Raw genomic sequence first — 144,179 nt, forward strand, 5'->3', positions numbered from 1 at the left:
GATCGTATCTCCCGGCCTGACGCCTTTTTTTATTGGGATTTTGTTGCTTTCTTTATGGAGGACTACGGTGGCTGTGGAGCCGCTATAGATATCTTTCAGTATTTTTACATATGGCTCGTCTACACCCTGATTCCGTAGTGCCTCCATGACTGCTGAGGTTTCCACAGAATCAAACGCTTTCTCGTAATCAATGAAAGCTATGTATAAGGGTTGGTTATACTCCGCTAGAGATGCTACAACTGTGTGAATTTTTATATATGCATCTCTTCTTTATACCATCATCATTCATCAGCTCTTTCCCTCCCCGTTCCTTTTCCCCAGTGTAGAGTAGCAGGCCAGAGCAGGTTATAGCTCAGGCCGACCTCTCTGCCTTTCTGTAAATAAATTTCTCTCTCTCTCTCTCTCTCACGTGACGTCAAGAAAACCACGATAGCTGATTATGCATGATTGGACCGAACTATATACATATAGTTATTTCGGATTCGACGCTTTTCGCTATTGGACCGCGGCTATTGGTGAAAAAGGTTATGCTTCACCCACTTCACCTGCCCGTCATGTGACATCACAAAACCGCAAAAACTCACCGCGTGAAAGTGACTGTAAGCGATAAAGATGCATTAACTTGCCGAACCAAAACTTAGTAGGGTAGTTTGCTGGGCCAGTTGGTGCATGGTGAACGTATAATGGTTTCCAGCAAGCACGGACGCGAGCACAAGAAGTATTAACAGACAGGACAAAGCTGGACAGACAGCGTCGTCCTGTCTGTTTCTACTTCTTGTGCTCGCGCCCGTACTCACTGGAAACCATTATACGTTAACGAAAGCTTAATTTTTTCTTCTGAATAGTCCAAGGCTGCCCCGTTCCGAAAAGAATAAGAGATGGCTGCCGGCGATCGCTCAAGCACTGGCTATTCGCACGTGCCGGAGAGCATGGCTTGATTTGCGTACGATAAACTTTTTGCATGGCCCTTTTGAAGGTTTCTTGCAATTTTCTCTTCTTTGCTGAGGATCTGTTTTAGCAGCATTCTTAAACTTCCATTGCAGGTCGCTGCGATTTTCGACCAGCCACCGCAATCCAAATAAGGGAAAGCGGACCAATCACAGACGCCGGCACCACCATCTTCATCCGGTTATCAATTTTCAGTGCAGTGGCTCGGCCCCATCGAATCCCTCTCCACTTGAGCGTGCTCCTCGCCTCTTGTCAGCCAATTAGATAAGACAAGCCGCTCAGTGCAGGCAATGTTATTCGTTTTTCAAGCAAACGCAAGTGACCTCCAATGAACGAGGAGAGCGTTTGATTGGCCTGTTTAGACAACCCGTTTGGTGACCGCCCGATACTTGCGTTGGCGGTTACACAAACTTTACATCACGAGATTGGACTATAAAGAAATTGTAATTGTTGTAAGTTATAGGTCCCTCGCTCTGCATGACATTATTGTGTGCAAAGGCATTTGGCATTAAAGCATCACTTTGGTTTGAGTTACACGGTCAAACATTTATTTTCGGTACCTTGCTCCAAGTAAGCTGCACTGGTTGCAAATGTAAACATGATGTGGTTTGTGGAGGCGACTTCATTTATTCTCAGGATTTTTATTCCTTGAGAGTCTGTAACACTTCGCTGTTGGAACTCTTCTTTTAGTTGTTTTTTGCCCATGTGTAGGAAATTGTTCTTGTTTCTAATATTACGCGCATGTTACACGTAGCATAGTGCAGTCGAGGGCGACAGAAGACTAGGTGGATTGATGAAATGAGGAAATTCGCCGGCGCAAGTTGCAATTGGTTGGCCCAGGACAGTGGTAATTGGAGATCGTAGGAAGAGGCTTTCGAATTGACATAAAATAGTGTTATGATGATGATGATGATGACCGGTGCACTCAAATTCTCACTGTGACATACATACGATACTGTTAACGTAAGAGAGCTAGTTCGTTAAATTTGGTGTATCGCAAAGGAGACTTTGGCTTTGCCCTCTTGGACTTTCAAAAGAAGGATTTCAAAAGAAGGAGTAGGGTCTCCCCAAGACACATGTCAGCTTTCCTGTACATTTACAATTTTTTTTCGGCGAGGCGGTTCAATGCAAAAGTGCGAAAAGCTTTCTCATCGGTGTATTCGTGTCACTCTGCACGCAGTGGTATTCATGGCATGAACCACAGTCCTAAAATATCGCAGCAGGCAGGGCTTGAAGCCAGTGTTTTTGAAACTGCGGAATGCGGAAGGTACGTGGTTCATTCCATAACACCGGAGACCCGCCACTTTATGTGAGAGGTACAAGGTGTACTCTCCCGCCAAGGCATCCGATTTTCCATGGGTGCGTTGCATGAGGCAAGTTCGCAGAGATAACTATGACTCCTGTCCCAAAAACAAGACGAGCGAAACAGCCGACAACTCAAAGGAAGGTTCATGACGGTGCTATGACAGCTATTTCTCACAAAGCGCGTTCTGGTTTTCGACAACACTCCGTGGTAAACGTTGAGGTCCCATAGTGGCCGACTACTCGTCTGTGGCCACACTTCTACTTATTTTTGTGGTAGGTATTCTTTGGCATTTCCAAAATGCCTGCCACAGATACGGCGGATGTTCTTCCACAAGGCTGTGTATGGTTAACAAGGGGCACAAACAGAACACACATCTCACGAGGCCAGCTTTGAAGACGTAAACCTATACAAGCAGCCCACTAAAAGACTGTGGGCAATCTCTACCCATCATAAAAATTACGGAGGAACTCGTTTTATCATAACTGTATAATGAATGAACTTTATGATGGAACGACCACGACGGCATCACGACCACGAGCCCATACCTAGTGGTACAAGCGTTAGACAATTTGGGCCACTGGTACATGGTTATGGTGTGACGACTACGACGGCATGTTGACAGTAATATCACAAAGCTAGGATTACGACAATGGAAAGACCACACTGCATCCCAACCAGAAGCCCATACCTAATGGCCCAAACAGGCAGGCAGCCTGAACCACTATGTCGGCGTAAAATGATAGATAGATAGATAGATAGATAGATAGATAGATAGATAGATAGATAGATAGATAGATAGATAGATAGATAGATAGATAGATAGATAGATAGATAGATAGATAGATAGATAGATAGATAGATAGATAGATAGATAGATAGATAGATAGATAGATAGATAGATAGATAGATAGATAGATAGATAGATAGATAGATAGATAAGCTCAAGATGACTTATGGAGACAAAGAATGCTATTCGCATCAAAAACTCCGACGGCACCCAGTACGTTCCCCGTACAAGTTGTATGCTCTACAACTAAAGTATTGCTGTGGTTTTAAAACTAGTCTCGCGATCCCATGCCCCCATCTTCCCTATAGGTCGGCGTCCTTTCAAGTGTCTGGACCTCCATTAGTTGTCAATCACCGGAACGGGACTGCACTCGATGGCCCGCGGCGGTAGCGGGCCGTTGTGTCAGGCGTGTGCCTGACATAACGGACGATCCACGAATATTTCACCAAAGCTGTGGCAGTAAAAGCAGCGCCAGGAGGCCTTCGCAAATATTTATAGGGACCCGCTCCCTTTCGACAATCGAGCGCTTGGGCATGGTAGATCTCTACCCATCAGAAAAACGAGTGGGTCTCGTGCGGCACAAGGATTCAATCCGAGTTCCTCCCACACATCTCTGTACATCTCGATTTGTTCGCCTCCGATGCGGTTACGTCGTTCAGTGTACGAACCAGAGTATGCAGTTCCAGGTTGCAAGAAGAATTTCGAATGTTGTCCTGAGTTCACGGCCAGCCATGTAGTACACAGTGAGGGCCACAGCAGAACAGCGGTGCGGCATTCCAATCAGCGGTAGTTGTACATAGCCATTCACTCATCCAAAGGCACGCCGTCTCGGCTACTTATGCGGTACGCAGTTGGGTGAAGGTACGTAGGAATAGGACATGGAAGAAACGTTAACGGTAAGCGGGACATACTGGCACCGGCAAGGTCATTCGCCAGCGAAATAATTTAACATAATTTCAATTATTGTGGTCTGCTAAATATGGCGTGAATATTTTTTCAACTTTCAAAATAAAACCCGCGAATTATTAAAAAAACGCCTCGCATTTGCGTGCCGCACCAGTGGTGGTCTAAAACACGCTGCAAAGAAGCTTCACAGCTCAATCGCCTGAAAGGCATCCATCTTCTGTGTATGAGGAAATGTAGGTCTGTCCACCTGTCTTTATGTTGCTGTTGCGTATAGCTAAGCCATGCCGACTAGGTTTAGTCTTTGCCGTCTTCTTGGTTGACGCTCCTAAATCATTGGGTATGGCTTAGCAGGCTTTCCTCCCGTACGCTCCACTGTTTATGATTAAGGACACCTCCTGTTTGACTGACACGCGAAGTTCCAGAATTTCTATTTTCAGTTTCGAGCGCCGTGCTACTAAACCCAATGTTGCGTTGACCTGACGGTTTCTCACGTGAGAGGGCGTCTACTTCTCTTTTAATTATCCTCAAAACCTGCTCTTCATTTGATGCATTGGATCTTTGGATGCAACTTGTCTTCCCAACGCAATTTCGGTTCGTTCGGCAGTGCCTGTGTTGGTCTTGCCAACAAATCAGCGTCGGCGATAGTGTGTATAGTGGCCCCCCTCTGCGTTTCACCCTTTGTCTTTCTTGAACACGTTGCCCAAAGACAGGGAAGTGCTAGCTGTTGCCCAAGAAATCGGTTGAGTAATCGGTGGATGCCACGTGCCTGGAGAGATTATCTTTCCCAGTAAATTTCGCAGAACTTGTTTACAATTTCGCATTCAGATAAGACAAGAGCTGTAGCAAGGCTTTTTAAGGGACTACATTGTGATACCGGATGGTCAAGGGCGTTTATTAATCTCCAGATTTTCGGCAAGCGGGTGAAGGGGGTAATTGACGTACAGAACTCACGCTACCGTTGCTGTCCCAGTTTTTGCATGTCCTGGTTAGATTACCTTAATTCTACACAAGAAAAGCAGGAAAATACCTATAAAGAAAGGGGTCCGACAGGGAGACACAATCTCTCCAAACCTATTCACTGCGTCCTCGGAAGAACTATTCGAGCTATTAATCTGGCAACGCTTAGGAGTATGGATCGACGGCAAATATCTCAGCAACCATCGGATTGCGGATGACATTGTTCTATTCAGGAACAATGCAGTCGAGTTACAACAAATGATTGAGGACCTTAACAGAGAGAGCGCAAGAGTGGGGTTGAAGATTCATACGCAGAAGACAAAGATAATGGTGAATATCTGGGCAAGGGAACAAGAGTTTAAGCTCGCCACTCAGCCTCTAGATTCAGTGAAGGAGTACGGTTACCTGGGTCAATTATACACAATGAACCCTGATCATGAGAACAAAACTCACCGAAGAAGAAAAATAGCTTGTATCACATACGGCAGATATTACCAGCTCGTGACTGGAAGCTTACTTTATCAATAAAAATGTAGGTGTACACCCAGTGCCTTTTACCAGTGCTGCCACATGGGGCAGAGACTTGGAGACTGACAAAGAAGTTTGAGAACTAGTAAAGGACGGCGTAAAGAGCGATGGAATGAAGATTGCTAGGCATGACGTTAAGATACAGAAAGAGAGCGGTTTGGATCAGAAAGCAGACTGGTTTGACGATATTCTATTGACATCAAGAGAAAAAAAAATGGAGCTGGTCAGGTCATGTAATGCGCCGGTTAGATAACCGTTGGACCATTGGGGTTATAGAATGGATACTAAGAGAAGGGAAACGTAGTTTAGCACGGAGGATGACTATGTGGAATGATTAAATTGGGAATGTCGCGGACGCTAGTTGGAAACGGTTGGCGCAGGACAGGGCTAATTAGAGACCGCAGGGGAGGCCATCGTCCTGCAGTGCACATAAAACGGGCTCATGATTATATATATATATATATACACATATGTCCAAGCGGCCATCAGAGTTGATACTAAAAGCCATAATCTTGAATCCGACGCGACCGGTTGTTCTGAAGTAATCGGTGAAAAAAAGCACGAGACGGTGGGCCATGCGTCGAATGTCCTCAACTTGTCGAGTGACCCATTGTCCAGTGCACAACTAACTCTCCTTTCGAAAGGTCTAACTTTTTGTCCGGCGTCCCGAAGGATGAACGAGTTTCAATTGTTTCAAGATTTGGATGATTTCGCGAGAAATTTGCGACTAAGGGAGTACTTTAATGATCGAAAACTACAGAGGGGTGTCGTGATCAGCTACCTGAACTTTCCGAAAAATCATGGACACCTGGCGAGGCACGCGATAAATACTTGGACATGTATATTTGTGCGGTTCAAAAGGACATTATAAGAGAGTACGAGAGGCATCGTCCCGTCCGCAGTAACCTCTCAAATGAGGAAGAGGGGGCGCTGCGAACCCTACGTGATGACCAAACAACTGTTGTTACGCCAGCGGACAAGGGTGGTGCAGTGGTGGTATACTTGACCGGAGTGTTTACATAGCCGAAGGTTTCTGTCAAGTGGGCAACTCTAATTTTATACAGAACTCCCAAGCAATCCAACCGAGAAATTTGAAAGAAAAATAAAGGACGCCCTAACCACTCTGCGCAAGGCAGGGCAGATAACCGATTAGACGTTCAAAGCATTGACAGCAAGAAACTCTGGCCCCGGCCGTTTCTACCTACTACCCAAAATTCAGTATATAAACAATCCCGGTCGGCCTATCGCTTCCAGCAATGGAACAGTTACTGAGAAAATATCCAGCTTTATTCATAGTCTCATTAAAGGGGTTGAGACACCAAATTTCGAGGCTCTAAAAAGCCTGTTGTAGGCTGCTTCTGTATGCGAGGACACCAAACAACGAGGTATTGGACGCTGCAAACATTTCAAAATAATTTTAATTCAGCTCCAAAAAGTCTATAAAAGCTCCTTCTCGTGATCGAGACCCATCGCTAGCGCGGCTGCTATGACGTCACAGTGGAGGAACGAAAATATTGACGTCATAGCATACCAGCACAAAACCGTGACGTATGACGAGTAGCGATGAAATGCCGCTAGCCCTGGTCCCTGGCTAACCGAGACACAGCGCTGCATGTGCGAGTCGCATACTTCGGCAGCTCGGCGTGGTCTTTTGTTCCACTTGGCGTTTCCCAACGTGTAATCGTAGCTTCACATCGTCACGCAAACCGGCGACGTTCATCGTGCGAGCGCTTTCTGTTGGAGCCGTTCGAGGCATCCGGACGGTAGCTGTGGAGCACAACTACCGCCATGCCTTTGAAGTACTGCGTTGTTGATTTCTGCCCTAGCAGAGTCGGAGACGGCGCGACCTTTCACAAGTTCCCTCGGGACGGTGCGCAAAGGGACGCGTGGACAGACTTTGTTCGTGCTACAGGGCGACACTATTGGACGCCGAGAAAGACTAGTGTGGTTTGCTCACTGCACTTTTCGGCGGACTCGTACCGCAGTCAGTATGCAGCCAACTTCGGGATCCCGGCGAAGCGCTGCCTGAAACCCGATGCCGTGCCGACGGTGTATCCCGCTTCCGCTTGCAGTCTCCTTCAACATGGGACTGCAGCAACTGCACCGAAGCGTCAGGTGTGTATTACATCCGATTGTGATGGATATGGCGCGTTTGTTGTCGGTGGCTGTGACGCTGGCGTATGTGATATTTTGTGCAGTGCATCGCTGGAGTTGGCAGTGACCATGATAATTCATGGGACATGACGGCCATGGACGAAGTATCTGCGAGTAAGTTTTGATCGCACCCTTATTTGCAAAGTGCCGAGAATACGAAATTTCAACTAGTATAGGCAATTTTTGACATAGATGTGCCGGGTCTCAAATCTTTGTTTCAAATTCTTGATCTAAGGCGTCGCTACGGTGGAGCAATTACCGGCAGAATAATCGCGAGGCTAGTCTTACCAGTAGCTTCTTACATAAACCTCAACTCAGCTCAACTTGGCGCATAAGGTTACTGATAAACCCACACTAAAGGAAGCACTTGCAAAAGATCTTGCATTGCCGTGTCATTACATAGGCTAGAAATTTCAAAGCATGATCTATCTCGTGGTAGTGGTATTTGAGGGGAGAATATGCCTACAAACGTATGTTTGTACTCGTAAAACTGGGTGACAAGTCTAGATTGTAATGGAATAATGGAACCACTGGCATGATTGTGGCAAGCATATTGCTTATGATCTGTGCTCCGTGTGCACAAATGATCCATTAACCATGCCTCCAAGACTCCTGTGATTGTTTTCTTTTGATCCAGCACTTGGGCAGCGCTACACCACGCCATCACCCCCATGCGCAGCCACAGAAGGAATCTCGTGCAGTACACGTGACTCCCAAACGCAGTGCACTGTACAAGTGTCAGTAAAAGCAACGCAGGCCACTTTGCGTCCCGAAAATGAGGAGCATCGGCTCACAAACAGATGGTGCAAACCGAACTGCGGGTGCGTATGGAGAGAGCTAGCATGACTGATCTTTGTTCAGTTATGTGAGAGACTTGTCACATGTGCCACTAGTGACGAGTTTGAATATGAAAAACAGGTGTTTTCTAATGAAGTTTTGCATTATAGAGTGTAATCTTGCATGAGTGACAGCCCATGATTATCTGCCAGCATAGGGTATTTTTAAATTTGCATGTCCCCTGATGGCCCGCCTCATTGCTCAAGATGTCAGTGTAACCGAAGACCCAAGCAACAATGACTTATGTCAGTGAATTAGGGCAGTGGGGAGGTATGCTCTGAGGAATTTTAGTGGGTACGATAAGTGCCTTATTCCAGCTGGCCATCAGGCACAGGGTCTAGCATCTGTGAATGAGCACATAATCCATCTTGGCTGATAAGAACTGAAGATTTGAATCCAAATCTCCTATTGAAGCATGCTTTTAGTTCACAAAGCAAGAAAACATGCTCTAGATCGCTGATTCGAGTATGACATATGATATTAATAGCTTGTTTCCCAAGGACCTGAAATCGGTCTTTAGATAGGGGTCATTTTATAGTGCAGATAAGTGTACATGGCATAGAAGGTGGAAATAGCATATGCACGTTCTCCTGTCTCCATTGTGCATCGCATGTGCACTTTGCATTATGTATTCAAGTGAAGTATATGTAATATGGACAGTTTCTTTTGGTCTTGAAACATGATAGAGCTGATTGTTCGGCCTCCCACGTTAGGTTTTTGTGTTGGAATCTCGCCTCTGAGAGTAATGTTTGTAGTGCAATGCTTTCAAGCAACGCACTGAGTGCAGGTGGGTTTTTCTATTGTGGACCCTGAAACAAAAAATTAATGCTTCTCTTCTAGGCAAGTGTTTAAGGCGCAGCGCCACAGCACACTTGTTGCGTTACGTATACTTATAACACAATCGCATTAGAGAGAACATTTTGAGCAAACCCCAGTATCCAATAACGCTCTCTGATTGATCCAGTTAGTGACGACATTGTAGCAGCATTGCTTTAAAAAAATGGGTCGTCATGCAGCACCAAACCACGACCCTTGGGGTCATGAGGAGGAGCTTGGGTTAAATGCAACATAAAGGAGGCCTTGTGTATGTGCCTCGCACCACATAGTAGGCTACAGAGCGGGCAATAACATGTAGTTAAAGTGGCTAATTAACCTTAATAGTTAATGTTGCCAATTAACAAGGAACATAATAGCAAATGACAGCTGCCTAACGTGTTGTAGCAGTGCCAGCACGCGGCAGTTGCTGGAAATACGAGTGAGGTACAGAACTGGTGTGCTCTGCCCTGCATGATTGGTCATGGCAGCCGAAGGCATTTATAGTGTACCAGCTGCGTGAGGTGGAGGTAAGAGTGCGTGGCATTGTTCCGCAGCTAGAAAAAGAGGTTTCAATACGTATAGCTGTGAGTAGCATAATGGTGCATGGCGAGTTGCATGTAAGGGGCCTCTTGTGGCTACTTGGTGAGGGTTTACTTAGGGGCACGCAAAGTTCTTGCTGAGCTGCTACGTTTTTCACTCTTTACAATGTAGCCTCAACATGTGCACATTTACAATAGCTTTTCATCTTTCTTTGCAGAATGTCAGACTGAGTGTGATTTTGCAGACATTGTGCTGCCAGAGGTCCCAAGGTGCTCTACGCCACAGTCGCAAGCATTTTCACTCAGTTTTCAGGACGATCGAAATGATTACACATATGAGCCATCTTTGGAGGATGTGGACGTGTAAGTTTGTCTGATCGATTGATTAAACTTTTATTGTCAAGGATGGTAATTGGCACATTTGTGGAAGAGCCCTCAGTCCAGGGCTGTGGAGGCCTCTATCGACCTGCTGGCAATTGCTCATACACACTCATACAGCACTCCTTGCCTGGACGACCAGGCAAGGAGTGCTGCCTGGTCGTTCAGGCATGCACTGGTCAGCTTCACCTCCCACAGCTCCAGGGCCACATTACACTGCTTTATCTGCTGGGGATTTTGGCAACATGTTCATGTGATACGTGTTAGTGTTCGGTGTAAGCGATGTGGGTAGTGTAGGTTGGGGTAGTGTGTCTGATGGCTCAAATCTTTGCTTACAGATATGTTGGTCAATGCAGGTACTTTAACCATACAAGTTTTGTCAAGATATTCATGCTAAATAGTTGCTTTTGTCAGTAATACTCAGAAAAGCCCTGCCTTCTGCAGGAAAAATGTGAAGGATGCAGCTCAGAATCAGAGCAGTTGTGCTAAAGGGAATATAAATTTGTTTTACAGTTCTGCCATTCAACCAGGATTTCCTCGCAAATTCATTGTGTATGAGCAAAACCTCCTGGCGCTTACGAAGTTTTGCAGGATATGCCACCTTCCTGCAAAGTCATCAGTACAGGTATGGGAATCATTGCTTTTATGCAAAGCTGTTGCAACACACTTAAATTTCGTGCTCTCATTTTGCCAGCCCCATTCTTCTTTTCTTGCATTCCCAATATGCATGTATCAAAAGACAATGCAAAGATATTTCTTGCATGTTGTAAGTTCCAGTAGGAAAGAAACGTTTTTACTCTCGTGTTCAAGCACCTATGAAAACAGCAGGCTATACTTAAGCCACACGGATAATTCACTGATCATTGAAGGCAGTGTTTGCTGGAATACCCGAGCTTAAGTGATCACTAATCATTCTGTTCTAGCTTTATTATAAAACAAGTGTTCTGTCCTAATTTTCTTCATTCAATTCTATGTAGTAATCGCATAATAGGAGCTTTAATCTTGCATTCTGGTATGTATAGAGGACTATGTGGGTGTTCTTGTGTGCGCAGGTTTCTGGCTCTCTTGCCGTTGTCACATCAACCTGCCAGGATGGCCACACTTTGTATTGGCACAGTCAGCCAAAGAAGAAGCGGTTTGCCATGGGCAATGTCATTCTTGCTGCCTCTATCTTGTTTACTGGGTCAAGTCCCACACAAGTGCTGCGGGTGCTCCAGAGTGCCGGTATTGCGTGCTTCACCAAGCGAACGTATGATCGCCTACAGAGGGATCTGTTGATCCTAGCTGTGCACAAGGTGAGCATGATTAGCAGTGTGCTTGTGCCCACTAGAAAAAAAGCTTTAGTATCAACAAGGCCATGAAGTTAATCCGGAAAAAAAAATTTTTGTTTGAAGCCTGTTTTATATGCAAAAGCATTGCTAGCCCCATTGATCGAAAAAGCCATTGTTGTCGGCATTGAGGCTGGGTTCAAAATCAACAACCTGAACAACCTGGGTCACATAAGACCCACGGGTGGCTGTTTTGGAACAGCCACCTGCCAGAACAGTGGTGCATCATTTAACCGCCGCACTGCTTTGCCAGAAATGGTATGATGACTTCTGGTGCCCTATAAAACCTGCCCAGCACATTGTGAGGGAACTGCCCAACATGGGGGGGTGCCAGTGGAAAGGCTGTGTTCTTGAGGCTGGATTCAAAATAGACAATGTGGCAACTGCGTTGCACAAGACCCATGGGTGGCTGTGTTACAAACAGCCACCCATAGGTCCACTTGCCAGGACAGTCGCACGACTTGTGTAAATGAATCACTGACAAGAAAGATGATCTTCTGAGGCGACACCACGAGAGAAAACGGCAAACATTGCTGGAGAACGTTGTTCATCATTGTGCCGCTTTATGTCTTGATTACTGCCGGCTCAAAAGCGGACACATTCGAAAACAAAACTTCGCTGTGGTGGAGTAATGCTTTCGCATACTGTATGACATGCATTTTTTATGTGATACTACTTTGCCCATTAATAAAGCTGTGTTGTTGCATTGTCTCATTGCATTACACTTCTTGCTTTCTCTCTTCTTTTTTTCCTTACTTATGACCCTATAACACTGTTTATATATGTGTTTACTTTTCATCCTAGCTTTGGGAACGCGAAAAACGGTCTCTTTTGAGCTGCTTAAGCAGTACTGGTGCCCAGCTGGCAGGTGACAGCCGTGCCGATTCTCCAGGCTACTGTGCGAAGTATGGGACATACTCGCTGCTGGACACCTCTCTCAACCGTGTAATAGATGTGCAGCTTGTGCAGGTAAGAGACCGTTCTGGTTTTGGTATGTGCAGCATACTTGCTTTTGTCAGCTTTAACTTTTCTTTCACTTCCCATTGCAGTCAAATGAAGTCACCAACAGTGGTGCCATGGAACTGGAAGGGTTGAAGAGGGCGCTGAAGGCCCTTGATGATGGAAAAATCCATGTGAATGAATTGGTCTCAGACAGGCACACCCAGGTGCGCAGCCATATGCAAAGAGAGCGGCCTGATGTCACCCACCTCATCGATGCTTGGCATGTTGCAAAAGGTGAGCGCTTCACCGCTTTCAGTGTATCATTGGTCTGCTGTCTGCCGGGAAACTTCGCATCTTGAATGACCACTAGCACTGCTGTCGTGAAACACGGAAGGCCAAGCAGGAGATTAGAGGTTGTCACATTAGCAGAAGGAAGCTTTTGCTGGCATAAGTGCTGTCATCATTGTGTTCCATCCAAAAGAATAACCTTTCTTGTAAGCTGCTAATGTAGCAGCCATATTGTGACAAAGCAGTATTTCGACCATTTCTGACCATTGCAAACATAGTTGTGCTGTTCACCATGCACAGTGGTCTTGTCGTATATAACTGTTGTGTGTTCACATTAGTGTTCTTTCGTGCGGACTGCTATTTACTCATGAACACTGCCCAATTTTTTTAGAAAATTAGGCACAAGAGTGTCCTCATCATCATGGAAGACTAACTGCAGTTCATAGCTCTTGGTGATGCAGATGTGGTAATTACTTTTTAAGCAAGGCAGCTAACAGTACTTGCCTGGTCTGCCTTCTTTTTTTGTGTGTGTGCAGGGCTAAAAAAGAAGCTGCAGGCTGTGTCACGTTCACGAGGCTGCGGTCTCATTGAAGAGTGGATCACGTCCATCATCAACCACTTCTACTATTCGGTGAAGATTGGTGCGGGCAGAGGCGAGCTGGCAGTGGCTGTTTGGAAATCTTTCCTAAACCACGTGCAAAATAAGCACTGCAACCACAGTGACGACTATCCGCATTGTGAACATGGGGACCTGTTGCCCAGAAAGTGGATTTTTGCAGGTATTTACGTCATACGAGGTGACTTTTCCATTCATACTGCAGGGATAACCTTTGCTTTTCGTAGGCTGCAGATCTAAACAATGGCCCTTGGTGGTCACCAATGACACTTTTGACGTTATGAGATTATGATAAAGTGTTTGGCTGATGCATTTCAAATTAGGATTGTATACCTGCTCATCGATGCACTCATGATTTATTCTGATAGCCTTTTGAAATGTTTCTGCCTGTATGTAACGCTGTATCCTTTTGATTTGTGTGATCAGGCACTGACAGCTTTGTAAAGCTGCAGAAGATTGTCGAAAACCGTCGCCTGATCATCGACATCAAGCAAGTGTCACCATCATGCCAGACATCGAATGTGGAGTCATTCCATTCACTAATTAACAGGTTCGCGCCAAAAAGCTTCACGTTTTCCTTCTATGGAATGCTGGCAAGGTAAGAAAGCACCAATTCTTTACATACACTGATGTAGCTGTGTGCTAGTTTTTGTAAAAGATGAGAGTAATGTGCTCAAAATACACATGTTGCAGTGTTAGAAAACTATTTATTGTTCCTGCATGAAAATATTAGTATGTGATTGTTTTCTAAAATGGGAGCCGAACATGTACATGACATGTCTCACTGCAAAACTGTAGGCAGGCTGGCTCGTTGAGTTTTGTGCAAAGTTATGGCTACACCACATGACCGCAGTCTGACCACTTTTGACATTCTGCATATCCCTGCACAGGTCACAACTGGCTGCACTTCATTATAATGAGAATGCAGACAGGTCGCAAGGCAGAACCTCCGTGGGCGAGCGTCAGTGGACGGTAAAACATCCCAATGCAAGGAAAGGCAAGGCAGTAGCATGCCCAGTCAAAGAGCCTCCAACTTACGGTGCGTACACAACTGCAGAGGGAAGGCAACACTTGAATGCCTATAATTCAGGCACTATGCTTTTCCCATTGCTGGTTTCAGATACACGATCCAAAATACTGGGCTACAAGAACGATATTGCATGTAAAAACAGCAAAGAAGTGGTTGTGGCACTCTTTCGCCATACCTGGCCCTTGCGCCACTAAGCAACACACATTCATTCTGCTTCCAGTTAACAGCACTGTGGTGCAAAAGGAGGATCTAAATGATTGCACCATTCGACATTAGCAGTGGAAGCTTTATTTTAAATCGTGCCTCTGATATATGCAATGAAATTTTATTTCAGTATGAACAGTATCCCGTTAAGACGAACTTGAAGGGACCAGAAAATTTGTTCATCCTATCAGAAGTTCAAGTACCCCTAAAAATATTTGAGCATGCTAGGTCTATTCGTACCATATTTACTCTCATAATGATCATACTTTTTTGTCACAGCAGCATGCTTATCGCAAAAATTATTCTTGTGAGATTCAATTATTAATCTTTACTAATGATTTGTCTTCCGCTTTAGATCGAGCTTCAGTTATTGACTGCGTCTTCCTTGACTTCGCGAGAGCTTTCAATAGCGTCTCACATCAACTACTATTACTGAAACTTAGCACACTCCATTTTGATTGTAACTTGCTTAAGTGGATTGAATGTTTCTTGCAGAATAGAACACGGTATGTTTCTGTTAATGATCATGACTCTAAATCATGCAATGTAACATCCAGTGTTCCTCAGGGGTCAGTCCTAGGGCCTCTTCTTTTTTAAATTTATATTAATGACCTGCCTGATTCTGTTCTAACATAAGGCTCTTCGCAGACGACTGCGTTCTGTACCGCATAATTTCTAATGAGTCGGACTTCTCCGTTCTTCGATCTGACCTAAATAAAATTTCTTCTTGGTGTGATGCATGGCTTATGAAAGTAAACATTAACAAATGTAAAGCAATGAGGGTGTCTCGAAAGATTAACCAGTCCATTTCTCAGGGCTATAATCTTAACGGTTGCCCTCTTCAGTTCGTCGACAGCTACAAGTATCTAGGCGTCCATATCACTAATAATCTGTCATGGCAGAAGCATATCCACCATGTTATTAACAAAGCTAACAGTTCCCTTGGTTTTCTTCGGCAGAATTTTCGCCTCACTCCTGTTCCGTTGAAACTACTACATAAAACACTTGTGCGTTCTAAACTCGAGTACGCTTCATTGATATGGGACCCGTACCCTAGCTCGTTAACACAGTCCATAGAATCGGTTCAGAACCGCTCAGTTAGGTTTATCCTCTCTAACTACTATCGCTTAGCCAGCGTTTCTCGCATGAAGCAAAAGCTTGAACTACCTCTCCTTTCTACTAGACATCGAATTTCCCGCTTATGCCTGTTTCATAAAATATACTACACTAATAATGAGCTAAAAATGACACTTTTCTCGCCACCGAGCCAGTTGTCATTCCGTATTGATCATCGAATGAAGGTTGGGGTGCCGCAGTGTAAAAGCAATGTATACCTCGAAGCCTTCATCCCGATAACACGTCAAGACTGGAATCGCCTTCCAGCATCCATCGTCACTATCACAGACCATGACGTGTTCAAGTCGGCTATTTGTGACCATGTGCTGCCTCATTAGCTTTTTTTTTCTTTTGCCACTCCTCCCTGTAATGCCTGTATGGCCTTGAGAGTAAATAAATGAAATTAAATGACAGGCTGCGGAGGGAGGGCAAAGCACATCTGTGAACATGGCGGAAGGGATGTTCGCCAAGTACTGCGCAATCGGGTTCTCCACGGAAGTTCTCCGGGTAGTAAAATGCAAGAAAAATATACTCTTGAAAGTGGGGCCATAACCTGAGGATCCGACTTCACAAGAGCTCACACCTCTCACAAACACTGGTGGAGGATGGCAAAAGTTTGCTTGGTGATCCTAGTCCACGTGGCAGGAGAGAGGAAAAAAACTTGGAGAGGGAATGGCAGGAAATGGGCATGACGGTGTTGCTTGATTTGGATAGCTGTAGCTCCGCTATTAATTGTTTTTCTTTTTTAAACATTAGTGGCCACGCTTTCCGGAGACAACCATCTAGTTAGAAAATATTTTAGGCTGGAGGCTGGTCAGTGGCCCTTTAAGCAGGTTTCTTTTACATTGAGTACTATGGGAAACCAACCAAATGTCTCGCATTGTTTGTCTTATAAAGAATTTATCTTAACGAAGTTCATCTTAATGACAGTCTACTCTATTTGCAATTATCCTCTCTCTGAAAGGCTGTTTTATGCAGTGTCAACATGTAACATATGGATGCACCTGGTGGGCTCAAATAATTTTTAGGGGTACTTCTGCTAAAAGAAACAAATGTTCCACTCCCTTGAGGTTTGTCTTGAAGAGGTGTACTCTATATACAAAATCAATGACAAGCCTACAGTCAAACGGTAGATTGCAAAAGATAGTGATAGCACAGAGGTGCTTCACTCTGTTGTAGAGCAACCCACAGTTCACTGCAATTAATGTCACCCCTTTTGAAAAGTTCAGGTTGTAAATATTTTTGCCTAAGGTGGATATGGGGTATGCAGCACCATATCAGTTCTCCAGCTTGCCTAAGGAGAGCAGGAATCCTCAAGGCTGTGTTTGTTTTCAACTAGTAGCAGTGATTCTTTTTAGATTTCAAACTGATTACCTGCACTCCCGCTTTGTGTACATTAATAAAGTAGGGAGACGGCAGGTACCCCACTTGTGGATCAGTTCAAAATAATCTGATGTGCTTTTGTTTGTTTGCATGTATCTTCTGCAGAGTACGTTGGCCAATTGCTTGAAATTGTTGAAGACCTTGTGGAAAGCAACAGATTTGGCGCTGCGCACCTGACTGCCCTACCCCCTGTGCCACCACCTCTTACAAGCCGTTTTGAAGCTGTGGATAAGGTAGATCTAGTGCAGGACCACCTTTCACGGTTTGCACCAAGAGAACACCACCCCAGTGGTTTGGAAGACACAGATGATGAGAGTCTGTGATGTGGTTACATGTGGACGAGACAATCAATGTCATATATTTCTAACAAGTATGTAGGAGTTAATGACCTAGAGTGACACGTGCTGTGGGCATGCCATGGTGAAGGGCTCTGAATTAATTCCATGCAGAGTGTAGAGGTGTTGCAAAACGTGAGATGTGTCGACCACTGTATTGCCCCGAACGTTTTTAATGTTTGTTCTTGTTCAAAGCCAAGGGCACGTTGCTTTATCATTTTTTTTGACGAAACAAGCGGCTAGGTTTACGTCAAGTGATTGCAGTCATGCACAAGCGCTTCTGTATTGTTTGAAGTTGTTGTAGTTACTTTTTCGCCTTATCTTGAATACCCTTTGCCAGCTTTAAATTGAGTGCAGCAGAAATTCTGTTCTTAAACAACCGGCAAGCATGTTTGTTGCTATCATGTACGACTGCCGATTCCTTCAGTTCTTCATAGGTGCAATTCAAGCCAATGGAGTTTCTTAAGGAAACCTGTCATGCCTGCTGTACTATTAATTGTCGCCACTGCGTGACACCTGCTGGAGTTGTGGTGTACCCGTTCATGTTCCAGATGCCCCCTACAAGTTGTTGTACAAGCCCTCTTTGTGCAGCGCCAGAGGAGCTGACAACATTGCAAAAACCTAGCCATCGACTACTAAGTGTTGAGCCTGAGTTCGGGCCCTGCCAGATGAAACCCAGCAATTTGAGCGTGTTGCCATATTCAACAACTGAGAACACTCCAAAAAAAGTGGGCCACATTTTTTTTGTCACCCTGGAAAGCCCTGCAAGGATGTGGTTTGGATACGTGGTTTCCAGTCACATAACCAGCACCCAAGCGAGATGATACTTGCATTCATTGAAGAAATTCATTGAAGAACCCTGGCAACAACAACCACAGGGCGAGCAGCATCGGTCATTACATACGCTGCTGCACCACGCAGTCCTGAGCCATGCCTGAGCCTAAACAAGATAACGAGGAAAGATGTGTATCCATTGCCTCGTATCGATGACACTCTTGACTGTTTACAAGGTGCAGAACATTTCAGTTCCTTGGATCTGCGCTCCGGGTGCTGGCAAGTTCCAATGGCCGAACCTGATCATCCGAAAACCGCATTCGTTACACATGTAGCGGCAGCAGCACCGGTGTCGCACGAGAGATGATGTAGACGCTCACGTCTACACAAGACACGAGCGGCTGGCACGCTCCGGACGGGCTAGCGTTCCGAATTGAAAAAAAAGAATGCTACTGTAGGAGATCGAGTGTTGGTTCTCCCTTTTCTGCGATAGCCCGACACTTTACCAGTCTACGTGGTCGCTCGTCACCACACACCCGATTGCCTCTACGAGTTTACCGTCATGCCCTTTGGGCTGTGCAACGAGGCTGCTACTTTTGAGCATATGATCGACACCATCCTTTGCGGCCACAAATGGAAGACCTGTTTATGTTAACTCTATGACATCGTCATCTTCTCATCCGATTTTATGACACCTCGCTCACCTGCATGAGATTCTGACCTGTCTCACATCTGCCTGCCTCACAGCTTAACCTCAAAAAGTGCTGTTTTGCTGCGAGCAAGCTAACCATCTTGGGTCACAATATCTTAAAAGACGGCATCCTCCCGGACCCAGACAAGCACCGCGCTGTGACAGACTTCCCAAAGCCCACGTCTATCAAAACCCTGAGAAGTTTTCTTGACTTATGTTCCTATTTTCGTCGCTTCGTATGCAATTTCGCATTCATCATGGCACCCTTGACAAGTTTACTTTCCGCCAGTAATGGCATAGCAGCGTGGTCGCCTGAATGTGATGCAGCATTTCAGCAGTTGTGCCACTTGTTGACCTAACCGCCGATTCTTCGCCACTACGACCCTGATGCTCCCACGGAAGTTCATACTGACGCCAGCAGAGTCGGCCTTGGCGTGGTCTTAGCGCAACAGAAAGCTGGCTATGCTGAATATGTCGTCGCTTATGTGAGCCGTACTCTAAAGAAAGCAGAATGAAATTACTCCGTCACAGAAAAGGAGTGTAACGATCATCTGGGCACTAAGCAAGTTTCGCCCATACCTTTATGGCCATTCTTTCGCCGTAGTTACTGACCACCGTGTCCTTTGTTGGCTTTCTTCGTTGAAAGACCCGTTGGGACGCTTGGGATGTTGTGCGCTTCACTTGCAAGAGTATGACATCCGCGTCACGTTACCGCTTAGGTCGCAAGCACTCCGATGCTGATGCGCTCTCTCGCTCCCCACTGACGCCTAATTTGGCATCTTTATCACCTTCCTCGTCCACACTGTCACCGTTGGCCATCATTGACATGCTCACAGAGCAGCGCAAGGACCCAACACTTGTAATGTTACTTGACTACCTTGCCGCTCCGTCTGATGTTCCTTCGACACGAGCACTGCGTCGCCAAGCAACCCACTTTTCTGTGCAGGACAACATTCTATATCGCCGCAACTACATGCCCGACGGTTGGAAGTGGCTCCTTGCTATACCTCGTCTTATGTGCTCTGACATCTGTGCATCTTTTCACGCTGATCCCCTAAGTGCTCATGCTGGCGTCCTCAAAACTTACACAAGGTTGCGTCAGCGCTATTATTGGCGAGGCATGTACAACTTTGTGCAAAAGTACATTCCGTCTTGTACTACATGCCAACAAGGCAAGACACCTACCCAGTGTTTAACAGGACCGTTGCAGCCGCTACCGTGCCCGTCTCATCCGTTCGACCTCGTCGGCATCAACCTGTACGGCTTAGTTCCATGTAGCGGGTGTGGAAATCGATGGATTATTGTCAGCCTAGACCACCTCACTCGCTACGCTGAGACTGCAGCTCTGCCAGCAGCGACCACCCATGACGTTGTTTTTTTCATCCTTTGCAATTTTGTTCTTCGCCACGGTGCTCTCCGAGAACTACTTAGTGATAGAGGCCGTGACTTCCTGTCAGAAGACGTCCAAGCCCTCCTCACTGAGTGCAGGATAATTCACCGCAAATCAACCGCGTACCGTCCCCAAACCAACTGTCTGACCAAGCGGTTCAATCGCACACTTGGCGACATGTTGCGGATGTACATTTCATTCGATCGCTCCAACTGGGACACCGTACTCCCTTTTGTTACGTTCGCCTACAACACCGCGACGCAAGCGAATACCGGCTTTTCCCCCTTTTTCCTTGCGTATGGCCGTGAGCCTTCATGCCCTTTGGACACGATACTGCCATACCAACCTAATGCTACAGGGTATACTCCGCTTTCAGAAGTCGCCAAATATGCTGAAGATTGCCGTCAGCTGGCACGTGCCCTGTCTAGTGAGACTCAAGAACGTCAAAAGACAAGACATGACCGTACTCATCAACCACCGCACAACTTTGTTCCTGGTTCGCTTGTGTGGCTTTGGATACCAGCCCACATTCCTGGCCTTTCTTCTAAACTCCTGGCATGTTATCACGGTCCATACCGTATCGAGGCTACTTCACCGGTCAACTACATTGTCGAGCCGCTCACAGTGCCACCAGACCTGCGTCATCGTGGACGAGATACAGTACATGTCAACTGCCTGGAACCGTATTACGACCCGCTCATCTTGTCCGCGCCCTGAGTCGCCAGGATGGCTATGCTTCGATCCAGGGGAATTGTAATGAAGCAGACGCGCCCCTGTGTATGTGCAGACTGAAGAGGAAGACTAAAGACCGTGCTGTGATCGCCAGCGAGCCCCGTATTATGGACAGCCCTTGCAGTGCCTTTACCTAGCGTTCCACAACGTTGTGAACGACAATACACCTCGTCGCAATACATGCAGTGCCCCGGAAAGGCGGTGGTCCCGGGTTCGAGTCCCGAACCAGGACGAATATTTCTTAAACTGCGAGACTTTTCTTTCGAGGAACCAGTATGGGTTTTCTTTGTAGCAATTGCTACGAACGGGTGGATGTCTGATTTTCCCTTTATTAATTACTTCTCTCCACCTTGCGGGTTTCCACAGAACTATTACATCAAACCCAATGTAATCTCAAGAAGCTGTGTAAAATTGTGGCTGCTCACTACAGAGGTTTTGCTGTTAAGCACAAGCTGGCAGTAGCACCGCTCGCAAAGCACTTAATTGAATTGAGATACTCCCTTCCAATGACCAAACGGCCATATTCATCATCATATGCGAACTGGCGTTAATGTGGAGAATGGCTGAAGAATACATCACACAAGGAATTGCCAGACCAACTATGCCGTTACACTGGGTTATCACGTGGATGTTTGTCATTTACTGGAAAGGAAAACCACAGATTTTGGCTTGTATCACAGCACAACCTGTTACTGTGTGTGTTGTTTACATGTGACATCAGCTCATGGTGAAATCTCTCATGTGAAATGTGCTCACTGCTTTTTCGTCTATGTGTCACTATTTCCTCTGTCATTTTCTGTTCTGTGCATTGCCACAATGATGTATTGCACTCCCAATATGTAATTATTGTTACATATTTTGGCTTGTATCAGAGCCACGGAGCATGAAACATTTAGGAGTGGAAACTCCGCTGTGTGCGGCGACCAGAAAAGGTCACAAGCCGTTATCGTGCTGGCGGCCTGGAAAGAAATTACCGCTGTTGAGAGCACGCCGGAGCCGCATGCCCGGGCGCTGCATTCTTTCTTTTCGCTGCGGCTTCTACGATGCGCCGCATAGCGCCGCCACTGTATACGGCCCCGTCGGCACATACAATTGTGACCTTATCTGGTCGCCCGCGCTCGCTCGCGCTGACAGGAGTTTCACCTCCTACATGTCTTACTCCGTGATCAGAGCACAACCTGTTACTGTGCATGTTGTTTACATGTGAAATCAGCTCATAGTGAAATCTGCTCTGTTGCAGAAGCCAGAAGCAGTTTTGTAGTTTTGTTTTGGTAGCATGGAAAGGAACTAACTTTTAGTAAATTACTGTAGCTACATATGAAGGACTTGCGCATACCAACACAAGTTTTTACATGTTCTTTCCGACACCTGTGAAATCACTGGCCTAGGCTATTGTTAAATGCATGTGGCCACGACAAGATTGTGATCCAAAAAACTGCTCATTCAATTCATGTAAGAAAAAAGAAGCAGAGAAGTACCACTTCACAGCAATTTAATAAATTGCAGAAATCAGCCACTATATTAAGTCCAGCTGTTTACCAGTGTATTATTTGACATGCCCATTACTCTTAACTTACATAAGAAAAGACTGGTTATAGTTCCTGTGACACATTAAGTTTCAAGCAACTGCCAAGTCACAGAGCTCTCCCTTGTTCTATAAGGAAACCAAAATTCATAGTCTTGTAGCAAGGCGATTACAAGTGTGGGATAAGTGCTTGACATGCCGGAAAAGCAGTTTGGGTGTGTGTCAGAACATTGATTATAACTAATACATGTGCACTGCACCCTCACAGCAGTCATAACTAGAACAGTGGTGAAGAGAAATGGAGGTCTTGGATGGGTGGAGATGTGATTTACTGGTATGAGGCACAGGGTCCTGTGGGGACAAATGTTGGGTACACTTGGGAATGTTGTGCAGGACCTACTTTTTGTGACTGGTGAATACTCCTCAAATGTGGGTGCGTTGCAGTGCTGCAAGAGCAGTGACAAACAGGCAGTCAGCATCATCATTGCTAGTTTGCTTTCAAAAGCGTGTGGTGCCTTCTGTCTCAGTGCCTGAACAATGTGGTTCTGATACAGTAATTGTTTCATCAGAAACCTGGAACTGTGCAGAAAGTGGACCATCTGTTTGGCTGCTGTCCTCTTCTGTGGTCACTTTCACAACCTCATCATCCAACCCACATGCCTAACCAGAGTGGGTTGTGCAAGAAAGGGACAGATTTCTCAAACTGGGCTTCTGGAGCCAACGCTTGGTGCCGTGTTCACTAACAGCAATATTCACAGTTCAATATTCGATATTCACACACAGTTCGGAATATTTGCGATTTGTTTCGGCTGCTGACAATTACACATTGAAGTCAAGTGGCAAACCACAAAAGAGCCACTTCCACATCTCCATTTTTTCTCGTCATCACTGCTCGAGCTAAGACTGCTGTGAGGATACAGCTTGCATGTAATTAGCCATGGTATATTTCGCCACTATACAAACACTTTCTTTTTTAGATTTCTGTTCCCTTTTTGTTCATGTTGGAATGGAGTTGTGACCATCACGAATACAAACATCAAATAAAGTACGATTGAAGTGTTGGCATTTATTTGTGGCAAAACGGACAACTTTACTATTATTCGGGGTATCTGAATCCTGCATAGCGTGCTGATGGAAAAGCATTTCTTATTTCACTGACGACGCAGCTGGGCAATACTCTGCGATTACGACGGCCCAGCCAAATCCATATCCAGCGGACGAACTGCCTGTAGGCAGTGTACCTGTATCTCCTATAACGAGAGACAAAAAAAACAAAACATTAGCAAGCATCTGGGACTGAGCTAGCAAGGTGTCACCACAAGCAAACAAGTGTCCTCATCGCACAGTCCTTATTAAGCGCACCCTTTTGAAAATGCTGACAGCTGGCGCTGCTGGGCATGGTAGACCTTGTATAATGGCAGGATTTGTTGTGAACGATAGTCAGCAGAAAATAAAGAATGTAGGGCACCTCTAATGCCCATTCCCAATGTGTACATATAAATTCCCGGATTTGCGAATAAAAATTGGGAAGTAGATGGAAAGTAGGCTTGGAATGTGTGCATACTGACAAGTAAAATTAACATGGCTGCTAAGCGACAAACCATGCATCATTTTTACTGCTCATGACAACTGCAGTGGCAAACTATACGACTATGGGTGATCAGTCTGCTCTCAAATTCGCCTCCCAACCAGGCTGATCTCTGCCGAAATGTTCGCGTTCCAATATATGTATCGGGTTTGTAACATGAAGCTATACTGCTGTAGTGTGCACAGATATAAAATTTAGCGCCATCTGTGGTGTTCTGCACTGCGTAAAACAAAAGGAAATCTGTTATTAACCTACAAAGCCAAGCTGCTGCATCGTTACAGCACGCGCAAGACTCGCCATGCGCCCGTGATAGCTTCTGCTGCACGTCAACTCGACACGCGCTCACAATCGTTAAAAAAAAAGCATGCACTCGTACGTACGTGTGGATATCAGGTGCGTTGACCAGCGAAGGTCGGTCCTCTCTCAAGGTGTAGTATGCGACCTCTAAAGCATGCACGTTGAGGCACGCGTGCACAAAAGTGGGGTGGTCAGTTATACACTTGGCCCCTTCCGGCACACGAGCTGCCACCTCCGAAATTTCGCGGCAGCACACCGATTCACGGTTTGTTTCCATCGGACGACAACGACCACAGGTGCACCTGCAATGAACATACATTTGATCGTTTCTCGTACTCTAACATACACCATGCGTACTTAGCTTCAGAGTCAGGACGGCATATGTATACAGATTCGCAAGTAAATATGACCGCAAAGTTGAGAACATATTACATCGCTATTTTCGATATAAGCTGTAGCACCCAATCAGCTGTGTCGCAGTGCTCGGAAGAAATATTCAGGAGAACAATTGCCGACCACCAGCTGTCTTGAGCACAATGGAGTTCAGAGCGCGACAAGACAAAGGGCAGAAAACCTAGCTTACGTGATACGGGATACGCCATCTACGTTCAGAAATATAGCAAAGCCTATAAAAACATAACGAGCGTATCTTACCAGTCAACGTTGCCGCTCCGCAAAACTTGCTGCTCGTGAATGGCAGGCATGACATTCTCCTCTTCTTCATCGCTGGCAAGCGGATCGAATCTAAAATGGTTTTCTGGATTTTGGACCGCGCTGTTTTCGTCGCATTCACTGTCGCCATAACAAGACAAGTCTGTGTCCTCGTACGACTCCGACTCGGAGGAGGACGTGCTTTCGATGAAGTATGATTCGTCGGACATCGCGACATGCGCTTCGAATCGCCAGTTGTTTACCTCTGCTGGGAGAGCACGCGTACGCGCGAGCAGACGACGCAGCATCGTTTTACGTCACTATATTTTGTGGCCCACGTGACCAAGCCATGTTGAGTTTCCTCCTCTGTGACGTCATAGCATCCCCCGGAGCCCCGAAATCGAAACCGAAATCGCTCGGTATAATAATGCTATTATTAAATTATTTATCGCATATATATGAATCCCACTGTGTGTATCGTGCTCCCTGAAGCATGACGCAACGTTTGAATCAACAAACGCATGAACGAAAATTTTGACGTCTCCACCCCTTTAAGGACATTTCTTCTTCCTTAGTCTCTTACATTAAAGTCACAAATCACTTCCTTCGGGAGGTATCAAACCTGAGAGTACCGGCGGGGGGTTACTTCGTCACTATGTATGTCGCATCTTTGTACACCAACATACCTCACGCCGAGGGCATAGCTTCCGCAGTTTCAGCTTACGCTGGCTCCAGCCAACCTAGGCAATTAGAGAAAGATAAAGTTGCGACTCTTCTAAATTTAGTACTTAAATATAATCACTTTGAGTTCGAGGACAAGCATTATCTGCAAATCAGTGCAACCTCCATGGGAACGAAGATGGGACCAAATTACGCAAATATCTTTATGGCATCGTTAAAAATGCCCTTCCTCTCAAACTCGGCCATAAAGACATTTGATAAGCGATTCCTGGATGACATTTTCTTTGTATGAGCCGACAGTGAACAAAGTCTCTTGGACTTTATTTCCAATTTCAATTCTCTGCACCCGTCAATCTGCTTTACGCACAACTTCTCCCAAGATATTATTCACTTCCTCGACGTCACTCTGTCACTGAGTGGCGGTCGCATTTCCACGTCCCAATACAAAAAGCCGACAGATCGTCAGCAATATCTGCATATTTATAGTAGCCACCCCCATCACTGCAAAACAGGCATTCCCTACTCCCAGGCCCACAGATACAGAAGAGTCTGTTCCGAATCTGCGCAATTTGAGCGACACGCGGAGGAATTGAAATCTGCTCTTATACGCCAAAAATATCGTCCAAAAATTGTAAACGATGCCATTGAACGCGCCAGCAGCTTATTTCGAGCACATATAATGGGAGAAAGGATAAGCAATAGATCCGAACTTGGTCCTCACATACACTGCCGGTGCTCCGCGGGTCAATGCCATTCTCAACCGCCATTTCAACATCATGAAAAAGAGCATCCGACTCCCTACTATATTCAAGCGGCCGCCTCAGGTTATGTATAGAGGAAACAAAAATTTAAGGGATTTGTTAGTGAGGGCGAGGACACAGAAGTCAAACACGCCCAACGGCTGTCAACCATGTGGGAAACCTCGATGCAAGGTATGCCGTCACATGACAACAGACATGGCTGAAGCATCGAACTCGTGCTTCGTATATAAAACTAACGAAAATCTTGACTGTGATTCCAGTAACGTCGTCTACGAAATTCGGTGCGAGCTGTGTAAGCAGGCATATATCGGACAAAGAGAGACCCCTTTCCGCCTGCGGTTCAACAATCACCGCGCGCATGTCAAGTCTCCCGAATTTACACTTCTCCAGGCACGATTGACTGCCAGATCACTCCCCTTCGAACACGCCAGCGTTGTGCTCTTGCAGTCAGGTTTCCAACACACCCGTTTACGCGAGCAGAGAAAATCTTTTTTCATCCATAAATTTGGAACGTACGCTAAAGGAATTAATGAGAGTCCGGGGCGGCTGACGTGCCTCCGGGAAATGACGTGAGAGTGCATGGGAAGCGCGAATACATGTTCTGTACTCTAAAATTGAAACACTGGCCACTGCTTGCTCCTCCCTCCGCGTGCGCCTCAAGGGGGCGAGCGGAAAACGAATAAATCCGGTTTCCTCCACCCTGCCGCTCAAGTGGCCATTCGGAGTGCATATTGCCCCTTCTGTGAATCCAAACGCACTGACGTGATGTCAGCTGTCGGTTAAACGTTCAAAAACTGAACCACGAGGAGGCTCTTAAACTCGGCTCCCTAAACCTAAGCCCAGGAACGCGCTTGCGTTGTGAATCCCGCGCATACAATCTTTTTAGAACTACATATTTTTGTTCGAACCGTAGCTGGACCACAGAATTGCAGGAACCGGCCATGCCTTGTATATGTGTACCGTGACACTGTGTTACTTTCCACAAGTTGCCGCTCTTCTGTCTTCCTTCTCTGCCCCTTCTCTATTTTGTCCCCCGCCGCCCGATTCAACTTGCCCTCTCTCCCGCTACAACGGGAGCACGCGCACTGGTGCTGCGCAGCGACCGTTTTTTCCCTCCTTGCCTCGTGTCAAGGGGAACCTAGCTGCCGCTAGTCCCCGTCCCCTTCCGCTCTCCGACTGATGTCTCCCTCCTCCTGTATGCTTTTTTTTCTTTTCTTCTTTCTTCCCCTGACCTCCTCGCACTACATACATGGGACTCCGCCTTCCTCTTGCTCAGCATAGTTGCCAATAAGGCAGCTGTAAATCTGCCAAAGCGCCGAGAGAAACTCAATCACTGTCACAACTGTCCCTCTCGGTTGGATGTATCTGAGAACGACCGGGCACCCGGTCTGATGTCTTCACTCTCAGCGCCGAACTGCCATTTTTTTGTAAACCCTGATGAAGATCGTTCCACTGGTTGAAACTGTTGAAATCAAATTCTTGTGCTGTTTACCTTGTAGCACCGCTCAAGTTATTTACGTTTGAAAAGTAGCGTGAAGAATTACTCTTTACCTCCTATATATATATATATATATATATATATATATATATATATATATATATATATATATATATATATATATATATATATATATATACACTTAACCTCCCGGCAACAACAGCGAAAGAAGTTTGCTTGTAATGTCCATAACATTAAAATAATGTTACGCACGTTCGTGCTGCGTCATCTCCACAACTGAATATTTGGCAGCACTTGTTTTTCCTTTCCTTTCGCCTCTCACCAAATATAAAATGTTAAGCAAACACCACCTCATTCAAGAAGTTATCCTCATGAATATATACAAGCAGTGGTGAGCCTCCCCAACCATAACACTGTCACCAGAAAAAGGTTTTGCATCCATGGATTTAGGTCAGAGCCTTTACTTCACCCCGTCAGAGTATGCTTTCCATAACTCCTGTGCGCCTTCAGAAGAGTTTTTAGGTTACTGTAGAGGTAAAAGTTATTTTGTCCTTCCAGCTGCATTCTCACGCCATGTTTCTGTGCGAGAGAACGAACGAGTTTTTGTACAGTAAGTCCTATCGAAGTGTTATGTAATGCAGTAGGCCGCATTTTTTTCCTTAACAGAAGTAATTAAACGAGCAAATTTTTATTCTTTTTTTTACCAGGCGCATCCTCCGAAGCTCGTCCTCGCTGATCCTTATCGAGACCTCTTTAAAATTACCTGCCCACTACAACCTCAGAGGTATTTGTGAGGAAGAACCGAAAGTAATAGCCGTTAAAATACAACAAATGACGGCCAGGTTCTGAAAGCTTGTTCCGCACGCTTGCTAAGAACTTGAGCGTTCAGTGTGTGGACAAGTCAACGAAACGTGACATTGGAGACATCAAAACGCCTAATCCTAATTTGGCATTTGCTGATCTGCGAACTGTGTGGTTCACAGTTTGTTTAAGGCTAGGTTTTGTTATTTAGGAATGCACATAAATGATGGCAAGCACCGATCGCAATTATTTAGCAGATTTTTTTTTTTCATTTTGACATGCGGTTCCACCATCTTTCTTCTTTCTTAGACCTGTGAACCATCGATGAATCTCTGCCACCTCTACCTAATGACCAAAGCAAAGCCAATACTTTTGTGTTTTCTTTGCTTGACTCTCTCCTGGCAAACGGGTAAGTTCCTATAATACAACAGGTATGTGAAGGAAGCTCGCCATACTTACGGAAACCCGATTTCGTAGAAGCACCTGGCGATCTTCACTATGTAAACAGCTATGTGTGAGCCCGTGACCCCTGTCTTGCCATCCAATGGAATTTCAGAGATAATGATACATATCGCACACGGTGTCTTTACATTAGGCTTATTAAATATTCACACGCTTAAAATGTGCAGTAGTCTAAGATAAGTGAAACCTATAACAGATAGCTACATAACGTAACAGTTACATTGGAGTTCTTTTTTCTGCTTTGACAGTTTCCAAAAGGCACACCTAGTTTACCATTAAGACCTGCTGATCGGGATCGGCAGATGATGTGGAATGAAACTGAGGCGAGCAATGCTTGAATTGGGGCAGTGAGCGTTACAGTTTCGTCAAATTGAAAACTCACATTCTGGCACCACACTGACCACATCTTTCCAGCGTGTGCCCACAGGCCGCGAGTGTGTGTCGTGCTGTTCTTTTAATACCCTGTTTTGCCCTTTGCTAATTTCAAGATTATTACCAACTGCTGCAACCTATAATCATTGTGCATTACTGCTACCCTACTGCCGCCGCTTCTGTAATTATCAGAGGTAGTGTGTGTTCATTGTCAATAGGAAGCGATTTTAAGCATGCGTATGCAAAAGAAAAAAAAATTTCTCGTCAAACGTGCCAAATGAAAACGCAATGTCTACACTCGAGTACATGCCATTCAAGTAACTCTAATATTGGCAGCATCAGCTATGTCTTTCGACTACATACATATAGAGAATCCTACCTGGAGATAAAGCCACCCATTAATAATCCAATATGCTGCAAGATAAATATTGCCGCGAGAGGAACGCAGCAAGCACCCGGATTTTGCTAAGAGCCCCTCAGTCTAATTGGCCATGTAGCTTACACGGAGAAATAGAAGTATGACGTGCATTTTGATACCTTTTCGAAAGCAGTACATGAGAGGAATGCTTTGCTAGCGTGCCCTCTGGCACTTAGGGATTCCTTACCCGCCGTGGTTGCTCAGTGGCTATGGTGTTGGGCTGCTGAGCACGAGGTCGCGGGATCAAATCCCGGCCACGGCGGCCGCATTTCGATGGGGGCGAAATGCGAAAACACCTGTGTGCTTAGATTTAGGTGCACGTTAAAGAACCCCAGGTGGTCAAAATTTCCGGAGTCCTCCACTACGGCGTGCCTCATAATCAGAAAGTGGTTTTGGCACGTAGAACCCCAAATATTATTATTACTTAGGGATTCCTTGGCGCCATCTGATTTTTGACCAATCCTCCATTTTCCTAAAACATTCATGGCGATGGCAGTTAAAAGCAGAAAAGCCCGACTGCTGCGTCTATCATTTCGTCCTTTCTCTTACGCCACTCTCGTTATCGCCGAGCCGTCATCGTTAACGAGTCACGGTCACAGGGCCGAGTTATTATCTTGCGATTTATCATGATTATACGGAAAATAAAAAATAACACTCGTCCCGTGCTCGGTACAAACGATACATGCGCTGAGATAATGTAATCATAGTAGCCATATAGGTCAACCAAGTGACGTTTTCATATGTAGAGTGAAGGCTACAGCAAATGGCGTTGTAATGGACGAAGACGTGCTCACCAGGAAGACATTTTCAGCCGAAAATTCCCCGAGTTTGTACTGTTTCGCGGCATTCGAACTTTTTTCGTGCCTTGTTATTAGTTTATTTGTTTGCCATGCCAGAAGGCCGCCATCACGTCTGCGCACTTATCGACTGATGAAAAAGTGAAACGGCAGTTCCCGGCGAATTTGTTCATTTTATGCCGGAGTCAAATGATTTGAGTTGTTTACGCTGCTATATTTGAATATTTATTGTTTTATGCGTCACTATTTTTAGGCTCCGTGACTGCAAGCCCACCTAGCCCAGATCAAGTCGGAAGATGGGAAACTAACGCCAGGTGTTCTCCGCCTGAAGGTGGATGTGCAAGTGCGACTGAAACAAAACACTTTCTTATGTGGTTTGCGGGAACGAATGGTACCCGCTGCTACGCTGTTGACACCAGTAATTGCTATGGAAAAGGCTACCCAACGGATGGCATTTGCAAACAAAGGTGTGGGATACGAAATTGATGTAAATGCAGCCACCCGCCTGCAGAAACGACATTACATGAAAAGTAATTTATGAATCCTATTTTATCGCCTGTTGTATTCTTCTGTACCTACCACATATCGTTTTATTTTTCCTTAAGCTTCACTAGACAAAGAAAATTGACACGCTAACCTTGTTTTCCATTCGCGTCTGATTACTCCACTCAAGATGAGCACACGTTCGCGCAGTTATCGACACAAATGTAAGCGTTCCTTTCTTTCTTGAAAAATGTTTATCCTAAATCTTTCATCCAAGGCCGTTGTCATTATCAACTACCCGAGAGACACATATTTTAAATATATAATGTATTGTGGACCTTCAAGAACAATAATTTAGCCTGCGTGGCCTTGCTCTAATCGAAACAAGCTGCGAGAAAACAGACCGGAATAACGACAACGTCGCCATGCAACACCTTTAGCCGATCGTGACCACATAATCGGTATAGCGATCTGCTTGGCTCGTGCAGGAACACTTCCTTTTTATTTTATTTTATTGTTGCTGTTACAAAAATAATGTGTGTTTGCGATGGATACCCAATCATAAGCGCTGGCGACCGATTGAAAATCGAAGCTTGCCGGCGGCTCAGAAACACCTTTCGATGCTATGGATTTTGAAGATTTAGTTTGGTGTCCCTACTATGCGCGCAATGTGTCCTCAAACCAACTTTCACATTTTCCCACAGATTTTAAAGAACCATGCATATCACGTAGAATATATTGTGACGACAATCTCATACATACAGTTCTACGCGCTACAGTAATGGGCGCCCCTCCGGAACTTACCGGTCCCTTCGTGCGTCGTGACGTCAACATGATGCTGCTCCTGCTGTCACGGCATTAAAAGCTGAAGATATGTTGGTAGTCGAGGAAGCGCAGCTCAAGTGTGATAAAACCAGGATAAGTCAATAATCGGTAGAGCTCCTGTGCTCTACACAAGACATCAGGGAAACCTACTCTGTACTTCCTATAATGCCTTAAAATAGGGAAACAATCAGAATTCCATAATCATATCACCTCAACTAATAAGGCCGAAAGAGTAAAAATTAGATATATTTCACGTAATATTCACCCGATTTCCATGAAAACTAAGTTCGGTGTAAAGAAAGTTCTTTTTTCCGGAAAAGCAACAAATGCAGCATAATATGTCGTATAATGCTTTCGTCCACACATGGCAGAAGCATTTATTTCGACTAAAGCTCTAGCTCGTGCACAAATGTTTAATGTCATATGCGCATTGTCTATAGTGCGCTCCCTGTTTTCAGCAAAGTTGATCTCGTGGCCATTTATAATCCGCCGGCCTCAACTCTGGACTACGTGAAATACATGGTTTTGAGGCTTCCGAGTGCATGCAATTCTATTTCATTGCGAAGACTGCAATTGTTCTTTCCACTTTGAACTTTACCTGCACGTCGTCAATAAAATTACCGTCAGTTTTCACCAAGTATGGGAAATGTGTCTGGCAAAGTTCACGAAGCCTGCCGGGCCAAAGCACTGCGAAGATCGTTTAGCGCATGACGATAACGAGAAAACAAGGGTCCGGTGATTATTTGGAAAGGTCCCACGTAAGGTAGCAGCGTTAATCTTGTGGAGGCGCCTGCCGCGTCCCTGCGCCGCTGTGCCACCGTCATCAGCATCTGGGCCTGGCCCGTGCCATGCACAGCCAGCCTGGGGCCGCAGCCCGAGGAACGGCGACCAGGAAGAAGTTCCAGTTGGTCTGGGGCTTCGGCCAGTAAGGCTTCGTTCGCACTTGGTCTCGAAGCAGGCGGAAGCGGAAACACTTGACGAAATCCGCCCATCTAAGAGGTGAAACGGGTGGAAAACGAGGCGGTGAACCCAATCGGTCTCGGACCGACTTTTTCGCCACGGTGAAGCGGAAAGCGGCTTCGCTTCATCGGAAGCTGCACTACCATATAAACATCCGGCCGTAACATTTACCGTTTTGACTTGTTTATTGGCCATTCTTAGGAAGAAATCGCTAAAAGTGTCAAAACTATGTCTTCCTCATCCATGGCCGACGAAAGTTAAAGACGACACACGCACTTGCGCGAAATGATAGCTTCTGATAACTAATGGGTAAATTATTAAACGTACAACTTGAAATGGTTGGATCCACAACGCCACCACGTGGACAAACCAACACAGACCTGATGGATGTGGGCGAAAATGGCAGTGATTTCTGCTGCAGTGGCGAAACAAATGTGAGTATCTTGGACCTGTGCAGAAAAGATTTTCCGCCTGCTTTGGCATTTCCGCCCGTTTCCCGTTTTCCAAATGTGAACGTAGTCTAAAAACTACCATTTGGATGGTTCTTGCACCCTGTGTCCTCTCTGAGAGCCTCAGATCGCCACTGCCACTGAAGCCACAGCACTGTGCCTACACTTGACGCCCGTGACATGATGCCAGCTCGTGGTTCTCAGAAGATAGGCACCAGGGCCGATCTGTTATTTGTTATGTGTTTGGCCTATTTGTTATCTGGGGCTTTTGGCACTTTGGAGTTAGCGGTTGTAGGGTCTTTCGCGCTTTGGTTTCCGATCGTTCTGCGGTGTTATTTGTGTGTCCATATCTCTAGCGTCTTGCTTGTTCGGTATCCTCTCTGTTTTGCCAAGAAGATGCGCTCTTCGGCACGCAAGGTTTTCTCGGAAGCCGATGAACATCAACCCACAATTGCAATTCCACAACCACAGTTGCAACTCTCGCCTGTGGCGGGAGCTGTAGCCGGTGAGCGACAACACGCGATGGCCTCGTCGGATTCGGGCCACATCGCCAAGTTGTGCCCCACTTTAACCGTTCGGCTCGCGGACATCGCCGCCGCCACGCGCGCGGGCAACGAACAGCGTAGCACTGAAGCAGCTGATCTTGGACGTTCCAACGTTTAGCGACCAAGACGCCGGCGAGCTGGTGACTAATTTTCCGGATGATTTGGCCCTTTAGAGGATGGTTTCAGCTGTCTAGTAGCTTGACTTGCTCGAACCAGTCCTGCCGGTAGCGTTTCGGGGTACCGCGTCTCAGTGGCTGCATGCGCAGCCACTGAGTCGGTAATGGACCGGTCCGAAGGTCATGGGACCAAGTCCCAAGTGTCACGGATTGGTGGACCAAGTGTCACGAATTTCAGCGCTCCAGAAATGGACAGAGCCACAATTCAAATATGTTAAAGAACATTTATCGTGAAAAAAATACCGAAAAAAAACAGCAATCGACCGTGACACACTATCGACACTAAACACACCAGCCACTGTCCAAAAACTAGCTGTACATATAAAAGCAAACAAGCCCTCAACTACACAGTGTTCCTCCGCTCGACTAACCAACGCGACGTCACGAGCAAACGAACGTTCTGACCGTCAACAGTCGTGTCGGACTCCAGCCCAGCGTGGCAAAGGACGTTGGCCTGTGTGGTTCGGATGCAGTGTGGGCGTCGACTTCCGTCGAGAGCGATGAGGTTGTAGTCGGCGTGAGTGTATGTCACCCTTGAATTACAGTGTTTCCACCAAGAGAAATGGCTATTGCCCGCGGTTGTAACAAGCTCCCCCCCACCGCCCAACGCCGAACTTGAGTGTGAGCAAAGAGACCTTTTTTCTGTTTGCCGCATAGAGCGCACTAGCTCTGCTAGCTTTTGTCATGTACCAAACATCAAGGCTCACCATTTAGCCACGGTGATATCGAGGCTTTCATCGAGGCTGACATCGAGATACTGATTGAAGCGTCTCCCTCATTGGATATGACATTTTTCGTTTGTGCCAGACGTGTAAAGTGCAACTCGCACAGTCGAATACGCAGTTGAGATCTGCTAACGGAGCGTTAAAGGCCAACTGTAACGAAATTTTCAACCACGTAAAAAGCCAAGTTTCATATAGTTTAGACATGCAGTAGCCATTGTGCAAAGTCTTACGCATGAAATGCAGCTCAATCCGTCACAAAACGCTTGCGAAAATTGATGTTTTTCACACCGAAAGGGAAAAAACGACACCGTTATCGCGTGGCGGAAGGGACGTACAGTGAAAAATGTAGAGAACCAGCGCCCGTGCTGTCTGCTTTCCTTCCTTGTATTCAGTTCTGGCGCATCAGTGAACAGACCCTGCACGTCTGTTAGTCACAGAGTTAGTATAATATCTTAGCTGCTTCGTGCCCTGTGACAAGGCCGTTGCGCGCCCGTGATGTTCTTTTAACGCGAAGTATTTTCCGAGTCCAGCCGGTTTTCCCTATCTGGCTGTCTGCGTTCAACAGCAGTGCTTCGATCTGTTCTGTCTCAACTCGAAGAAGAGCGTACTGGGGTTCCCAAGCTATGGGTGCGGTATAGTGCAGCTTAGCGCGAACACAATTAACGCGTGGCGCAGTTACGCTAAATCGGCTGAAATTGGGCGCTCTACAGTCTTGTGTGGCTGGCGCAGGAATAGAACATGTCCTAACGCATGCCGCAGTACTTGGAACAGGGCGATCGTGCGCTAGCTTGGCTGACCAGCAGCATGCAGTTCGGTTTTACTGAAGCGATCGTGTTGCGTTTGCGTCTTCGACAACAAAGAAGCGCTCGGAGGGAATAGTCTAGAGGAATTTGACATCCCAGAAGTAACTCCGGAAGAAGTAAAGAAAGCCTTGGGAGCTATGGAACGGGGGAAGGCAGCTGGGGAGGATAAGGTTGCAGCAGATTGGTTTATGGATGGCGGGTAGATTGTTCTAGAAAAACTGCCCATTCTGTATACAGGGTAACCAACCGGAGGTAATCTCTGGTTAATCTCCCTGTCTTTCCTTTGCCTTTCTCTCCCTCTCTCTCTCTGCGCGGCAAAAATGTGGCAGCGACTGACTGACGCTGCAAGCGAGCCAACTGAAGGTGGCTCTGCGCTTCGGCTTGGCAAGCGCGCACCGTGATCCGCTGACACCGAGCCGGCGCTTTGGCAACCGAGAACACCACGCGCTCTCGAGCGGTCGCCGCCACGGAGGAGTGGAGGAAGGGGTACACGCATTGGCGAAGGGCGGCGGTTCTGCGTTTCGGCTTGGGCAGCAGCACATCATCGAGATCGGCGGCCACCGAGCCGGCGCTTAGATTGCCGCCGCACAGGAGTGGCATTGGATGAGGAGCTAAGAGGGCAAGGCTCGCGCCGTATGCGAGAAATGGTGCCAGGAGCAGGCGCAGCTGGAGCATCGTGCTGGCCCCCGCTACGGAGCTGGTTACGGCAAGGGACAACGACGAGGCACAACGGCGACGGCGACGCGAAACGCAGGAACGAGCGCCAAAAAACTGCGCTCTGAAAAAAATTCTGCCGTTAAGCTCGACGTTATTTATTGACGAATACTGTTCGAGCTTTCCCAGTAACATTATCGGCTATATGTTTTGAACCACATGCTGTGGCAATTTTCTGCGTTGCACCGCTCGCCTTTGAAAAGGCAAGAAGACTGGGAAGAAGCCATCAAGAGCGATGTCCTTCAAGTCCAGCTTCGGGCTGTCCAAAGCGCTTGCGACAGGGCTGAAGATCACGGTCTTCTACGGGCGCGGGTGCCACCCACGACTGCGACAACGTCGTCCTTTAGGACCAAATAAAGTTTCTTCTCTGTCTGTCTGTCTGTCTGTCTGTCTGTCTGTCTGTCTGTCTGTCTGTCTGTCTGTCTGTCTGTCTGTCTGTCTGTCTGTCTGTCTGTCTGTCTGTCTGTCTCTGCCTGTCTGTCTGTCTGACTGTCTGACTGTCTGTCTGTCTGTCTGTTTGTCTGCATTGTTCTTGAGAATCTTCAACCCAACTTGTAGGCTTTTTCGGTTAAGGTATTCTATCTTTTCTTACAGTTCATCCCCAGTGCTGCTGAACATGACAATTTCAGCTGCAGACCACAGGTTCCAAAGATAATTGCCCTTTACCCTCAGTCATAAGGTTATAGCCCGACTTTTTATCTGCGAATAATGGACATCATGCTCGGAGATGCAAAGTTTCTATGCGCACGGGAATATCCAGGTTACGCACATTTGCAGATCATTGTGATCATTTGAACACCGTATTGCGACACATGCGTTGTGCGGGCCTAAAGATACACCGTTGAGAAATTCAACTTCCCATTAACAAAGCCATCGTACGAATTTTTTGTGGATAACGACACGCTGAAGCCGAACCCAGATAAGCTGAGTGGTATCGCCAAGTCATTAGCGCCATCTCTGTAGTGAACTCGTCGGTGCACTTCTGTCATTAATGTTCAGTGACCAGCTCTGTTAACAGGCGGCGGTACCATCCACTTTCTTGAGCCGAAGTGCAGTGTTGACGGGAGGAACGTTCTAGACCATAGAGGTTGTGATATTGAAAGCTCACTTGAAAACTACTTAATATTTGAAGGAAAGCGTTACGATTGGTATTTCTCGGTTTGCGCAGACTGCTTGGGTTTCACATCTACCGTCTCAGTTGGCCTGTTAACGAGACTCAGTTCAAGTGTATCGTCATCATTAATACTCGTAAATTGAGATGTTCAGACTGAATTAAGGGTTCTCTCTCTTTTCGTGAATGTCTGACCAAACGTGAATTGAATCTTGATGACACAACCTGAGTTTGGCCCCCTAATAATTCTAACTGAAAGTGCTACATATTTCCGAGCCCTATTACATCTCCCAACCACTAATACTTTGTAAGAAGTTATTTGTAAGAAATTTATCAATTTCTTACTGTATGACGCCACCTCCCGATATACGGTCACAACTAAAGTACGAGCTCACTTCCTTAGCGATAAGAAAATGCGTTTGAATTCTGCCACATCGAAAGAGCTAACAGAAGCTTCGACGGCAGCGCTTTTGCTACGGTTCTTCATTGTTGGCGCTTACGAAAGCATGCAGCAGGGCATGCGATTGTCTAGTACATTATATTGGGCGCAAGCGCACCTCTGAGCCGTTTGTTAAAACTCGAAGGGTATAAATTTGGGCATCCCCGCAATTCATTTGGATTCATACATGCATGCGATATCGCTTCGCCGGATGTACGACCACCATTGAGGTTTCTGTAATTAGTGTCCAGCAACCTGTCAGATTTCAGAATAACGAGAATATTGAACGAGAACTTCTGCTTCGACGGAGCAGACTGGGAAAAACAAATGACGCTGTGACAGTGGCAGCATGCCGGCAAGGTAGAAGCTGAGTATGCTACAGAGAGATTGCGCAAGAAGCTCCCGCCGGTGATACTGAAACTAATCTCCTAAGAATGCGCTTTGCCAAACCCTGGCACATTTCAACGGCGCCAAGGAATGTAAAACGTAAACAAGCCTCTCGATATATCCTTGCGCAAAAGGACGAATGCCTCCTCAACCGTGCTCTGCGGCACCGCACGTTCGAAGATAGCAAGCCTTGTGTAGGATAATGTAGGATAATGTAGGATGTAGGACGTCAGGGCAGAATTTACCACATTAAATCATCATGCTATTGCACTACTTCTCCGACTGTTGGCTCAAACTACCTGATGAAAATCTTTTTCACTGGCCTCTTTGTCAAAGAAAGAAGAATATTCTAGGCAGCGAAAACAATATGACACACATATTTCTTCCTGGCGTAAATCTTTTATTCATAATATTCATTGCCAGAAATTATGATTCAATGAAACGTTGATGCTTAAAAACAAAACTTACAGAGGCAAAGCGTTTTAGGATCGCTGGGGAAGCGTAAGTCTTTATATGAGTTTGATTTAAATGCACAAGGCAAAGATAAAATGGTGTAATCTTCGTTGCGCCCATGATATTTGTTACTAATTTTTGGCTTCAAGTTGGTTGCACAAGAATTGTCCATATGCCGCCGGATAAGTCGCATATTACATACATTAAAGGCATAGGCACACAGCTAGTGCCTTTTTTAGGGATGTGTCATTTCTGATTTCCGTGTTTCTCTGCTTACAGTCGCAGATAAGGAGCCTTGATTCCACCCAGACTATGCATAGTCTCACAAGGCCACTTAGCGCGATCTGGAAAAAGAAGAAAGGAAAACGTCTTAATACCCAGAGTATAATACTTTAGAGGAGAAAGCACGTTTTTTTAGAATAAACGTGGTATCGAATACCGCTTGTTTTTCACTGCTTTAACACTCGTTGCACTTCTGACATTTATCCTACTAACTGCTCTTAAAATGTTGCGGTTAGGATGTTTTTCAGAAGTAGGCGACATGAGAAAGATGGTCAAATTACCGCAGTAATGAGAGCATGCATTAAAAGCCTGGGTCACGAGCACGTTTCTAAAGCGGTGTATGAAGGCTCACAAAATTTCAGTATTTTTGATAAGATCAGAAGTCTTTTCAAATATTTTTTTTTTCATTTTCATCAATCCAACTTCCAAACTTCGAAACTTTTATTCGTTTTTACGTGACCTGAAAAACAAAAGAACAATGTGCAAAGCACATTCAGGCGACGTATATAGCTGTAACTGATTTTATTCCATGATGCTCTTTGTAAAAATAAAATTTAAAGACTCGAACACAACTGGAAACGCATTCGAAAAACATTTTAATACCTAAGCAAAAATGAGCTATAAAAATTTAGTTACGCTTTATTCCCAACCCAATGGAGATGAAATGTTGATAAGAATGAGATTCTACGTGAACTTATCATACCTCAACTCATTGCGGGCATAGATGGGTTCGCAGCTGGAAATCAAGAGCTCCAACGGGCAGAGTGTATTCATGTTCACTGAACACAGTCACACGTCCTGTCTTTAAAGCCCAAACGTAAAATATGTGGAGCTACACTACATAGACAACATAATTAAGAGTGCAATTTAGGTTCCAAATTAAGTAGCACGTGTGGTTGCAACCTCGCATGCAGTGCCTCTCAGACGCAGGTTACTGCCAGTCAACAAATATCTGACAAAATTCTGAAGCTTCGCTTTATATACTGCGGTGTGCTCTGAGCAGTATACGTGATAACTACGCGGCATACACGGCATACCACATTGATGCGCCACTAGCACAGTTTTAAATGATGAGGAGAAGCATGGTGCAACATTCACACTGGCAACTCCCAGCTCGCCACCCTTGACCGAAGCGAAATGGGAGCGGGCGCAGAGAGAACGCTAAGCTGGCGAGTGTAGAATAAAAACAACAAACATCGTGCGAATTTCCTACTTCAAAAATTGAGAGGAATTCAACAATCCGGCGTTAAAACTTGATAAAAAAGCACGAGGCTGACTACTCTCTATTTTGATCAGGGCTACTGCTCGTGTAAGTTTTCCAATAAACGCACCATTACGGCAAATTTTGCACCACACATCATAGAAGCACATACCAATAATCATATGACAAATAGGCAGTTAGCCGCCATTTAGTAAAAGCTAACCGTAATTATTGTTCTTTCATATATATTTCAATCGTCCATGAATACAAGGTGAGGGATCACAACAGATCCATTATCCACATGTAAATGCTGCTCTGGAGCCGACAGTCAGCGATGGTTTCTCTCTCGTGAACTCGACACAGTGCCCAATGTATGCATACGTCACTCGCGTTGTACGCCATGAAGGTCTCTAGAAGTGAACATGGCGATACGCACCAACTCCTACAGTTAGACCGGAAGCCTTGTGCTGCAATGAACGAACGTCGATCTCGGCAGTCCGCCGGAAAAAGCGCACCAAAAATGGCCGATAGCACTCTTCAAAAGTCCTCCTCAGGCTCCGAAGAAAAATTTCGCATTCTCCGCACGGCAGTGAGAAGACAGAGTATTGTTCTCCCTCGACCACGCTCTGCGCAGATCACGTGATATATCACGGATCCCCTATTAGGATTTTTATAAGCGTGAAGGAAAGTTCCCGTGCGAGCGCTCTCCGCATGTGATTTGCGTTTCTCACGCGTACGCGGCTCACTCACGCTTGCACAAGACAGAAACATGGTTGGCAGTCTTATCCTCACGCTCACATGAAGGAATGTAATGCTTATTTGCGGTCACATGGTGCTCGAAACATCATCCGTGCCTAATTTGCATGTACATCACGCTTAAACTTACAGTTTAGCGTGAGATTAAGCCTGCATTTTTTAGAGCATACGGTTTTCTTCTAGCGCTTTCACCGTACTCTTCTCCTCCGCTTTCCTCCTCGCGTTCTCTTCGTTATCGCCGTCTTTCATCCGCGCACCGTGTTCGCGCTTTCATCCGTTTGTTGTGCTCGTCTTTTCGGTTACGAGGACGCTGATGAATGACGCCGACGCTCGTCGCAGAAACGGGCGCCTAAAGGCTGCACTCTCAAAGCGTATTCACAAAGCTAAACTGTTTCAATTCTGAAGCAAGGTTTGAGTACGGGCTAGTTGGTATTCCATGGTATCAATCATCACTTACAGCGCAAACATAGACGGAGTCTATGTTTGCGCTGTAAGTGATGATTGATACCATGTTTCAATTCAGCAGGCTTCCGATACCCACCGCTGTAAAAACAAGTGCAGTAGTAAAAAAATCACGAGCCATTTTCCTCTGTGAAAGTGAATGACCAGCGAAGCTGTTTAGCACACGACACAGAGGAGGCACAAAGTTTTGAACAAAGTCACAAACTAATTTACCATAATTTTTACATGCGTCCGCGCGGACGACGGAACCACCGCCCCAAAGTGCCGGAGGAAACAAGACACGCGCGACGTTCCGACAGGACTGACACCGCGGAAGAGCGGAAGCAATTTAGATACGCTAGGGACGCGTTCGCTTTGGAACGCCGACAATGAGAGCACGGTGCGAACTTCGACATGGACGACGGGGGTCAAAGTGCAGTATGCGTTCTTATCAGCTTGATATCTGATAAGGGTTCTATTTTGAGAGAGTTTAATAAACTTACTTTGCAAGTTGGCGGAGTGCTTGAAGCCTGTCTCACCTCCTCTGCGGGTCGTCCCTGGTATTTCACTGTCTCCGGGATCGGCCACGGTGTCTCCACAGGCCGAAAAAAATAGACGGAACCCTAGCGATAAACAGCTTCGCCTTGAAAAGGCCTGTATATAGCGATAGCGCAGGTGCGAACTTCAGTACTTGGGCCAATAGTAAGCGTAAGTCGACTCACAAAACAAACAGCCGTCACTGCTGCCGACGTAAGAAGGAATTTCTACGACAGGGAGGTAGGAAACTTTCGAACATAATTTCGTCTATCCGCGCCGCCAGAGCAGACGCGGATAAGCGTTGTTGTGGCCGACTAGCCAGAGGTTACAACTGATAGCCGAGGATGGCGCGTGTTTATGTCTTTGTTGCATAATCTGATTTGTCATTTCAAAGTGCATTGAGCAGCTTTAGTGAAAAATTGTATTGGGCGTGCACTGCTTGGGTAAGCAGTGACATTAATGCCGTGATGTGAACTTCTGCTTAGTTACTAGTCATGACACTCTATTAAATTAAATTATGGCGTTTTACGTGCCAAAACTACTTTCTGATTATGAGGCACGCCGTAGTGCAGGACTCCTGAAATTTTGACCACCTGGGGTTCTTTAACGTGCACCTAATTCTAAGCACACGGGTGTTTTCGCATTTGGCCCCCATAGAAATGCGGCCGCCGTGGCCGTGATTCCTTCCCGCGACCTCGTGCTCAGCAGCCCAACACCATAGCCAGTCAGCAACCACGGCTGGTTTCGTGACACTCCATTGTGAGTTAGCAAAGTTTGTCATTAATGTGTTTTGAGAATTTTATATTGTTCTTTTCTATAGCTTGAGGTTTTACTGGCTCGTAGGGCTGCGGCTGATTATTTTCCCTGGTGCCTTCAAGGATATAATTTTCCACGAGAGATGAAGCAACGAAAAAAAGAAACACCTAAATGTTTCTCATTATCAGAACTTGTTGCTGTTGGGCAATTCGCTGCCTGATGCTGCGCTCTTATCCTTAACCTTCTATTATACAAATTGCTCATAGTTTCTATAAAACACTGAGTGGAAGCGATGTGGTGTCCGTTGCGGCGGTTTTTCTTATCCTGTAGTGTACAGTGTGAGCGAACGTGCGCCTACGACGGACAGAAATCCTGTCTATGAAGCGGGACATCAATACGATCTCCTATATAAAACAGGAAGAGTCAATAGAATCACGTACCACCACTGATGCTAAAATCGTGTGGACTGCTCGAACAAGCTTGATGCTGTGCAATAAAATACATCTCATGAACTGAGAGAATAATCGCCGCATGAGTACCTTTGTAGCCTACCGCGTTGAAGGCGCGTGCTGGAAAGCTCTTCTTTGTGGGGAACGCATTTTGTGCGAAAAACACCTGGGAAGTTGGTCTATATCTCTTGACTATAATAGACCACGAAGATGCATGCTGCCATCAAGCGTAGTGTAATAAGTTTAATGGAATGTTACATGACGCCAACCTTCCGCTCCTCCAAATTGTTATCATGCGTGCGAAGTGAAAAGAACTACACCATTGAGGGCACCACCTCATGCCGTGACACTTATGCGTGCCCCCCTTTTGTGAGACGTAAAATATTGTTTCCATTTCTAAATTGCTGATTATTAACAATGCATTGCAGATGCGCACTTACGGTATTCAGGAATGTATGGATAAATGCAACGAATTAGGTGAGCCTTCCATTACGTCCAGTCAAGAGGCTCCACGAAAACACTCATACGCGTACACATATATACATATAGGAACGCTGACGCTTATCTTTGGGGTCACTTTGTTTTTGGTAAGAACAGAATTAGGCTCAAAAAGTCGCCACTAAATGTTCTGGCGTTGTGGCGCACTTAGCGAACAGCAAGCAGCTCGCCCGTGTGACGCATTTAATTTCGCCTGTATTCAATCTAAGCGGGACAAGTTTGTGACGCTACATGTACATTTTTCCGCTACTTACGATTTTCGAAAACGCGACTAACAATTCCCAAGAGTGAAAACACGAGAGTGCGTTGCTTGCGAAGGCCGAACGCGCAGAATTTAAGGCTGACGAGCTGAAAAACAAGAACTTTAAAATCCTTTTTTCTGAACGACTGAGAACAATTTCGAGGACCCTTGAAGATACGTGTTTTGATGTTTTAATTGCGTGTCGAGTCCTTACTGTAGAAAGTTTTCTTTTGTTTCTTCGCATTTATAACAGTCCTTCCTTGGCCTTAGATCAGAAAAATATCCATTACACTGAGGAACGCAGTATCTCCATTCTAAAGCTTTCAAGGCTCCACCAGGATTCCTTGCCCTCTGTCTGTCATTATACATATTGCAGGAATCTCCAGTATTTCCTCAAGATACATTCTACAGCCAAAGGACATCAGGCATATTTAAGGGCAAATTTACAATTATCATAAGACGATTGTAAGGCTTAGAAGACTGCAGGTGAAGACCCCCGACACAAAGAGATTAATTGCTTAACGACGGACGACCTGGTGCACACTTTCGAGATGCGCATGTTGGTGCGTGCCCAATTATTAACGCGATAGCGTTAAGGAGCTCGTGTCGCAGAAAAGCCGGTGTCGTCGGCGTCGGCGTCCGCGGCGTTGGCCGTGAGCGATAAATCACGGCAGGCACTTCATAAATAAAAAGCAACTTCCAAGATGGGCTGGGTGGGAATCGAACCAGGGTCTCCGGAGTGTGAGACGGAGACGTTACCACTGAGCCACGAGTTCGATGCTTCAAAGCGGTACAAAAGCGCCTCTAGTGAACGCGGTGTTACCTTAGAAGGCTCAGGCGTGCGTCGCTTGCTGAGGCGCGCATTTCGTTGTCGCGCCGAACGCTGCGTTGCTTGACGCTCACCGCGTCCGATGCGGGGCGCGTTGTCGCTGCGCCGTAGCCCAATACCCCTTGGCGGGTCGACGGGAACGCTGTCGCGTTCCACTCTTGAAGGCGAAGCTTAAGCGTCCTCCAATTTTTTTTGTACCCATTCACATAATTTTGCTACCTTTATTCACCCTCCTTCGCAGAAGTACAATAAAAAGCGTCACACTTTTTTCCTTCTACAGCAATACCATTTTGAGCAATTCAATTGCTGGCGTGTCTGTGAGGATTTTTTTTTTCATTCTCTGGATGGTCGGCGTTTATAAAGCACTTCGGCATTTATAAATGACTCTTCGATGGTTCCAGTATCATCCCAGGGGCCGCGTTGGTTCCAGATTGCACTACACAATTCGCGTTGCGCATTAAATCAGCCCAGAAAACATTCGCACGCAGTGACAACCGAAACAAGCACGAACGAGAGCAGACGTGAGCAGACGATAGTACGACAGGAGTTGTCCGCCTAAGACAAGTCACGAGTACGCATCGAATAGTTGGGCAGGTCCGCATGACACCACTGCCCCGCCTCGCACGTTTCTGAGGGGGCCGCTTTCATTGGCGTCTGCCATTCACGGCTCGCGTCTTTGATATTCGGCTCGGCATGCTCTCTTTCACCTTTGGCTGTGCTTGTTCGCTCGGTTTAGATCGGTTTAGGAGCGGGCGCCTAAGAGCTGCGTTCTGAAAATGCTCTGATTTACTTCAAATTACCCAGGGAAGTTTCAGTAAAGAAATTAAATTAATCGTTTTGAAGGGAAAGCTGGGTAACATTTGGTCTGAAAGGGAGTCGAACCCGCGTCTGTGGTGTGTGACAAGGGCACGTTTACCCAGCGTCACGGTCACCCCACTGTTCTTGTTCACAAAAGCTGCTCCTAGTGCGTGCGTCATTGCAGACGTGACAGCGTTGCCAATGTGGAGGAGGTGGCGCCACATCATGACTGTATAGGTTTGTAAGATAAAAAGAACCTTAAAGCCGAGTGGAACGGCGCTGTGCGGTACTTCGAGTTATGAACTCCTGCGGGACAGGTGACCGCGTTGAGGGTGCGTTTGATTTGGCTTTACCATCATGAAGTTAGAACTCAGGCGGGAGCTTCCGCAAACAAGGAACCCGCGGGAGAAAAAAATCATTTAACCATATGGACTATAATGCCTTCGCATTTTCACAGGCGAGCAGTCTCAAGGCTTTCTGCCCAATATATAAAAACGTAACAGTGGCTTCTGAATGACGGTAACGTTTAAGAAGCGGACACCTACGATAAGTTCCCGACAACTCATTCACAGAAAAAGATTTCATACTCTTATTTCATGACAATATTGAAGGAAACATGCAAAAATGGGCTTAATTCAATATTGGCCTCGAGCTCCACCACTGGAAAAGCTGGCGCCACCGTCGGCGTGACGTGCTAGGAGGGATCATGTGGGCATAGCGGCCGCGTCGGCTGCTTCGGGCGCGCCGAAGCGAGCTGAAAACGAGAGTTTAAATTCCCTGGTACGCTGCGGTCCTCATTTAGTGGCGAGATTTTCCCGCTTCGAGTGTCTCCTTTACAACGCTTGAAAGCACTACAATAGGTAGTGGCTGCCTTTCAAGGCTCACAACATGGTAGGCTACTGCTCGGTGCCGCAATGCCGGACGCACGCGACGGAGCACGGTGTCAGCTTTATTCACACGTAGCCGCAGGACAAGAAGCTGTGTGAAGCTTGGCTCGCGAAACATAAAACCGGCAAACAGTCATCGGCTACAACTCGGGTATGCAGCAAGCACAGACGCGAGGAAGATTTCTGCTACGGCGCCCGGTCTGCGATGTTCTGAAAACGCGCACTGAGACGCTCGCCCGAGTCCGCTGCCCGACTAATGTCATGACGGTTTGGTCTATGAACTTGTCGATGCTATAGATACTGGCAAGTTCAGTGGAGTGGAAAGGCAGCGGTAAGAAGCACATTTAAAAAAAGCATGGCATATGATCATGTTTGTGTTATGCATTAATGCACTGGATTACAAAAAAGGAGCAGCGGGGAATTGCACGCTGAGAACACCGATAAACATACAGTGCGACGCAACTCGAGAAATAGTATTGAAAGGTCAAAGAATTAAGTAGAAAAAAAAAGATTGAATCGTCGCGACGGCACATTACAGTCCCCGTAGGCGTCGAAGTCTCTACAATGAAATTGTTTTTTAACAGCTCTCATAGCGCCCACGCAACAATGGTTGCTTGTATACTGTCAAATGCTCATATTCTGCGGCCTAAAGCTCATGGCACGGTGCGAAAACGCGCGCGCGGAGAAAGCGAAACAGTGCGCGGACAAGCATGCAGACGCGCAGTCGGTCGCTGCGAATCTGCGCGATCGCTGCATTGAGGCTTCATTCGATTACGCTCCATTTAGTTATACAAACACTATAAGAACATATTTCAGATAGTTTGCTCTCAGCATTTACCTACCTTTCACGTAAGAAGCCGGTTCGGGAGACTCCATCGCGGCGACTGCGCGCAGTGGCGTTCACTGTACGTATTCGGTAAACAGATAGCCTCTGTAAACGATTGTGTGCTTTCAGTTTGCCCAACATTATTATTTAGACAGTAAGAAACTTCTCTCCTTTCGAAAGTACTTACAGAAATGTCCGGGAGAGCTCGCGCGTGGTGTTTTCAGTGAGCGCTGACAGCAAAACCTATGAGGAGCGCGCCACGTGATCCCTCATACTACGCCAGCGAGGCGCTTCCGATAGATGGCGACTCCGTAACTCCTCGCCGCCAATACGCTAACGAAACTCCTGTAAGGGCTAGTTTTGCCACGTTAATATATCAGAATATTGCTAGGAAATATGGATACGAATGATAGCAATGAAAGAAACCGGCGCACATGTGCGCGTCTACGTGACGTGTTCACAGTCTGTGTGCTTGATGCTTTGGGAGGCAAACATCTTTCTTCCCCGAAGTGTTTGGTGTGTCCTTTTTAGGTAGTACGTAGGAGATCGCAGTGAGTTTCAGTTGAAGGCTTCTTTTCGAACCCTTTGTTGTAGAACGCCGCTGAAACAGGGGAGCACATCCTCTACGTCATAGCAAGCGAGAATATTTTCAACACGTTTTGACGTAAAGAAGCAGGTGGTGGAAGGTTCTCAGTACCATCTGCCGCAAGTATTAACCTTATCCTAAAGTTCATTGCACTGCGGCAGAATTGTCCATTTTTAACTTTTCGCGCTCGCATTTCTTCCATATTTGAAGCAGCACTATTAATAGTTAACTGTGTAAACTGCATGTGGTAATAACTATGGGGCCGTTTGGGAGATACCATGCATTCGTGTGCGGGAACCGTGCATGTCTGGTATCCGCTGAAGGCAGATCCACTGTATGTCTAGAACGCTCTTTGCACGGGGTCTAAAGGATATACCAACAGGACATGCGCGGTCCTCGCAGCTAGCCTTTATTGAGACAAAAACGTTCACAACTACACAAAAAATGAGTTAGTTATCGTGGCGGGAAGTGAAGTGTATATGTGGCATTCTCAAGAATCCATTTTGTACATTTTGCATAATGAATGGCAGACACGCTGCGGGCCTTTTGAGACGTTTAAATTAGCAAATACACGTCGCGAGTCTGCTTCAAGAGAGAAAAACACTGGACAGCCCCATGCAATGCTGGAACTCCGTGAAGGCTAGATCAAATGATCGCAAATGCAATTACTCTGTGCAGAATAGCTGACGACAAACACGAGTCTGCCGGCTGACATCACTTCCGCATCATTCGCTGTGCTGCCTTCGGTCGCCCACGAGTCCACAAGCACGGTTAATTGAGCATGAGTTAAGGTATACTAAGGGGTAAAATCTGTGATCTACACGCTGTGCATCCAGTCTTTCGCGGGAAACAGCATCATCTTGTAATCCTGAGATCTGAAGCTTGCGATTGATTCATCTACATAGCTTTTAAGGTTTTCAAATTGTACGTATAACTGCTCTCAGAAATTAGGCATACTTTATATTGGTTGCAAGATTTGCACCAGCACGTTTTCTATCAAAATTTTGCACTGGTGACGTTGTTGACGGGTACTCCTTGGTGTGGGGGCACAATGTCCTTGAAGTCCTGTCTAGGAAGAGGGGGCAGTCACCGCTAGTTACATTTTTCATTGAGCTTTCCGGCTGCCCGTGTGCTTGACGCGTGGTGTGCCGTCGATATTACGTCGTTTTCGGAGAAATGTTTTTGGTACATTGCTTATGCTATAGCTTTCTTTTGCCTGATCGTGAGCACTGTTTGCCAGAACTCACCCGTCTGCTTGGCGTTTTTCGTACAGCGGGTCTGCGCCCGAGGCTCATGCGAGCAGAGAATGTCGTGTGCTTCGATTTCTTCTCCGTCCTTGCCGTCCTGGCTCTTATCCGGAAGCTTAGGAAGTCTGGGCAGTATAGGTATCGTTTTGCGTGCTACGTATGTCTACATGAGCACGCGCGAGCACTGCATACTGGCACGCGGCAACGCAAGTTGCATCGACTCTGTCAATTTCGACTGATTTAGGCGGCTTTTCGACCGGATAGGGATTGATTAGTGCTGCAAACGGTTCCTAAAGGTGCCCAGCTCCGTTTATTACCATTTTCTGCACCACCTGTCCCTGTCTTGCAGCTTCATGGCTGGAAAATGCCCTGTCTCACATTTGGTTCCGGAAGTGTGAAAAGAAGGTTCTGCAACCGAGAGTGCTGAGACGACCATATCAGAGGCAGCGGAAGGCGCTCGCTGATGAGTTTATGTGGAAATGGAACTTTCCAAATTATGTCCTTGCTATGGACAGAAAGCACATTCATTTTTATGCACCAGTCAACTCGGGTTCTCTGTACCTAAATTATAAGCGCAGCTTTAGCCTCCGCCTCATGGCATTCTGTTTACGAGTGGCAACATAGGGCATCAATGCGGGGAGCCTTTCTTGACAATGCAGACGTAACGTTCCCATCCCTCGTGGCCTTGCCGAATAGTGGCCCTGTGATAGTGTGAGACCATGCTTTTCCCCTAAATGTGTACTGGATAAAACCACACCTTGGAGTTCTGCCACCAAACTCCGTTAAATATCTGTACAATTGCAAGCCATCGAGAGCCAGGTGGTTAATACCGACACCAGTTATTACCGACAACAGACAGGATGAACCGTGTAGGTGTTGAGATTCTAGGAGAACGGACGAGCGAAATCGAGCCCCTGTGACAAATAAATCGGCAAGGATATAATACTTACTCTAAGAAAGCTGCAGAAATTAGGGACTGCTTGTGCGATCTTTATGGTTCAGGTTCACTGAGCTGGCGGTGGGTTTATTTGCAAAGTTCCAGCTGTACAATTATTTTTTCGCTTCATTTTACGTAACAGATTACATGATGAAATAACCTGTCCTAAATGTTATATTTTGTTTTCGTGTGGCTGCATTCCTGAAGTAGTTGGATGTCAGCGGTAATGAACATTCAGAAAACATAAGTGTTATTTGATAATTTTTATTTCACCTGAATTACCTCAGGCCTGCTTGCCGTTTCAGTGTTGAGTTAGTTCATTTGACAACTTTTACGTAATAAATATAAACAAGCAATGAAAAGTGCCTACACCCTGATATTCAAATCCACTCAGAAGTTCAATTTCGTAGCCCAAACTAACAAAATTAGAATGCATATTTTCTCATGAAAGCGCCTTGAAGTCTGAGGTCACCTGAAACACATTGCGTTATGATAACACGTGTAGTTAACACGAAACATCCCTATGACGGAGACCACTTGCTCTCAACAAGAAAGGCCTTGAATTCTGAAATCACCTCCACTTATATGAAAACACTTTGCATTCTCAGCTGTCCAGCAGTTAATCTGAAAATCCCCTATGATTTAGATCACCTGCCCTCAACAGAAAAGATCTTAAGTTCTGAGGCCACCCGAACGTAAAAGAAAACACCTTCCACTGTCAGAAGACTAGCTAAAAATTTCAAATGCCCTTATGACAGAGATCACTTGCTCTCAGCACAAAGGTCTTTTAGTTCTGAGATCATCAGCACGAAACACAAAACACAAGAGCTCCTCCTAACTGAACTAAACTATCATTGAGTTTTTTTCAAGGCACTGTATCTTTCGCATGTAATGTAGCCTAAAATAAGAGGTGCGGATTCGCAGCATAACCTCTTCCTTCTCATGGCCATAGAGTTTAGCGAGAATACATTTTTTGCTATTGTTACGAAGTGTTCATCGTCATCTGCAGACACTGCAACCGCCGCTAATTCATTCACCCGCTGTAGGTTAGTTCGAACTTCCGCATTCTACAGACTGCTACAGAATACCGCATTCTACAGACTAGTCATTGCTTCAAAATGTTTTCGTCTACTCTTTCAATTAAGTGGCCCTTTGTGACAATAGAAATGTGCCGCAATGCCCGCCATGGGCTTTGGAATGCTAAGTCGACAGTGAAAACTGGACAATTTTGCAGAGATGCATAAGACTGCCTATGCATGGAAATGCGAAAAAAGATTGGTCGCTTTGGTGAAATTTTTTTGATTGATGTTTTCGACATGCATTAAAGTTCTTCCTGCAGATTCAGTGTATGTGTTTGCTCACACCACTCGTGGCCTCACACCACTCGTGGCGCGACAGACATTGTGCATACTATCAGCAGCAAACAAGCTCACAATGAGCTTTCAACTTCGCCGTCTAATTGCATCTGCCAGTAACATAAGGTGCGGCATGAGAACCCATGACTTCTTGCCGCCCGCTGCGCCACTGCCAACCTTGTGACAGACCTTTCGCCACCAAAGAAATTCTTCAGAAAGCAATTTCACTATGCTGCAGTTAAGCCACTGCATCGCACACAGTAAAGAAAACTTTTACATGCAATAAATCACCGGTTCAAGAACACGTTCAACCACAGACTCACCACTTCTTCCATTTACGGTCCTTTCATCTTTATATCTTAATATGACATTTACGATATGCATCGGCGCTCAGTCTACTTCAAGCAAGTACGTAACACTAGATCAAACACGCAGCAATTGTAGATCTACCGGTATCACTGAACCAGTAAACACATACCCAACTAATTATAGCAGTACACCACTCAAGTAAAAGCGCCGACAATCAACTTCCCAACTAGAAGTAAATTCACCTACCTAGCGTGTAGCTGTCCAGCAGTATAAACACCATAGAGCCACAAAAATAGTATTAGTAAACAATCCACTACCAGCAGTGTAGGCCCCCGCAGGGGCGTCTGCTTCAGCAGGCGTTTGGTGTGTTACGACACCACGTACCCGAGCACACGAGGGTTGGAACCTCCCTCGTCTAACCGTGCGCGGCGTAGCCATGTCCGGGGAAAAGGGGATCCTGGGGGTTGAGCCAATGCCGGGTGTTTGGACTCTTACGGCCCCTCGGCGGCGGCAACACACTCCTTTGGCCTCGGCTTCATGTAGATGGCACCCCCGGACTGACCCACCCGGGGAAAATCGGTAGTTGCCTTTTCCTGTTTGTCTCTCCCTACAACCTTCGTCTTTTCCTTACTTTCCACCTTTCCTATCTTCTTCTGGCTTCCTTTTACTTCCAATTTTTCTAGGCAGCAAGGGTTGACCTTGTGTGAATTGCTAACCTAAGTTATTTCATATTTGGTTATAGTGGTAATGTACAGCTGGGCGTTTGCAGGCCGTGTTTCACAGTTTCTGCAGCGTCCCCTTGTAGGACTCCATGGTGGGTGGGTGGCGTTACTGCCGAAATATCACATATCTTTATGGATAGCTCCTTTCCTGAACACCCTGCGCGCCCTCATAAAAGAGGGCGCACCGATGAAGTTTTTCAGTTTTTCGGACGCCAAGTCCAGAACTTGCCACGTTTCCATGTAGTTCACTCGGAAAAACCAGGCAAACCAGTGCGCACCATTTCACCTTTCCTTGTATCGAAGACTTTGACTGATGTTTTTGGAGCCGGTTATAAGGCGACCAGGATGGCAAGCGGTGATCTCCTCCTGGAGCTCCGCGATAAAAAGCAATACGTGAAACTGCCTAACCTAGTGTCATTTTGGGATAACCAACTAACAGTAACCCCGCACCGTACTATGAACACCACCCGCGGCGTTGTGTCGGACGATGACTTGCTGGAGCTCACTGACGCTGCACTCTTGGAGGGCTTCAGTGAACAGAATGTAATCCATGTCAAAATAATTAAGATGAGGCGAATTGGCAAAGAAATCCTAACGAAGCACTTGATCACCTTCGGATCAAGTGTCCTGCCCGAGTCAATCGAGGCAGGGCACATCAAGCTCCATGTTAGGCCATATGTGCGCAATTGGCTCAGATGTTTCAAATGCCAACGTATCGGCCACCGTTCGCAGAGCTGCCGAGGCCGTCAAATCTGTGCGAAGTGCAGTGTCCATGAACATACTTCTGAAGCTTGCAAAAACACTCTCCATTGTGTAAATTGTGAAGGGGAGCACGCCGCATACTCGCGGTCGTGCCCATCCAGGAAAAAGAGAAAAAGAAATTGTGACGATAAATGTAAAGGAAAATATTAGTTTCAAGGAGGCACGCAGGCGGGTATCCTACCTGCCCAAAACCACGTTTGCCGAAGTGGCAAGTCAGGGGGCAGCGCCACAACGGTCTCTGGCGGCTGTCCAACTCACACCCAGTGAGGCGGCAGAAACGCCATCCCCCTCCCCTCCCCCCGGCGGCTGTAGCTAGCGCTGCTACGCCAGCCCAGCAGAAGGGGGGATCTACCTCCGGGCTGGTGACCTCAAAGGCATCGTCCAACGTGCCGAGGCCTTCACGCCAAACAAAGCGCTCGGAAGAGCACCTGTCCAGCGCCTCGCAAGAGGCAATGGACACAATCACCAGCAAGACGGCGCCACCAGCACCTAAGGAGCGGCGAGTCACTCTCGATCGGTCCAAAAGAGACAAAACTCCGGTCACGGCGCCTGAAAAAGGCCCGTGAGCTAATCCTTATCTCTTAAACACACAGCACCCAACACACTTATCATAATGGAAACACAAATACTACAGTGGAATGTACGAGGACTTTTACGTAACCTCGACGACATTAACGAACTGTTACACAAACATAATCCAAGGTTGCTTTGTGTTCGAGAGACACATCTGAAACCTACAAACACTAATTTCCTTCGTAATTACTCTATCTTTCGCAATGACCGCGACTAGGCTACCGCCTCTGGCGGTGTAGCAACAGATAGTAGCCCACAGACCTGTCGCTTGCGGACGCGTCACCCTTAACACGCCCTTCGAGGCAGTGTCTGTTTGGGCCATTCTTTTTCACAAATTAGTGACTGTGTGTTGCATATATATACCGCCGAACCATCGTCTCGAAAAAACAGACTTTTATAACCTCATTGACCATCTCCCCGAGCCTTACATACTCGTAGGAGATTTTAACGCCCATAACCCGATGTGGCGAGACTCACGATGCGACGCGAGAGGTCGACTCATTGAAAATTTCCTTCCAAACTCCAGTGCGTGCCTCTTTCATGCGAAAGAACCGACCTACTACAGCAAATTCATACTCCTCAATAGACCTGTCTATCGGTTCTGGTTCTATCTTCCCTGATTTAGATTGGTCTGTAATTACAAATCCATTTGCAAGTGATCACTTCCCATTAACTCTAAACCTAGTAACACAACATGACACCCCTCCGCCTGGTCCTCTCTGGAAACGAGCAGAGGCTAATTTGGAATGCTTTAGAGAATCCACCTACATATTGCCAGATTTTATAAGTGATTTTAGAATAGATCATGCCGTATCATATTTTACCGCTCTGATCATTGATGCAGCAGAGAAATTCATCCCCCAGACAAATGGCAGTTCATTGAAAAGACGGGTCCCCTGGTGGAATAACGATTGTAGAGAGGCACGGAGGAGACAAAATAAAGCTCGGGGCAAACTACGTGAATTCGCTACTGCCGAAAATTTAGTAGAATTTAAACAGATTAAATCCCAGGGAAGACGCACGCGAAGACAGGCAAAAAGGGCAAGCTGGCAGTGGCTCCTTTCAGCTATAAATTCATTTACTCAAGAGGCTAAAGTGTGGGACGGGCTTAGAAGGCTAAAGGGACAAGAAATTCATCCGTTGGCCCTAGTAAACGATGAAGGCAATAGCTTAGAAGATCAAGCTGACGCACTCGGGGAACATTTTGAGGGGATTTCCAGCTCAAATCATTATTCCAAGGCATTCCTAAAGCACAAACAAATAGCAGAACGTTAGGCAATCAACCGCAAATGCAGACAGAACGAATTATATTACCTGCCTATTAACATTGCCGAATTGACAGCTGTTTTGGCAGTATGTGAGAGCTCTGCGCCTGGACCTGACAGGATCATGTACGACATGCTTAAACATCTCCACAACGATACTCAAATAACGCTACTCGCACTTTTCAATGCTATATGGGCTGCCGGGTACCTCCCATCTAAATGGAAAGAAGCTATTGCGATCCCTGTTTTGAAACACGGTAAAGATACATCACTGCTGACCAGCTACGGTCCCATAGCGCTTACGAGCTGTCTTTGCAAGCTTTTTGAAAAAATGTTCAATCGCTGTCTCGTACATTTTCTAGAGTCCAGCAATATGCTTGACCCACTTCAATGTAACTTCAGGGAAGGGTGATCTACAACCGACCATCTCATGCGCATCGAATCAAACATTCGCGATGCTTTCGTACATAAACAATCCTTCCTATCCGTATTCCTTGACATGGAAAAGGCGTACGATACAGCTTGGCGGTACGGAATATTGCGCAAGCTGTCGGCGCTGGGCATCCACGGCAATATGTTTAACATTATCGAAAGCTACCTACAAAACCGTCCATTTCGGGTGAAAATAGGTAATGCGCTGTCGCGTACATTCACACAGGAAACTGGTGTACCCCAGGGAGGCGTACTCAGTTGCAATCTCTTTGTCATTAAGATGAACACACTCCGCGTTTCATTACCGCCAGCTATATTTTATTACGTCTACGTAGATGACATACAAATAGGTTTTAAATCCTGTAACCTTGCCGTGTGCGAAAGACAAGTACAGCAGGGATTGAACAAGATATCTAAGTGGACGGACGAAAATGGGTTTAAAGTCAACCCCCACAAAAGTTCGTGTGTTCTCTTTACAAGAAAAAGAGGCCTGGTTCCAGACCCGTGCATGGAACTGTGTGGACAAGAAATACCTGTCAACAAAAAAACACAAATTTTTAGGTGTAATACTTCAATCTAACCTTACTTTTAAATCACGCATAAAATATCTCAAAGCTAAATGTCTAAAAACAATGAACTTACTCAATATACTATCACACACATCATGGGGTAGTGACGGGAAGTGTATAGCCTCATTCAATCAAGGGTAGACTATGGCGCCATAGTATACAACTCTGCCGCCTCGAGTGCACTAAGGATGCTGCATCTCGTCCCCCACCTGGGTATCCGTCTGGCCACAGGCGCATTCAGAACCAGCCCTATTGGACGCTTGTATGTAGAATCGAATGTGGGGTCACTCAATCTGCAGAGACCTTACACCAGCTTTACATATTTCCTTAAAGTGCACTCTAATCCTGAACATCCGTGTTGTGAAACTATTAATGATTCGATATGTACTGCACTTTTCCGTAATCGACCCTCTGTGAGACACCCTTTCTCACTACGTGTGAGGGAGCTTAGCGTGGAAATGGATGTTCCACTCTTGTAACACCCCTTGATGCCTCCAGCGAAGCTGCTACCGCCTTGGGATTGGCAAGTAATAGAGTGTGATATATATTTTGCAAGAATTACAGAATACGCACCAGAGCTCGAAATACGAATACATTGCCATGAACTCCAATTGAAGTACTGTTGTCCAGAATTCTACACCGATGCGTCAAAATCGCATGTTGGTGTGTCTTACGCGGCTGTTGACCTTCTTTCTCTGAAGCAGATGACCTGAACCCCCATACAAGCATCTTTACTGCAGAAACCTGCGCAGTACTGTCTGCGGTAACACACATAAAGAAATTAAATCTAGAGAAAGCGATAGTATTCACGGACTCTTTAAATGTTGTAAAAGCACTAATGTCCTTAAAAAACGCAAAAATGTTTTCATTGAGCTTTACTCTCTCGTGTGCAATATTTATTCGTCTCGAAGACATGTGACAATATACTGGGTCCCTGGTCACAGATGCATTGAAGGCAATGTGCTGGCCGACCAAATGGCCACATCAATTAGACCTCCAAGCTGGTAATAGCACCACTACTATTCCTGCCACAGACCTCAAGCCTATCTTGAGAACGAAACTGCGAAGCTACTGGCAACGCATGTGGGACAATGAAAGAAATATTAAGCTCCATTTCATTAGGCCAAGGATAGGTTTCTGGCCCCCCGTTACAAAAACAACACGGACTGATGTCCTATTCTGTAGACTCGGAATAGGACACACATATAGTACTCACAATTTTCTGCTTACTGGCAACGAACCTCCTACCTGTGGCAGATGTGGTGAAAGGCTCACCGTCCTCCACGTCCTCGTGGAGTGTCGGGAAGCCAAAGGAGAAAGAAGGAAACATTTTTCTCTAGCATACCGGTATTGTATCCCTCTCCATCCCGGTATGTTTCTTGGTAAGGAACCCCTTTTTACCACCAAAGCTGTCCTAGCTTTCTTGAATGATGTGGTTCTGCATGTTAATAGCCCAATAGTATCGTAGCAAATCCTCTTTCAAGAGGATAATGCTGTGGTTGTAGTCCTCGTACAGCACACACCTTCAGGTCCTTCCGCTTCAAGGACTCTGTTAGGGCAGTAGTGCTTTTTCTAATTTTTTATAGAAATGGACACTTTTAGCACATTGTCATTCTTTTACAATGCTTCTTTCGCGTCCATGACACGCTTCATAGTCATTGTCATAGTTTTATTACAGGTAGCTCTTACACATTTTACAGTACCATCTTTTAGGCCCCTTTACAGCCCTTTTAGAACCATTGCTCGTAATTTATCGCTCCACTTTCATTTCATTACCAATGGCTTGGCGCTCTTTGGCCATACCTGGCCCTTGCGCCATAAAACACCACAAATCATCATCATCATCATCAGTGTAGGGAGCGAAGCCATAGAGCTGAACCGTGGTAAAATAACTTCCCGGGAACTTATCTACGGCCACATGTAAACCATTTAGTTCAATCAAATTATATTACACACTAAAAAATGTACAGACCCCTAATGCGCATATTCTGCTTTAGAATTGAAAAGGCAACGTTCCACGATGCAATTTGCCGTGCCACGTTCTGACAAGTTGCATGCAGGCACGCCAAACGCAGCGGCTGAATTCGGAATAATATGCGCACGCTGCCGTAGAAGTGGGCACTGCGTCTAATTTATGGTTTGCCGGCCCTTAGTTTGACGGCAGGGTAACAACAGAACCGCCGTTGCAGGCACCGCACTTTACGGTACGCCGACGTAGTGGCATGGCTACGACAACCACTCGTGCACCGCCTAAATTGCAATTCGCTGGACGAAAGGAGCCTTTGCCTGATGCATGTATCCCCGCATAATGATATAAAAATGAACAACACCACTACGTTTCAATTTACTCAGCATATCAAGCCAGGCGTCGCTCTGCAGCTCTTTGTCGCGATACGTTTTGAGGCACTAGCGTAAAGTAGCGGCCTGTGTCGCACTTATTCGATCAGCAGCTCACCGCTGTAGAGCGAAGACTCTTCCAGTTCAGTTCTGTTTATTTCCTTAAAGGCCTCCATTTCAAGGGGTGTTACATAAGTGGTGGGATTGTATTTTAGATAGGAAAAACAAACAGCGGAGGTTATTCAACATTGAAGATGATCAGTCATGTGTTCTTGAAAAGCAGATGAAGTAGCGATGTAGATGATGTCATAGGGGAGGCCGTTACAGTCCCTAGGTGCTCTAAAAAGTAACAACGCAGAAAACGTAGTGCGATGGCGGACGGGCAACTTGAAATGGATTACTGGTGCTGTAGGACATGCGCGCTGCGGCTATAGTAAACGGCACTTGATTGAAACAAGAATTAAAATACTTGTGAAAAACGGCGACGCTAGCATTGCGGCGACGATAGGAGAAAGGCGGTAGTCCGGATTTGTGGTTTGAAAGATGAAATACTGATGCCGTATGATTATCAGGAATGAATGAATGAATGAATGAATGAATGAATTTCCAGTTCGCCCACCACCCAAATAAACTTTGCCCACCCCCAGATATCAAGTAGGCCGGCCCCACCCGAAGTTTCAGTTGACCCAAAAATAATATGTTAAATTAGCCCACCCTCAGGTTTAAGTTTGCCCAGACCCAAATTTTATTTGAGCCACCCGCAAACATCAAATTCGCCAACCCCCTAATTTCTGTTCACCCAGGTTCAATTTTCAAGTTGGTCCACCCCAAATTAAACTACGCCCGCTAGCGTATTTCCGTTGGCCAACCTGCAAACTTCATGTTGACCCCCATACATATTTCAGCTCAACCACTGCTAATATAAGCTCTCTTATGCATTTTCCGTGGAGCCTGTTGCGCGCGACGGCCGTTCAGGGGGGAGTTGCCAGGCCTGCATTCGTCACACCTGTCAGCAAGCTAGATTGGTCAGTCCACGCCGGAGTGAAGGTCGGTGCAAGGCTACGACTCTGCACGCCTGTCAGAAGCCCGAATTGGCGTGACCTTGCCGCCGATCGGAGTCAGCGTGCGTCCTGCTCCTTTCCCTGTTTGTGCCCAGTGATGTGCTCGTGTTTCCGACACAAGCACATCATAATTGGAGTTCTACGCTCTTTTTGCACATACATGAGAAGCAGTAGTCGCGACAGAGATATGTGGGGGCATTTGGTCCTTGAGATTTCCCTTCGCCTAGATACTACGGGGAAGAAAGTTGTTAGCTTCGTTTGTCACTAGCCCAGCTGGCAGCACAGTATCGACAGAATGCGTGGCGGGCAAGGCGAAGACGCCGTGTCCGAGGTGAGTTTGTTGCTATTTTGTTGCGAAGGTAGCATATTGACAGAATGATGTGGGGCTCCCGCACCGCGGGATGGCGCGCGCAACGGCCGGCGCCAGGGAAGACGACAAAGCTCGTAAGCAGCACGGTCTTCTTCTGGCTGGCTATTAAAGAGAAGCGGCCATTTTGTAATACTCCTCTTCAATCTACGTTACATTTTTTCTGGTGGAGGTGCTATGTACATGCTACCACTCCCAGATCGAACGCCGTCTGCGAGCCCAGTACGAAGTCCGGTCGAGCAACTCCTGTTCAGGTACGGCCAAGCCGTCGACTTCAAGGACTTCCACCTGAGCACGAGCCTCCACCCAATTGAGTCGGAAAGATGAGTACATCGGTTCCGTCTTCTTCCTCAACGGCACCGACCGAGGTCGTATTTAACCAGCCGCGAATCCCCACATCCTTCCATGGGGACACTTTCGAGGATGTTAAGGACTGGCTCGATCACTTTAAGCGTGTCGCAGAATTCAGCGGCTGGACTCCAGAGCGCAAGCTACGCAATGCCTACTTTGCCCTCGAGGACTATACGCGGACATAATTTGAGAACTGTGAGGCGGCCTTATCGACATGGGACGAATTCCGACGCTAGCTAATCAGCACATAAACCAGCCTCGATCGCAAGGAGCGTGCTGAATCTGCAATTCAGGCGAGAATACAGCGGCCGAACGAAAGTGTCGCAATGTTTATCGTAGATATGTGCCGACTTTTCCTACGCGCGGATCCATCCATGCCGGAAGAATAGAAGGTCAGGAACCTGATGCGTGGTGTCAAGCAAGAGTTATTCGTTGGCCTAATACGCAACTGACCAAAGACCGTCGCAGAGTTTCTCGCGGAAGCCACACCAATGGAAAAGGCACTGCAGCAACGAACAAGGGAGTACAACCGTTACGTGTCGACCCTATTGCGTGACCCTCTCGCTATACACATGGACAATACCGACGCCTTGCGGGAGCTCATTAGGCTTGTTTCCCGAGAGGAACCCCAAAAGCTTCAGGTGACTCCGGTATCCGTACCACGGCTCGCTCTTGCTGAGGTCGTCCGAGAAGAAATCAGGCAGGCAGTACATGTCCCGGAGCGAAGCGAGGCACCACAGCACAAGGTACGGCATCCACAGCCTCGCATGTCGTATGCGGAAGCTGAGAGAAGTTCGTTGTCTCCGACTTTTCACGATGCGCGTGATGTCGCCGACGGAAACATTTTATGAATTCAACTGACGTGCCGATGCAGTAGTTGTTAGTTTCCATGGAACAGACTTGGAGATTCATGGGAATGGAAGATTTTGTACTCTATATGAGAAAGTACTAAAACTTGCGTCACCGTGCAATCTGCGCCGTAAATCGTTGTGAGAGCTGTACAGCCACACTGGCAAAACACTACGCCCCGCGGATGAATACGAACAAATGTATGCTAAAGAAAAATGGTCGTCATGCAATTTCATGCCCTTGCGAAAGCTGTACAGTAACACTGATATTGCCTAGGTGGTGCAGATTCGTAGCAATACTGAGGTGCTTATGCGCAAGGGTAATTAATGAAGGAGCGCGTATTACTAATCTCGGCTGTTACGATGTGTAGCTCATATATGGGGAGCTCTATGTGGACGAAACAAAGGCTCGGATCGCTACAAGTGCGAGCGAAATAGCTCTGAAGGCCTGCCAGTACACTTGCTCGGCGTGTCCGTGCTTGTACTGTGACAGGAGACGTAACGCAGGTGCGCACGTATACCCCACTATATCCTCTGACAGTGGCCGCTTTCCACTCTTGGTATACTTTGCCGCAATACACTGCGCATACTTGACTGCGCGACATTGATCAAATGCCGCAAAGCTGGCTTTAGGCAAACGGCATTATGCAACGCTCGAGTTATCTTGTCCGTCACTGCGGATAGAAAACGCATACACGTTCAAGCTATTTCAGCTGCATCATTTTGCCGATGTTTACTCCTCTTTAATAAATGAAGAGGATAATGTACACCTGTGTGGGTGATTTAAAATATTGATAAAAAGCCTGGGAACCTATGTGCAGTCAATCAAAAAACACTATTTGTGCAGGTGCCCACGCTCCTGTTAAAAAATGCAATTCAGTGATGACCCTTAGAGATGGATCCGCACCTATGTAGCACACCCGGCTCATCAGTCACAAAGTAGGAGATGAAGAGAACTTTTTAATGCTCATTATACAACATTGCTAGCGACTAATTTGCGGTCAGCCAGTGATTAACGCATTGCACTTGACAGTGAGACATCGTCTTAATTCGCAATTCTTATGTGGCGATTAGGAGAGCAAAATGTGAAAACAACGTTTTCATACAAGGCAAGTCATCGATGTGGTGGAATTGCGCTTATCGTTTGTGTAATGTTGACGCACTTACATTCTGAAGTCCCACTTTTACTGTAACTACTGCACTGTTGGCGCAGGTGCTTCTACTGGAAACATCCGAACTATGATTTATCAGATCAGGTTGCCGTCTTGTAGTTTTAGAAATTTTCCTGTAGTCTTCAGTCTTTATTGAATCTGGAAGAGCTGGCTGATTGCACAAACCACGTAGTCAATATCAGTGTTACTGTACAGCTTCCAGAGGGGCCTACTGCTATGAAATTGCATGACGACTATTTTTCTTCAGCATACATTTGTTCCGTATTCATCCGCAGGAGGCACTGTTTTGCCAGTATGGCTGTACAGCTCTTACAGCGATCTAGGGCTCAGATTGAATGGCGACGCAAGTTTAAGTACTTTCACATACAGAGTACAGAATGTTCCATTCCCACAAATATCCAAGTTCGTATGCTAAGTTACAATAAGAATGCATCGGCACGGTAGTTGAATTCATAAACTGTTTCCGTTCCTGCGATTCCCCTGAAGTGTGTCGTATGCTTAACGACATGTGCACTAACGAACAATGCATCGGCACGACGTAATGCTTTGCCATTAACGTCATCCGAGAAAACGCCTCACGTCCAAACGTATCCCCCTGCAACTATCAGAATTTAATATGATACCGCCGCAAAAAAAAGCAACAAACTCGCATCGGCATGGCAGTCGGATGCATAAACTGTTTCCGTTCTCGCGAATCTCCTGAATCGTGCGGTCATCATCATTATCAGCCTGGTTACGCCTACTGCAGGGCAAAGGCCTCTCCCATACTTCTCCAACTACCCCGGCCAAGTACTAACTGTGGTTATGTTGTCCCTGCAAACTTCGTAATCTCACCCGACCACCTAACTTTCCGCCGCCCTCTGCTACGCTTCCCTTCCCTTGGAATCCATTCTGTAACTCTTAATGACCATCGGTTATCTTCCCTCCTCATCACGTGTCCTGCCCATGCCCATTTCTTTTTCTTGATTTCAACTAAGATATCATTAACTCGCGTTTGTTCCCTCACCCAATCTTTTCTTTTCCTATCCCTTAACGTTACACCTTTCATTCTTCTTTCCATAGCTCGTTTCGTCGTCCTCAATTTAAATAGAACCCTTTTCGTAAGCCTCCAACTTTCTGCCCCGTACGTGAGTACTGGTAAGACACAGCTGTTATAAACTTTTCTCTTGAGGGATAATGGTAAGATGCTGTTCATGATCTGAGAATGCCTGCCAAACGCACCCCAGCCCATCCTAATTCTTCTGATTATTTCATTCTCATGAATCGGATCCGCAGTCACTACCTGTCCTAAGTAGATGTATTCCCTTACCACTTTCAGCGCCTGACTACCTATCGTAAATTGCTTTTCTCTTCCGAGACTGTTAAACATTACTTTAGTTTTCTGCAGATTAATTTTTAGACCCACCCTCCGGCTTTGCCTCTCCAGGTCAGGGAGCATGCATTGCAGCTGGTCCCCTGAGTTACTAAGCAAGGCAATATCATCAGCGAATCGCAAGTTGCTAAGGTATTCTCCATTAACTCTTGTCCCCAATTCTTCCCAATCCAGGTCTCGGAATACCGCCAGTAAAAAGCTGTGAATATCATTGGTGAGATCGCATCTTCTTGTCTGACGCCTATCTTTATTGAGATTTTGTTGCTTTCTTTATGGAGGACTACGGTGGCTGTGGAGTCGCTGTAGATCTATTTCAGTATTTTTACATACGGCTCGTCTACACCCTGATTCCGCAATGCCTCCATGACTGCTGAGGTTTCGACTGAATCAAACGCTTTCTCGTAATCAATGAAAGCTATATATAAAGCTTGGTTTTATTCCGCACCTTTTTCGATCACCTGATTGATAGTGTGAATATGGTCTATTATTGAGTAGACTTTACGGAATCCTGCCTGGTGCTTGCGGTATGCGGTAATGGTGCGGTATGCTGACCTTACTCAACGACACTAATGAGCAAGGCATCGGCACGATGTAATGCTTTGCCACTAAATTCATCCGAGAAGACACCTCATTTCCAAACATATCACCCTGCGACAAAAAAAAAATAATATTCTACCGTCGCAACAAAATAGCGACAAACTCACCTTCGACACGGCTTCTTAGCCTTGCCGGCCACGCATTATGTCGATGCTGCTGCCAGCTCGGCTAGGGACGAACGGAACTAACAACTTTCTTCCCCGTAGTACCTAGGCGAACAGAAATCTCAAGGACCGAAAGTCGCCGCATTTTTCCCTCGCAATCACTGCTCCTCGCGCATGCGGAAAACAAGCGGAGGAATGTAATTATTTTGTGCTCGTCTTTCCGATCTAGCGCACCCAAAGGGGCACCAGCTCACATATACCTTCGGCGCACGGAAACGGGTACCAGCTCACCGATAACATCGGCGCGTCGAAAGGGGCAAACAGCTAACCGACGCTGCGATTGGTATACTGACGCCATCTGTCTCCTGACGCCGGACTGGTGGAAAACCATGAACAAAGGCGACGCAGGCATAAAAAGCGGAGCCAGGCGGAGGGCAGGACGCACGGAAACAATGTGACTCGGACATGTTAAGACGCTACCATAGTGTGCTCCCATAGTTGGAGCCGATTTGTGATCTCAACCACGTACCTTTTTGAATATATTCCGTTTTCTTCGCTCTGTTAAACATAGCTCGGAACCCTTTCTCCCGGCACGCGGCAACTTCGTCGGCCGCACGGACCCCCGACATCGAAATAGTAGCAGTCAGCAGTGAGATTGGCCACATGGAACATGGGACGTGCTGATAATGGCAACAAGCCCTATGTATCTCTATGATATCCTTTTTTTAGCTTACTTTTCTCCTCTGAAATGCTCCTTATGGTTTAAAATGTATGCCAGTCATCTACATTAATACTATCGATCGAATAAAAGTTTTGACGGCATGATAAGTTTTTGTACACATAGACGGCATTTCATTTTTGGTGTGACAGGGCTAGAGAGGTCACAAAAGAATGCATAGGAATTAAAAAGCTCATTTTTTATTATTTTCCATCAAGCACCACTCAAAATTATCTGTCTTATGGGTGGGACTTCATCAGATAATGAGGAAGATAGATACCTACCAGGTGGAACACCATACAAGGGATCGAGCTGAACAAGAAAGCCGCAAATTTTCTCCCCTCAAAAGAAAACACACCAGAGGAAACAACAAATAAGGAGAAATCCTCAAGCGGAAAAAAAGCACGGATTTTTGATAATTCAACTAGCATGTTAGGCAATTACTTCCTCTTTCCGTTCAGAAGGAACCAAGGAGGAAGGTTTCTCACTTTCTCGAAGGAATTATTATGGACATCCCGAAAAGGACAATGGCCCGAACGACAAAACCATTCGCTCTCCCAAACATCTTCCGCATATTAAAAACATACAGTTCCCCTCTGAGCTACAAAACATTCACAGTGTCACGTGATGTAGTCACCTAGGTGGTTATGAGCAAAACGAGAACAAGGCAAAAGGATAAGCCAACGTTTCAACATTTAGGCTTTTCTTTTTCACGGTGACTCATGTTTTTCTTGGCACAGGGTTGTACATCGACCCTGTAACCCTTGTACATGGGCTATAGGCGTACTTTGCGAGTTGTAGTTCAAAGGACTATCTACCGATCACCGTTTTCTAGAATTTAAAATCCTGATATCTACTTTCGCCATCAAGGACAGTGGATACACTGCTTCGACTAAAGAAAAAGACTGCTATACATATTTACTCCTCCTCCCCTATTGATCGACTCTTCTACAAACTTGGTGAAATATCAAATGACCATGGAATAAACGACTCCTCACAATTTATAAAACTGAGTCTCCGATAAATTGGTCTATTTTCCTCAGCTGTGCAAATAATTTTACTTCAGTCTTGTTGTTTGTTTCCAGGTTATGCGGTTACCATAAATAGTGTCCCAAAAAATAATGCGCAGTACAGGTGTGATGGAGATATTTGGAAGGTATAGCTACGTGGAAGTTAGAGGAATGGTATAAATATTTTGGATGGTGGGGACAAATGATTTTTAATGAAGCTTGTTGCATTTGCACCCTCATCTCTGAGTCTTCTGTTGGGGATCATATACCTTGCTGATTCTTCGTCAATATACGGAGGAGCTACCATGCTGATTCGGCGCGTAGAAGGCATGCTACGACTTCTATATCTTATTAGCAGTGACGTCAATAAGCATGGCCTCCTCCGTGGTGGTTAGTTTCTCACTAAAATAGTTTGAAGTTTATTATTTCTTGCAGTGCCGCCCTGTATGCAATGTACTGCGTGCAAAGTGTTTTCGTACATGTCAACGTCATGTGACAGCACGTCCACGAGAGATGTGCCGTTATTTTGCAGCACGTACTCGATGGATGTCGAAATTTAAGAGAAGTGCAACAGAGCCGCCGATCGCTGAAAGTACGATCTGCGAATCAAGCGCGTCGGCATTTATAAATGACTCGGCGAAGGTTCCAGTATCATCGCAGGTGCCGCTTTGCTTCCAGATTGTCCTACACAATTCGCGCTGCGCATTAAATCAGCCTAGAAAATATTTGTATTCAATGACAATCGAAACAAGCACAAGCGAGAGCATACGCGAGCAGACGATAGTACGACAGGAGTGGTCCGGCTAAGACAGGTCACCAGTACGCATCGAACGGTTGGGCAGGTACGCATGACACCACTGCCCCCCTCCGCGCACGTTTCTGAGGGGACCGCTCTCGTTGGCGCCTGGCATTCACGGCTCGCGTCTTTGATATCCGGCTCGGCATGCTCTCTTTCATCTTTCGCTGGGCTTGTTCGCTCGGTTTAGATCGGTTTGGGAACGGGCGCCTAAGAGCTGCGTTCTGAAAATGCTCTGATTTACTTCAAATTACTCAGGTAGGTTTCATTAAAGAAATTAAAATACTTGTTTTGAAGGGAAAGCTCGGTAACATTTGGTCTGAAAGGGAGTCGAACCCGCGTCTGTGGTGTGTGACACGAGCACGCTTCCCCAGCGTCACGGTCACTCCGCGGTTCTCGCTAACAAAAGCTGCTCCTAGTGCGTGCATCATTGCACACGTGACAGCGTCGCCAATGGGGAGAAGGTGGCGCGACATCATGACTGTATAGGTGTGTAAGATAAAAAGAACCTTAAAGCCGAGTGGAACGGCGATGAACGGTCCTTCGAGTTATCAACTCATCTGAGGCAAGCCACCACGTTGAGATCCTTGGCGCGTTTGATTTGGCCTTACCATGATGAAGTAAGAACGCAGGCGGGAGCTTCCGCGGACAAGGAACCCGCGGGGAAAAAATCATTTAACCAAATGGACTATACTGCTTTCGCATTTTCACAGGCGAGAAGTCTGAAGGGTTTCTGCCTGATATTTAAAAAGGTGTTAGTGGCTTCTGAATAACGATCGACATTTAGGAAGTGGACACCTACGATAAGTTCCCGACAACTCATTCACAGAAAAAAGATTTCATACACTTATTTCATGACGATATTGGAGGAAACATGCAAAAATCATTATATGGTAGCGAAACTCCTTTATGGGCTAGTTTTTGCGCGTTAATATATCAGAATGTTGCTAGGCAATATGGATACGAATGATAGCAATGAAAGAAACCGGCGCATGTGCGCGTCTACGTGACGTGTTAGGAATCCGTGTGCTTGATGCTTTGGGAGGCAAACATCTTTCTTCGTCGAAGCGTATGGTGTGTCCATTTTAGGTAGTACGTAGGAGATCGCAGTGACATTCAGTTGAAGGCTTCTTTTCCTGCCCTTTCTTGTCGAAAGCCGCTGAAACAGGGGAGCACATCCTCTACGTCATAGCAATCGAGAATATTTTCAACACGTTTTGACGTAAGGGCGCAGGTGGTGGAAGGTTATCGCTCTCATCTGCCACAAGCATTAACCTCATCCTAAAGTTCATTGCACTGTGGCAGAATTGTACATTTTTAACTTTTCGCACTCGCATTTCTTCCATATTTGAAGTAGTAATATGAACAGTTAACAGCGTATACTACATGTAATAACAACTATGAGGCGGTTTGGGAGATACTATGCGTTCATGTGCGGGAACGGTGCATGTGTGGTATCTGCTGGAGGCAGATCCATTCTATGGCAAGAACGCTCTTTGCACAGAGTCTAAAGGATCTACGATCAAGACATGCGTGGTCCTCGCAACTAGCCTTTATTAAGAGAAAAACGTTCACATCTACACAAAAAGTGAGTTAGTTATGCTGGCGGGAACTGTAGTGTATGCGTGGTATTCTCAAGAAACCATCCCGTTCATTTTGCATAATTAACGGCAGACACCCTGCGCGTCTCTTGGGACGTTTTAATTAGCACATAGAAGCCGTGAGTCTGCATCAAGAGAAAAAGACACGGGACAGCTCCATGCAACGCTAGATCTCAGTGAAAGCTAGATGAAATGACTGTAAATGCTATTACTTTTTGCAGAATAGCTGACGACAAACTTGAGACTGCCGGCTTACATCACTTCAGCTTCATTCGCTGTGCTCCCTTGGTCGCCCATGAGGCCACAAGCAAGGTTAATTGAGCATGAGTTAGGGTATACCAAGGAGTAAAATCTGTGATCTACACCAGCTGTACCCAGTTTTTCTGCTGGAAACAGCATCATCATGTAATACTGAGATCTGAAGCTTGCGATTGATTCATCTACATAGCTTTTAAGGTTTTCAAATTGTACGCATAACTGCTCTCAAAATTTAGGCATACTTTTCATTTGTTGCAAGATATGCGCCAGCACGTTTTCTATCGGAGTCTTAGTCTTAGCTTTTGGTGTCGGTGCCTTCGATGTCATTGCGGCGCCCGCTTTCGCGGTGCTATGGGAAGTGGCAGAATGTTATTTTAGGAACCCCAATTCCCGTTTGATTTTGTGCAGGTTCTCTGTTAGGGGTTCATTCGCCACGATGAATTTTTGATATTTTGGGTTATTTGTTATGGGAGCAGCGGTGTTTAGAACCCTCGCGCAGCTTACCTTCGGTTTGTCTAATTTCGGGGCCCTGGGGGAGGGGGACGGCATGGCACTAGTGTACGGAAATTGGGAGATGGGAGGTTCTGGGTTCTATCATTTTGACGTGGATCTGAATCTGGACGTGGGTCGATGTTTTAGTTATATCACATGGTTGTATCTTGGTAAGGGTCTGCCCATAGTTTTCATCAGCATATTCGGGAGCTTAACGATATTGGTTCGCAGGCAGTTTTTGCTTTTCTGAATCTATTCTTGATTGACGTTGCTGTCCTGCCTTGAGTGGGCGGTTGTTCATTGGTTTTAGCACTTTCTTGCACTCGCGTGTTAACATCAAATGTCCCTCACGGCATGCTGCGCATTTGTGGGCGCACCCTTGTTCCGGTGCTGGGTTGTGCGTTCCGTACGCGTGGCACACTACAATTTCCGGTTGAAGGCATACACTCCAGCGTTGGCCTATCTGGTGACTATATCGCATACTTGTGATGTATGCTTGTAAGGCTGGCATGCGAGCTCGCGAAATTCGTATTAGAGTTGTGTAGGAGTGATTTTCCATTAAAGATGATCACGGCTGTCTTCGTGTCTCTCAGGAAGCGCTCATGAAGTGTTCCTAGTCCTTGCGAGCGTATTCGAAGACGGGCCTTCAGGGTGTCGCGAGGCGTATGAGGTTCGACGCCATATATGACCCCCTTATTCGTTCCTTCACCTTTCCATACATGTGTTGAAAGCGTGCTCGCAGCCAGTTCAGTTCCGCGATTCGCAAACTTTAACCGCTGTTTCTTGGCTTAGCTTTCATGCAATAAAGATGTCCGATCCCGGCTTGATTCAGAGTAGGAACTGGTCTCCGCTTACTTCACCGTTGCAGGACGCAGTCAATGTGTCCGCTAGTTTACCGCTCGTGAAGTTTTCGACGGGTACTTCTTGGTGTGGGGGCACAATGTATTTGAAGACTTCGCTAGGAAAAGGGGGCAGTCAGCGCTAGTTAGATTTTTGTTTGAGCTTTCCGGGTGGCCGTGTGCTTGACACGTGGTGTGCCGTTGATGTGTTGTCATTTTCCGAGAAGTGTTTTTGGTAATTTGCTTACGATAGGCCTTTCTTTTACCTGATCGTGAGCACTGTTTGCCAGTCCCCATCCGTCTCCTTGGCGTTTTTCGTACAGCGGGTCTGCGCCCGAGGCTCGTGGGAGCATAGAGTGTCGCGTGCTTCGATTTCCTTCCGTTGTTGCCGTCCTGGCTGTTATCCGGACGCTTAGAAAGTCTGGACAGTATTGGTATCGTTTTGAGAGCTACCGATGTCGACATGACCATGCGGGAGCCCTGCACACTGGCACGAGGGAACGCAAGCCACGTCGACTCCGTCAATTTCGACTGATTTAGGCGACTTTTCGAATGAATAATGACTGATTAGTGCTGCACACGGTTCCTGAAAGTGCCCAGCACCGTTTATCACCATTTTCTGCACAACCTGTCCCTGTCTTGCAGCTTCAGGGCTGGACAATCCCCTGTCTCACACTTGGTTCCAGAAGTGTACAAAGAAGGTTCTGCAACAGAGAGTTCTGAGACGACCATATCAGTGGCAGCAGAAGGCACTCGCTGATGAGTTTATGTGGAAATGGAACCTTCCAAATTATGTCCTTGCTATGGACATTCAGTTGAAGTGACATTCAGTTAAAGGCTTCTTTGCCAGCCGTTTATTGTAGAATGCCGCTAAAACAGGAAAGCCCCTTCTCTGCGTCATAGCATCAGCAATATTTCATCACGTTTTGACGTAAGGAAGGAGGTGCTGTACAGTTTTCGCTATCCTCTGCCAAATGTATTAACATTATCATAAACTTCTTTACGCGGTGGCACAATACTGCATTCTTAAGCTCTGCTACTCGCATGTATTCCATAATTTAACCAGCACTTTCAATGTGTAACTGTGTGTACTATATATGATAAGAACCATGAGGCCGTTTGGCAGGTACAATGCATTCATGTGCTGTAACGGTGCATGGGCTGTTCTGCTGAAGGCGGATCCATTTTATGGCGCGAGCCCTACTTTCACGTGGTCTGAAGGATGTATGAACGGGACATGCGCAGACCTCAGAGCTAGCCTTCTTTGAGTAAAAAATACTCGCATCTAGACAAGAAATCAGTTACTTAGCGTCGCGGGAACTGAAGTGTATATGTGGAATTTTCAGGACTCCATTTCGTCTATTTGGCGTAATGGCAAAAGCCCTACGCGTCTTTTAAAACATCTTAATTATCACATAGTCGCCGCGCATGTGCATGTGAAGTGTATATGTGGCATTCTCAAGAGTCCATTTCATCCATAATACGTACTAAATGGCAGACACATTGCGCATCTCTTGAGACGTTTTAATTAGCGCGTAAACGCCGTGAATCTGCATCAAGAGAAGACACTCGAGAGCTCCGTGCAACGCTAGAACTCTGAGAAAGCTGCGTCATCATCAATAGCATGGCTACGCCCGCTGCAGGGCAAAGGCGTCTCCCAAACTTCTCCGACTACACCGGTCATATGCTAATTGTGGCCATGTCGTCCCGGGAAACTTCCAAATCTCATCCGTCAACATGACTTTCTGCCGCCCCCTGCTATGTTTGACCATCGACCAATGACCATCGCTTATCTTTCCTCCTCATTACATGTCCTGCCCATGCCCATTTCCTTTTCTTTATTTTAACTAAGGTGTCATTAACTCGCGTTTGTTCCCTCACCCCCAATCTGCTTTTTCTTATCCCTTAACGTTGCACCGATCATACTTCTGTCTATAGCTCGTTGCGTCGTCCTCCTTTAAGGAGAACCCTTTTCGTAAGCCTCCAGGATTCTGCCCCATACGTGAGTACTGGTAAGACACAGTTGGGGGATATAATGGCAGCCTGCTGTTCATAATCTGAGCATGCTGGCCAAACGCACCCCAGCCCATTCGTTTTCTTCTGATTATTTAAGACTCATGATCCGGATCCGTGGTTCCTACCTGCCCCAAGTAGATGTATCCCCTTACAACTTCCAGTGCCTCGATAACAATCGTAAGCTGCTGCTATCTTCCGAGACTGTTAAACATTACTTTAGTTTTCTGCAGATTATCTTTAGACGCGCCGTTCTGCTTTGCCTCTCCAGGTCTGTGAGCATGCATTGCATTTGATCCCCAGAGTTACTAAGCCCGACGATATCATCAGCCAATAGCAAGTTACTGAGGAATTCTGCATTAACTCTTATCCCCAATTCTTCCCCATCCAGGTCTCTGAATACCTCCTGTAAACACTCTGTGAATAGCATTACAGAGATCGTATCTCCCTGCCTGGCCCCTTTCTTTGTTGGGAATTCGTTGCTTTCCTTATGCAAGACTACGGTGACTGGAGAGCTGCTATATATATCGTTCAATATTTTTACATATGGCACGTCGACGCCCTGATTCCGTAATGCTTCCATGACTGCTGGATGTCGACTGAATGAAAGGCTTTCTCGTAATCAATGGAAGATATATATAAGGGTTGGTTATATTCCGCACATTTCTCTATCACCTGATCGATAGTGAGAATATGGTCTATTGTTGAGTAGCATTTACGAAATCCTACCTGGTCCTCTCCTTGACAGATGTCTAATGTGTTCCTGAGTCTATTTGCGATTACCTTAGTAAATACATTGTATGCAACGGACAGTAAACTGATTGGTCTATATTTTTTCAAATCTTTGGCACCCCTTTCTTATGAATTAAGATTAGGTTGGCGTTCTTAAAGATACCGGTACCCTCGAGGTCATGAAGCATTGCCTATACAAGGTGTCCAGTTTTCTAGAACAATCTGCCCACCATCCTTCAAGAAATCTCCTGTTACCTGATCCTCCCTAGCTGCCTTGCCCTTTTGCACAGCTCCTAAGGCTTCCTTTACTTCTTCCGGCCTCACTTCTCGAATGTCAAATTTCTATAGACTATTCTCTGTTCCATTATCGTCGTGGATGCCACTGCTACTGTATAATTCTCTATAGAACTCCTCAGCCACTTGAACTATTTCATCCATATTAGTAATGATATTGCCGGGTTTGTCCCTGAATACATCAGATTCTTGCTTATTCCTTGTTTCTTCTTCAAGGCTTTTAGGCTTCTTCCGTCCCTGAAAGCATGTTCAATTCTTTCTATATTATACTTCCTTATGTCAGCTATCTTACGCTTGTTGATTAACTTGGAAAGTTCTGCCAGTTCTATTCTGGCTGTAGGCTTAGAGGCTTTCATACATTGGCATTTCTTAGTCAAATCTTTCGTCTCCTGTGATAGCTTGCTGGTATCCTGTCTAAGGAAGTTACCACCGATTTTTATTGCACACTCCTTAATGATGCCCATAATATTGTCGTACATTGCTTCAAAAGTGAGGTCCTCTTCCTGAGTAAAAGCCGAATACCTGTTCTGTAGCTTGATCCGGAATTCCTGTTTTCCCTCTTACTGCTAACTCATTGATCGCCTTGTTATGTAACAGTTTCTTTAGTTCCCTCCTCAAGTATAGGCTAATTCGAGTTCTTGCCATCATATTGTCACTACAGCCCACCTTGCCGAGCACGTCCACATCATGTATGATACCAGAGTTAACGTAGAGTTAGCAAACGTTCTTAACAGGTACTTCACATCTCTTCCTCAGAGTTCCCACAATCCTGCCTGTTATACATGGCTATTTGAAGCCTCCGTTAGAGTCATTAATTTTTTTAGCTCCACCAGAGAATAGTGAAGTGTTTAAACACGTTCGTGGCACTTCAACAACCAGATGTGAAGACATTGATGGTATAAAAATGATACCAGTAATGTTCGTCCTTGACATTATCACTCCTTCTATAACCCATGTTTATAATCTTGTTTCAAGTACCGGCATACTTCCCCTGAAAGGAGGTTGGTTAAGGTAACAGTCTTGTTTAAAAGCGGGCACAGAGGAAATGTAGGTAATTATATACCAATATCTATGTTGCAGCTGTTTCTAAGCTAATAGACAAGTTAATTGACTCAAGACTATTTACTTTCTAAACACTCATTTATTATTTAACCTCAGTACGGTTTTACACCTGGATTGTCAACGGATATGTACTTACTGCACCAAAAAGAATTTTGATTACGCAACATTGAGAATAAATTGCTAACACTGGGCTTTCTTATCGATGTTTTAAAAGCGTTCGATCGGGTAAATCATATTACTACGTTAAGAAAGCTCTGTTCTTACGGAATTCGAAGTATTGCAGCTGATTTCTTAAGTAGCTGCTTATCAAGAAGGATCAATGAGTTTGCATTGACCGAGAATTATCAGCAGCCCGCGAAATTAAATCTGACGTACCACAACGCAGTATTCTGGGGCTACTGTTGTTCGTTCTTTATATAAATGATCTTGTAAACCTTTAAACCTCAGCTAATTACACACTGTATGCAGACGACTCCAGTATCTTTCTAGCAGGAACAAATGTTAATGACCTAGGGGAACGTGGAAATCAAATCATGCATCAACTAAGTCGAAAACTCACTATTAATAAACGATTCTGAAACAAAAGCTGTTTTATTCCGCCCAAAATCCGTACCGTCTAACCTCAGGGATGTCCTACACTTAAGTCGCACTGTCATTGAAATCTCTCCGGTATCTAAATCCCAGGAAGTAAGTTTAAACGAATTCATGCTTTGGGAACGCCACACTGACTACCTACGCACTGAACTTTCGAAAGCTTTAGGCGTGCTAAGGAAGTGTGTGTATTTTCTCCCAATGTTCCAGAACCGTTTAGTATACACTTCCATCTTTGAATCGCATTTGCCTTACTGTCGTCTCGTATGGAGAAATGACACTTAGAAAGCTCTGTATAAGCTTATAATCAAGCAGAGAAATGCTCTGCGAGCGATTTCCAAGCATCCATATAATGCACGCACATCTCCGGTGTTTGCTAAACTCAACATTATAAAGTTAGGCAAGATATATGAATTTAGGCTTCTGCCTGCGTTTATATACAACATACGTAAGAATACACACAATCTCATAACATTTTCAAACGTGCAATATAAGGCTTGTTTACGCTCCTTGAGGCGCACAGAACTTTGGCATGTACCAAGATCTCGCACACACTATCCTTTTCAGATGATGCAGTTTAGCATGCCAGAAGTTTTAAATAAATTACCTCTGACGTTAGAAAAATTGCGTGTACTTTCGAGAAATGGCATGTATGCGCTTTTTTCGTAATGCTTCTTATCATTTGGTGTTCTGGTTAGTTGGTTAGATAACGCAGTAGTTTCCATCCTATATGTATTAGTTAACAAACATTGCTGCTGTTAGTTTTGTTGGCATCTTTGATTTACTTCTGTTAATATGTCCGCTATTCTTTAACAAACAAGTATCGAAACTCTAACAGTCTCTGTGTAATTGTGTTACTTCTGCTAAAGTGTCCGCTGCTGGTTACTGAGAAGTTGGTCCAGTCAAGCTACATATAAGTAGCTTTTGCCCCACTTTCCCAACGACGCTTCATGTGGAGCTTTCTTTTGTACTTTGTGTGTGGTTAAAATAATCAATCAATATTCAATGAATATCTTGGAAGTAATATCGAACCATAACGCAGTTCTCATACCCATTAACTGTCCTATCCCACATGAACACTTTAGCTATTCCCCATTTCGTGATTTTAACGAGGCTGACGATACGCCTACCACTGATACTGTGGCAGATAACTTTGACCATTTTTTGCCACTCAGTACCGAATTTCATGTTTACATTCTCGTTTATTGCTTTGAGTTGTTATTGAAATATTGCATCCGTAATTACGTTCCTCTAAAAACAAAAAGTTAAATAATAAACGTCCTTTGGTTAGCCGGTATATCTCGCACATGACACGCCGTCTAGGTAGACTGCGCAAAATTGTAATCCTATGTTTCGCAATCTTCTTGAAAAACGCAAGGAGCCACTTCGTACTCGTTCTAAAAATGGTAGAGAGTTCTATTTTTCAGTGCAAGTCCCTGTACTGCTTCAATCAAATTTTCGCAAGTACTGGGAATAAATTTTATCTAGTGCAACGTGCAGTACCCCTTTCAAGATTAGCGACGCTATTACTATCGATGCCATGGTAGTTTCGAATGCTCTTAGCTGGTATTTCCAATCTGTTTTCAGCATAATAACCATGCAGTTCCAAAGATTAGTTATGATGCACAAACTATTATCCTATGCAATATTGTAATAAATTCTGATCATGCCTGGGCCTAATCTGGAATCTTCACACCAGAAAGTGTACCGGTTGAAACCGTATCCTAAATTTTTTCCTTGTAAGATGGTCCCTATGGGCCGCTCCATACTCTACCAATTGCTCAGTACATTACGGTAACCTTCCAGAAATCCTTAAAATCTGGTGAAGTACAAAATAAATGTAAAACAGCCAAAGTCCTGCTTTTGTATAAACCGGGCGATAAACAACTTCTGCCTAAATATAGGCCAATATCCGTCAGAGCCCAGTCGTACAATATGTCCGGGCACATTAGTCACAAAGATATAATTTCATTCCTAAATTCTAATGACGTTATAACATCTGCCCAGCACTGTTTCCATCATGGTTACTACACTGTAACGCAATTAGTCGATTTTGTTCACGACATCACTCCTAACCTAGGCCCACGTATTTAAGTGGATGTTATCTTTATTGAATTCTCTAAAGCTTTTAGCTCTGCGATCCATTCTAAACTTCTGATAAAATTAGACGCCATATTCAATGATTCCTGTCTTGTTTATCGGATAGCCTGCTAATTTGTTTATTTTAACTCAGTGGAATCTACTCCTGCCGCAATTACGCCAGGCATTCATCAGGAATCTGTATTAGGCCCTTTATTATTTATTATAATTATAATGATTTATCTCGTAACACCGCAACTAAATTAAGAGTTTATGCAGCTGAATCTGTATTATTCGAATCTAATAATTCGATGATGATGATGATGTATAGGGTTTTATGGCGCAAGGGCCAGGTATGGCCAAAGAGCGCCATGTCTGTGCTAATGAGTTTGCAGTGTAATTATGATTACTATGAACTTGGTGTGACCTGGCTGTAAAGGGGCCTTAAAATATACGCTCTAAAGTGCGTAAAGTCTGTTTAATAAAATTATGGCGATGACGTATGACTTGCACTATGGACATTAGATGCGTTTAAAAAGAATGATACGATAGGTAAAATATATCCGATTACAAGAAATGCTTGAACGCTACTGCCTCCTTAGAGCCCTTGAAACACAAGGGCCTGGAGGCATGTCCTATGCAAAACAATTAATGCAGTGGCATCCTCTGGAGAGAGGAGGCGCTACGAATGCATGGGACTAATAACATGTAAGACCACATCTCTGCGGAAACCTAGGACTGTGTCTGTATTAAAAAGCGGTTCTGGACCAAGAAGCATTGCAGGATGAAGGGGAATGTGCTGTCGGTATGCTAATGAAAAATGTCTCTTTCTCTCAGATTTGGCTTCCCGACACGCCAGGAGGACGTGGAGTACAGTCAGCCTCTCCCCGCATCTACCACAGGTTGGAGGCTCACTTCCGGTGAGTAGAAAATTATGGGTGGCAAACGTGTGTCCTATTCTGAGACGACAGAATAGGACATCTGTTCGGCGCGATTTTGTAGTAGAGGGCCTGAATCCTAACTGCGGTTTTATCAGGTGAAGCTTATTATCCGTTTCGGCGTCCCACATGCGTTGCCAGTGGTCTCGCAATCTCTTTCGCAAGAAAGGGCTCGGATCTGTGACAGGCACCGCCGCGGTAGGGTTAACAGCTTGCGATGCGATTGACGTGGCCATCTCGTCCTCCAGAACTTTACCCTCGATGCTCCTATGGCCAGGCACCCAGCATATAATGATATGCTGGTTAGATCTGTACGCTTTACACAAGACGTAATATAGTTCATTAAGTACTGAATTTTTGTGTGTATAGAGTGACATCAGGGCCTTCACGACACTTAGGGAGTCTGTATATATCGCTGACTTTTGAAGTTTTGATTTTCTTATATGCTTCACAGCAGACAGTAATGCGTAGGCCTGGGCCGCAAATATACTTGTTTCCGGGTGTACATCAGATTCTGAGAAGGATGGGCCGACGGCAGCATACGACACCCTGGCATTAGACTTCGAAGCGTCTGTGTAGAACTCTGCGCAGGAGTGCTTGTGCTGGAGTTCTAGGAAATGAGTTCGTATTTAGATCTCTGGTGCGTGTTTTGTTATTTCTAAAAAGGATATCTCACATTCTATAACCTTCCACTCCCAAGGCGGTAACAACTTGGTTGGATGCATTAGGCGAAGCTCGAGGAGTGGGACATGCATCTCATCACTAAGCTCCCTCACTCGAAGCGAGGAAGGCTTTTTTACAGAGGGACGATCATGGAATAGCACAGAGTATGAAGTCTATTTCATTTCTAGTCTCGCCGTTCGGGCTCCTCCACGTCCACTTTCGGCTATCCCGCTTGCGGAAGAAGGTATTCATTATCCTCATATTATTCTTTTCCGCAAACTCTACTAATAACTCTCCCCTGCTATTCCTAGTGCCTATGCCATATTCCCCCACTGCCTTGTCTCCAGCCTGCTTCTTGCCTACCTTGGCATTAAAGTCGCCCATTAGTATAGTGTATTTAGTTTTCACTCTCCCCACCGCCGATTCCACGTCTTCATAGAAGCTTTCGACTTCCTGGTCATCATGACTGGATGTAGGGGCGTAGACCTGTACAATCTTCATTTTGTACCTCTTATTAAGTTTCACAACAAGACCTGCCACCCTCTCGTTAATGCTATAGAATTCCTGTATGTTACCAGCTATATTCTTATTAATCAGGAATCCGACTCCTAGTTCTCTTCTATCCTCTAAGCCGCGGTAGCACAGGACGTGCCCGCTTTTTAGAACTGTATATGCTTCTTTCGGCCTCCTAACTTCACTGAGCCCTATTATATCCCATTTACTTCCCTCTAATTCCTCCAATAGCACTGCTAGACTCGCCTCACTAGATAACGTTCTAGCGTTAAACGTTGCCAGGTTCATATTCCAATGGCGGCCTGTCCGGAGCCAGTGATTCTTAGCACCCTCTGCTGCGTCGCAGGTCTGACCGCCGCCGTGGTCAGTTGCTTCGCAGCTGCTGGGGACTGAGGGCCGGGGTTTGATTGATGTGTTCATAGGAGGTTGTGGCCAAGTACTGCACCAGGGTGGCCAATCCTGCTCTGGTGAGGGAGTGCGTTACCGGTTCTGGTCACCGGGATCAGGCCACACTCCAGGCCTGTTTGTGCAATTTTATCAACACGCGGATTTTTTTTTTTTTTTAATCCGGTGGAAAATTGCCGGCACCGGGATTCGAACCACGGACCTCTTGCACGCGAGGCGGGTGTTCTACCTCTACGCCACCGCTGCACTGCACGTTAAGGGATAAGAAAAGAGCAGATTGGGTGAGGGAACAAACGCGAGTTAATGACATCTTAGTTGAAATCAAGAAAAAGAAATGGGCATGGGCAGGACATGTAATGAGGAGGGAAGATAACCGATGGTCATTAAGGGTTACGGACTGGATCCCAAGGGAAGGGAAGCGTAGCAGGGGGCGGCAGAAAGTTAGGTGGACGGATGAGATTAAGAAGTTTGCAGGGACGGCATGGCCACAATTAGTACATGACCGGGGTTGTTGGAGAAATATGGGAGAGGCCTTTGCTCTGCAGTGGGCGTAACCAGGCTGATGATGATGATGATGATGATGATCATGGAATAGTGTAGTGCAGGTCGTATCGTTAACAGTGTTAAAACATGGATGTTGATGATTGGAGTGTATTTTTAGGAAATATGTAAGGCTGATGTAAGTTCTCTGTAGATGGAGGGACCATTAATTTGATTCCGCGTATAAGCTTACAATCGGGCTTGTTCTGAAAGCGCCAGTGGCTAAACGGATACCTAGATGGTGAAAAGGATCTAGGATCTTTAGTGGGCTCGGAGCGGCAGAGTTATATACGACGGCACCATGGTCCAATCGTGATCGAATTAGGCTCTTATAAACATTCATCAGACACTTCCTGTCGCTAACCCGTGTTGAGTGGGATAAGATTTTAAGCAAGTTCAATGTCCTTAGGCATTTTTCTTTAAGATATTTAATGTGCTGTATACAAGTAAGCTTGGAGTCAAGTATAATACCTAAAAATTTGTGTTCTTTGTTGATAGGCATTTGATTTCCACACAGTTGAACACAAGGATCTGGAAGCAGGCCTCTCTTTCTAGTAAAAAGAACGCAAGAACTTTTGTGGTGGTTAATTTTAAAGCCGTTTTCGTCTGTCCACTTAGATATCTTGTTCAATCCCTGCTGTACTTGTCTTTCGCACACTGCAAGGTTACATGATTTAAAGCCTATCTGTATGTCATCTACGCCGACGGAATAAAAAATAGCTGGTGGTAATGAAGCGCGAAGTGTGTTCATCTTAACTATAAAGAGGGTGCAGCTGAGCACACCTCCTTGGGGTACACCAGTTTCCTGTACAAATGGACGTGAAAGTACACTCCCGACTTTCACGCGGAATGTACGGTTGGTCAAATAGCTTTCTATTAGGGCGAGCATATTGCCACGGATGCCCATTCCCGACAAGTCTCTCAAGATTCCGTAGCGCCACGTTGGGTCGTACGCCTTTTCCATATCGAGGAACACGGATAGGAAATATTGTTTATGTAGAAAGGCGTCGCGAATGTTTCCCTCAATGCGCACAAGGTGCTCAATTGTGGACCGCCCTTCCCTGAAGCCACACTGAAAGGGATCAAGCATTTGGTTTAATTCCAGGAAATGTATGAGTCGCCGATTAATCATTTTCTCAAACAGCTTAAAATGCAACTTGTGAGGGCTATCGAGCGGTAACTTGACGCCAACGAAGGATCTTTACTTTGCTTCAGAATAGGAATCACAATCGCTTCTATCCAGCAGCCCAAATGGTGTTGAAAAGTGCAAGTAAAGTCAGTTGTGTATCAGTGTGTACGTTCTTAATTATGTCGTACATAATTCTATCAGGTCCAGGTGCAGAGCTCTCGCATGTGATCAAGGCAACTTTCAGGTCGACAATGCTAAAGGGACGGGATAAGGCTCATTGTCTCGACTTTGTCTTGTAAATGGCTTACGTTCTTCTATTTGTTTTTATTTGAGAAAGGATTGTGAATAATTTGTTGGACTTGACACGCTCTCAAAATACTCCCCAAGTGAGTCTGCCTGGTCTTGCAGTGTATCGCCCTGTGTGTTTACCAGAGGGAGTGGATATGTTTGCCGCCCTCTAATCCTATTAACCCTGTTCCAGGCTTTGGCCTCATCTCTAAATGAGTTAATACTCGATAAAAACTTGTGCCAACTTCCTCTTCTGGCCTGTGGGCGGGTTCGCCTTCCTTGGGACTTTACTTTTTTAATGTTGATAAGATTCTCTGCAGCGGGAGAAGCGCGTAGCAACTGCCACGCCTTGTTCTGATTCTTACGGGCGATCCTACATTCGCTGTTCCACCACGGTACACGTCGTTTGCATGCCAAACCACTCACTTCGGATATGTATTTTGATGCGGCATCTCTTATGAATGTTGTAAGATACTCCACAGCAGCATCAATTTCTAAAGAAGACATGTCAGCCCATGAGATGCTACTGAGAGTTCGAAATTTCTCCCAGTCAGCTGTGTCTATCTTCCACTTAGGAGCTTGTGGAGAATATTCGTTTTCTTTAGATGTTCTTATCAGTATGGGGAAGTGGTCCCTCCCGTAAGGATTGTTCGTAACTTCCCATTCAGGTTCGGGCAGTATAGACGGGGAAACTATACTAAGATCTATTGAAGAATAGGTTCTGTATGCAAGAGAGTAATATGTGTGTTCCTTCTTATTGAACAGGCACGCACCAGAAGAAGAAAGCAACTGTTCCACAAGACGTCCTCGCGCATCTATATGAGGGTCGCCCCAAGGTATTTATGTGCATTGAAATCGCCACGAACAACATAGGGTTCTGGCAATTCGTCTATAAAAGAATGAAATTCATGTTTGCTTAGTTTGTAATGCGGGGGTATATAAAGCGAGCAAATAGTGATAAGTTTGTTTAGCAGAACAACTCGAACCGCCACTACCTCTAGGGGGTTCGTAGCCTTAAACGTTGACACGCTGTGCTTTTTTGAATTACAGTTGCCACAACGCTTGATGATGCCACAGCATCATCGCGATCTTTGCGAAAGGTAACATACTGTTGAAGAAAGTTTCTGTATTTTGATTTTAAGTGTATTTCCTGTAAACACAGCACTTTTGGATTGTGTTTATGGATGAGGTCTTGCACATCATCAAGATTCCTAAGAAGACCTCTGACATTCCATTGAATGATTTGTGTATCCATATTTAAAGAAAATTGGTGCTGTGTTTACCGAAACGGAAGTGATGTCTTAGGTTACAGAGCTCTTTCGAGGCCCTGTAACGGGGGTTCTGCCCTTAAGCCTAAGGAGCCTCGCCTCAAGGCGCACCAAACGCCTAAGGAGCCTCGCCGCTCCTTAGGCGTTTGGTGCGCCTTGAGGACAGGTGTAGTGCCCATTGCCTCTTGTGAGGCGCAGGACACGTGCTCTTGCGAGCGAGAAGTTACAAGGAGTCCTGCCTTGGAGGGCAAGACCCCTGCGCCCACCAGCCCGGAGGTCGATGGGGCACCCTGCGGGATTTGTCTGCGCCGGCTGTTGCCAGCGCTGGAAGGGGCCAGGGAGGTTGGGGCAGCCTCGGCTGCGCCCACCTTCGGGGTCGATGGTCCCCTCTGCTGTGTTGACGGAGCAGCGCTAGCTGCAACCGCCGCGGGGCCAGATGGCGTAACTGCCGACTCCCTGCGTGTGGGTCGGACAGCCGCCGGAGGCCGTTGTGGCGCTGCCCCCTTATGCGCCACATCGGCAAAGCGGCTCTCAAACAGGTATGACACCCGCCTCCGTGCCACCTTGAAAAATATGTTTTCTTTGACTTTGATTGTCACAACCTCTTTTTCTCTTTTCCAGGACGGGTAGGACCGCGAGTATGCGGCATGCTCGCCATCACAGTTGACACAGTGTGGAGTGTTCTGGCACGTTTCGGAGCAATGTTCATTGTCACTGCACTTGGCACAAGTCAGCCGGCCTCGACAGTTCTGTGAACTGTGGGCGAAATGTTGGCACTTAAAGCATCTGAGAGGATTGGGAATGTATGGCCGAACACGAAATTTGATATAACCGGCCTCGATGGACTCGGTAAAGACACTTGAGCCGAAAGTGAGTATCAGGTGTTTTGTCTTGATCTCTTTTCCATCTCGCCTCATCCTAATTCGTTTAAGATTGATAAAATTCTGGTCACTGAAGCCCTCCAAGAGTTCAGCCTCAGTGAGCTCCATCAAGTCATCGTCAGAGACAACCCCACGGGTTGTGTTCATCGTGCGGTGCGGGGTTATAATTATTTGGGTTTCCCCAAATGACACTAGTGTTGGCAATTTTTCATATTGTTTTTGATCGCGGAGCTCCAATAGGAGATCACCGCTTGCTATCCTCGAAGCCATATATCCAGGACCAAAGACTTCAGTCAATGACTTCGAAACAAGGAAGGGTGAGTTAGTTCTTACTGGTTTATCTGGTTTTGCAGAATGGATGACATGGAAACGCGGGAAGGATTCTTTTTGGCGGCCAAAAAACTGGAAGACTTCATCGGTGCGCCCTTTTTTCTGAGGGCGATCAGGTAGAGAAGGGAAGGAAGTGTCCATGTGTGGACGTGTAGTTTTCGGCAGCAACGCCAGCCACCCACCATGGAGTCCAACAATGGGACGCTGCAGGGCCTGAAAAACAGGGCCTGCAAACGCCATCTGTACGTTGCCACTATAACCAAATATGCCATAACCAAGATTGGCTACTCACTGCTACCAGGTTGGCTACCCTTGCTGCCAGGAAGGTCGGAAGTAATAAAGAAGTGAGAAGGAGACAGGAAAGGTGGAAAGTAAGGAAAAGACAAAGGTTGTAGGGAGAGAGAGACAGGAAAAGGCAACTACCGATTTCCCCCGGGTGGGTCCGTCCGGGGGTGCCGTCTATATGAAGCAGAGGCCAAAGAGGTGTGTTGCCTCCGCCAGGGGGCCTTAAAGGTCCAAACACCCAGCATCGGCTCAACCTCCAGGATCCCCCTTTCCCCAGACACGGCTAAGCCGCGCACAGCTACACGCGGGAGGGTCCAACCTTCGTGTGCTCGGGTACGTGGTGTCGCAACGCACCAAACGCCTGCTGACGCAGACGCACCTGCGGGGAATCTAATAATTCCACTGTTTACCATCACCGTCTCACGCAACCCATTATCTCTTTCTGCGCTTGGTGCACAACGTATCAAAAGAACATCAACTGTAGTATAACAGTCGTGATGTAATTTGCCACTATACAGAGCCCCTTCTCGTTCGAATATTCTGTGGATTGCATCCAACTGAAAAGAGTGCCTCAGTATAAATACTTAGGTGTCATTCTAACGGAAAACTTTCCTTGGTCTAAACACATCGAATATATAAACGGGAAATACCTAAAAAATAGGGTATTTACGCCGCACTTTAGCTAAGGCCCCCTTCGATCCCAAACTGCGATTATATAAAACGTTAGTTCACCGTATTCAAGATTATGGGTGTGTCATTTGATGTGCCAGAATTACAGCCGAAGTTCCTCACCAGTGCAAGCTCAGCAATCGTTCAAAATTGAGCCATTACTTCCACGCTAGCGCATTGTAGCCTGGAAACTTTTAAATGCAATTATTAACATCACCTCTGGTCTTTCAGATTGTAACTATATCAGATTTACTAATGCAAGTTGTAGCCGTAGCGCCCACGCCTTAAACATAACACCTATTTATGTTCTTACTAACACATACAAGTACAGTTTTTTTCCACGTACAATAGAGCTTTATAATTCTCTACCCGGTAACATTTGTTCACTATCACTAAAATATTTTATAGCTACAGGTGGTAAGAACTTCGCTAACAAGAGCTTCTTTTTGATCATGCATCTTTTTGTGTAAGTGCGTGTTTTCAATGTATAATGTATAGTAAGATATAACGTTCGAATTCCGGCTTTAGCCTTCTATTGGGCTGCAGTATATGTAAATAAATAAATATATCCGTGTTGAAGAAAGGAAACGGTTGTGATAGCTAAGCAGAGCCTATCCTATCCTATCTAAAGCACGGATAGCTGAGGAAAATGGTATGGTTGGCTTCTTGAAAACTGCGCAGGTCTGCGTCAAATTTATTTAGAATTTGCCGCCTACACTTGTGAAGTTGCAAGTGAAATTAAGAAGTTGCAAGCATACTTAAGAGAGGTCGAAAGCACAGTTATGGACCCTTCGTACCAACTCACGACGTACTGGTACTTTACCGGTGTGTTTCTAACAAGGCTGATCAAGAGGGGCGTGAAAGATGCCTTCTAGAAAGTGTAGAACCTCTTAGCAAAGACATTGAACACGACGTCCACTAAGCACTTCAAAGACGCAATTAGAAGTGTAGTTTCCTTCTTCAAGCGGAATAATCTGCGGTTGCTTCAGGCTCATAAGAATGGAGGATTCGTCATCTTACGAGTACAATATTTCAACGCAAAGGGGGGTCAAGCTTAGCACAAGTAAAATCCAGTGCCACAAAATCAAGAGTAGATTGGCAGCTCAATAGAGTGATCCTGAAATGATTAGGTTTGCAAGTTCTATAATTATTTGAAGAAAAAAAGCGCTTTTCGTGTTCTTACCTACAACACTCACTAAGACTCTACCGTTCAGAACAACCGTCAGTGAAAAGGGTTCGTGGCGGTTCATAGTTAGCCACTATCTGCAGAAATATTTGGGTGCTTTCCAGCTTGAAGACCCATTCACCACAAAGAACTCTGGTGATGATGCGCATCTCTTGAATACCAATTCTCATGTTGGCTACGTTGTTTTCTGTTGATGAGGAGGATTAGTTTTATTATGTGCCTCATAATGAATTGTTCTTAGTCGTGGGAGAATGCATTGATGGGAATGGCGAAATATGGTTTCGGAATTCGGCTGGTGTACAAGTTGCCAGTAAACGTTCTCATATTCTTCCTCAAATTTTATTTGCAAGCTACGTTTATATATTTTAACAAGGTATTTTACATTCAAAGGCAAAGCATTTGTATTGGTTTTTGTGTCGCCCCGATCCTGTGTGATGTGTTTTTGGGTGAAATTGACGGCTCCCTGAACCACAGGCTTCCTAGTCACGGGGTACTTAAGGCTTTTGATATCTTGACGATTTTTTCATTGTTGTATGCACGCAAGAATCTGGACCTACCGTGATGCGAATATTTGTATTTGAATCCGTCTGAGACAATATGGGAAGGGTTTGGCTTTTAGGCACAAATGTCCTGCTAACTGTCCGTTGCAGTTTTTAGATCCTAAATTGCAGTTCGGCATTCATTATATCTGCCGGCATGATGCGCCATGTGAAAAGAAAGAGCTTTTACCTTTTGATTCTGTGCATTCCAAGATAGTCACGACAACAAATTCATGCCTGGAATGTGAGCTTACAGAATCATGCCCGCATGCAATACACGGCAGCTTTCGTAATAAGGTTAACGTGCTGCTTTCTACCGGCTTCACCAGCGAGGTCATCAGAGCAGTGGCTTGAACCTTCTTGAGAAGGTAACAAAAGAGAAACGTAGCAGCAGCACTGAGTGCTTGCTCCGAAAAAGACCACGGATATGCCACATATGCTCAAAGTCGCCCACAAGTTAAAAAAGGGGCAACAAAGCATGGTGTCCTTGTGCCTTTTTCGGCTCCGAATAAGCTCGCTGGGTTATGCCCGAGAATCAGCGGCGAAGACCCCCGAAGAAGCGGTTATGGACCAAAGCATGCCGAAATTTTCATGAAATGTGCCACGAGCGTCGGTTATCGAATCCCGCTCAAATTTGGACGAGTATATGTGGGCCAAACAGTGTGCTGCGTGAGTGAACGCGCAGGGTAGCATGCTTTGACAATTCGGAAAAGAGAAGGAGGAAACTTCCCCGCTCATAGCGTTGCATGTAAAGGATGTAAGCCACTACTCAAGAACATTACGATTCAAGGCAGAGCTACAACAAAATAGCCCGCGAGCTTCCAGAAGCTGTCATTTTACATCAACGAAAACGGCGATGACTGTGTGACATACCGTGTAATATGCGGAAAACAATTTTCTCCGCCGGTATTGTCACCCTCTCATTCGTCCTCCCCCTTCCTGTGAACTCTGCCTACATATGCTGCTTCAAAACGAATAGAATCTGCTGATAGTCTCGCTCTTTCCGTCTACTCGTACTTTTCGCGTGTTCTTTGTTATACAAGTGAAACTCCTTCCAAACCTACGTAACATGAACAGCCTTCCTTCGATCCCTCGACTTGTGCTTGCATTGGTTCGACTGTCGCTATAGATTTGTTGAAATATACGTGTTTGGTAATGATACCTTTAAAGATTGCGTGTGGATGTGTCTAGAATTATTTGAGTATGGTATAAGTATTGCAGGCTGTTCTACACTGAATATTTGAGGGAGGCGCCCGGGCCGTCTTTAGCACGTTTTCGCTTCTCTTCACTCCTGTGTCTAGCAAGGATTTAGGCCTTTTTCGTCGGGGCGCAGAGCCTTTAGTAAGGGTTGCTTGTGCCGCTGCAATATTACCACGAAGCAAAGCTCTCAATATGCTCATCAACTTTTAACTCTAATCAGTGGGCTCTCCCGAGCGAGGTATTATTGGCGAAAACTGATAAGTCAGGCGATTTAAACATTCAATTGCTCGTTTTTGCACATGTTTGATAGTGAGAATGAGAGTTGGATAAACACAGGTAAACAATCACTGCCATTATGCAGCTACTCCGTCCTGATAAAATGGATCAGGAACTAATGCTGATCAAGAAGGTAGCTCAAGACATTAACATAGACTCGGGGAAGAATATGGGCAGAGCGAGAATTTAAAAGAAAAATGTTGCTAGACAAAGTAAGATCTTAATTAAGCTACTTTTTAGTTATTTTTTCGATTCCATATACAGTAGTCTACAGTAGGCACTAAAATACCCCAATAGATTGAATTCTCTCGCAGCTGCTGTATTAAAATATCAAGCTCGGACGGTGGCCTGTGTACGCAGAGGAATGTGAAGTACGCACGCAGTGATATTTTTAAAGACTAAAGCAATGATACCGGCTGCTTGGAACTGGGCTTTCAACTTCTCGGGTACGGAAGTACAGCGTCGTGGGGGAAAAAAGCTCCTCCTTCCACTCGGCTACCCTTGTCGGGGTTAACTGAAATGACGATGAAACGTATCAGAAGTTGCCATTCTTTCACTCCTGTAAACAAAATGTTAATGGCGAGAACATTTTTGTCATGCTCCTTCTGTCGCATAAACTTTGTATTTGGCCTTCACGATTGCAGCTTATCAAGCGAAAATCGCGAAGTCCTGATTGGCAAATCGGGAATCTCATAAAACTTTGAAGCAATAAACTTTGAAATTATTTACACGAGAAAATAACTTTGAAACGTAATCATTTAAGCTAGCATTCCCTTATCCACTTTGTTTACTGAGCATGTATGTTTATTATCCTACTCAAGACAGGTTTTACTCGAACACCTTCAGGAAAGCTTTAGTTATGTAGCATTTCGTCATGCTCTATCTTTGGTGACCAGTTCTTCGTCGCTAGCTCCACAGAGGCATGGCGTATCTGAGATATGTCTATGCAATTTAAGTATATAACCTTCTTGTGTGTATCATGCAACCACTTCTAGAAAAGAAATTGCCATTACGTAGCTTCAACATGTCGTGTGATCATGCTCGTGCCGCAGATACGTAGCAAATAATAAGAAACTCGGGATGTCATCTGAAACAAGTGTTATCAGCAAGAAGAGAGGCCGAGTGTGAGTGTCTGTGTCGCGGTCAGCCTCTTCCGTGCGCCCTCCAAGTGCCACCCAACTTACCTGCCGCATCCAGCAACAAATGGCGCGGAGTGCCAGAGTTCGTTTGCGTGTTTCTATGAGCCTGCACCGTCGCGCATGACAACAGCAAAGACACGGTGGTACCTTAAAGTTTGGGACGCAGGAGAACTGAGAAGGACAGGCGCGTGTGAACGCGCATGCGCACTCGGATGGTAAACTGACGCACCAGCCTTGACGCAGCCCTAGCATGGCATGGTAACTCACGGCTGTGAAACGCGTTCGTAACGATAACACACCGAGCATACCTGGACAGCTGTCGTCGCTTAAGAGAGGAAACGGAAGCGCGCCAAGCCTGCGCGGGCTCGTTTTGCTTGCGCGAGTGGCAACACGCGGGAAGCTCCTCTCACCAAAGCACGACCTTGCTACGCAAATAAGGTACCCGAGACTCCTGAGGCACGTCTCGCCCAAACGCGTGATTAGCATCGCTCCAGCAAGGATCTGTAAGACTTAGAACTGTGTGTTGAGGCCCCACGCAACGGAGTCGGTCAACACATACGCGCGACTGCTCGTACTTCTGCCGATTACAACGAGCGCCTCCTACGTTGCAGGTCTGCCAAGGACTCCCAATGGGCGTAGACGTTGTTGCGAGTGAAATACAATTAAGATAAGCTTTAAGTCAATAAGTAATATCAGAAAAAAATAACAGAGACGTGGGGAGGCTATACCGTAAAGCTATTAAAAACTTTTCTAGTGCAATTCTGCAATCAGCCATGCGCGATTGGTCACAAATATTTTTGGACCACCCCCACTTCGCATATCTCTCACGCGACGTCCCGAAAACCGCGATACCTTCCCATCTGATATGACGTGTACACACTGATTATGCATGATTGCACAACACAGAAGAATTTTTTTTATTTCTCATTCGACACCATTTCGCCATTTAACTTCGGCTTTCTGGTCAAAAATTTTAGGGCTGGACCCACTTCACCTGCCTGTCACGCAACGTCACAAAACCGCGACAACTGACTGCGTCATAGTGACCTATACGCGTGAAATATGCATTGATATTCCGAACAAAACTCAATTTTTTTCTGAATAGCCGCAGGGTGCCGCGTTCCTAAAGGAATAACAGATGGTTGCCGCCCATCGCTCAGGCACTGACTACACGCACCTGCCGGAGAGCTTTGGTTTATTTGACTGTAAGAAAACTTTTCGCATGGTCGTTTAATGCTTTCAAGCACTTACGGCAAGTTTATGACCCCTTTCAGACAACTTTTCCTTGCTGAGGATCTGTTTTAGGGGCATTCTTAAACTACCGCTGCATGCCGCCACGATTTTCGACTGGCCACCGCAAAGAAAGTAAGGGAAAACAGTTCACTAGCACACGCCGGCACCGCCCTCTTCATCCGGTTATCGACTTTCGGTGCTCTGGCTCGGCCCCATTCAATACCTCTCCTTTTGTGCGTGCTCCTCGGCTCTTATTAGCTAGTTAGATAAAACAAGCCGCTCAGTGTAGGTCATGTTATTCGTTTTTAAAGCATACAAAATTGACCTCCTGTAAACGAGGGGAGCGTTTGATTGGGCTATTCAGGCAACACTGGGGGTAGCCGCCCAACCCTTGCGTCGGTGTTTATGTAAATTTGACGGCAGGAGATTAAAATAAAACATATTGGAATATTTTTACGTTAGAGGGCCCACGTAGTGAACGCTTGATCACCGGATCATTGGAACAACCACGCACGTTGACCGTGTGTTTCTCAGCGTCGACACTTAGAGTTTCCATTCATATCGACAACCGAACAGAATGTCCCGGAACGATCCGCCGTGGTTGCTCAGTGGCTATGGTGTTGACTGCTGAGCGCGAGGTCGCGGGATCCAATCCCGGCCACGGCGGCAGCATTTCAATGGGGACCAAATGCGAAAACACCCGCGTAATTAGGTGCACGTTAAAGAACCCCAGGTGGTCGAAATTTCCGGAGTCCCCCATTACGGTGTGCCTGATAATCAGAAAGTGATATTTGCATGTAAAGCCCCATAATTTTTTTTCAATCTCCCAGAACTCAGTTATTGTTATTCGCTTGATAGACGGCTGCCATTATTTCTCTCAACGCATACGGAATGCACAGAAACACGCACACTTTGACATTTAATAACAAACAGACACACCTACGCACAACTAGATACATACGGGAAAGGCTTACGTGCGTGTGTTTGTGCGTGTTCACTTTTACGTATAAAGGCAGTTCCAAACGCTGAGTCAAAGAACAGAGGACCATATTTCACGCAAAAGGTAAGAGCTCCGAGCTATTTCATACCTTAGTCTTCGCTTCTTTAAGCTTTGCTCACCGACGTTGAATAATCTAGTAACGTTTTCATAACAGAAAGAGTAGCCGTCCTCAAACATGTTGATATTCTGAGTACCATAGATTTTGCAGTTGAAACTAGAGCAGCAAATTACACATTTCGAAAAGAAAGACAGGACGGAAACAGCAATAAACTAACAGCGCTGTGTCCATCCTGTCTTTCTTTCGACAAGTGGACTTGATTTTAGTCATGGCAGAAACTGCTTTCCTTAGCAGCATTTTTACCAACCGCATCAGGCCCTGGTAAGGAGCAGGATTTGGTCCGTCGTTTGAAAACTCACTCCAATAACGACAAATTGGTTTGCCTCACTGCCAATCACTGAAGGTACCTACATCGCGCAGGCCACGAAGGCAGCTTTCCAGCTGCAGTGCGGGCGCCACACTACCATAGCTACCACGCTATCTTTGTGCTAAAATGACCCATTAAATATTGAAATGGTCAGGCTTATCAGCATTCGGCATTAATGACATGCATTGAAGAGACCTCTCTACATAGCTAAATATTGATGAGAATGTTGAAAGCTTTAATTCGTGGTAACATTTCAGAGGCAGAATCAGTGGTTAGCCGGTGCTCTCGGCTCTTTAAAACAGATGGGTCCTTGCTAGACAAACGCGCGAACGGAAGAAAAACCTATAAAAGACATCGCGGACGTCTTCCTTAAATTTTCAACACACAAAAAATTCGATACTGACGGCAGAGTCAACGAAAGGTCGACATATCCAATGGCAGCCTTTAACGCCTTCATTTGGCAAATACGCATTTTTAATACTAGTTTAGTGACAGTCAAGCAAATGCCAGCAGAAGTCTAGGCAGAGAAGTCATCCTAGCTATGCTAGCGAGAGTTACCCCTGTAGAAAAACGAACGCAGGAATAAAACGAGGTAGACAAAAAGAGCGCAAAATGTCAACTGGTTTTATTTGTTTTGAAGCTGCCAATGTAGGCAGAGCTCACATTTTACAAAAAGTAAAGGAGTGGCAGATAGCAAATCAAGCCTCTCTCAGGACAACAGAACCTGCGCAGAAAATTGTTTTCCGCTTAATACAAGGTAACAGCAGTGGTACTTACGCAGTCAGCGCGTTATTCTTTGATCTAAAAGGCTTCTAAAAACTCATGGGCTTTCTCGTTCTTCCTCCTACGTAGAATCTTAATAATTTTGAACAGTGGCTTACATCCGTTGCTTGCTATGCGATGAGCGGGCAAGTGTACACCTTTTCTTCCCTGATTTGACAACGCATGCTCCCCTGCGCGTTCTTTCACGCTGCGCCCCGTACACATTTGAGCGGTATTTTAAAGAGGAAGCCCGTGCCACGTTTCGCGAACGTTCACGAAAAAGGAACACACTTGCCCGCTCGCAGCATTGCACGTAAAGAACGTAAACCACTGCTCAAGAACATTAGGTTTCTAAGCAGGAGAAAGAACAAAATAGCCCGTGAGCTTTTAGATCAAAGTGCAATGACTGCGCAAGTGACACTCCTGTTACCTTGAATTATGTGAAAAGCAAATTTCTGCGCCGGTTTTGTTGATAAGAGGCAGGCTTGAATTGCCATCTTCCCCTCCTCCTTCCTTCTTTTTCTCAAATGTCAGTTCTTTCTATATATGCAGTGGCAAAAGAATGAACACAGTTGATAGTTCGAGCTCTTTCCGTTTATTTCCTTTTTTTCTGTGTTCGTTCTTTCACACGTGCAACTTTTCCTAACATAACCATGCAACAACTCGTCAAGTAACAAGTTCTCCTACACTAGTGATTCTACGTAATTTCACTAACACATTTATGAAGTAGGAACAATCAGCAGAGTAAGCCGTTTCCTTTCTAATGAACTGTGTAATTCTTCGCTTACACGGCAGAAGGTAACTAGATTCCTTTCACATAAAAAAGAACATAGCAGTGGATCTTCACCTCACGTACTACACAGTTCTCGCTGGATTCCGAGGAGTGTCTGCAGAGACCTTTCACGAATGTTGAGCAGGGTATGGCAATCTGGAATAATGCCGAAGGTGTGCCGAAACGGAGTAATAGTACTGTTCGTAAAAGCCGTAAATATTCCACACATCTTAGCAGCTACCGTTAAATTACTCATAAACATTCAATCAAGAAATTATTCAATTAAAAGGTTTTTTTTGCATTATGTAAAGAACAATAGTTAATAAAGATGGAACAGCTTCGAGCAGGTTCTGCCTCATTCTTCAGGCGACACCATCTGTAGCAAACAGTAACGATTCTAAAGCAACATAAGAGAGGTTCGAAAAGTGCTCACTGCTAACAAAAATCGCAAGAAAAAAATTTAACGCATACTTGGCACGGTATTGTATTTTGTAGTTGCGATGAAGAACACAGTAGCAAAAGATGTGCATCACCAAACTACTTGCTTATTAGGATAATTGGTTCCCCGAAAAGCACGTGGCATTCATAGCGCAGCTATACCTGGGAGTAAAGGTGGTGATCGTCTAAAACTTGATGTACAGGTTAAGTGCCTCGGCTTTTACACACGCCTCATCAAAACTTCCAGCGTAATCGCTGGTACCTGCGTGTCATATAGAAAGCACTACATTATTCGTCTTGCGTGTAAAATCTGGTTACGCAAGGTGCGATGACAAACGGCAAAGAATAAAACCAGCGATAGCATTCGACAAGCTCCTGATACAGAAAGGTGAATTTCGCGTCCACCAATAAATTTTAACAGTTGTTAGGCTTAGAAACACGCTCACTGACAAAAGCATAAACAAGAACACGTATCGGTCTATCCAAAAGATTATAGCACATTAAAAGAAGCATTGAAAAAGCAGAACAAGTAACAAAAGCGACATTACAACGCATATCTATTACGTAGGCATATTAGACACATATACCCACGCAAATACTACATGCTTATTTATTCTGGTGTACTGGTATTCTGGCAGAACACTTGAATCGCAACGTTTGTGCTGTATTAAGGATCAAGCTTTGAAGAAAATATCAAGCAGAGAGGGCAGAGTTTAAGTGAGGATTGCTTGCTGTAATACAGCCGGTGGATGGTAACTTGGCATTTTCTAGACAATCCGTTTCTTTGTAACCACCACGTTTCCGCGTCGGCTTTTCTGTTTCTAATCTATTTTTACATCATTCTGTGCCCATTGACTCGGCGAAAAATACGTTAAGAAGGAGAGATGAAAAAAAATTCCCTTCCCACAAAGTACGGTATTTATTAAATTGATCTCTTTGGTGGGTTTCTTGCTTCCAGGTCGGCTAGGCTACTGGGGGCATTAAAATCCACTACTAAAGGAAAGGGCTCTGGCAGCTCCTCTATTAAACTTTCAACCTCTGACGGTGATAACTGTATGTTGGAAAATGAGAAGTGTGCCAACGGTGACATATTCAAAGAATAAAATAGGGAAGAGTGGAGTTTTAAATTGATTGTTAAGTTTACCTTCATGGGTTCCAGTACAACGTAGTTGCGTGCTTGCAGTAACTCCTCCCTGACATTCGCCTACTTTGTTTTTGGTTTGTTCAAACAGGGGGAAGCTCTTCTAAAGTGGCCAATTTTCCTATCCTGGAAATAATACTCTCATGGCGAGAAGCTTTCAGAGATGCCTCTTGTATCTCCTAAGTTGTGTATCTGGCCTCCACAAGTGCATCATTTAAAGCGCACATTGATGACAGCTTAAAAACTGCAATTATTTGCCCGCAAAAACGAGCCGGCAATATAACGGTGGCATAAAGCTCTAAAAGGACCAGCTATCTTTAAAACAACGTAACTATTTAGGTTACCGGTCCCTTTTTCATTGCATTTATTGGAAAATTCTTCTTGTCACACTCAAAAGAGGTACGCTGATCTGGCATCAACAACGCCGAGGGTTTTCGATAAACCTCTTACCGCTCTCACATACGATCTGGAGAATGAAGAAATAGGCGCACAGACTCGCGTCTAATGTTTATGTGTTTTGTGTGTAACATGAGATAGTATGAAGTCGTCGTCGGCAGGGCCTTCATGCAAGATAATGGAGCAAAAGTTGCTGGTATTACGACGGGAACCGAAAGAGTCACTACAGGGTCGTTGTAAGTAATTTGCGCCGAATTCCGAGGATGTTGTGTTGACCCCCGCAGCGCAACATCGGCGTAGCGCAAGTGAAGAAGGCAAATTCGAAATAGCATCGACACAGGCCTGCTCAGCTTTAAACAATGCAACCATTCCAGCTTTCCCAGCAATCCATTATTTTAATAGCTTGTTCTAAATAGCTATCCAAACCGTTTCCGTTCTGTCGACAGAGACGTATTTTCATTCATTCTAAGAGCTATCTTTTCCTTCTACCAGCAACGGGAAGAACGACGGTGATAAGATACGTTATCTTCTTTGCAGCTTACGCAGTGGGGAAGGTAAGTAAGTCTGTCCGAGCAGAGGTCACTGGAACTGCATACACACAGCTAGGGCCCTATTGAAAAATTTGTATGAGAAATTGAACGATATGTATGCATGTCGCACAGATTTGACGAGAAATGAATGATATGAAATGCGTATTGAACGAACTCTCATAGAAAACGAGCGAGATCTGTATGATGTGCTACGCAGACTTTTACGAAGTGCACGAGATTTATGCGATGTGCGATAAGAATGCGTAGAGCTTGTATGACATGTGTGCGATGAGTTGCGTAGACCTGACGAGATTAAGTATGACGTGTGTGAGGTGGCGTGTGATGTGTACGCACTGTAGTCGTATGAGCAACTTGATCTTTGAGGATGACTATGAATTGCATACAAAGTGTGTGTACTCAAGTCGTAGTGCATACAAAAGCTCATTAATGACCGTGAGATTTATGATGAGCTGGTTGTAGTATATGCAAGAACGTGATCAATGTGCTGTATGATCACATTGAACCATTGTGACACACATATATACCAGCATAAACTACAGAGCAAATAAGATGTTCAGAGTTCAACTTCTGGAATTTCATGCAACGAACACATATACATCCCCATCAAAGCTGGTGTCGGCACTTTTGATGCAATGATTTTCACTTGGGGACATATTCTCGGATGAACACTTATGGCGATACTACAGCCTTTGCATGACGCATTCCTCGACTAGCCAATAGGCACTGGATAGCACCATGATATTGTCGAAAGCTATCATCAGAGAATGAATCCTTTGTTCAGAGTAGATCTGCCTAAGATTTCATTGCAATATAGGAGTCAGGTACCATCAAAGTTTCATAATAAAATGCTATATGTTTGTTTGTGCACGCAATAAAATAATCTGGCAATGTGATTATAGCACATTGGAAACACTTCAAACAAGGACGAGTTGGCAAAGTTTATTGCAGGCAGTTTGATCAGTGACAAATTATGCATGCACTTTGTCACATCCTAATAATATTGCTTTGCATCAGAGATATCAGTCAGAGGTAGTAATGGGCGAACTTGAACCTGCATATTTTCCAAATAGCCAAGTGCGTCAACCACAATACTGTCAAATACAAATCTGCTAAGGGCATGTTAGTGCCTGTTTATGTCAAATTGTAGAAGGTAGCCATGAGATTGGCCATGCATGCCCACATATAAAAATAAAAAGCACAACCACAAAACAGTGTAATAGGTTGGTGAACAGATAGCCAAAATAGCAGTCAAAATCCATCGCACTTTGTGACAAATAAATAAAAAAATGTGGTAATAACAATAACAATCCCTAAAAATGTCATGTGATCAATTGTGGTCATGATCACAGTTACTGCTGTGAAAAATTATTTGCACTAAGTGTTTCACAACTTGCTAAGAGAGCTTGACTTAGTAAAAAATCCGCATATGTGCACAGCAGTGGCAAAAAACGAGATGAGCGTCGCAACTTGGTGACCATTATCTGCCTAAATACTACACAAAACTGAATTTGAATTTAAAGGAGAAATGACAAAGCAGTTCGTGTGCCAATGATGGTTAAGCGCACTGCAATGCCTTGCCATGTGTTGAAAGCTGACCTCCAAGCAACCAAAATGTAATTGACCCTACACTGAAGCAGGGTCTTTAAATCACGAACGTGTATCACATCCTCGCGTTCGCGGACGCAGTCACCAAATGAAAAACACCTTTGCAAATCACAATAAAGACGTATGTCACGCGCGCGCACACAGACAGAATGCGAGCAGTTTCCGAAAGCACTCACGAAAGACTGTACGGACGTTCCTACGCATTCGACGCATATCAGAAGCGCGCGCGTGCGCACATACGCACACACACACACACACGCACAAAAGGCGAGCAGTTTCCGAAAGCACTCGCCAAAGACGATACGGATGTTTTCACATGAAAGCAAATCCCGCCGGCGTGGCACCATTTCCCGAAGCACAAACAACACCACTCATTAACAGTACACATCCGTAGAACGGCGCACAACAAGCCTGAACAAAGTGTACACCACTCGACGCCAAATCTGTCGTCGATTACGCCGCTGAGAAACACGAACACCTTCAAACATTCACAAACCAAACGACGATGTGCTGCGAACTTCTAAGAGATTTTACGGCCCTGTCCGGTTGATAGGGCTGCTCAACAGGCTGTCCTCGCTGTTGTAAGCAATGTCAGCAAAGTTGTTGAAAAAAGTCGCCTAAAACACGCAAGAACATTGAAAAAATTGGAGGACGCTTAAGCTTCGCCTTCAAGAGTGGAACGCGACAGCGTTCCCGTCGACCCGCCAAGGGGTGTAAGACAATGGGCTACGGCGCAGTGACTACGCGCCCCGCATCGGACGCGGTGAGCGTCGAGCAACGCAGCGTTCGGCGCGACAACGAAATGTGCGCCTGAGCAAGCGACGCACGCCTAAGCCTTAGAAACAGCTCGTTTCTAAGGCAACACCGCGTTCACTAGAGGCGCGTTTGTACCGCTTTGAAGCATCGAAATCGTGGCTCAGTGGTAACGTCTCCGTCTCACGCTCCGGCGACCCTGGTTCGATTCCCACCCAGCCCATCTTGGAAGTTGCTTTTTATTTATGAAGTGCCTGCCGTGATTTATCGCTCACGGCCGACGCCGCGGATGCCGACGCCGACACCGACGCCGACGACACCGGCTTTTCTGCGACACGAGCTCCTTAACGCTATCGCGTTAAAATTACGCTCTGTGCTCAAAGCTCAAGATTGGAGGACGCTTAAGCTTCGCCTTCAAGACTGGAACGCGATAGCGTTCCCGTCGACCCGCCAAGGGGTGTAAGGCAATGGGCTACGGCGCAGCGACTACGCGCCCCGCATCGGACGCGGTGAGCGTCGAGCAACGCAGAGTTCGGCGCGACAACAAAATGTGCGCCTGAGCAAGCGACGCACGCCTGAGCCGTAGAAACAGCTAGTTTCTAAGGCAACACCGCGTTCACTAGAGGCGCTTTTGTACCGCTTTGAAGCATCGAAATCGTGGCTCAGTGGTAACGTCTCCGTCTCACACTCCGGGGACCCTGGTTCGATTCCCACCCAGCCCATCTTGGAAGTTGCTTTTTAGTTATGAAGTGCCTGCCGTGATTTATCGCTCACGGCCAACGCCGCGGACGCCGACGACACCGGCTTTTCTGCGACACGAGCTCCTTAACGCTATCGCGTTAATAATACGCCCGTACTACCCACGCTACCCATGCGATCACGGTTACCGGAACCACAGACGGCGAAGTAAAGAAAAGACGTCATTTCCCCTCATTTCGGACCGAGGCTTATAGTTACTTTCTCAGTCGCACGACTCTTCCTTTCGAGCAAGGCGCGACTTGTTCCTGGGACTGTGAGGGCGCTGCGGTCGAGCTCTGCACCAAGTGAGCGGTGCTGCTCTGCTGAAATGTGCACGTTAGTTGCGGGTGTTTGCGCTTCTTGTGCTGTAGCCGATTTTATTTTCTCACTGCGTGTGCCTTGTTACTGTCCTCGTGCACGTGCCTGGCGGTCGAGGTCTTTTGCGTCCGGTCCAAGTTTTGCGCTCACGGAGACGCCAGTACCGGCGAAGTGTGGGTCACCGAGCGTTAACATTGCGTGCGCACTTTGGTTTGTGGGCCCACTTTTTTTTTCATCTCATTCCTTTCTCCGGACCTGCACCTCCGGGTATGGTGTCTGTAAAATATTATACTTCAGCTTAAACAACAACAGAAAGAAATAACGGCTGCTTTACTCAGCCAGCACCATGTAAATGCCGAGTGCCGCGACAAACACGCATAACCGTGCCAGGCTATAGCAGACGACGCTCGGACGCTTGGCGCGGAGGTCGATGGCAGCGCTGCGGTGGCGGGAACGGCAGCGGGCTAAATGGTGCGCATAGGCTAGGAGTTGGGCCACTTAAAGAGGATGTTCATACGTTATTGCGGCGGCCCGGGCGGTCGATGTGGTACTGATCGTTTGATCATATTAACGCGACAACGTTAATGAGCTCGTGTCGCAGAAAGGCCGTTGTCGTCGGTGTCGGCGGCGTTGGCCGTGAGCGATAAATCCCAGCAGGCACTTCATGAATAAAAAACAACTTGCAAGATGGGCTGGGTGGGAATCGAACCAGGGTCTCCGGAGTGTGAGATGGAGACGTTACCACTGAGCCACGAGTTTTTTTTTTCTTTATTGCACTGAGCCACGAGTTCGATGCTTCAAAGCGGTACAAAAGCGCCTCTAGTAAACGCGGTGTTGCCTTAGAAACTAGCTGTTTCTACGGCTCAGGCGTGCGTCGCTTGCTCAGGCGCACATTTCGTTGTCGCGCCGAACGCTGCGTTGCAAGACGCTCACCGCGTCCGATGCGGGGCGCGTAGTTGCTGTGCCGTAGCCCATTGTCTTACACCCCTTGGCGGGTCGACGGGAACGTTGTCGCGTTCCACTCTTGAAGGCGAAGCTTAAGCGTCCTCCAATTTTTACGCGGTGCTTAGAGAACATGTGCTCCTTTTTTGTGTGAATTAACGATCACTAAGCCCTGGGTCCTCTGCAATGCTATTAGCTCGCTGTATGTTTCTTGCGATGCGCCGTTGTTGATTATCGTAGTGCGGTCCACACGCGCGTTCTTTGTGCCCGGCTCATGAGAAGCTGCTGTACTCTCGCCGCTCCCGCCTCGGCTCACAGTGCACGGAAGAATGTGTTCATAGTTGTGCTATCGCGTGCTGTAGTTCACTGCAATTCAACGCTACGCTGGACGGACTGTTGGTGCAGTCGATGCGGCGTGAACGGACACGAAGGAGCGCTCGCCTCAGAAGGTAAGTCCGGCGCCTAGCGCATTCTTATGGTTCATGTAGTGTACCTTGTCATGCGCAGCAGAAGATGATTAGTACAACTACAAAAAGAGTAATAGTGATTCCCTAATGTTCGTTCGATATCGTAGTGCACATTTAGCAAAACGTTTCAAGAAAATTACCCCGAGATTGATGTTGTTAAGAGCTTCATCTATTGTTTATTTTCTTTTTGTTATGAAGTATGCTAGCGCCGGGGCATCGCTTGGTCTGAACGGGCACAAAAATTCAAGCAGGGAATGTCACTGCTTCTGTACGTAATTTCTCAGCAAGAAATCGTATAGACAATTCTAGAAGTACGTTGATGTGTTGTGCAAATGTTTTCACATCTAACGTCCACGCGCGACGGCATCCAAATGATCTGACTCGTGAGAAGATTTTAGCTTGTATGCAAACTTTGATTCTTATAGATTGTCGCCAAGGCAACCTGTATTTCTTTTGTTTAGTGTTCTGTTTGTTTTCGTGCCTTTGACACGTTGAATAACTGCCTGTGATGTAAGAATGAAATATTTAATTTGTCTAAGCGGATGCAGCTTCTTGTAGCTGGCTGTACGAGAGCTTTCCACAATTTGACGAGGTGTTGTTAAATCACAAGTTTGCAGATTCAGCGGTGATTACAATAAGCTGAACATTTATTCTTTAGGGATGTCACAATTTCCAGAGACGGAGGCATCTCTGCACCACAAAGGAGACTGCGGCACTATGCAGCCTGAACAGCACGACAAAGCATCTGATCTGCCTGCTTTGACAAGGTACGTACAAAACGGTCACAGCCATTTATGTGTTCTAGGTTCTGTTTGTGTATTTGGTACCTGCCAACTTTCCCGATTAGTTTCTGCTTTTCCAAAGGTGCTGTTTGTGTACAGCGTGTCAAGGTAAATAATGGTTAATAATGTATGCATAGAAAAATGTGGACGCGGAGAGAAAGCTTTGGGAAAGTGCGTGCTGTCTTTCCAACACAGGATTTCTGTCTAGAATTTTTGCAAAATATGAAGTGCAGAGACTGACAGGTTTGGCAAACAATGTTCAACACTTTTGCTTTAGATTTTAATGTGGCCAGTTCATTATCTGTCCCTAGTATAGCATAGCGTCAAGCTTGAAGCTGATCTCTGATGTCACGTCAGTTGCAGGATATAATAATGTGGTATCACGAACTGCTTGTTACGCATGTCAGTCAACATGGTGCAGTGGTCACAGGTGCGAGTATAACCAGAAGCTGGGCATTCTTTGCCCTTCTGCACATGACGTGGGATAGATAGAGCTTGAACTATGCTATAGTGGCACCATCTCCCTCACCTTCTCTTGCTCATTATTCTGTTAACTTGCACTAAAATGCACAACTTCTAGAGGCTTAATTATGGTGTTGTCTGCTGAACTTGGCTGATGTGAATTTCAGTAGTCTGGGGTACCCTCAAAGCCATGCTGTACTTTGCATGCATTTTAATATGGTCAATTTGAAATATGTGATTGGCTGTGGCATTCTCAGAGAAACAAGGCCTCTTGTGAATAATGCATACATGCATTATTCGCATTTTCTAATACTCTTTCAAGAAGCAGCCTATAGGCTGCTCCCCGAAGAAGTGACCACCTTTGCTTACTCTACGTGGCAGTCTGGTCCAGTTTACTTAGCCTGTCTGCCATCTATGCACGAGGAGGACAGAAGCGAAAAAAGGGACCTTCGACTAATGTTTTTGCACAGATGGCTCATACATTGCACTTTTCTTATCTTGCAGGCTTGTTAACTCAAAGCTTTCTATGGGCGAATATCAGCATTTCATTCCTATTTATACCTAATAAGAATTACATTGTTCATAGTGTCACTTTTTATATTATACTCTTGTGAGAATAAGCTCACTTGTTTTAATGCAGATGTGGCTGGGCCTGCAGAAAGAGTGTAAGCAGACTACTGTGTTGCTGATCAGTGCTGGTGCTGATCTCTAAGTCTGAGTTGGCCTCACAGCGTCCAGGCACCACTGTGCTTTGCTTCTTTGCAAGGTAATATGATATAGACAACTTGCACCTCAGTATCAGTTTTGAGAAATATGCTAAGACACAAGGGTTGGCCTTGGTGATAAATACACTCGTGTTCTGTTTTTTAAAGCGTTCTTCTTGCAGTGTTCCTCATGTACATGTTTTCAGAAGATGCTTAAATGCAAACCGCCATGGAACTCGTTTATGCCTTAAAGTAGCGCTCTTTCACCAAAAAAAAGCCTTATTTAATGCACAATTCATAAGAAAGGTGAGGAAGTGACAGGACATAAGTCTAACAACTATCCAGTTTGACTGCTTGCACAGCACTATAAAGCGAGAGGTGAAAGGGCAAGAACAGATAAATCGAAAATGCATGTTGCTCACACAACTGCGAAAACGACACATGGCATGGCTACTATGACGCTTGTTTTACAATGATAAATAAGCAGTCTTGCTATCTGATAGTCCACTGGAGGTGGAGCCAACTTACAGATTCCCTGTCACACATATAAGGAAATCTTAACGAATTTTGCCAGCACTATGGTCCTTATACATTGCCACAGTTGCACAATTTTCAAACAAAATAATGCAATTGAGCTTTTCACTACCAAGTGACCACGAAATGACTTGAGCATTCAGTTAACATGGTTGCAAATCCAGTCATTTATACATTGGCCTGTTTTGCCGACGTAGTGTCTACGGCACGACAGTGGTATTTAATATCCAACACCCCTGTGCTCTACGTACTCTTCCTTGCATGCTTTTTTTCCACAGGTAGTGGAAGATTACTTGATTCCAGAACAATTTGGTTTGTTCTACACATGATAGTGTAGTTAATAAGTTAAAATAAGTTATCATCCTAACAGCTACCTATTCTGAAACCATTCTGAAGTTAACCGAAATGCCATTATTCTCTACCCATGCCTGCAGTTCTAATTTGATTACCTGCATTGCCAACCAGTATACTAACTCGAGTGAATTCTAACTTTCTCCTCCTTACCTTTATAAATAAATTAATTGTACTTTGTCGACAACTGTCTGGTATTCGTCTATGTTTTAAAGTTTTTTCGACTGCTTTCACCAGAGCTTCATAACATTTTAATCCTTGCTCATTAATCAGTCCAACGGGAATCTCGTCTAGTCTCGCGGCTTTGCGCTTCGGAACTTTCTCTTCGGATTTCGTCCAGTTGAAATTTGTCAGCACCAGCTCCTTTTCCATCTGGTTCTCTTTCATGCTCTTTTTTGTTCAAATACAACATCGTGATTGCCTTGCAATTATTCGCCTGTTATTTTTCGGATGTAATTATTGCCGCTTCCCCTTCCGGTTTGTTTTCATCACTTTCCACTTTCATATTTGCTTGCCCCAGTACTTGAACCAAATATTTTTTCTCCCTGTATGTGTCGAATTTACTGGCCACTTCATAATGCGGCAACTGCGCTTCATTTGCCTGCCTGTGCTCTTGCGATGCTTTCTTCCGATGCTGCTGCGATCGCTTGTCGTATATCCCTGTTCCACCAGCATTTCTTTTTTTTTCCCTTTTCAACGAACATGTTTCTTTTTCCGTTTTTCTGTCGTTATTATACTTAGAAGCTGACTATGTTCTCACTCTTGGAAATTGCCAAGTTCTTCATGGACTCCTGTGACTATATTCGGTATTTGTTCAGCGTTATAATTCGGACTGGCCATTTTGCACTCCTTTCTCGCTTTCCCAACTACATATTCCATTTTCAAAATGATGCGTTTATGATCACTCCCAATACTGCTATACCCTTCCTCGTCAATGACCATTTCTCTCAACTTATCATGAATTCCTTCTGTCATCAGGCAGTAATCAATAGTCGACTGCCGTTTTCTCCACTTCCCACGGGATCTGCCCTTCCCACTTAGGTCCTGTATTCACAATAACAAGGTTATGTTGCTCACAAAGGCCTTGCGTTGACTTCCCCTTGTTGTCGGTATCGCCATCTAGATGCTGTATGTGGGTATTCATGTCACCTAAAAGGATAATTTAAACATCCTTCCTGAAACACTTAAAATCAGCACTTATGCATTCCACTAGCTCTTCATTCTTCTCTGTGCAATTATTTCCGGCCCACAAATATGTTACGCCTTGGGAAGTTTCCTTTCCACTCATTGTATCTGATAACCAAGGATGGTGTTGACATTTTGAATTTACTCATTTCCATTTGGCTCCCTGATGGGTGAGCATTCTCAGTTCCCCTTCCTTTCTTTTTGATTTAGTTCTGATGCACCCTTCCCAAGCACAATTCTCAATCACAGGCGGCTCTTCCGAGTTTCGAAGGTGCGTTTCTGTAACCGCATACACCCATATTTGTTCTTTATTGAATTTCGGCTATTGAACCGCTCCTTATTAAAGGAGAAGCGGACGCCCTCTCGTGTGATAAACAGTCAGGTCACCGCGACGTATGGTTTTGTGCACGGCACTCAGAACAAAAAAATGAAATCCTGGAATTTCGCAACTCAAAAAACAGAAGGTGTTCATTATCATAAACAGTGCTGCGTACTGGAGAAAAGTTTGCTAAGCCATGCCCAATACTATTTCCTCTATTTACCATTCCGTAGTTACTTGACCTTCAGTGTGTGATTTGTACCGTGTGTCCTATAGTAGTCTTAGATTTGGCTTGTTTCTGTTTCTTTCCTCCCCTCTTTCCTAACATCCATTTCTGTGTTGCTGTCACGTCCCTTGTGAAGAGCAGGCGGGCGTTGTTCCTCTTCTGGTGGCAGTTTCGAGCCTGCAACTGGCTTCCCCTATCTTGTTAAATGTATATATTTTTCAAAAGAAATAATATTAATAATAATAACGCTCGGAATTGTCCACCGCTGTTCTGCAGCGGCCGTAAAGTCTGGATAGCACTGCGCAATTAGTCTTGCAACTTTAGACTGCATCCTCTGGTTCGTTCACTGAAAGACGTAACCGTATAGGAGGCGAACAATTCCTAAGGTACTCGGATATGTATGAAGTACACGAAAGTCACTCGTCTTTCTAATAGGCAAAGATCCATCACAAGCCAGCGCTCGGTTGTATATGCCCGTTGTCAGCTCGACAAGGAGCGGTGCCCTATAGAAATTTGCGAAGGCGTCTCCGCGCGGCTTGTCCTACCAGAACTTTGGTCATATAGTCGTGCATCGGCCGTTGTTGTGCTAGCCAGACGATTGCTACCGCCGTGTACCAACCATTAAAGAGATAAGCGCCCCGCGACTCGGATACTCAGATACTAATCGAAGTGCAGGCTCAAAGGACACCGACCTGCTAGCTAAATGGGCGCATGCTACATTGATCTATCTATCTATCTATCTATCTATCTATCTATCTATCTATCTATCTATCTATCTATCTATCTATCTATCTATCTATCTATCTATCTGTCTATCTGTCTATCTATCTATCTATCTATCTATCTATCTATCTATCCAACCACCTATCTGTATATCTATGTGTCTATCCAACTGTCTGTCTGTCTGTCTGTCTGTCTGTCTGTCTGTCTGTCTGTCTGTCTGTCTGTCTGTCTGTCTGTCTGTCTGTCTGTCTGTCTGTCTGTCTATCTATCTATCTATCTATCTATCTATCTGTCTGTCTGTCTGTCTGTCTGTCTGTCTGTGTGTCCTGTTACGGCTATATAGTGGCCCAAGCTGCCTACCTGCTTGGTCCACTAGGTGGTGGTGATGCAGCCGTGACTTCCTGTTGTCGTTCCAGCTTCCTGAAATTACTTTCAACATGCCATTGTATTTGTCAGCCCTTATACCCTGACCCAGTGGCCCAAGTTTTCTAGCGCTTGGGTACCTAGGTATGGGATCCTAGACGGGACGCCATCGTGGTCGTACCATCGCCTGCATTCCTGCTTTGTCATCCGACACTCCTCATACCGTCGCCCTTAAGCCATCGTTGTCATACAGTCATCATGCATTCGTTGTCACACCGCAAAATCGGTGTCGTCGTGGTCACTGAGTCGTAATCATTCTAGGCGGCTAATCTGAATCTCGTCATGCTTCCGACCCAGTGTTCAGTTACCTCATAATTGGGCCACAAGCTATGCGTGACGCCGTCGTGCTCATTGCATCGTCCTCATTCCAGCCTTGTCATCGGATTTTCGTCATGCCATCTTAATCATGTCATAGGGCAACACAGTCGTCATTATGCCTTTGGCGTCGCGTTATCTTGTCATTATTGCCATCCCTTATGTAACGTTTCCATCCTTAGTTATGGCGCCTTTGTCGCTCCATTAACGTCAGTCTTCTCGTCGTATTGTATTTACACTATCATAGTTGAATCGTGATTTTGTCACTTATGTCATGCCATCGTCACCAGACTGCCACTATATTGTCTTCATTGTCAGACCGTTGTCGAAATTGCAACCTGGTCGTGCCGTCATCTTAACTCCATGCCGATGTCGTCAAGCCATGTTTGCCATACAGGTTTGCTCGTGCAGTCATTGTCGCGCCGTTCTCATCATGCACTCGTGGTCACCCCATTGTCGCCCTGCCATTGCCGCAACTGCATCGTCGTCATGCATTCATTTTTATAGCGTCGTCGGGATGCCGCCGTGATACTTCCGTCATCATCATTGCAGCCTCTACATCCAACTCGCGTCATTGCCGTCATCGTCAACCGGTGTCATCCTACCACCGTCATCACGCTATCGTTTCACCATAGTCATCACTTCAGAATCGTCATCCCGTTGTTGCCATGCCATCGTCGCCTTACCACTTTCGTAAATTTATAGACGTCATTCCTTGTCCGTCATTATACGTAATCATGCCATCGTTACTCAATCGGGATCATGCCGCCATTATCATGTCAACGTCGTCATTGCGTCGTCGTCACACAGATGCTGTCAAATATAGTCATACTGTCTTTGTCATGGCATCGTCGTCATGCAGTTGGCATCTCATTGTCCTCATGTCGGCACTGTCAAGTTGCAGTCGTTACTCCATCGTTATAATTTAATACTCGATATATCTTTGTCGTCATGCCATCGTCGTTCCATCTGAATAATTTTTATTCGTCATTCAATCGTCACTGCGTCAACGTCATAGAGTCATCGTCGTGCCTCTATGACTATGGGCGACCTTAGTAAGCTAGTGTTAAAGCAATGTGGGCTGCTGTCGGAGTATGTTATAATACAAGTAGGCAACAAAGTGTCAGCATTACCATTACACTTGTTAAATATGGGCGACTTCATGGATATGGTATGTTCTTCATTTTTCTAATGCTATTCGCATTAGCGTCCACAGTTCTCCTGAAGCGAATACTGCAGTAATTTTTACTGAGTAGAGAAGCTAAGAATACCTGGTTCCGGAGAGGCCGCCATTGGAATTTGAACCTGGCAACGTTTAACGCTAGAACGTCATCTAGTAAGGCGAGTCTAGTAGTGCTATTGGAGGAACTAGATGGCCAAAAGAAGCATATACAGTGCTAAAAAGCGGGCACGTTCTGTGCTACCGGGGCCTAGCGGAGAGACGAGAACTAGGAGTCGGATTCTTAATTATTAAGAATATAGCTGGTGACATACAAGAATTTTATAGCATTAACGAGAAGGTCACAGGTCTTGTGAAACTTAATAAGAGGTACCAAATGAAGGTTGTACAGGGCTACGCCCCTACATCCAGTCATGATGACCAGAAAGTGGAAAGCTTCTATCAAGACGTGGAATCCGCGAGGGGAGAGTGAAAACAAAATACACTACACTAATGGGCCAATTTAATGCCAAGGTAGGCAAGAAGCAGGCCGGAGACAAGGCAGTGGGCGAATATGGCATAGGCACTAGGAATAGCAGGGGAGAGTTATTAGTAGAGTTTGCGGAACAGAATAATATGCGGATCATGAATACCTTCTTCCGCAAGCGGGATAGCCGAAATTGGACGTGGAGGAGCCCGAACGGTGAGACTAGAAATGAAATGGACTTCATAATCTGCGCTAACCCTGGCATCATACAAGATGTGTACGTGCTCAGCAAGGTGCGCTGCAGTGACCATAGGATGGTAAGAACTCGAATTAGCCTAGACCTGAGGAGGGAACGGAAGAAACTGGTACATAAGAAGCCGATCAATGAGTTAGCGGTAAGAGGGCAAATAGAGGAATTCGAGATCAAGCAACAGGACAGGTATTCTGCTTTAACTCAGGAAGAGGACCTTAGTGTTGAAGCAATGAACAACAATCCTGTGGGCATCATGAAGGAGTGTGCAGCGGGAGTCGGTGGTAACTCCGTTAGACAGAATACCAGTAAACTGTCGCAGGAGACAAAAGATCTTATCAAGAAACGCCAATGTATAAAAGTCTCTAACCCTACAGCTAGAATAGAACTGGCAGAACTTTTGAAGTTAATCAACAAGCGTAAGATGCTGACATAAGAAAGTATAATATGTATCGCATTTAACATGCTCTCAGGAACGGAGGAAGCCTAAAAACAGTCAAGGAGAAACGAGGAATTGGCAAGAATCAGATGTATGCGTTAAGAGACAAAGCCGGCAATATCATTACTAATATGGATGAGATAGTTTAAGTGGCTGAGGAGTTCTATCAGATTTATACAGTACCAGAGGCACCCACGACGATAATGGAAGAGAAAATATTCTAGACGAATTCGAAATCCCACAGGTAACGCCGGAAGAAGTAAAGAAAGCCTTGGGAGATATGCAAAGGGGGAAGGCAGCTGGGAAGGATCAGGTAACAGCAGATTTGTTGAAGGATGGTGGGCAGATTGTTCTAGAGAAACTGGCCACCCTGTATACGCAGTGCCTCATGACCTCGAGCGTACCAGACTTTTTGAAGAACGCTAACATAATCCTAATCCATAAGAAAGCGGACGCCAAAGACATGAAAAATTACAGACCGATCAGCTTACTGTCAGTTGCCTACAAACTATTTACTAAGGCAATCGCAAATAGAATCAGGAACACCTTAGACGTCTAAAAAGCAAAGGACCAGGCAGGATTCCGTAAATGCTACTCAACAATGGACCAGATTCACACTATCAATTATGTAATAGAGAAATAGGCGGAATATAACCAACCCTTATATATAGCTTTCATTGATTACGAGAAAGCGTTTGATTCTGTCGAAACCGCACCAGTTGTGGAGGCATTACGGAATCAGGTTGTAGACGAGCCGTATGTAAATATACTGAAAACATGTCCGTAGCGGCTCCACAGCCACGGTGGTCCTCCATAAAAAAGCAACAAAATCTCAAAAAAGAAAGGCGTCAGGCAGGGAGATACGATCTCTCCAATGTAATTCACAGCATGCTTACAGGAGGTATTCAGAAACCTGGATCGGGAAGAATTGGGGATAGAAGATAATGGAGAATACCTTCGTAACTTGAGATTCGCTGATGATATTGCCTTGCTTAGTAACTCAGGGGACCAATTGCAATGCATGGTCACTGACCTGGAGAGGCAGAGCAAAAGAGTGGGTCTAAAAATTAATCTGCAGAAAACTCAAATAATGTTTAACAGTTTGGAAGAGAACAGCAATTTACAATTGGTAGCCAGGCACTGGAAGTGGTAAGGGAATACATTTACTTGGGGCAGGTAGTGACTGCGGATCCGGATCATGAGACGGAAATAATCAGAAGAATAAGAATGGGCTGGGGTGCGTTTGGCAGGCATTCTCAGATCATGAACAGCAGGTTGCCATTATCCCTCAAGAGAAAAGTTTATAATAGTTGTGTCTTACCAGTACTCACCTACGGGGCAGAAACCTGGAGGCTTACGAAAAGGGATCTACTCAAATTGAAGACGACGCAACGAGCTATGGAAAGAAGAATTATGGGTGTAACGTTAAGGGGTAAGAAAAGAGCAGATTGGGTGAGGGAACAAACGCGGGTTAATGACATCTTAGTTGAAATCAAGAAAAAGAAATGGGCATGGGCAGGACATGTAATGAGGAGGGAAGATAACCGATGGTCATTAAGGGTTACGGAGTGGATTTCAAGGGAAGGGAAGCGTAGCAGGGGCGGCAGAAAGTGAGGTGGGCGGATGACATTAAGAAGTTGGCAGGGACAACATGGCCACAATTAGTACATGACCGGGGTAGTTGGAGAAGTATGGGAGAGGCTTTGCCCTGCAGTGGGCGTAACCAGGCTGATGATGATGATGATGATGATGATGATGATGATGATGATGATGATGATGATGATGATGATGATGATGATGATGATGATGATGATGATGATGATGATGATGGCCTACAGTATGTTTCTAGGCTACTTGTGGAGGTTCGCGTCTTAAAAGCGGGCCTCAAGAGATGTGAGTGGTCTCCATGCGTCCCTTGTTCAACCATAGACAACATTTCGGAAGAGCATTCACAATGGTTGTGGGTGAAAAGCTCGAAGTGCCACCGAATACCTACCGGGAAAATGAGTGGAAGTGTAGCCTCAGCCAAGTTCTCGGCCGTTATTGGAACTCAACGTTGGCGAAGGGGTGTTTGTCCACAATCCGAGTGCGTCACGTGGAAAATGGCTGTCATAGCAACGGCACGAACCTCCTTCCCAGCTGTTGACTGTTTTGCTCGCCTTCATTCTTGGACCGCAAGCAGTCACAGCAGCCTGTGTGCCATCCTCACAAGCAACGTACCCATGGAAAATCGGAGGCGTAGGCGGAGGGCTGCGCCTTGTTCATCTCATATACAGCGGCGGGTGTGCGGCATCGCGGAGTGAACCACACACTCTCCGCAGTTTTAAAACCGCAGGCTTCAAGCCCTGCCTGCAAGCAATCTTGATGGACTTCTGCTCGTCTCATGAATACCGTTGCATGCCCAATTACGTGAATACACCGATCAGAAAGCTTTCTCAGTTCTCTGTTGTAAACCGCTCCACCGAAAAACATTGAAAATGAACACAAAACCTGAAGTATGTCTTTTGGAGACTTCCTGCTTCATTTGATAACATTGAAATGGTGCAAGAAAGCAATGCCTCAGTCGCTTTTGCGCCTGTAAACCCAGTAATTTAACTAACTAGCTCTCTTTTGGTCGCAATATCGTCGATGTGACAGTCAGAATTTGCGCGAAGTGGTAGTCGAACACAAATATAGGTGTAATATTAAAATAAATTTCTGCACGTGGACAAAGAACGACTCAAGGAAGAGTTCCAACAGCCAAATGTATACAAACACTAATGAAATAAAAATCCACGAATTAATGAATTCGTCTCCACAAAGCACCTGATGTTTCCATCTGCCACCAGTGCAGCTGGCTTGGCCCAAGGTACGTGAAAATAAATGGCTGACCGCGTAACTCAAACCAAGGTGATGCTTTATTACCAAATTTCTTGGCGGACAATAATGTCATGCAGAGCTAAACTAGCTTGTCTGAAGGTCGTTCCACTGATCTCCGCGCCGACAGCCACAATTATCCACCCCACTGCGTAAACTGCAAAGCAGATAACGCATCTTATTATCATCGTTCTTGCCATTGCGGGAAGGAGGAAAAAATCTCTCACTATGAATGAGAATGGACTTCTTGGATAACGCTTCGCATTTTATAAGTGACCATAGCCTCGACAGTTCTAACGTAATCTTTCTTGGCGACGTTAACTTTCCCGGCATCCACTGGCCTTCCCTTACATACTCCGCCACTAGTGCCTCTATTTGTAGAGGCTTAACTACATTTCTTTTGACAGATTGCCCCATACAATTATATGATAAGAATAGGTGGAGAACGCCATAATTTAATTAGTTTTTATAAGTGATAGCATTGCTCCTTTAGGATTTAAGTATGATTCTGGTAGTGGTGACGGCGGCAGAAGGACGTTGCCCGATTGTTCGTGTATTTCTACTTGTTTCAGTGGCACAAACCACTGGCTTTCTTTGATTCTCCACAAACGGCGGCACACGTTTACCGATGCTGTCATCAGGCTGCTGCATCGACGGACGGATGAAGATTACTCGTACAGCTGCACCGGAAGTCACTGCCCCTTAGCGCTATCGACGGAATCCTCTAAAAGCGAACTTTCGACTGTTGTTGTGCCACGGAAACCACAGAGAAAGGATTCAACAAGAGCGGACACTCCCATAGAACCCAGCGGCCGAACTGACTGCAGCGCATGAAGACGCCGTAGTTGACGCCTGAACCACACTTCCTGTTCTCGTTTTGGGCGCTCGTGTTTTGAACGCTAGCTGGTACACGTTAAGCCGGTTGCGCTGATCGACGCGTTTTTTTTTGTTCTGCAGCTCAACCGCACGCTGTTTTCGTGCGAAATCATCTTATTATTAAAGAAAAACGATTGCGAACAATCTTACAAGATTCCATCGAATAAGTGCCACGTGCAATTTCATAACGACTCAAGACGCCTTGTGAAATGAGGAAGTATTTATCTTATTCTATATAAATGCTCGTTGCGGGCTTTTTGGGCATTCATCCAACGTTGTGGCACCAGGTAAGCAGCAGTTGTTACGAGTTAGCAGCAGTGCGAAGCTCGACCGGACAACGTAACCTGAAAAAAAATTACAAGCATGTGTCATTTTGGTGTTAAAACGTAAGTTTAATGCTTGTAGAGGCGAAACACGTGGAAGTGGTGAATGGGCGCCATTAAAAACAAAAGCAGTTCGCTTTTACATACATGGCGTAGAAAATACCCGAATCATCCCGAAGGATACCGTACATACCACAAAAGCATCTTATTTCCAAGAATTACCCTATTCCCGGGGCTTACTGCCTGCACTTTAAGAGCACCTATACACGGGCTACTGCAGGTTTCCCAAAAGAACATGGCTACAATCGAGGCGATAGCACGCTACGAATACACAGCGGTGGCCACAACACAGGCACTCAGCGCTCGCAGAATTCCTTCTATTAGCACTCAAGACAAATGCGTGGGTGCAAAGCCTATCTCCAGTCGTTCAGAAAACAGAAATTTGGGGTCACAAGTTTCTGGCGTTTGAGATCCTAGGTGTTAGCATTTGCGCGTTCTACCGGCGCAGGCAACACACTCCCGTGTTATCACTCTTCGCAATTGCTGGTCGCGTTTTTGAGAAGCGTGGGTACCGAAAGAAGGTTTAAGTTGTCGCGTGCCCATAAAATTTGTCACAAACTTGTCGCACTAAGATTCGGCACACGCCAAACTAGCTGTCACCATGTCCCGGCTGCTTTTCGCTGTGTCCCGACAGGCGCGACGATTGTGCCTCAAAATTACCCCAAAATGAAACGAAATTACTTCCAATAACGTTGGGGGTCAGACAAAGTGTCACAAACGTGTCCCAGTGAGATTCAGTACACGCGAAGAAACTGTGCCACAGAGCCGAGCTGCTTTTCGCTAACTGCGTCACAAGCCAGGCGCGGCCACTGTGCCTGAAAAGTACCCCAAAAAGTAACGAAGTCAGCTACAATAATGTTGGGGGTTAGAGAAAGCGCCAAAACATTTCCCAGTATGATTTCCCAGTAAGATTGGTGTGATTTCCCAGTAACCTTTGGCATAGCGTCCTGTGCGACCACGGTGGCCAAAACTACTGAAGCAGGTTAAAATTATGTTGGGCGCATAGAAAGCGTCAGAAGCATCTGCCAGTACGATTCATTAATTCAACTTAACTGTGCCACGACGGCCGAGCTATTTTTCGCTAACTGCGTCACAAGTCTCGGTTCCGTGTCGTAAGTCTAATTCGTCGAAATGGGTCGCAGACTGTGGAACAAAATTTCTCACCTTGTTGTAGGAGTCCAACAGTGTAGTGATGCCGTGTCGAAGTGCAGAAGGAACGCAAGAATTCGCCGGGACCCCAAGAAACCAGGCTAAATCGAAAAAATAAAAGAAAACAGGCAGACGGTTCACCCAACAGGCCAAGCTCAGATGCAAAGCCGGTCTCGCTCGGTTCGGCGGCATATCTAACGGATGACGCATGCATCTGGCGTGTCATTCGCCTGTCTCTAGGCAATGGAAGAAAAGTAAGCCGCCTAGGATAATTTAATTTATACGCATATATATTCAGTTTTGCGGGGCAACAATAAAAAATGAAACAACGTCGGTTAAGCTCATTTCAAATTTCTTTTTTTTTTCGATGCTCGCTGCAACAAACGGTCAGCGTTAATACAAGCGTCACGTATTTCCTAGTACCACTTTTCGCCGAGTGTCCCCTCTTGTTTAAATCCTTTCTCTACGCGGAAACTCATTCTGGCCGCGGTGACGGTGTGAGAAGGACGTTGCCTGATTCTTCGTGTATTTCTATTTAATTTAGGTTGGTGAAAACTACTTTGGTGTTTTCCGAGCACCGCTGGCTAGTCCTTTTCTCATTGCTGCCAATCCGCTGCCAGTGTATATGTTTTATTTTTGGCGTTAGCTTGCCAAACTCAGTTTTGAAAGTCACTTTTCAATATAGCTTCTAAAAAGCGTGATGTGTGCTTGACCTGCAGCGAAGGCGTCCCAGTGACCGGGTTTGTGAAGGGCACGAAGTTTAACCATGGTTACCACACGGGCAAATGCTCTGGTGTGACCGAGGCGATGTTAAAATCAAAGAAAGATTCGTTAAAAGAGCCGTGGAAATGCCCTACTCGCAGCATAGGGAGACTACGTAGAGGCAGCGCTAAAAAACCAAGCCACGAGCTTGATGTGCAAACCTATCTTGCCAACATTATCACTAAGCTTGAGTCACTGGGGCCCTTGTCGCAGAAGGCTGACAATTTGGACATTTTATTGCCGTGATGTGTTCTAAATACGTCGAAATATTCACAACGATGAAGACGCAAGATCAGGTTCTTAAGCAACTCCACAAACGAGTAGAAGAAATTGAAGGGAGCAGCAATACCACAGATATTGCTAAGCCTCGTGCAACTGTTGACGAGCTCGAAAGGCGAGGACAATACCTGAGCATTGAAATTCATGGAATGCATAAAACAAACAATGAGGAAGTATCAAGTAAAGTTAATTACGTTGCCACGGCCATTAGCGTGCCTGATCTGACCCCTAGTCGTATAGGAGTAATGCGCAGGTTCCCCACGAAGAAAGGCAAGTATGCAGGTATTATAATTCTTTCCTTAGTAAGTCAGAGCGTGATCACTGACTTTCCAAAACAAAGACACTCGCGGAGAAAAGTTATTCTCTGTTCATGACCGATAACTTGTCAAATGCCACCAGCAAACTTTTCTTTGCAACGAAGCAGTGAGAGAAACAAAATGGCTATAAGTATGCCTAGTGTAGAAATGGCAATGTTTTTCTCTGTGAAAGAGACGGGCGCTCTACTCGCGTGATCAAACGATTGGACGACCTTGCGGGTCCAGCATAGCTGTTCCATGGTTGGTGCTTGCGTATTCTCTTTATTCTCCACACTTATGGCTAATTTTTTCGGTTTCCCTGCCTGATTATAATCTGCTGCTTACAGAATTCCCTGTGTTGCCTCTTACATTTTTGCACTTGAATATGCAGTAAGCGCAGACAAATATGATAAGCTTTGTGTTTTTGTCAATGAAAATAATACTGCATTCCCCGCTATCCAGCTGACAGAAACATGGAATGATGACGTGCTTCATCTGGATGGGTACAGCAGCACTTTTTGCAATAGGGAAGCAAAAAGAGGTGGTGTGTTCGTTTATATTTGAAAGAAGCAATTAGTTAGGAATACACCGACGAATTTTTCTCCGTCTGAGCTTGAGGTAGAAATGATCTGTGTGAAATCAGGGCGCATTATACTTTTCGTTGAGCACAGGCCGTCTGATGGTTGTGCTGAAAGATTTTATTGCTATTAGATGAACCCTTTTCATTTGTTTTACCCAATAATTATAGATTAGTGCTTGGCGGAGACATCAATATCGACGTGCTGCAGAGAACTTCCTAGCAAAGCGATCTATCGACGCTCCTTCACTCAAATTTCATAAGTAATATGCTCACCCGTACTACGCGCGTAACTACAAACACTTCTACGCTTATAAAGGTTTTTCTTACAAACTTGTCAAAAGACAGCGTACGTGTAGGTACAATTGAAGTATCTATGAGTGACCACTTGCCCATTTATATAACTGTTGACATACAAAAAGGGCTGGGGCATGAAGCGATACCATCCACTTTTGTTCAGGACATAAATGCAGGCACTTTAGGTTGATTTAGGAATTAAATTATCAATACAAATTGAAAAGCGTACTCTCCACTTTTTCAGCCGGAACGGCGTACAATAGCTTTATGAAAATATTTCTTTTTTTTTGCTGCTTCTATCAAAAAATATTTTCCTTTGAAGAATATTGTGCAACCAAGACGCGCACGTAAACCGTAGATGACGCCACACTTGTTGAAAATGTTCAACAAAACAATAATAAAATGTATAAGATGTTTCAGAAAAATCGAAATCTGGAAGCATTACAGGCGTTCAAAAAATACTGAAATCTTCTAAACAAAACACTTGGAAACGCTAAAGGCGACTAATTATCTAGTATATTTGATAGCATCAAGGATAGTAAACATTTATGCCAGCAACTTTCTGCAATAATCTTTTTTCGGAATTCAACTACCGAATGAAAAGAGTTAACTATAGATAACAAAATTTTAAACGGGCAAATGTTAGCAAACGTTCTTGACGAGTAATTCACATCTCTTCCTCAGAGTTCCCACAGTTGTGTTGTACATGACTATTTGAAGCCTCCGTTAGAGTCATCAATATTTTTTAGCTCTAGCAGACAGTAGTGAAGTGTTTAACACATTTGTGGAACTTTAAAAAAACCTCATGTGAAGACATTGATGGTATACAAAAGAAACCAGTAATGTTCGTCCTTGCCATTATCACTCCTTGTATAACCCATGTTTATAATCTTGTTTTAAGTACCGCCATATTCCCTCAGAAAATGAAGTTGGCTAAAGTAACAGTCTTGTTTAAAAGCGGGGACAGAAAAAAACTAGGTACTAATAGACCAATATCTATTTTGCCGCTATTTTCTAAGCCCATATAATAGTTAATTCACTCTAGACTCTTTACTTTTCTAGATATACATTCACTTATTACTTCAACTCACTACGGTTTCATACCTGGATTGTCTGCGGAAATGGCCTTACTGAACCAAAAAGAATTATATTAAGCAACGTTGAGAATAAACTGCTAGAACTGGGTGTCTTTATAGACGTTAGAAAGCGTTCGATCGGATGAATCGTATACTATGCTAAAACACCTGTATTGTTATGGAATTCGAGGTATTGCAGCTGATTTGTTAACTAGGTGCTTATCAAGTAGGTATCAATCAGCTTCCATTTACCGAGAATTATCAACAGCCCGTGAAATAAAATATGACGTTCCAGAAGACAGTATCCTGGGGCCGCTGTTGTTCGTCGTTTATATACATGATCTTGTAAACATCGAAACCTTAGCAAAATACATAATGTGTACTAACGACACAAGTTGTTTTAGCAGCAACAGATGCTAATGTTATAGTAGAACGTGGAAATCAAATTCTGTGTAAACTAAATGCTTGGTCTGTCGAAAACTCACTAATAATAAACTTTTTTTAAACACAAGCGGTTTTATTCCGCCCAAAATCCGTAATGGGTAACCTCGGAGAAGTCCAACACATAAATCACCGTGTCATTGAAATATCTCCTGTAGCTAAATCGCTGGGAGTCCATTTTAACGCAGGTATGCTTTGGGACCACCGCACTCACTACTTACGCGCTAAATTTTCGATACCTTTAGGCATGGAAAGGAAGTGTATGTATTTTCTCCCAGTCTTCCAGAACCGCTTACTATACACTTCCTTGTTCGAATCGCATTTACCTTACTGCCATCTCGTATGGGGAAATAGCTTTCAGAAAGCTCTGCATAAGCTTATTATAGCGTAGAAAAATGTCCTGGGAGCGATTTCCAAGCAGCCATATGATGCGCACACATCTCCATTGTTTACTAAAGTCAAAATTTTCAAATTAGACAATATATATGAATTTAGACTACTGCCTGCTTTTAAATGGGACATACGCAAGAATTAACACAATCTGAGAACACTTTCAAACTTGCAATAAAAAGCTTCTTGACCCTCCATGAGGCGCTCAGAACTTTGCCATGTACCAAGATCTCGCACCAACTATAGAAACTATGATGCAGTTTAGCATGCCACAGGTTTTATGTAAATTCTATCTGGCGTTAGAGAAATAGTGTGTATTTTCGTGAAATGATTGTATGCGTATTTTCTATAATGCTTGATATCATCTGGTGTCTTAGTTCATTTGGTTACATAATGCAGTAGTTTCCATCGTAAATGTAATATTTAACAAAAATTCCTGCAAATATTGCTAGCAAGTTATATTTACTTCTGCTAAAGTGTGCGCTATTCTATAGCAAACAAGTATCGGAACTGTCACAGTATCTGTGTACTTGTATTACCCACTTCTGCTAAACTTTCAGCTGCTCGGTGCTGGGAGGTGAGTCCAGTACATCTTCATATATGTAGCTTTTTTCCACTTTCCAAACCACAATGTGCAATTTTCTTGTGTACTTTGTGTGTGCTAAATAAAATCAATCAATAATCAATCGATATCTTGGAAGTAATATCGAACCCTCACGCAGTTCTCGTACACATTAACTGTCCTATCCCACATCATCACTATCGTAATAATAGTGATCATCATCCTGGCTACGCCCACCGCAGGGCAAAGGCCGCTCCCATACTTCTCCAACTACCCTGTCATCTGCTAATTGTGGCCATTTTATCCCTGCAAACCTCTTAATCTCATCCGCACATCTAACTTTCTGACGCCCCCTACTGCGCTTCCCTTCTCTTGGAATCCAGTCTGTAACCCCTAATGATCATCTGTTACTTTCCCTCCTCAATAAATGACCTTCCCAAGCCCCCCCCCCCCACTTCTTTTTCTTGATTTCAACTAACATGTCATTGACTCGCCTTTGTTCCGTCACCCATTCCGCTCTTTTCTTATCCCTTAACGTTACACCCATCATTCTTCTCTCCATACCTCGTTGCGTCGTCCTCAATTTAAGTAGAACCCTATTCGTAAGCCTCCAGCTTTCTGCCCCCTACGTGAGTACTGCTAAGACACAGCTGTTATGCAGTTTTCTCTTGAGGGATAATGGCAACCTGCTGTTCATGATCTTAGAATGCCTGCCAAACGCGCCCCAGCCCATTCTTATTCTTCTGATTATTTCAGTCTCATGATCCGGATCCGCGGTCACTACCTGCCCTAAGTAGATGTATTCCTTTAGCACTTCCAGTGCCTCGGTACCTATCGTAAACTGCTGTTCTCTTCCGAGACTGCTAAACATTACTTTACGTTTCTGCAGATTAATTTTTACACCCACCCTTCTGCTTTGCCTCTCCAGGTCGGTGATCATGCATTGCAGTCGTTCCCCTGAGTTGCTAAGCAAGACGATATCATCACCGAATCGCAAGTTATTAAGGAATTCTCCATTAACTCTGATCCCCAGTTCTTCCCAATCCAGGTCTCTGAATACCTCCTGTAATCACGCTGTGAATAGCATTCAAGAGATCGCATCTCCCTGCCTGACGCCTTTCTTTATTAGGATTTTATTCCTTTCTTTATGGAGGACTACGGTGGCTATGGAACCGCTATAGATATATTTCAGTATTTTTACATACGGCTCGTCTACACCCTGATTCCGTAATGTTTCCATGACTGCTGACGTTTCGACTGAATGAAACGCTTTCTTGTAATCAATGAAAGGTATATATAAGGGTTGGTTATGTTCCGCACATTTATGTATCGCCTGTTTGATAGTGTGAATAGGGTGTATTGTTGAGTAGCCTTTACGGAATCCTGCCTGGTCCTTTCGTTGACAGAAGCCTAAGGTGTTCCTCATTCTATTTGCGATTACCTTATTAAGTAAGTTGTAGGCAACCGACAGTAAGTTGATCGGTCTATAATTTTTCAAGTCTATGGCATCCCCTTTCTTATCGATTAGGATTATGTTAGCGTTCTTCCAAGATTCTAGTACGCTCGAGGTCATGAGGCATTGCGTATACAGTGCGGCCAATTTTTCTAGCACAATCTGCCCACGATCCTGATCCTCCCCAGCTGCCTTCCTCCCTTTGCATAGCTCCCAAGGCTTTGTTTACTTCTTCCGGCGTTACTTGTGGGATTTCAAATTCTTCTAGACTATTCTAGTATCGTCGTAGGTGCCACTGGTACTGTATAAATCCCTATAGAACTCCTTCAGCCACAGATTACCTTACGGTGATCTTCCGGAAATCCTTAAAATCTGGTTAAGTAAAACTAAATGGAAAACAGCCAAAATCCTGCTTTTGTATAACTCGTGTGATGAACAACTCCTAACTATAGGTCGATATCCGTCACAGCCCTGTCGTGCAAGCTTTTAGAGCACGTTACTCACAAACATATAACTTAATTAGTTCGCTCTAATCACGTTATTATGTCTGCCCAGCCTGGTTTCCGCCATGGTTATAGAACTGTAACGCAATTATTTGATTTTGCTCATCACATCGCTCCTAATGTAGACATAGATAATCAAGTGGATGTCACTTTATTCACTTCTCTAAAGCTTTTCACTCTGTGATTCACTCTAACCTTCTGATAAAATTAAACGCCACATTCACTAACCCTGTCTTGTTTATTGGATAGTCTGCTTCTTCATTGTTGCTAAGAATTTGTTTATTTTGCCTCAATGAAATCAACTCCTGCAGGCGTTATGTCTGGCGTTCGTCAGGAATCTGCATTAGGCTCTTTATTATTATAATTGTAATAATTTACCTCGTAGCACCTCAACTATAATCAGAAGTTATGCATATGACTGTGCTTTATTCGAATTTTAACTACATTGATGACCATCGCAGTCTTGCCCAATACCTTATGCATTTCTCCACTTGGTGCAAAACGTGACAAAAGAACATCAACTGCAGTAAAACAGTCGTGATGTTATTTGCTGTTAGAAAGAGCCCGTTCTCGTTCGATTATTGTCTGGATGGCATCCAACTTAAAAGATTGTCTCAGTATAAATATATAGGTGTCATTCTAACAGAAAATCTTTCTGGTCTAACCACAGCGAATATGTAAACGGGAAAGCCCTAAATATTTAGAATATTCACGCAGCAATTTAGCTAAGACCCTCCGCGATACGAAACTGTGATTATATAAAACATTAGTTCACCCCATTGTAGAGTATTGTAGAGTGTAGAGCAGTTTCATCTGCCAAAATTACAGCCGAAGTTTCTCACCAACGCAGGCTCAACAATCGTTGAACATTAAACCATAACTTTCACGATATCGCATTAAAGCCTGAACTCTTTAAATGCAATTACGCCTGTTAACTCCACCTCTGGTCTTTCAGGTTGTAAATGTATCACATTTGCTAATGCAAGTTGTACCCGTAGCTCTCCACGCATTAAACATAACACATATTTATGTTCGTACTACCATGTTCAGGTACAGTTTTTTCCACGTACAATAGAGCTTTAGAATTCCCTAGCCGGTAAGATTCGTTCACTATCACTAAAAGATTTTATAGCTACAACTGGTAAGAACTTCGCTAACAGTGTGATATACTGTGATATCCAGTGTGATATACTTTTGGCTGACATTGACGGCTCCCTGAATCCAAAGTTTTCTAATCAGGGGTACATAAGGCTTTTAGATATGTCGACGACTTTTTAATTGTTGTATCCATCGAAAGAACCCTCACCTACACTGATTCCGATAGTAGTATTTCAATTCGTTTTAGACAATATGGGAAGTGTATGGATTTTACGCACGAATGTCCTGCTAACTGTCCGTTGCAGTTTTTAGATCCTAAATTGCAGTTCAGCTTTCATTATATCTGCCGACATAATGTACCACGAGGACAGAAAGAGCTTTTACCTTTTGATTGTGCGCATTCGATGATAGTCAAGACAAAAAATGAGATTTCGTGCCTGGATTGTCAGCTTACAAAATCATGTCCCCTTGCAATACACGACAGCTTTCATTATCAGATTATTGTGCTGCTTTCAGCTGGCTTCACCGGCCAGGTCATCAGAGCAGTGACTTGAAACCTCCTTGAGAAGGTAGGAAAAGAAAAACGCCGCAACAACACTGAGTGCTCGCTCAGAAAGAAGACCGCGGTTATCCCACATATGCACGAAGTCGGCCACAAGACAAAAAAGTGGCAACAAGGCATGGCGTCCTCGTGGTTTTTTCTGCTCCGGGTAAGCTCGCTGGGTTATGCCCGCGGATCAGCGGCGAAGGAGCCCGACGAAGCGGTTGTGAACCAAAAAAATATGCAGAAACCTTCATGAAATGTACCACGGGCGTGGGATATCGAATCGCGCTCATATGTGGACGACTATCTATGGGCAAAACAGTGCGCTGTGTGAACGAACGCTCAGGGGAGCAAGCTTTGTCCATTCGGAAAAGAGAAGGAGCGCACTTGGCTGCTTATAGTGTTGCATGTAAAGGATGTAAGCCACTGCTCAAGAACATTGCGATTCTAGACAAGAACAAAATAGCCTATGAGCTTTTAGAGGCATTTATTTTTACATCAAATAAAGGGGCGATGACTGCGTGACACTTCTGTTACCTTGTAATATGCGGAAAACAATTCTCTGCGCAGATATTCTCCACATGATGCAGGCCTGATTTGCCATCTCTCCCCCCTCCCCCAACTTTCCTTTCTGTCAAATGTCAACTCTGCCTATATGTGCCACTTGAAAACAAATAAAATCAGTGCATAGTTTGCGCTGCTTCCGTCTACCTCGATTTTTCTTGCCGTGTTCTTTGTTTTAAACGTGCAACTCTACCAAACATATGTAGGATGAAGAGCCTTCCTTCTATCCTTTGACTTGTGCTGGCATCGGCTCGACTGTCGCTATACTATTGTTGAAGGATACGTATTTGGTAATGACACCTTTAAAGCTTGCGTGTGGATGTGTCTAGTTTTAGTTGAGTCTGGTATAAGTATTGCAGTTGTTCATTGCTGAATATTTCACTCCTTCGTCTAGCAAGAATTTTTTAAGAGCCCGAAGCATTGAGCAACGGCTGCTTGTGCCACTGTACTATCACCACGAAGCAAAGCTCTTAATATGCTCATCAAAATTTAGCTCTATTGAGAGGGCCCTCCCGATTATTAGTCAAAACTGATAACCCAGGCGATTTAAATATTGAATTGCTCATTTTGGACACGTTTGGTAGTGAGAATGAAAGTTGTATGAAAACAGGTAAATAACCACTGTCATTATGCACCCAGTGCGTCCCGATAAAATGGGTCAGGAACGAATGCCGCTTGAAAAATGTAGCTCAAGACATTAACATGAACTCGGACAAGAATATATGTAGAGCGAGAGTTGAAAAGGAAAATGTTGCTAGACAAAGTGCAACCAACATTAAACTACTGCTTAGTTGGTTTTCTCGCTTTCGTATAGGGTAGTCTACAGTGGGCGCTAAAAAACCTAACTAAACTAATATTCTCTGGGAGCTGCTCTATTAAGATGTCAAGCTCAGACGGTGGACTGTGTACGCAGAGGAATGTGATGTACGCACGCAGTGATAATTTAAAGATTAAAACAATGATACCGGCTGCTTGTAACTACGTGTTCAACTTCCCGGGTAGGGAAGCACAACCTCGTGCGAGGAAAAAAGCTCCTCCTTGTACTCGGCAAGACGTGTCGGGGTTCACTGAGATGACGATGAAACGTTTGAGAAGTTGCCTTTTTTTTACTCCTCTAAACAAAAGGTTAAGGGCGAGAACATTTTAAGGAGGTTTCTTCTAACATCTAAATTGTATATCTGGCATTCCCCAATTGCAGCCTATCAAGCTACAACCGCGAATGCGAGATCGACAAATCGGGAATCTCATAAAAATTTGAATCAATAAACTTTGAAATTATTTACACGTGAAAATAGGTTTAAAATCTAATCATTTAAGCTATCGTTCCCTTATTCACTTTGTTTACAGAGTTTGTATGCTTATTATCGTACTCAAGAGAGGTGTTTACTTGATCGCCGTCAAGAAAGTTTGTGTTCTGTAGCATTGCGTCATGATCTATCTTTTGACGACCAGGTCTTCGTCGCTGGATTCACACGGACACGGCGCATCTGAGATACGTCTATCCAATATAGGTATACAACCTCCTTGTGTGTATCATCCAACCACTTCCCGAAAAGAAATTACCAGTTACGTGGCTTGAGCATGTCGTGCGGACATAAAGATGATGAAACCTGCTCGTGCCGCATATACGTAGCGAAACATAAGAAACTCGGGATGTCATGTGAAACAAGTGCAATTAGCAAGAAGTGAGGCCCAGTGTGAGTGTGTGTGTCGCGGTCAGCCTCTTCAGTGCACTCCGTCACTTGCCACCTAACTTAACTGCCGCATCCACCGCCAAATGCCGCGGAGTGCCCCAGTTCGGTTGCGTGCTTCTAGGAGCCTGCACCGCTCCACATGGCAGAAGCAAAGACACAGCTGTACCTTAGAGCTCGGAACGCAGGAGAACTGAGTAGGACAGGCGCGTGTAAACGCGCATGCGCACGCGGACGATAAACCGACACGGCGGCTTTGACACAGCCCTTGCATGGCACGGTGACTCACGGCTGTGAGAAGCGTTCGTAACGACAACACGCCGCGCATACCAAGACAGGTGTCGTCGCTGAAGAGAGAAAACGGAACCAAAGCACGAGCCTACTACGCAAATAAGCCACCCGAAGATCCCGAGGCCCGTCTCGCCCAAAGGCGTGATTTGCATCGCTCCCGCAAGGAGCTGTAAGACTTCGAACTGCGTGTTGAGGCCCTGGAACGGAACAGAGTCACCTAACAGATACGCGCAACTACCGGTACATCTAATTCAACGAGTGCCTCCTACGTTGTAAATCTTCCAAGGACTCCCAATTGGCGTAGACGTTGTTGCGAGTGAAATACGATTAAGAGAAGCTGTAAGTCAATAGGTAATACCAGAAAAAAAGAACACAGACATGGACGCTATAACGTACGGCTACTCCAAACTTTTCTATTCCAATTCTGGAATCTGCCCTCCTCGATTGCTCCCAAACTTTTTCGAACCACCCCACACTTCGCCTGTCTGTCACCCGACGTCACGAAAACCGCGATACCACCCTATCTAATATGACATGTACGCACCGGTTATGGATGATTGGACAGAACGAAAACATATTATTTCTGATTCTACGGCTTTTCGCCATTACAACTCGGCTATTGTCCAAAGCTTTAGAGATGCACCCACTTCACCTGTCTGTCATGCGACTTCACAAAAGCGTGAAAACTGGCCGTGTCAAAGTGACGCGTACGCGTTAAAGATGCATCAATATGCCAAACAAAACTGAATTTTTATCTGCATAACCGCAGGTTGCGTCGTTCCGACGGAAACATAAGATAACTGCCGCCGATCGCTCACGCACTGGCTACTCGCACCTGCCGGAGAGCATGGGTTTATTTGCGTACAATAAAAGTTTTTCGTGGCTGTATAAGGTATTCGAGGAATTTCGGTACGTTTACGACCTCGCTCAGCGAACTTTTCCTTGCTGAGGATCCTTTTTAGCAACATTCTTAAAGTTCCGTTGAATCTCCCCACCATTTCCGACCAACGACCGCAAGCTAAGCAAGGGAACACGGACCAATCGGAGACGCCGGCATCACCCTCTTCATCCGGCTATCAATTTTCAGTGCCGTGCCTCGGCCCCATAGAAACCATCTCCACTTGAGCGTGCTCCTCTCCTCGTATCAGCCACTTAGATAAGACAAGCCACTCAGTGTAGGCAATGTTATTCGTTTTAAAGCCAACAAAAGTAACCTCCTATAAACGAAGGTAGCGTTTGACTGGTCCATTGAGACAACCTTGCGGGTTGTCTATATTGCTTCTCTTGTCAGTTGCCCGATGCTTCTGTTAGCGGTTACGCAAATTTGGCGTCAAGGTATTGAAATAAAAACACATTTTGGAATCCCAAAAACAGTACCCTGTCCTTAAACATGTTCATATTGTGAGTAACACAGATATTGCAGCTGGTACTACAGCACGAATTTACACATTTCGGAAAGAAAGACAGGACGGACACAGAAATAAACTATCTGACAGCGCTGTGTCCATCCTGTCTTTCTTTCGACAAGTGGACTTGCCTTTCGGCATTGCAGAAACTGTTTTCCTTAGCAGCTTTTTTACGTACCGTATCAGGTCCAGCACATTCGCAGAATATGGTCCGTCGTCTGGAAACACCAATACCAACAAACTAGCACTCATCACCTCCAATCACAGAGGGACCTATATCACGCAGGCCACGAAGGCATCTTTGCAGCAGCAGTACGGGCGCCACGCTGCGATAGCAGCTGTGACAACACGACGAGCCCTCGCAGCTGGCATCAGAAGCTGGGCTCGTTGCTGCGTTAAAACATGATTGAAGTTCTTTCGTACTGCTGCCGCGCCCAATTTCTTGCAATTGTGCAAAAACGACGCGCATATTGGTCGCGCCAGAGCGCTTGATTATATGGCTGTTATACTTAAGTGATAAGCGACATCGATACGACGCGCCGACTAATTCTCTTGCGAAAAAATAAAGCACGACACTGCAAAGTACGATACACATAGTACCCCTTCGCCCCTTCCCGCCTCCTCTATATGAGGGAGGAAAGGAGATTAAATCAGTGCGTGGTGAGGGGTTACCTATGTCGAAGTACACAAAACTTTGGAGAACAGGACCAAAACAGAAGTGCGGAGGCACTAATAGACGGCTAGATTTGTGACTGACAGGTAAGCAATGGGGTTTTGGTGCTGCGTTATTTCATGATGTGGGGATAAAAACAGGAAACGTAGCAGAATCTATCCGAATGACTAGGCGCTGCCAATCCTGTCTACCTCGTTTTCTAAGAAAGCACGAAATACATATATAGCCTCTCTGAAATTTCAACCAAGACAGAACATAAAGGGATGGGTAGGGGAGGGGCAAGTAGTCGGCAGAAGGAAACCGGCGCAGAATAAGTACTCTTTGGGAGTTCCAGTTTAGTTATAGACTTAAATGGAAACTGGAAATATCGACGCTAACAATGACACGGTCAACGTGCATGGTTGCTCAAATGATCCGATCGTGAAGCGTTCACTACATGTCATGTTCTTTTGATTTCTCATATGCGGCATTGACTTATATCGTGTCATAATCGTAGTTCACGCCCAACTACCCCTACGCCCATTGGGGGAGCTTCGGAGACTCTGCAACGTAAGAGTCACTCGTTGTATTCGTGAGAAGTGCAGGCAATCACGCGTGCGTGTTGGGCGAATCTGTTCCGCTCCTGGGCCTCCAAAGGCAGTTCGAAGTCTTGCTGCTCCTTGCGGGAACGATAGAAATCACGCGTTTGGGTGAGACGGGCATCGAAAGCTTCGAGTGCCCTACTTGGCCGGCGGGCTCGTGCTTTGGTGAGAGTAGCTTGTCGCCACTCCCGTAAGCCCATCCAGCCTAGGCAGCCTCGGCGCATTTCCATTTTTCTCTCTTCAGCGACGACAGCAGTCCTGGCATGCGCGGCATGTTGCCGTTACGAACCCTTCGCACAGTCGAGAATTATCATGCCATGCTAGGGCTGCGTCAAGCCACGCGCATCGGCTTAGCGCCTGCGTGTGCATGCGCCATTAGACGCGCATGCGCATTTGGCACACACGCGCCATTTGGCGGTAGAGGCGGCAGTTAAATGGCACGCAGTGTTGGCACGGAAGAAGGTGACCGTGCCGCAGACAATCACGCCCGGCCCCATATCCGGCAGATTACACATGTTCTAAATGGCATCCCGAGTTGCTCGCCATCTTTTTACGCATTTGCGGCATAAGCATCTTTCGTTTGTTATTATTTTTATGCTCGCACGGGATGTGCAAATCATGTAACCGACAGTTTCTTTTCTAGGACGGGTAACATAACCAACACAAGAAGTTATGTACCTAAATTGGATACACATGTCGCCTGTACGCCACGTTCGTGTGAAACCAGCTACGAAGACCCGGTCGTCAAAAGATAGAGCATGACGAAATGCTACAGGAGATTACAAACTTGAAGGTCATAGAGTAAAAACCTCTCTTGAGTGCGATAATAAGCACATACACCCAGTATACACAGGAAATATAGGAACGATAGTTTCAACCTTTACATTTTAAACTGCTTTTGTTGTGTAAATATTTGCACTGTTTATGCCGTCGTCATGGCATGCTTTAGGTAACACCAATTTAGGTAACAAAAAAAAACATCACTAAAATCTATTGGCCATTAGCCTTTTCTTTACAGGAGACAAGAATTGGCAGCTTCTATAAGGTTTCGTCGTTATTTCAATCGACCGCGAAACTTCCACCCGAATGTCTCGACCAGTTCTTGCACTCACACGTACGTACGTGCGATTGTACGTTGAACTAGTAAGGTCAACACACAATTAAAAAGAGCCGGCTTCACTCTTTTATTCTTTAAAACAATCACCGCGTGCGTACTCCACATTCAACTGCATACACAGGCCACTGTCCAAGCTTGACATTTTAATACAGTAGGTTTCAGAGAATATTCTTTTATTATGGTAGTTTAGCGGCGACCGTAGACTATAATTAAGGAAGCGACGAAACTAACTGTAAAAGTAACTTACTATAAATTCCACTTTGTCTAGCAACATTTTTCTTTTAAACTCTCGTTCCGGAACATATTACTCCACAAGTTCATGCTAATGCCAAGAGCTACCTTCGTGATCACCATTCATTTCTGACCCACTTTATTGGGAAGCACTAAGCGCAATATCTAGTGACTGCTTACCTGCTTTCAATGAACTCTTATTATTACTACCAGGGGCGTAACCCGGGGGAGGGGGAGTGCCTCTGGTGCTTCAACTCCTCCCGAAATTTTTTCGTAGTGTCATGCGCTGCCGACCAAAACAACCCCAGGCGCCGAAAATCATTCTCCATTTTGCCTAGAATGGCCTTTTCACGCTCGAAAAGTAATTTCAGCGCGAACATAGTCCAATCGGACTGGAATTCGTGGCAGCGCCCATGTACCGGGAGTGGCATAGCGCAAGCACAGTGCTTTAAGAGCGTTTTGATGACGAGAGGACTCATCGTGGCAGTTTGCGGAGGACGCGTAACCTGCGGAGCGCATGGATTTGAATTCTGTAACTTCATGGTTTAAAGTTCTCATGAACTTCTGATGCGAATGGTGCACTAACATTTCCAATGTCGCGCTTTAGACATTCAATTCCCTAACCGTGTGTGTTGAATGTTGCTATAAACATTTGACGCCTAAGGTGCAATGACTTTTCTAAACTTGTACATCGGACCATGCAACGAGACAATGCAAATCAACACACTATCAGACAAGTTGACAAATCACGCAGTGAGGTCTCATGAGAAAAAGCGTTCTGGTGGTTCATTTTTTGTCGTCATGTCAGAGAAAATATTATCATTTTTTATCAAATGTTTTATCAAATTTTTTATCAATTTTTTTTACGTGCGCCAGAGCATCCAAGTCAATACACTAAAGCCAGCAATGGCAACTAATTACGTTCTGATTTATTTTTCTACTTTAATTTTATTTCGCGAGGGCACATTGAGCCTCTTCAATTTTTTTTTTTTGTTCTCGCTACCCGCGGCTTCCGAAGCATTCCAGCTTCAAGCCTTTTTCTAGTGTTGCCCCAACCACCGAGCGCGCGCACTTCGATGCGCGTTCGTTTTTCTCTGGCCGAGTGGATTCTCGCCTGGCAGAGTTTTGGACGCTTTATGGCTAGTTAGACGAGAAAAAGAACCAATGTGTTGTCGCTAGTCGCCATCACTGCGGAGACTCGATGGATTGCAACGCGTTCGCTTGAGTGCAACGTCTCCGGAAAATTTTCCCTCGCCAGTGTAGGAAACCCAGCAGTATGCGTATGGTTCCCTGCGTACCAAGCGTCCTACGTTTTCTTCGATATTCCTTCAGTAGCCACATTAGGTGCCCAAAGTAGGCAGTTGATTGTGGCCAACATGCCTTCCTTTTCGTTTTTTTTTTCATTTCCGTGCCCGCGCCCCACAAAATAAAGGCATTGTTGCGGCGCAGCAAATAGTCGCATAGTGAAAGTTCGATTTTGTTACTCCTTCTTTTGCGGAAAGTAATGGGCCACGGGACGATTCAGGTACCGGATAGTCTTATTATAGTATTGTGATAATCATTATATGGACCCTCCAGGCGCACTACTGCCGTCGCCGTCATGTTCCATATAAAGTCCAAAGGCGATAACATCGTGACCGCGAACCGCTTGCTGTATGTGCGAGAGAAAGCGGAAAGGGGGGTTGGCATGAGTTAGCCGGCGATGGTGACTCAGTCTTGTGTGCGCAAGAGTGAAAAGCCGGGAGAAAGCGCACCGCCTCCTGTCGCCCGCGATGCATCAGAGGAGTGGATGGGGGGGGGGGGGGGGCAGGGGGAGGGGGGCTGTGATCTGTGAATCTGTGGTTGTGCAACAGATTTATTTGCCTTGTTTGCGCATACTATACGGTGGCATTTTTATTCAATACGTATTTAATAGAAGACTGATATGTATTTTTAAATATCTTGTGATGTTTGGTGTATACGTGCAGTGAACTTTGTTTCCAGCGACGCTTTTTTACCCTTTATCAAGCTGTATCTTCGCATCGTATATTCTATTGTATCTTCGCATTTCTAATGTACGAGGGCGAGTCAAATGAAAGTGAGCCAACCAACCCCGCGGAATAATGGTTCGGTTCATTATCTGCGAGGCATGCGCGTAGCACACAGGCATCTTTCATTTAGAAAAGTGACATGCATATATAAGGATAAAGGTGACCTATTGCTCTCACACACTGGGTTAAACACTGTTGCGTGACATAATGGACACACCCAAACATAAACAGTGTGGTGTCGTGAGGTTTCTGGTAGCTCAAGGTGATTGCCAAAAGGTGTTTCCAAAAAGGTGTTTCCCAAAGATGTTTCCAATATGGCTGCCGTCTACGTTGAACATTGCATTTCATGGGCCACTGTCAAGCGTTGGAGAAAACGGTTCAAAGAAAGACGTGCAAGTTGCAAAGACGATCCCAGACTGGGCCAAAGCCGCCGTGCAATCACCCCCAACACGATTGCAAACACCGATGAGCTGATTAGACACGAGCAGAGGATAATCATCGATGATTTGACAAGGCGTGTTCAGGTCACACGATAATCTATGAACATCTCGGTTATCGGCTCTTGTGTGTGCAATGCGTGCCCAAGATTTTGAACCACCGCCAGCAGACGGAGAGGTTCGGCGCTGCCTTGACTCATCTGATTCGGTATCACAATGAGTGTGACGCCTTCGTGTCTGCAATTGTGACCGGAGACGAATCATGGTGTCGCTACGAGGAGCCTGAAACACGACGGCAAAGCTCACAGTAGACGCATTAGAATTCACCACTCCCTAAAAAATCAAAGGCCGTCATTTCCGCCAGAAAGCTGTCGACGTTTCTTTTTCGATCTTCAGTAGCCATTACTGATAGAATTTGTACAACCTGAAGAGATTTTCAATCGTTTCGAGACTGTGAAATGCCGGTTCGGCTACGCGTCACAATCAAGAACAAACAAAGTGGAAAATTGAGGAATGGGATCATCTTGCTCCACGAAAACTCCCGTCCCCACGTCGCTGATGAGGTTAACACTTCAACTGGGAAACACCGCAACATCCGCCATACAGCCCATACCTATCGCCTTGCGACTTCAACATATTGTAGCGTTTGAAAAAACAGTTTAAGGCAACCAGATTCGTGTCGGACAATGACCCTAAAAACTTTGTTAGGTGTTTTTGAAGCAGCAACCCAAGAAATTTTATGAGACGGGAATCACGGGACTCGTTAGTCAACGGGACAAATGATTAAATGATCAAGGGGACTACATTTAAATAAAGTACCCCGTTTGCCAGATATTCGCATTGGATCCCTTTCATTTGACTCGCCATCGTATATTTTGCAGAACTCCTGCTTTTTAGATGTGCTCTCTGTTGCGACTATAATTTCGGTGCAATTACTCAAAATACACGACTGGTGGCCGCTGCTCCTGCGCAATACATTGTAGCAAAGGACAGCGTCATTGAAATTTTTCTCTGGTCGTTGCATATGTACAAAAATGTAAACAAGGTTCTTGAGTGACAAAGTTTCATTGAAGTATTCTTCCTCAACTTGTTCATATCATGGTCTTTACATTTTTCATATCAGCGGCATGCACTGCTCTGCTGGTTTCAACTGATATAGTTCTAAAGTTCGTGTGATATTTGTTAATAAATAGACAAAAAAAACGTGGAAATATTCATATCAGTATTTCTGGCACAATTTTTGAGAGATACGAGTATATTGTTTATGAAAAAATGTATAGTTGACTTGTCTTGACAGTGTGTAGCGTTCAAGAATTCGTTTGCAGCATCTTCGGCAATGGTAATTCAGTTATTATGAAGATATTTGCACCCCTCTACAAGTTCTATAAAGAGGAGTCCGAGCTGCAACGTAAGTTCCCCCCCCCCTAAGGCTACGCCACTGTTTACTACCTATGTGCTAAAATGAATAAATAAACATTGAACTGGTCAGAATGATCAGTTCTCGCGATTAGTGGCATGCTCTGAAGAACCCGCTCAAAAGATGTAAATATTGATGAGAATGTTGAAAGCTTTACTTCGTGGTAATATTTCAGAGGCAGAACCAGCGTTAGCCTCTGCTCTCGGCTCTTTAAAAAAGTTAGGTCTTTGCTAGACGAACGATTGAACGGAAGAAAAACTTGCAAAACACATCCCGGACGCCTTCCTTAAATTTTCGACGCAGGAAAAATCCGAAACTTACACCAGACTCAATGATAGATCGACAGATCCAAAGGAGACCATTAAAGCTTTCATTTGCCAAATACACATCTTTTAGTAATAGTTTAGTGACGCTCAAAGAAATGCCACCAGAAGTCAAAGCATAGAAGGAAAACAATTCATCCTAGCTTTGTTAGGAACAGTAACCCGTGTAAAAGAACGAACAGAGGAATAAAACGACGCAGACGAAAAGACAGCAAATTATCACATGTTTTTATTCGTTTTGAAGATGCAAATATAGGCACTGTTCACATTTGACAAAAAAGAAGGAGTGAGAGGAGTGGGATATAGCGAATCAAGCCTCCCTCAGGACAACAAAACCTGCGCAGAAGGTTATTTTCCGCTTAACACAAGATAACAGAAGTGCTACTTACGCAGTCATCGCGCTATTCTTTGATGTAAAAGGCTTCTAATAGTTCATGGCTTTTTTTTCTGCTCCTCCCTAGAATCCTAAAATTCTTGAACAGTGGCTTAAATCCTTTACATGCAATGCGATGAGCGGGCAAGTGTGCGCCTTGTCTTTTGCGAATTGACAACGCATGCTCACCTGGGCGTCCATTCAAGCAGCGCCCTGTTTGGCCCACATATAGTCGTCCACATTTGAGCGAGATTTTCGCACATTTCACGAAAGTTCATGAAGAAGGAGCACACTTGCCCGCTACCTGCATTGCACGGAAAGAGTGTATGCCACTGTTCTAGAACATTAAGCTTCTAGGCAGGAGCAAGAAGAAAATAACCCGTTAGCTTTTAGGTGCTTTCTATATCAAAGGGCGTAAATGACACTCCAGTTACCTAGAATTATGCGAAAAACAATTTTCTGCGCAGGTTTCGTTGAAATGAGGCAGCCTTAAATTGTAATCTCACCCTCCTCCTCCCACTTCCATCCTTTTGTCAAATCTTAATTCTTCCCACATATGCCGCTGCCAAATGAATCAAATCAGTTGATACTTCGAGCTCTTTCCGTCTACCTCGTTTTTTCCTTGTGTTGGTTTTTTTCCCACGCCCAACTCCTCCTAACATAGCCATGCAACAACTCGTCCAGTAACTTCTCCTACACTAGAGATTCTGCTTAATTGCACAAATACGTTTATGAATCAGCAGAGTAACTCACTTCGTTCTAATGAACTGTGTAACTCTTTACACACATGGCAGAAGGTAACAAGATTGCTTTCAGCTGAATAAAAAATATAGCAGTGGGTCTTCACCGCATGTACTAGACAGTTCTTGCTCGATGGTGAGGCGTGTCTGAGAGAGCCTTCACGAATGTTTAGCAGGGTATGAGAATCTGGGATAATGCCGAAGGTGGGCCAAAACGCAGTAATAGTGCGGTTCCTAAAAGCCGTAAATATTCCACGGATCTTAGCAGCTACCGATCGATTACCGACACAAGCTGTATTATGTTGCTGTTGCGTATAGCTATGTCATGCCGACTAGGTTTAGTCTTTCCCGTCTTCTTGGTTCTTGCTCTTGAAATTATTGGACATGGCTTAGCAGACTTTTCTCCCGTGCGCTCCACGGTTTATAATCACGGACACCTCCTGTTTGACTGACATGCGAAGTTCCAGAATTTCCTTTTTCAGTTCCGAGCGACGTGCAACTAAGCCCTATGTGTCGGTAACCTGACGGTTTCTCACGTGAGAGGGCGTCTACTTCTGTTTAATTATCCTCGAGGCCTACTCTTCATTGGATGCGTTCGATCTTTGGATGCCGCTTGTCTTCCAAGTGCAATTTAGGTTCGTTCGGTAGTGCCTGTGTTGGTCTTGCCAACAAATAAGCGTCGGCGATAGAGTGTAGTGACCCCGCTCTGCTTTTCAGCCTCGGTCTTTCTTAAACACGCAGCACCAAGACAGGGAAGTGCCAGCTGTTGCCCAAGAAATCGGCTGAGTAATCGGTGGAAGCCACGAGCCTGTAGAGATTATCGCTTCCATACTTCCCGTCGTAAGTAAATCTGTCAGACAAGGAATACGCGACGTCCTTGTGTCTTTCCCTTTCTGTCATACTTCAGTTAAGCTTTCCATACGTTTATCCTGGAACCAACTGGCTGCGGTAAATACTATAATTTAAGATATATATATATATATACGTATATACGCATATATATATATACGTCAGGTTTCTGTGCCAGGGATCGAAAGAGTGTTTTCAAAGTAAGTCATATTGAAGTATAATGTACTGCACTAGGCCACGTTGTTTTCCTTACCGGCAGTAATTAAACGCCTTAATTTTTATTCTTTCTTTACCACGCACGACCACCGAAGCTCATTCCCACTCATCCTTATCAAGACCTCTTTAAGATTACCTGCCCACTACACCCTCAGAGGTATTTGTGAGAGAAAATCGAAAGCGATAGCCGTTAAAAAACAACACGACAGCTATATTCTGCAAGCTTGCTCCGCATGTTTAGAGCTTGAGCGTTCATTGGGTAAGCAAGTCCCCGAAGCGTGAAATCGGAGCCATCAAAACGCCTAATCCTAATTTGGCATTTCCGGTTCTGCCAACTGTGTGCTTGACAGTCTGTTTATTGCTAGGTTTCGTTATGTAGGAATGCACTTAAACAAATAATGGCAAGCACCGATTGCCGTTATTTCGTTGAAAAACATTTTCTCTTTCACATGTGGTTCCACCATCTTTCTTCTTTTTTAGACCCGTGAAACGTCGATGAATCTCTGCCACCTCTTCGTAATGACCAAAACAAAGTCCATGCTTTTGTGTTTTCTTTACTTGACTCTCTTATGGCAAACTGGTAAGTTCCTATAATAAAATAGGTATGTGGACAAACCTCACCACGTTTCGGGAACCCCGATTTCGTAGAAGCACCTGGTGATGTTCAGTATGTAAATCACGATGTGTGAAATTTCTGAGATGATGAAACAGTGATGCAATTTCTAAGACGATGAAGCATACATATAGGAGTGTCTTTACATTAGGCTTAAGAAATAATCACATGCTTAAAATGTGCAGTAGACTAAGATAACTGAAACAACGTTGTGAATAGCGTATCAATTACATTGGGGTTCTTTTTTCTGCTTTCACAGTTTCCAAAAGGCACACCTAGTCTATCGTTAGGACGTGCTGATCTTGATCGGAAGATGATGTGGAATCAATTAAACCAAGCTGAGGAATGCTTGAGTTAGTGAGGGTTTACAGTTATGTCAAATTCAGAACTCACATATTGGCAACGCACTTACCATGTCTTTCCAGTATGTGCCCACGATTCAAAATTGGTACCAAATGCTGCAACCTACAACCCTTGTCTATTGCAGCTACCCTACTGCCGCCGCTTCAGTAAATCATCAGAGGTAGTGTGTGTGTCAATAGGAAGAGATTTTAAGCATGAGTATAGAAAAAAAACATTTCTCGTCAAACATGTCAAACGTGAACGCAATGTCTACGCTCGAGTAAGTGCCAGTCAAATAACTCTATTACGGCGATCATCAACTACGGCTTTCCACTAGGTACGTATACAGAATCCTACTTGGAGATAAGGCTACCCAATAAAAATCCAATATGCTGCAAGAGAAATATTGTCGCTAGAGGAACCCATGAAGCACCCAGATTTTTCTACAAGCTCCTCAGTCTAATTAGCCATGTAGCTTCCATGGAGAAATAGAAGCACACCGTGCATAGGGATATCTTTGCGAAATGAGTACCTGAGAGAAACGCATTGCTAGCGTACCCTATGGCAATTAGCGATTCCTTATCGCCGTCTAATTCTTGAGCAATCCTCCATTATCCTCAACCATTCATAGCGACAGCAATTATAAGCAAAAAATCCAAATTCCTGTGTAGATCGTTTCGTCCTTTCGGTTACGCTGCCCTCGTATCCTAAAGCATTCATAGCGACAGTAATTAAACGCAAAAAATCCAGAATGTTGTGCCGATCATTTCGTCCTATCCGTTACGCCACCCTCGTATTTTAATACATTCCTAGCGACAGCAATTAAAAGCGAAAAAATCCAGATTGCTGTGTCGATCATTTCGTCCTTTCTGTTACGCAGCCCTCGTTATCGTTATGCCGGGATCCTTAACGCGTCATGGTCACAGGGCCGACTTCTTATCCTGAGATTTATCATGATTCTACGGAAAATGAAAACACCACTTGTCCCGCGACTCGGTATACACGGTATACGCCCTGAGACAATGTGCACGTGGTAGCCATACAGACCAACGTTGGTAGCCGCGTAGGTCAACCTAGTGTCGGAGTTTTCACATGCGGAGTGATGGCTACAGCACACGGCGTTATAATAGACGAAGACGGCGCTCAGCAGGACCACATCGTCTGCCGCAAATTGCACGAGTTTGTACTGTTTCGCCGCACTCGAAGTTTTTTCGTGCCTTTTCATTAGGCTGTTTATTTGCCATGCCAAAAAGCCGCCATCACGTCTGCGCGTAGATGGATCGATGAAAAAGTAAAACTGAAGTTCGCGGCGAATTTGTTAATTTTAGGCCTGAGTGAAATGCTGCGAGTTATGTACGCTATTTGAATATTTATTGCTTCATGCGTCTCTCTTTTTAGGCTACGTGACTGCAAGCCCACCTAACCCAAATGCACCCGGAAAATGGAAAACGAACTCCAAATGTTCTCCGCCTGAAGGTGGATGTGCAAAACCGACGACCGCACACGACTTTTTTATGTGGTTTGCGAAACAAAACGGTAGCAGATGCTACCCCGTTCAAACCAGTAATTGCTATGGAAAAGGCTACCCAAACGAAAAGCAGTGCAAAAAATTGTGCGGGATACGAAAATAATATAAATGCCGCCACCCGCCTGCAGAAACAGGATTACATGAAAAATAATTTACTCATTGCATTTTATCGCCTGCTGTATTATTATGCATGTACAGCATATCGCGTCTTTTTTTCCTTAAGCTTCACTAGAAAAAGCAAATTGACACGCTAACTGTGTTTTCTATTCGCATCTGATTACTACACTCAAGATGAGGACACACTATCGCAATTGTTTGCACAAATGTAAGCGCCCTTTTAAATGTTTATCATAAATATCTTATCCAAGGCCTTCGTCATAATCACCTACCCGAGACATAAATATGTTAAATAGAGAGTGTCTTTCGCACCTCAAAGAACCGTAATTCGCCTGCGCGGCCTCGCTCTAATAGAAAGAAGGTGCGAGAAAAAATGCGCGAACAACGACGAGATCGCTGTGCAACACCTCTAGCCCATCTTGACCACATAAGTGGTCTCGCGATCTGCTGGACTGTTGCAGGAACACGCCCTTTCCATTCATTTTTCTTGTTCCTGTTATAAAAACAATTTGCTTTGCGATGGATACCCAGTCATAGTGCTGGCGAGCGATGGAAGTTTGAAGCTTGCCTGCGGCTCAGAAACAGTTTGCGATGCTGTGGATTTTCTACATTTATTATCCTGTCCCTGACATCCGTGCAATGTGTCCTCGAACCAACTTTCATATTTTCCCACAGATATTAAAGAACCACGCCCATCACGTAGACTATATTGTGACAACAATCTCTCGCATACAGTGCTATGCGCCACAGTAAGACAGAACTTCAGAAAACAGCCCTAGGGTCACTGGGCGCCCCTCCGGAATTTGCGCGTCCCTTCTTCGAGCCTCTTGACGTCAACATGATCCTGCTCGTGCTGTCACGACATTAAAAGCTGAAGATATGTTGGTCGACGAGGACAACCAGCATAAGTCAATAATCGAAAGAGCTCCTGTGCCCTACACAAGACAGCAGGGAAGCCAACTCTGGACTTCTCATGATGCCTTAAAGTAGGGAAAAAATCAGAATTTCGTAATCATTTTACCTCAACTAATAAGGCCGAAAGAGTAAAATTTTGTTATATTCTACGAACTATTCGCCCAATTTCCAGGTATACTAAGATCAGTGTAAGGAAAATCCTTTTTTCCGGAAAACCAATCAATGCAGCATATGATGGTCGTATAATGCTTTCATCTGCACATAACAAAAACAACTTTTATTTCCACTAAAGCTCTAGCTCGTGTACAAATGTTTAATATCAAATTTGATTTCGTGGTATTTATAATCCGCCGGCCTCAACTCTGCACCTCATGAAATACATGCTTTTCAGGCTCGCGAGTGCTTGCATCCCTTATTTATTGCAGAAGCTAGAATTATTCTCTCCCCTCTGAACTTTACCTGCACGTCGTCAATAAAATTATGGTAACTTTTCACCAAGTATGGGTAATATGTCTGGCAAAGTTCACGAATCATGCCGGGGAAAAGCACTGCGAAGATCGTTAAGCGCATGACGATAGCAAGAAAAGAGGGATCCCGTGATTCTTTTGAAAGGTCCCGCATAAGCTAGCAGTGTTAATCTTGTGGAGCCACCGGCCGCATTTCTGCGCCGCTGCGCCACCATCATCACCATCTGGGCCTGGCTCATGCGCCCATGCCACACGCAGCTAGCGTGGGGCCGGATCCGGAGGAACCGCGATCAGGAAGCAGTTCTAGTTGGTCTGCGGCTTCGGGCAGTCAGACTACGTTCACACTTGATCTCGGAGCAGGCGGAAGGCGAAAAAAATCTTGATGAAATCCGCCCGCCTAGGAGGCGAAACGGGCGGAAAAGCAGGCAACGAGCCCGATCGGACTCGGACCGATCTTTTACGCCACGGCGAAACGGAAAGCGGCTCCGCTTCATCCGAAGCTGCACTAGCATATAAACATCCGGCCGTAACATTTAACGATTTGCCTTGTTCATTGGCCATTCTTAGGACGAAATAACTAAATGTATCAAAACTATGTCTTCGTTATGCATGACAGACGGAAGTTGAATAGGACACGCGCAGGTGCGTGAAATGATAGCTTTTGATAACTGACGGGTCAGTTAATGAACATACCACTTGAAATCGTGTGATGAACAGCGCCACCAAGCGAACAAACGTACACAAACTAGACGGACGTGGACGAAAGCAGCAGTGGTTATCGCTGCAGTGGCGAACGAAATGTGAACATGTAGGTCATCTGCGGAAACCATATTCCGACCGCTTTCGCCTTTCCTCCGGTTTGCCGCTTTTCAAATGTATCATCATCATCATCATTATCAGTCTGGTTGCGCCCACTGCAGGGCAAAGGCCTCTCCCAGTCTTCTCCACCTACCCCTGTCATGTACAAATTGTGGCCATGTCATCCCTGCAAACTTCTTAATCTCATCGCACACGTAACTTTCTGCCGCACCCTGCTACGCTTCCCTTCCCTTGGAATCCAGTCCGTAACCCTTATTGACCATCGGTTATCTTCCCTCCTTATTACATTTCCTGCCCATGACTATTTCTTTTTCTTGATTTCAGCTAAGATGTCATTAACTCGCGTTTTTTCCCTCACCCAATCTGCTCTTTTCTTATCCCTTAACGTTACACCCATCATTCTTCTTTCCATAGCTCGTTGCGTCGTCCTCAATTTAAGTAGAACCCTTTTCGCAAGCCTCCAGGTTTCTGACCCGTAGGTAAGTACTGGTAAGACACAGCTGTTATACACTTTTGTCTTGACGGCTAATGGCAACCTACTGTTCATGATCTCAGAATGCCTGCCAAACGCACCACTGGCCATTCTTATTCTTCTGATTAATTCCGTGTCATGATCTGGATCAGCGGTCACTACCTGCCCTAAGTAGATGCATTCCCTTACCACTTCCAGTGCCTCGCTACCTATTGGAAATTGCTGTTCTCTTCCGAGACTGTTAAACACTACTTTAGTTTGCTGCAGATCAATTTTTAGACCCACTGTTCTGCTTTGCCTCTCCAGGTCAGTGAGCATACATTGCAATTGATCCCGTGAGTTACTAAGCAAGGCAATATCATCACCGAATCGCAAGTTACTTACGCATTCTCCATTAACTCTCATCCCCAATTCTTCCTATCCAGGTCTCTGAGTACCTCCTGTAAACACGCTGTAAATAGCATTTGAGAGATCGTATCTCCCTGCCTGACGCCTTTCTATATTGGGAGTTTGTTGCTTCCTTTAGGGAGGACTATGGAGTCTCGCCGTTCGGGTTCGTCCACGTCTACTTTCGGCTATTCCGCTTGCGAAAGAAGGTTTTCATTATCGGCATATCATTCTGTTTTGCAAACTATACTAATAGCTCTCCCGTGCTATCCCTAGTGCATTTGCCATATTCCCCCGCTGACTTGTCTCCAGCCTGTTTCTTGCCAACTTCGCCATTGAAGTCGCCCATCATTATAGTGTGTTTTGTTTCCACTTTACCCATCGCCGATTCCATGTCTTCAGAGAAGCTTTCGACTTCCTGGTCATCATGAATGGATGTAGGCGCGTAGACCTGTACGACTTTCATTTTGTACCTCTTATTAAGTTGGACTACAAGACCTGCCACCCTCTCGTTAATGCTATAGAATTCCTGTATGTTACCCGCTATATTCTTATTAATCCGGAATCCGACTCCTAGTTCTCGTCTCTCCGCTAAGCCCCGGTAGCACATGACGTGCCCGCGTTTCAGCACTGTATAAGCTGCTTTCGTCCTCCTAACCTCATTGAGCCCAATTATATCCCATTTACTGCCCTCTAATTCCTCCAATAGCACTGCTAGACTCGCCTCACTAGACAACGTTAAACGTTGCCAGGTTCTGATTCCAATGGCGGCCTGTCCGGAGCCAGGGATTCTAAGCACCCTCTGCTGCGTCGCAGGTCTGACCGCCGCCGTGGTTAGTTGCTTCGCAGCTGCTGGGGACTGAGGGGCCGGGTTCGATTGTTGTGGTCATATGGGTGGTTGTCGCCAACTACTGCGCCAGGGTGGGCAATCCTGCTCTGATGAGGGAGTGCGTTACCGGTTCTGGTCACCGGGATCACGCCGCACTCCAGGCCTTGTTTATTCAATTTTATTAACACACACATTTTCTTTTTTGATCCGGTAGAAAATTGCGCGGCAGCGAGATTCGAACCACGGTCCTCTTGCACGCGAGGCGGATGCTCTACCTCTATGCCACCGCTGCACTTATTTCCAAGTGTAAACGTAGCATAAAGGTTGTCATTTGGATGGCTCTTGCACCCTGTGTCGTCTGTGAGAGCCTCACATCTTCACTGCCTCTTAAGCCACGGCCGTGTGCCTACATTTGACGCCCATAACACGAAGCCAGCTCGTGGTTCTCAGAAGATAGGCATCAGGGCTTCTCGTTTGTTAGCTGGGGTTTTTGGCACTTTGCCTGTAGCGGTTGTAGTGTCTTTCAGAGCTTGGTTTCCGGACTCTCGCCTGTGGCGGCAGCTGTAGCCGGTGAGCGACAAGACGCGATGTCCTCGTCGGATTTTGGCCACATCGCCAAGTTGTGCCAAACTTTCACGTTTCGGTCCGGGGACCTCGTCGCCGCCGCAGGAACGGGTAACGAGCGCGCTGTAGCACTGAAGCAGCTGATGTTGGACGTTCCAACGTTAAGCGACTGGGACGCGGGCAAACTGGTCACTAATTTTCCTAATGATTTGCCCATTTACAGGACGTTTTCAGGTCTCTCGGAGCTTGACTTGCTCGAAGGAGTCCTGCCCATTGCTCTCCGGAGGTAGCACGGCTCAGTGGCTGCAGCTGTAGCCACTGAGTCGATTATGGACTGGTAAGCAGGTCATGGGAACAAGTCGTCGCGGTGTTCTGAGCGCAGTTCCTGCCGGTATACTAAGTCTACTGTATCCGGCACGAGCTGGACGCCCAGACGCAACACCCAGATGAGGGTCTGCGAGAATATATTCGGGCAATGCAGGAACTTCCTAGACGCGCTCATGCCGGGGCCACCGAGTCCACTGAGGTGTCACATGTTTTGCGAACGGGCCAAACTCGCTTCCGGCCAATTCTCTTTGGCCATTCATTTTCCTCCCTCGAGGAACTTCCAGGCTTCGCCTGGCTAATCACCGAGATGCTCTTTTCGGAGAAGCACTATGCTTCATCACCACCTGCCATATTGCCTTCGACCCAGCCTGTGCCCGGAGGGAGACAAATGCTGGGAAAGTGCATTATGCATATGTATATGTATGTATATGTATGTATATTCTGGTGCTGTTACAATGTAAGCTTCAACACGGGCAGTATATATAAATGTCTATGTCGATGAACAAAACCCACCAATCTTTTCGAAAACTAACATTTATTTAGTACATTTTAAAACCCGCGCGCGACTATCGATGACAAGGTTTTTGATCTCTCCTGTCGTAGCATCAAAGTGTCTTGCTGTGTAGCCTAAGGGAAGAGAAAAAAGTAAAAACAGTTAGTTTAGCCTTATGTCTATGTCAATGTATCTGGGCGGGACAGCCGAAAAAGTCATCCACAAGATTTTAACTTCAATTTACGAATTAAAGCAAACATTTTAGTTGTCTGCGCTGTCACAAACTCTCAAAATGGTGTTCACACGCCTTGGGTGGGAGGCCTCTTTTTGGTCGATGTCCTTGTGGGCAGTGTAACGCCGCCAAAATCAACTTGTGCTCTAACTCTCCTGGACTGAAAAGAACCTTTAGGAGGCGCCGGGCAAACCTTGAGCCCGAGTTTTTTGCGTCTCGCCGCAGTCCTGCCAGCGTGACCTCATCAAGGAGGATTCCTTCCACGAGGTCCACCTGAAAACGGAAAGCAAACATTAGTTCTAGTTGTAATGCTTTGTAATTAAAACATTTCTTTCCTCTGCTATAATAGTCGACAATTGATAACCTCTAATTTATATGGTCTATGGTAAGAATTCATGCTATGATACAATAACATAGGTGACAGTAACAAAAGCTGTGGTTTAAATCTATAGGTCTCTCAAACACTTCTAGTCAGCCAGGATGCAATAGAAATGTGATGGCTTCATTCGGCATTGCTCCATCTGGCATTTCGAATTCACGCAAAACTTGCAACAATTGCTGCCGCATTTCCCTCTTCAGAAGTGTTTTATGTTTTGATTTTATTTTATGTCACCTCAGCAGCGAA

General features: G+C 45.3%; 1 protein-coding gene and 1 non-coding gene across 2 annotated transcripts; both read left to right on the forward strand.

The window, feature by feature from the left end:
- Positions 1 to 11,219: 11,219 nt before the first annotated feature.
- Positions 11,220 to 102,599, forward strand: LOC142588661 (uncharacterized). The gene is made up of 10 exons (XM_075700485.1): positions 11,220 to 11,451; positions 12,289 to 12,453; positions 12,534 to 12,720; positions 13,251 to 13,493; positions 13,757 to 13,928; positions 14,221 to 14,369; positions 17,169 to 17,325; positions 100,461 to 100,591; positions 101,286 to 101,376; positions 102,494 to 102,599. Exons 1-10 carry the CDS (start codon positions 11,299 to 11,301, stop codon positions 102,540 to 102,542), a joined length of 1,497 nt encoding a protein of 498 aa, XP_075556600.1. The 5' UTR covers positions 11,220 to 11,298; the 3' UTR covers positions 102,543 to 102,599.
- Positions 41,951 to 42,141, forward strand: LOC142589118 (U2 spliceosomal RNA). The gene has a single exon (XR_012829828.1). It is a non-coding gene; the product is annotated as a U2 spliceosomal RNA (small nuclear RNA).
- Positions 102,600 to 144,179: the final 41,580 nt, after the last annotated feature.

Source organism: Dermacentor variabilis, chromosome 7 (assembly GCF_050947875.1).
Source record: "Dermacentor variabilis isolate Ectoservices chromosome 7, ASM5094787v1, whole genome shotgun sequence".
NCBI classification, from domain to species: Eukaryota; Metazoa; Arthropoda; class Arachnida; order Ixodida; family Ixodidae; genus Dermacentor; species Dermacentor variabilis.

What these genes read in the sequence shown, in the direction of transcription:
- LOC142588661 (XM_075700485.1), top strand. Translation starts at nt 11,299, where the DNA reads ATGGGCAATGTCATTCTTGCTGCCTCTATCTTGTTTACTGGGTCAAGT. An exon ending in TAGATGTGCAGCTTGTGCAG is followed by an intron (nt 12,454 to 12,533) that starts GTAAGAGACCGT and finishes TTCCCATTGCAG; the next exon opens with TCAAATGAAGTCACCAACAG. An exon ending in GATCTGCCTGCTTTGACAAG is followed by an intron (nt 101,377 to 102,493) that starts GTACGTACAAAA and finishes GTTTTAATGCAG; the next exon opens with ATGTGGCTGGGCCTGCAGAA.